Source organism: Serinus canaria, chromosome 1A (assembly GCF_022539315.1).
Source record: "Serinus canaria isolate serCan28SL12 chromosome 1A, serCan2020, whole genome shotgun sequence".
Lineage (NCBI taxonomy): Eukaryota > Metazoa > Chordata > Aves > Passeriformes > Fringillidae > Serinus > Serinus canaria.
In genome coordinates this window covers 61,918,143-62,061,522 of record NC_066314.1, presented here as the reverse complement: position 1 = coordinate 62,061,522, position 143,380 = coordinate 61,918,143, and the positions used below count along the sequence as shown (strand labels likewise).

Below are 143,380 nucleotides of genomic sequence, written 5' to 3'. Positions count from 1 at the left end.
GCTGAACAAGTTAGTTCACTTTAAACTTTTTTAAGAGGTTTTGGAAAATTTGGATCATTTCCTCCCTTCTGTTTTTCACATTTCATACCCTGCATTTCCTAACTCCAGCTAGGAGGAAAAAGTGCTGTGTTGCACTTTTCTATGCAGTATTTTTGGGCAAATTAAAAACAGGAAGTACCAGAAAGTTCATATAACAGCATATTCTTGGGAGATTTCTTATCCAGCTTTACAGACCAAGACATTCAGATAAGATCTGGCTATGCATTTGCATTAATTTTCAGTGCCATTGCCAGGAAAAAATGTATTATAGACACTTGATGATAAAGGAGAATAATTCTTCTTGAATATATTTAGTTGGAATTTTAAGGTAATTATAAACAAATAGCTCAAATATTATAAACATAATTATAATATTTGAGTAAACAAATAACTCAAAACAACTCAAGCTAAAGAAACAGCTCTGTTGCCCAACACAAATTTACACAACTCTTGTAAGCTAGGGATTGAAAGCTAAACCCACTTGTAGGTTAGTCTGCTGCTCATCCTTTGGGAGAGGCGAGAAATTGAGCCAACATCATGTCAGTGCTCCAAAGCAGAGTATGAATCAGAAGATGCTCAATAATTCAATTAGCATGGACAAAAAAACTTTGCTATACTATCTTAGTAAGAGAGTAATAATGATGTGCAGATGACAGCAGGTTAGTAATAAATACATTGTGAAAGTAATAAAGCCAAAAAAGCTGCTTCAGTAAATAATTGAGAATTTTATGGCAACTGGAATAACAGAACCAAGTGCTCTGTGTACAGCTACCATTGATTCTGTATATGGATTTCTAGAATGTTTTGGAAAACTGTGATGATTTGGAAGTAAACTGAGAATTTTGGTAAATTTTAAACCAAAATTTGCATGGTACATTTGGGATCTAGTCTTCAAAGTATTGCAGTAATTACTGCATCTTTATTCATCTCATCACAAGAGAAGTTTCCACCTGACAGCCTCAGATTATGATGGTTTCTTAACTGCCCTGAATTTAGGAGGGTTCATTAAATGCAGCAGTATTTAGATGAAACCATGGAGAATTTCCACTAAATATGGAAACCCACCACAGTCTCTTTGGATTTATTGCTGTAAACAAGGACTCCAGATCACCCCAAATTTGTCCTTTTGAGGAGAACCCAGAGCCATTCAGTGCTCCTTATTTTGACTCCCCACATCCAAAGCGTGGCACTTTCCCACTCAAATTCTGCGTATGAGTGCAGGAACAGTTCCTTCAGTGACTTTTCTCATTATTTCCCTGACGTTTGACCTCAGGGGACGACACTTCCAAACACCACCATGCAGGGCCCTGTCCTGAGGCCTGTGGAGAGCTGGGTGTCAGTGTGACCCCCACTGGCATGGCCGGGCCCCTCAGCGGCTGTCGCCACTTGCATCGCTAAGCAGCTGCCAAAGAAGGCAGCCCAGAAGCTCGGGGTTTATCCCCGAGGTTTATCCTCGGGGTTTATCCGCGGGGTACAGCCGTCCGTGAGGGCTGCGTTCCGCGACTGCATTTCCCAGGAGGAAGCGCGGGCAGCGAGCGCGCCCCGCCCCGCGGCGCTCGGGGTTTGTTTCCGGGCCGAGGCGGCGGAGCGCGGCCGGGCTGCGGAGCGGGGCAGCGCCCGGTTCGGTCCGGTCCGGCCCGCCAGCATGGACGAGGACGGGCTGCCCATCGTGGGCTCCGGCATTGACCTCACCAAGGTACGGGCTGCGCTCGCCCGGCGCTCCGGGGCTGCCGCTCCTCCTCCCCGGCTGCGCTGGCCCTGGTGCTGGGCGAGCCCCGCGTCCCCCCGGCTCCCGGCCCGGGCTGGCGGCAGCGGGCGAGGGGAGCTCCCCGTGCGGTGACCGTGCCGCCCTCGCACCCGGGAACGAGCGGGCTCTGGTCCTTACCTGTGTCTCCAGCTGTTTTCCTGCAAGTTCTGCGATAACTGTATTTAAAGACTAAGCCGTTTTTAACATCGATCTGGGAGGCAGATCCTGTTCCTCCTGTGTATTAATCCTGTGTATTAATTTCTTTAAATGTTGCAGAAACTTTCTTTTTAAACTTAGTTTTCTCGATAGAGAGCGTAATGACAGGACAGTTCCAATTCACCCAAGTGATTCTTCCATGCTCTGTGCCACCCCACAGATTTCTGCTAAGGTCATAAGCACTGCTTGGCAAATTTTGGAACCACGGGATTGAACTTCAGCAGATGCTGTTGCACAGTGCACAGGCTGAAGGCTCGAGATAGTAGCAACAAAAGTCTCACAAAAAGTCAGGATGTTTTAAGATGGCCATGACTGAATTGTCACTGTATTCACCAAAAAAGTGCAGCAGAATCTTGGTTGCCAATAATATGCTTTGTGAATCTTCCACTTAAATCAATGAAAATTTCATAGGCTAGTTTCGTTTGCGAAGGTTAAGACTTAAAGCAATTGTCCGAGGTTATTAACCCTGAGGCACTAAAATTTTATACATAAACTTTTGCGTGCAAATTCCTGAATCCAGTCTTCTGTAATGGTTTAAATAAAAATCCCAACCCTGTGTTACATTATGACCACCATTCTTTTTGGCAAACATAAGATTCTGCATTTTAGTCTGAAAAGTAAGTATGTGAGCATCAAAACTGATTTGGAGGGTAACTTTTGGTTTGTTTTAGGGTAGTCTGGACTTGCAAATGAGAACCAGTAGGGCAGACACTGAATACTTAGATGGCAACATCACTACACTTCAGTTTTGATTGTGGCATTAGTTGTATCTGAGTATTAGTATGGCTGGCCTAGTTTGTTTTTCCCTCTGATTTTCATGAATATTCACAATTTCATCTAAAGATGTTTTCTTTAAGATAACAGTCCTTCATGTCTTGGGTCTTGTTGCATTATCTATGTGTCCTGTAAATTCTCAGCTTTCGTGTTAGTAGGGTTTTAGTGGCAAAAGATTTGTATGAATGCATATGTGTATTAGAAAATGGTTTGTGTATGCATGCATTCCTAGCAGGCACACTTAAGACAGATTTCCAAATATTTTCTTCTAAAAAATGTGCATTTTTAACAGATATTTCAGTCCAAATATGAAACTTGACATTGATGTGTAACCTAATTTTCTTACCTTTTTTAATGCAGGTTCCTGCTATTCAGCAGAAAAGAACTGTAGCATTTCTAAACCAGTTTGTGGTTCACACAGTGCAGTTTCTCAACCGCTTTTCTACTGTTTGTGAGGAGGTATGTTTATTATTTTCCCAGCTGTCCCTTGATACAATTAAAGGAAATTCAAGAAATGGGAACCATTCATTTAAACATTTTTGATGCAGTAATACTGGTAGCTTAAACCAAAACTGTAGTCTGCTTTCTGTTGAAGGTTTCTCTTTAGTAAGTGCTTAAGACAGAATTTATCCCCAAGGGATCCACACAAGCTCCTGATTGTACCACACTCCATCCTGTTTTCTTAAACTTTTGCATTTGGAACAGTCTTTGAACTTTTTGATACAGGGAATTTATTCTGAGCAGTTTCATCTCTGGCTCTTATGTTGTTATGAAAGAAGGATGCCATGTTCGTGTGGTCCATCAAAACTTACTTTCAGATTTTATCACCTTTAATTTAAGAGAGTCATACGCTAAGCGCTGAATGTTAAAAGTTTTGATGTTGCAAAAAGGACATTTTTGGCAAGTGAGTAGTATAGAACACAAAGCCTTTAACTTCACCTTCAGGATTAGTAAGTTTATGTGATGACTTTAGAGTCAGTGGAAATACACCAGACCAACAAGATTAGAATTGTCCACTGAAGAGGACAAGAGTCCTCCTTGTAAAAAGGGTGTTTTCTAATGTGGCTTTGAGGGTAACCTTTTTGTCTTTAGAGGTTTTTTATACTTTTTCATTAGTTTATTCAACAAAGAATGCTATACAGCTCTATCCAGCTGAGCCAGGGCAGCAGTCAAATTCAATTAGACTAAGCCATGTAATCTGAGAAATTCTGTTATTTGTTGGTGAAGTTTAGAGCCAAACGCGTGCCAAATATAAGATTTGGCTATTACATGAATATATGAAGCTTCAGAGGAAAAAAAGTCACTTTTCCTAGGTTTTTAAACTTCTTGTAATTTGATAGGTGGGACAGTGGAACCACCTGATGATTCTGTTGTGAGTTGTCCAAGAGTCAGTTGTCACCTGATATCAGTATTCCTTCTTCCATGGGACCTGTGGAAATCAGAACACCTATATTAAAGCCACCTTGAGCACACAGCAGCACTGTGAAGTCTGCCTAATAAAACAGTTATTAGTTAACCAAAATGTGCTGTTACTCAAGAGACTAAATAGTTGCATTATATACTCCTTGAGAAGTTTTTCATATTCATGAAGTACAGAAGTGTTTTTAGTGTGAAAGGTCGCTGTGTAAGTCAACAGAAGCCAAGAAACTCAAAATCAGGGCTGACACCATCCTTAACTCTAAATTTCTTGGCTCTTGTCTAGTCAAATAGACCCATAAAATTGCATAATTGTCTTTTGTACATCTTTCCTCCCCTTTATCCAGTTAAATGTAGGACACATAGTTCCTTCCAATAGGAACTGACTCCTCTTCATGAACAAAGGACCATCTGTAAACAAGTCAGTGCTCTATCCAAAAAGACTAACTCCTGTCAGTCTCCTACTTTTTCTAGCATATTGGCAGAACTGCCATTTTCTTAGGGTGTTAAAGTTCTGTTTCAGAGCCAGGCAGAATCTTGCCAAGGTGCCAGAAAGCTGTCAGAATGGTACATATCTGCCAGCCAGCACTCCAGCCAACTTCACTTGGACAGGTCTGGTGGAGTATGGTAGTGATTAGTTAAAAGACTGGCAGTTCTTATGGAGTAATTTAGAAAAACTTAAGTTGTATTAAAAAAAAAAAAAGTCAAAATTTGATTGAGGTGCACCTGGAGCTTATAAAGTGTCTGGTTAGTTCTGATTAATTGTGGGTTTTGACTGTATAGGACTTTGAATCACCTGCTGTATTAATTATCAGGTTTTCTCTTTGTATTTTCTCAGTTACATACACACACATCTTTTCGTGTTCCACATTTGGAAAAAGCTTTGAAGAAAGATCTTTCAGTAACTGGGAGAGTACAGTGTGTCTGCCATTATTCTGCAGTTGCCCAAAGTAATACCCTATTTACTTTGGGTTTCTTTTGTAAATAGTCTGTCTTCATTTCTGTCATTATATGGGAAAACCAACTGCAGAGTAAAATTGTTTAAAATTTGTACCACTGTAGCTACTGTTCTAAAAGGGTTGTCATTGCTTCATTCATTTCATAACGTGATAATCTCATTTATGCTGTACTCTGCCTTCAGCAGAGAGAAGCTAAAAAAAGTGATTCTTTTTCTAAGTAGCTGCAAACTCTTTTATATGTCCAAGTGCACAGGGGAGTGTTTTCACATCCTCATTGTTTTCTGTTGTAGAAATTGTCAGCACTCTCTCTCCGTATCCAACAAATTGAGACCACGCTCAATATTCTGGATGCAAAGGTTTGTATGGATATAGACTTCATCTTCTATCAGTGACAGCCTTCTAGATTATGTGAACTAGCTTCCTTTTTAGAGTCTTGACTTGAGCAAATAAGTTTTGTAATGATTTGAAGGAGCTAATACAAAATCCTGATATCAAAAATTCTCCCTTTAACTCTCTTCCTTAGTTAATGCCTTTCTACTTCTACTGTGTAGTGTTTGAATATGTAGTTGATACAGAAGAAAGGAAACAACAGTACCTAGTGGAAAATCTGAGTTTGTTAAGCATGTGGAACAGGAAAGGAACACTTTTTGCCATATGAACACTAATAAGGAAATTCTTTCCCCCTTTGTAAAACAAAAGTATCTTTGTATGTTACTGGACTGTAAGGACTTCAGCTGATAAAAGTAACTAGAGAGAAGCCTTGTAAATCCTTTTGATATTGAAATGTGACCTGAACTGGATCTAAGCTAATGTAAATTAGTTTAATTTATCTTCTTTAGCTGAAATGACAAAAAGAAATAATCTGTGATCTTAGATAGGAAATGTAGTATATTATTTACTAGGAAAAAACCCCAACAAGTTCCCAAAGTCAATCAATCACCCACTATAAAATTTTAACAAGTTCTTCTTCAATAATGATGGAGGCAATTTCAGTTGGCTTTTCTGGGAGCAAGGGTGGGATATTTTGAAGGCATTCATTAAGATCTTTGTGGGGAAAAAATACTATAATAATACAAACAGAGCTTACTAATTCTTATTTATTTCAAAATATTTAGGAATTATCTGAATTGATGATTTTTGCAGAATTCTTCATAATCATGTTAAATAGAATTTCCTTCAGATAGATTTGTGGTGTGTTTAATATCCATTCACATCATTTCCTTAAAAAAAGTGAAATATGTAGAAAATTGAAAAATTTGTAACCAGTCTCCCATCTGTTAGGTGATAGAGCTGTTCTTGCCATGATTTCTTTCACTGTGGGGAAGTAGCAGAGATTGCATGGTATAATTGATAAATGCAGTAGCAAAATGCTGGGAAGGTGTGGAAGCCTTTTCTGCTCTGCAGCCCTGTGTTAACAGTGAAAGTTTTTATTGTAGAAGGCATCTGGATAGAAAGATTTTTTTTTTCCCCAATCAAAATACCAAAACTAGGGGCAGAAAGTTACAATTTTACTAATGTAAAACCTACCTGGATAATAAGTGGTAAGCAGCATGCTGCAGATTTTGCTGTACATGTAGTCAGTCTTATGAGCTCATTGCTTATTTGATGGTTTTTGCATTCAGTTATCCTCAATTCCTGGCCTAGAAGATGTGAAATTTGAAGTGTCCAGTGCAAATGTGAACAGTGTTACAAATGGCCCCGTGGCACAGACTGCTACAGATCAACAGACAGCTGGATCACCTCAGCCTGGAGTAAGTAATGCAGCATAACTCATACCTTGAAGGAATGGAGCTCTCCAGGTCAAGTTTTGAATGTCATTTGCAGTAGATAGAAGAAGCAATTCTATTGGAAGTGAGCAATCAACTATAAAAGTCTAAGACTAGGCTTTTCTCTACTGGAACTGTTTTAAAAAGTGACTTAAAACAAAAGAGGCTGTACCCTTTATTAACTATGTGACTTAAATAATTAGAACTAACTTAAACCTAATGCTAAATTTCTCCTTCTTTAATCACACTAAAATATGTACATGAAATATTACATAAACATGAAATATGTACCTAAATATTACATCAGGGTGCTGGAAATGTCATGAAGGAAAAAACCAGTTCAAATCACATCATTGCAACTCTTTTCTCCTTTCTTCAGAATGTGAGCTTTTAGCTCAATTTGGAATTTCTAGCATGCTTAACTCTCAAGATTTTCTTATATTGAAGGTTTTCTGTAGATTATCCTCCACATACAGTAAAGGCCAATTTATTACTAGCAATCAGCATTAAAATACTACCCCTGCAACTAACTTTTTGTCATTTTGGGGAATTTAATTTAATTAATGGTTGATTTTTAACCCAGACCACTTAACTAAGTGATCACCACTTAACTAAGTGAGGCTTTCAGGCCCATTTGTAGATGGAGCTCTTTTCCCAGTTTCCCCTTAGAGTTTCTTCTCAATTCTGATCTCTGCTCATTCTCTTATTTGGTGGAAGTTGCTGTGGAAAAGCAGTAGCTGGAGCACTCTGCTGCTTTTGCCTGCCTGTCAAAGATTGTAACTCTAATTTGCAGGCAGCAGCAAGGAGACACTGGACAGCATTGCATGTTCCAGCCGTGTTAGAGAATGACTCCCCATGAGTTCATTTTCTTTAAAATGTTCCTCCTCTCAGATATGGAAGTATATAAAGTATATTTAAGTATATAAAGTTCATATATTTCCACACTTCCAGGTGGTTTGTTTTGTAGAAAAAATACAGTTTTCTGTATTAGAAAGTACTAGAACTTCTTGTCATTTTTAGTTTTGTTTAAATTAAATATTTTCAAGGAATCTTTGATTTCATTAAATTAGCCTTTGAGTAATGACTTATACCCAAAAGTATAGTTTAGAAGTTACATGATATGTATGAAACTTTGTCAGGGAATCAAATACTTTGAGGAAAAAAGGCATTGGACTACTGGGGGAGATTTATAAATATACTTCTTATAAATATTTTTTATAAAAAGACCATTTACTTATAATACTGTGATATTTATTAAATGCAACTTAACAGGGTTATTAGGGCCTTTCTGGTTTTTTATGTGTTGTTCAATAACTTTAAATTGTATCTGAAAGTAGAAAGACACTCTTGTAACAGTGAACAACAAAAGAGCTGGATTTGTGATTTCATACATCTAGGAAACCTCTAACTTTGTGAGTGTGGGTCACAATAATCTTGATGAGGAAGAGTTGCACTTTACCCTGAAATACCCAGTTTCATTGTTTGGAATCTCTCCATGGCTGTGGTGTGTGCACCTAACCATTAAAGGGTTTGTTCTTCGCATACAGCAGAACAATACACAAGAAGAAGGGTTACAGAAAACAGAGGTAGTAACAGAAAACGTCACAACTGTGGCCAAGGATCCAAGATATGCCAGATACCTCAAAATGGTACAAGTGGTAAGTCAATTCTCATGTCATTCTTTGGCTAGCATGTTATTTTTTTGGTGAAATGTACCACACAGCTGTAAATAAACCTTAAATGTCTGAAAACATATATTGCAACAGTAATCTTTAAGGTAGGATAACATCATAATATTCTAACACATCTTCTCTAATAAATGAATTAATGTAATATATTCCCTCAGACAGCTTCTGGCAAGATCTTTCTACAAAATTCTGCTGGTAGACTTGTGAACTGAAGGTGTGAAATGTGTAAATGCAAAGTGATACTAGCCAGAGGCACAGAAGATGCCACTGAAAGTGGAGTTGTCCTGGCAAACTGGAGTCAATCCCTGCATACAGACTGATTACAGCCTGATTTTACTGTAGGGTACAAAATACAGCTTTGCAAGTATAGTCCAGAACAGGAGCACTTGATATTTCTGTAAGGACCGAAATAGAGATACAAGGATTGCTTCACTGTCTGGTTCCACTTTGGTTTCCTGTTATTCATGGTGCAGGTTTTGTTTACATCTTTATCTGTGGTCTGTGCTCCAGGTAGATAGGAAATAAATGATTGTAATCTCAATATGAACACGTGTGAAATCTAACAAAGGAATGAGAAGGTGAACAGGAGACTATTTGTGATATTTTTAAGAGGTCATTTCACATCCACAAACTTAAAAATTAGATTAGAAACAAAGAGTTTATTTCAATTTATTTTCAATTTGTCAGTGGAAATTTTCCTCTAGAATAACATAATTCTGGAAAGTATGACTATGTCATAGTATTAATAAACTGTTGCTTATATTAAAACTAACTTCATGGTTTCACTCAGTCTTCTGAGAAATTATTACAATTGGTCTGCTTTATCCCTTGAATGGTGTTCCAAACCTTATTTTTCACTTGAATCGCAAATTGGAACTTTCTGGGTAGCTCATCACAAATCATTTGGAAAACCTAGCAGTGGGATAGTAGCAGAGAGTAGAACACTGTTACTGTATTGATTTAATGCCAGACTTCAAAGTGGATTTGAAAGTGGTGGATGGTCTAATTACTTTGAATATTTTTTTTTTTTTTTGTGACTGCTAGAGGAGTGAGATCTCACTTTCCACATTTCTCCTGTGTACTGGCAGTTCCTGGTGACTCCCCTGCCAGTTGTAAACAGTGTGGTAGGAAAGTCAAACTAACATACTACAAATTAATGTGTGTTTTTGTATTTGCCAAACTTGTCTCCTTGTCTGGTCAAGTATTTCAGTTAGTGTTGTTTATTTGCCCAAATTAAGTTCCTAGCTGAAGATTTGTTTAAACTGATAATTTATTTATTACTCACAATGTTTGTGGTATAAAAGAGCACTATTCTAAACTAAAAGTAGCTCTTCCATGAAATTGTGACAAACTCATTTTGGTGAAGTGCAATTGAGGATGCTGAATTCTTACTTTTAAAATTTACAACAATATTCCAAGAAATCACACAAAAGCAGTACTATATTTGCAGATTAAAATTTAGGAAGCATGAAAGGTAAAAGTAATTGTAATGCCCTGGTTGTATTATAAACAGATATAGGTACAATCCTAATTGTTTTCCTTGAGATAAGAAGTCTAAAAGAGCATTTTGATTAAACTTCAGATTAGTTTTGTGAATCTGTGGTATATAAGGGTACTGAGAGGATTTTTTTCTCACAGATTTTAGTGCACACAGTGTTGGAATAAAACATACACCAAGTGTGAACATAAAAACAATCCATTCTTAGAAGTCCTATACCAAATTCCCTTTGATTGAAATCAAATATGAATTCTGCCTTGCCTGATTTGACTCAGTTCTGTTTTCACCTGGTTTGAATTGACATAAACAACTCATCAGTGACTTCTGAGGTGGGGAAAAGTACCCGAAGAGCAGTGAAGCAGGGGAAGAGCATTAGTACAAGATGGTGTGTAGACACACAATCCCTCGTGTCCAGATCTATACTAGAATAACTGAATTTTCAAACTGTTGTGAAATACTCAAATAAATATTCAAAATATTCACCTTTGTAATGCACATTAGTTGTGAAGTACTGAGATACTCTTTTATTTTAAGGTATTACATTGCAGCAATACTTGAGTGACCTTTTTGACATGCCTGATAGATTGCTGCAACTGTGTGCCTGTGTATGTGCTGTTCCACAGTGCTCGTGCACAAGCCTTGATTGTGATTCTTACCTTGGAGCTGTCGCTAGAATCACATCTTTCTCTGGAACATTAGTCATGCCTTCTCTTTATTTTACCACTATTTTACTTGCTTTTGGAGAAAAGATACTCGTCCTACACCACTTTTCATTTAAAATTTTGTAGAACACCAGTAACTTTGTGCCTTTCAAATCAGAAATTATATCCTCATTTGGTTTGGGGTTTTTTCCCATATCATATATTGGCATGGAGTGATCCAGATGGTATTTCTGATGGTTTCCAGCAGGAGATGGCAAAGCAACAAGTTGCCTTTGAGCAACTGTAGTGGAAACATAGGAGCAGTTTGTTGGAATGTATCTCATGAGAGGACGTGGGTCTTGGATATATGATCCAAGATGAGAGGATGTTTAGGTGTTGATGAATAAAATGAAGTGCAGAAGCTGTGGAAGGACTTGAAGTGAAGGGAAGGAATTTTTTTAACATGTACATATTTGGCTGAAATCTGTCCACAGGTCACAGGAGATTCAAGTCTGACTGCACAAGCAGTTACATTCAGAGAATCCCCTTTTAAATTGTGCTTCTGTTCTCATGTCCTGTTTGCCTTTTTCTCCATGCTTTTTAGACTTCTCCAGCTTTTAGCACTGCCTTATGAGATCCTTCTGGAGTGGTAGCAGATGCACTTCTCTGGTTTTCTCCTTCTCTTGGGTATACCTTCAGCATGCCCAAGTCTTTCCTAGCACAACTTCTCTGCTGTCTTTGTGCTACTTTGTGCTTTCTCCACGTTCTTACCCATACAGAGAACATCAGCTTCATAATTTTGTGTGCACAAACTGCAAGTATATCTATCCAGTCTTGATTGTCTCCTTGCAACTTTCTCTAGATGTTTTGCCATAAATACAAGATGGATTAAAAGGCCTTTAATCTCAATCATTTTTTGCTTCTAGGTTCATATTGATGGAAACTGAGATTAATGTTCCATGCTGTTGTTTGACAAGTGACATGCATAAATTTATATGAAAGTGTGGTTTAAAAGTACCCGTGTTATTTAACTCACCTCTTTGTGTCCAGTAGTTTTATATTATTCTTCCTCCTGCTACACAGGGTGTTCCTGTAATGGCAATACGAAACAAAATGATTTCCGAGGGGCTAAATCCAGATCTTCTTGAGTAAGTAATTTGTGGCTCCCAGTAGGGCTGCAGTGCAACTGTGTGTTTAAAAAACTTGGAAAAAAATGTGCTTAGAAAATGTTGTTCAAGGTGCTCTGTGCTACAGCAGTGGCAAGCTAGCATCTGGCAATGTGCATTTAGCAATGAGGACTCAAATAAAAGGTCAGTAGCCATTTTCAGTTTCATAGACTGTGAGGTTTTTCCCAGATACTTGCTTTCAACACTCCAATAAGAAAATGTCATTATTGTAGAGTAGTAAGAACAACTCAGTCTTATTTTGTTGAATGCTTGAGGGACAACACAGTTGTTTCCAGATTCCCTCAGTAGATGTAGGGTACACCTAGACTTCAAAATTGACAGCATAAATTGAAGTCGGCAGTTCTGAATTTTGGCTGTTGATTGAGTTAATCTGATGTGAAGAATACTCTCCTAAGAATAGATAGTAACTTTCAAAGCTTCTTGTCTGGTCATAAATGTTAATTTCAGACTTACTTTACAGTTGACGTTTAATTTAGTTCTTCAGTATTATTTCACAGAATTTGTTAAAGTGATTAAAGTATTAACTTTCATTCTTACATTATAGACACCAAAATGTTTGAAGTATTTTTGCATTCTTTTCAGAAACTGTCAGGGCATTAAAAAGTAAATTTTTAATTTCCAGTGAAGTCCTTTTACATTTTGTAAAGGCTTATTTTGAAACTAGCTACTTGTTAAATAAAATAAACCTGAAGTATCATCATATGATGAGTCACTTTAGCTCCCAGTTACTTCCTGGTCTAGATAAGCCTAAAGTAGTTATTCCTCTGTTGTTTTCTTTACTGATTAAATGAGAAATAAAAAAAGACCTTGTGCAAGTTGGAGGTAGGTTTAGCAAACGTGGGTTTTCTATATGTGTGTTAAACGTATTGTACTTTTTGCTGTGCTTTCAAGTCCATACCTTTCTATAAATGCTGCTATTTCTTCATGCTTGGGTGGATTTTTATAGTAGATAAAACAAAAAGATAAAAGGTTAAAATTTCAAAAGCTATTTTTTCAAAAGTGTCTGCTTATAGATTGCCTATTTTGCATTGAGACAGAAATGTTATTACTGTGGATTGAGGCTCACAGAATATTTTTGGGGTTAGATCTCAAAATCCGTCTTCAAAGATCTGTGCAACAGTAATGCTTATTCAGATTTTTTTTTAAGTGTTATTGGTTTGAAAACTGATTAAAGAAAGCTAATTATTTGGCAGGGTGCATGATGTGGAGCATGTTAAGGTATCAGGGATGACTTCTAAATTTTCTTGCTTCTCGTGACACTACAGGCTTCTTCTTTTATATGTGTCTTGCCATTCACACTGCATTTCTGGGGTCTTCAGCTTCCTAAGGTCTGCTCACTCAGTCCCAGAGAAAATTACGAAAATGTACACATGGCTGTGTATCTGTCCCTTGTTGCCCTGATTTTGTAAAACTTTGTTAAGCCTTCTGATGTTTATATTCTTTCAACAAACTTTCTCACACACAATTCTGTAAATAACCTATGTTTTGCATTCTTTCATAGAGGTGGAGAGAATTGATGGACCCTTGGTCTGTCCAGTGGCATTGGAGAGGTGGCACTGTCACCCTCCAATCCACTGTCACCTTTAGAAAACTATAAATGTTGGAGTCAGAAAATAAAGGTTCTCTTTTTTTTTTTTGTTCCCCTCGAGAGCAGCAGTGTCTGTGTCATCATTTCATGCCTTATCTCAACAGTCCCTTACTGCAGACTCCCCCAGCTCCTTGCCATTGACTGAGCATGGGTTATTTGAGGATGTAGGTGTGCTGATTCTGATGATACAGTATTGTTTCTACACTCTCCCCTTGGCTTTTCCACCTCTGTTAATGCTCCTTTCTCAACTTTTTACAGTGTTTGGTAACTGCCTGTTTTATCAAGCTCCCAATTTACCTATCTTTAACTTTTGTTTCTTATCCTTCCTCTCTTGCCTGTCTTAAGTTCCAGAAGAGTTTGTCCTGCTCTCATGAGCTAAAGGAATTCAGCATCATCTTCCTCTTCTTGATAAATGAGAGGTTTTGCACTCGTCTCTGCAGATCATGTCTTTGCACAGCTCTTCTGTTTTGTCATTACCATGGCAACAAGGAATAATATTGTGAAGTGGTATTTGCATGAGAAAGCAGATGCTTTCTTCATTTGTTTTAGAGGTGTGCTGGGGGGAGGGAGAAGGCTCTTCTGCAGTTCTTTCACACACTTCTCATCTTTGCACCAAAAATGTTTAGGAACACTTTAAAGTTACCTAAGGGATTCCCAACAGAGAAATTATACTAAACAGAACTAATGTTGGAAAAGAAATTCTATACTCCCAAGATAAATAAGAACAGGATGATTAATACAACTGTCAGCTTAGTTTAAAATGCAATATTTTATCCAAGAGATGTTAACTGTCATACAGGAAGTGAGGTTCTCTGAATGTCATTTTCCCCCAAGTATAATTATGTTTGTATTTTCTACCTTGCTTTCAGCCTTTATCAGGCTCTGGATTGCTTGTATGTCAAATTCATTACATACTTAAGAGGAAGAATCCATAGAGAGCCAGCATCTTCAGGCAGTAATGTTAGTTAGTCTTTAGATGGCTTGCTTCTCTCACCTTCATTTCCAGTAGATTCCCCAAGCAAACATTTTGCCACAGTGTTAAGATCCATCCTAAATATTCTCTTTAAAACTAAATACAAGAGGTCTGATCATTTGTAGTCAATAAAAATCCCATGGCTGCTCTTGCATGTCAAATTTAACCCAATGTTCTAGCCAAATTCCACTCTGAGTAATTCTTTTTTGCTTCACTAAATTATCCCTGCAGTTTTAGTTGGATACAATATTGTTCATTTCCTGTCTTATTTTTTTCATGTACTATTTACACTGCTCAATGGTGTACAGAATGTTCCTTTCAGCCCAACAACCTCTGAAGATTAAAAAAAAAATTGAATTAATCATTATTGCCTGCTTTCAACTCTTTCTATAAGTGTTTGCCACTTCTTAACAATCTGTCATCATTTCTGATGGCATCAAAGGCGTGCCTTCACACTGGTGTCTGCAGAGTTTTGATGTCCAGTGAGTTACAGTTTCTAGTGTTTGCCTTCCAGTTGTAGGTGAAGCAATACCACAAAGGTGTGAGTTTGTGAACCATAAACAGTTAATGTGTTAAATGTTGTGGCAATAGAGTGCCTGCAGTTGTCATGCAAGGACAGTGGTGTTACGTGCTGAGCTGCTTGTGCTCTCAGCTGGATTTACAGCACAGAATGTTTTTGTTGCCTGCAGGACCCCAGATGCCCCTGTGCCTGCCTGGGGAGATGATGGCAAAGCAGAAGACAGTTCTGACAGTGAATCTTCATTCAGTGACTGAAGAGACTGATTCCACCTTTTGGAAACCTTTGTTAAGTGCTCGTGTGTTTGGAGCTTTGGCAGGCAATGGTTTTGCGTGGATCACACGGATGACATGGTTTGTCTGATGGCGTTTTTTAAGATCCTCCGTGTTCTGTTCTGGAAAGTTTGAACAGGCAGCATGTTTCAGCCTAAACCCTTCCCCCACGAAAATGAATCATGAGATCTTTGCAGTTTTTATGCTGCATCATATCAGATTCATTTCTGGTTCTGCTGAAATTACTTTGTAGGGCTCTAAGAATTCCAGACCTCTAAACCTCCATGTCTCTAAAACTGCATTCTGGTTATTGTTAGATTTTCTGTGTAACACATTTAACCTACGTTGCCTTCTTTCTTCCTCAAAAATTAAAGGTAAATTAACTTTGGAAAATGAAAGTGCTTCATTGATAAACTGTACCTTTTTGGCAATATCCTGTGTTTGCAGTGATGCAACAAGAATTGCATATAAGTCAACTTTCTTATGGTGATTGCAAGTCAGTGATACTCAGATTTGAGAAGAACTAAAATACAAGTGAAAAATATATTAAAGCCCGTTATGAATCTATTTTCAAAGCATATACTGCTATTCAGTGCCACATTAGAGTCTGTATGAAGCTATTAAAGGAACTCCTAGTCTTGAAGGGTTGATTTATCCAGTTGAGGTTGCGGTGTTGTAGAAAGGTATAAACGTGGCATGGTTGGTTTGAAAAGAGCAAGGGACTGGGAGATCATTAATGGAAACTCACTACTTGTGAGATTCTGCTATGTGGGTCATTTTCTGACTTCATTGGCCTTACTCGTAAGAAGCTGTGGCTGAACAGTTTGCTTAGGATGAGAAATCACCTCCAAGTTGGTGCCTTTGCTGATAATTTCAGTAAAGAAACTAAAATTCAGGTTGTATAAGGATAAAACTACCTTGGCACATCTTGAGGCACTCATTGAGGAACAATATAAAGAAATGCCTGATGTGCCCTGAAGATTCCCCTCATAATTACTGGATGTATTCCGTGACTCAAAAATTATATTTCATTAAAGAATCTTCTTTAATACAGTTTGTTGCACATGAAAGCCTTTGCAATCTGTTTGAATTCCCCTGATTGCTGTGATTATACCAGAATGCTGTGTGCCGTGCAGTCATTAACTTTCTGGTATTTCACATTCTTGCTGTGACCAAGAGAAGACTAAAACTGAAGTTCCAGGTGTATAAGTTTGTTAGCCTTTATGACTGAATCAATACTTCTCTCTAAGTTATTTGTGCCACTTCAGTAAGTTACCTGCTTTTTTCCCCTGTAACTTAAGCATGACTCCCATTTCAGCCTAGCAGACATATTTATGCTCTCCATAACCTGTAAATCAGAGTAATTCCTGAATCCCTACAAAAGCATATATGCACTAGAGAATGTTGAGAGATGGTATTTCAATGATGGGTTAATTACTATTGAACACTTAAAAATGTTCTTAATAGGTAACACTTGGTAAAACACAAAAAATATTAACATATTAGCAATAAATATTTCAAATGTATATATTGAAACACTCAAGACTTTTTAAGATCTATATTTGAAAACTCATTAAAGCAGTCTGTAAAATAAAAGCTATACTTTGTAAACCAAAGTTATGGTTTCATTTTATTCCTATATTTTGTTCTAAAAAAACAATGAAAATTCTTCCAAAGTCTCTGCAATTCATGTTTCTCCAGAACTTTGCTGAAGTTGTATCAATATGCTGGCCTAAGGGGAGAGTTTTGGAAATTGGGGTTTGGAGTTAAAGTTAACCCATGGTGGCACATTGATACAGGAGAACTGAATATCCTATAGCCACTGTTCTAAGAAGCAAATTCAAGGAAGACTGAAATTTATTGTGTATTATATGTTTGATACTTTTGAACTGACATGGACCTATGTAAGGAAGTAGCATGATTTAAAAGAATTGAATTGAGACATACTAGTTTATTATTTTTCTAAAGAAACAAGCAAGGTTAACAAAAGACATTAAAGAAGATATAGCTTCAGTTGTTTAATATTCTGAAGAAACTTTTTATTTCTGTAAAATAATTTTAGTTTGAAAAAAACCCTAATATCAATTGTCTTTTACACCACTGCAGATACACTTTTATGTGGAATGAAAAAGCATCTGGCCTACAGACACTTGTTAAAATAAGGGATAATTAATCAGTAATTACATATGTCACAGCATAACAGTTTCATTAATAGGAATTGTGAATTTAACTGCTTAGGATTTGGATGATCTTTTCAGGGTAGACGTGTACTGTGGAGTACTGCAGTCCTGGTAAACTTGCAGAAACATTAAGAAAAATCTTGCCACGTTGTCTTCTCTCCCAGTTGAGTGGTAACTAAATCTAAATGTCTGAATTGTGAGGAACTGGGGGGAAAAAAGATGAGACCATCCTTTTTTACATTCAGTGTCTCAGCAGCCATAGTGCTTCCACTGCCTTTGGAACCCCTGAGTGCTTTAGGCTCTTCTGCTCCTAAACACATCACTTTGCTCTTAATCCAAATTCAGTCTGAGATGTTTCAGCTGAAACGAGGAACTATTAAGTATGGGAAGGTTGGTTTGAGGCTGAATTCTGTCAGCTGTGCTGGTGCTCCTTGATCTGCAGCAGTTTCTAGAGATGTGGTGTTAACCCAGAAAGCTGGAAAGTCCTTAACCGCAAGCTAAATACTGTAAGTGGAGAATATTCCAAGGTGCTCGTTATTTGCCATCTGTTTTGGAATGGAAGATGGAGGGAGTATTTCAGCTTGGCAGCACAGTAATCAGATATACGTGATACTTTCAAGGGAAAAAGTCCATTTTTAAGAGACTTTTGTTTTTAAAAGCTTCCCACAGCAATGAACTTTTTAAAGATACGGTATACATTAAGAAGTGTCAGTAATACACATCTAATACACACAAGTTTTGCATAGATTTGAACTCATCATCTGGGGCACTATTAAAGTTTGTAGGCATAAAAACTACTGCACAGTATTGCTGGAATAACCACTGAATGCATCTGTTAATACCAATTATGTACTACTAGTAAACTACATATTCTTTGTTTAAACAAAGATTTTTAACCCCATCACCATATTCCTCATTTTGCTTGTGAATGGGAGTGCAGAATGCATAAAGTTCAGTTTCTTAATGGTATTACATGCATTTTAAATGCATGTAGATGCCCTTAGACTAGATGCATGTCTGTATTTTTGTAAGTAAAACCTCAAAACCTGTCAAGGGCAAAAACAACATCTGGACATGATAACTGTATAGTGAAGTCCTGGTTTAGCAGTTGTAATCATTAATCTGTTCCCTCTCAAGTCTTCTGTTCAGCTACATTTGAAATGAAAATTGGTGGTTCTTTTTCCAAGCTAAGTCTCTTCCTCTCTCTTGTTTTTCTTTCCAGTGTGTGTTATTTGCACCAGTGAGTAAGTGTATAGTTTGACGTTCTGTGAAAAAAAAAATATAACAAACTATAGCCTGTCCTTGGAAAAAGAGAATATCACTAAGATCAGCACTTTGAGCTGTGTGTGATCAGGTCAGCTTTGCTTTCCATACATAGCAAAAAACTTGAATTCATCATGGGCTCAATCTGTCTGAAGATCCAGCGTTCTCTCTGAAAAGCCAAACATAGGTAACTGTCTTACAGTGGGTTTGTCTGCAGACGGGACATGTATTTTCTTATTCTTCTGAAAGTTTGGCATCCTGCTGTCTGAAATGCCTGCACTGGTGTCCAAAGTGTTACCTTCCTGATGGGATGGTGTCTCATTCAGGGCACTTTGCAAAGCACAGGCCAAACAGGAGCTGCCACATTAACTGGAGGCCCGTGGCTTGCCTAATTGTGCAGTTCTGTCTGTGCTACAGGTCAGTACTGAGTGCCTTAAGGGAAAATGTGAGGAGCACCACAGCGTTCCTGCAGTCCCTTTTCCTGCCACCAAGACTTAGCTCTAGCCACAAGCAGAGATTGATGTTCAGTATGAATCTGAAAGTTTGTTGGTGTTTCCAAAAAAAATTTCATTAATTTGGGAAGCTGTGGATATTCCTGCCTAGTGTTTGACTCACTAACTTTGCTAATACAATATTTTTTTAAGGGAGTTCCATGGGCTTGTTCATTGTCAGGGTAACGAAGCAGAAAATTAAAGTAATATTCCTCATGCCATATAAAAAATGAGTGACAAAAACAAGCTTAGCATTGGATAGGTCACATTCTGAAGAAACAAGTCTGAATAGTGAATAAAAATGCATGTCATTGGGCTAGGACAGATGCAGCACAAAGTACTCTGTTCTATTTGCTTTAAAAAAAAAAAAAAAGTTAGGTCTGTGTCTTGACCTTAAACTAATGGATTATTTTCTCATTCATTAAATTTCCCATTTTCAGGTTAATGGGTGGAAAGGAAAATTCTGAATAAACATTCACTTAGCAGACAGTTGGTTTTCTTTGCTTCTGGTGCCCTCTCCCTGAAGGAATGAAATGGTAAATAATAGTATTCTCTGATTTGGGTAGCACACCCTTTGCCTCTCAGGCTCTTGTATATTCTAGAATATGAACCAGAAATCCCTTCCTGGGTTTCATTATGGCCTTGTGCCCTGGTCTGTAGAATCAGAAGTTGTAGTAAAATGCTAGCCCAGTCTTTCACTGGAAGGAGCATGTATCCAAGTCCTGAAAATACAAGGCAGAACAAAGGGATCTGAGAGTCATTTTTTACATTTATATGAACAGTTCTTTTTATAGGTGATTACCATCAACTGTTTGGTAAACCTTATCCTTAAAGTCACTTATAGTGGTGAGAAGTACATGTGAGCCAGCCTGCTGTGAAGAATTGAACAGTAGAAATAAACTTCCAAGGCCTGTTTTAAATAATAGCTCTCCTAAGAACTGTGATGATCCTTTTTGCTTTCGAGCAAACGATCTCTAGTGTTCAGTCTATGCTCCCAGCAGATTGCATAAGCCTGGTGTAACTTCCTATCTCACAATCCAGGACCTGGGGAATCCTTCCTCAGTGAGAGCCAAACTGTTCACAATTAACATCGTGAAGTACTGATTTCTCTTTACTACCCAACAACTCTGAAAAAGAACAATTCTGCATGCTGAGAGGATCCTTTGGTCTTCTGGATCCAGTTCACCTATTTTTAAAGTAGATCAGAAGTAGGGAGGAAAATGAACAGAGAAAATGAGTTGTCTTTTTCTCAGCTGTTTCATCATTTGCTTTTCCCTCAGGGGAGAGCCAGTATTTTTGTAAAAGATGGATTAGGTGAAAAATGGTTCATAATGCTTTGTTATGTGTTTGTTGTGGTTTAGGAAACTGATGTTAGAAGCTTGCCTGCCTGCCTGCCTGCACAAAAGCATATGGCAAGAAGATAATTTCAAAACAGCTGAATTCAGTTAGAATATCATGGGTGGGATTTTATTATTAGTATTTTTGTTACTGTAGCTTCTCCCTGCCTCTTACTTGGCTTTTGTATTTGCTTCCTCTTCTGTTGTAAATGTGAGGTTTTCTTGCTGTTCTTTCAGCCTCCTGGCATCCTTGCTCTTCAATCACTGTTGAGCTGGCCTATTACCATATTTGTAACCAAGCTGTCTTTTGAGCTCTTCCATTTTACAAGATAAGATGGAAGAGCTCAGAATAAATGTGATAAAATGTGATGCTTTCTGCATATTTTAATTGTGAAAAGTGTTTAGCTTGATTTACTGTGGAAAAACCATCACTTTATACACATCTGTCCTTAGTTTCCCTCAACTTTCAGAACCTGTTTGCTAGTTTCAGTCACATTTGGGTAGGGACGAGAGGAAGGCATCCCAAAGAGTGGGGTTCTTCTGGATGTGATAAAAAATAAATAACTAAATAAAAAGGAGAGATGGTGTAACAGCATTTGAGCTGAAGCATCCCCAGCTGAAGCCTTCTGATACCCTGAGTGGTCCATGCCACAAAGAGGTGTTAGCCAGTACCCCATTCATGCTTTTCCCCTGAGACTGGGCCTTCAACCCCTCTGGTTACAGCCCTAAACCCAGCTATAGGATGGTAATGTGGATTTTCTTTATTCAAGCCATGTGTCAATCAGCAGAACACCACAACACTGATTCATCATCAGTGAGGTCTGACTAGTAGGTAGAACCCGAGGTGCAGTAAACAGAGCTTCCTTTTTACCAGGGTCTCCTGTCATGTTTTATGAGCATAAGGCTGTGTGGACTGTAGCCCTGCTGTAGGAAATGCTCAGGTGAACTTGCATCTCAGAAACCAAGCCTGTCAGGCACATGCTCAAGCTTCCTAGGAAGTCAAATTCTGTTCATTTCCCTGAACTTCTTGCTCTAAGTATACAGTTACCGGAAAACATTTCAAAATGTGACCGGCTTGGATCAGGAGAGATGCCATGCTTTTGTGGTGACTGAAGCCTTGGCAGAGAAGACAGGAACAATAGGACAGTTCTCTTTGGGAATTATTTATATTGTGCTCACAAGTGGACCATGTTGTGCTGCTGTTGTGTAAGGCAGTCCTCAGGAAATCAGGTGGGAGTACAAACTTTCCTTTTGCCGTATAAACAGAGTGTGTTGCATAACTGAACTTGTCTTTCTGCTCTTAGGGATGGTTTTTTCCATTTCAGTTATGTGTCAATACCATCACACATAGCAGCCCACCGTGCACTAGCTGTTTTTTCCAGGACCTGTCCCTCCTGGGCATCCATCCCTTCGCTCCATCACATGCTGTGACTCTCCACAGGATGTCCTGGCATTGCAATGAGCCTCAGCCACCAGCAGCACCAAGCACAGCTACCCTGGCAGGCCCCAGCTGGCTGCTGCTCCCTGTGTTGCTAATCTCACCTCTCCTGGGGGCTGAATTGCTCAATCTTGCCCAAGTATTTGACACTGGATTCTTTTGTCAGATGCTTTTGCTGGGACAGTGTGATAAGTAATGAACGGACAGGCTGTCAGGAGCAGGCTTTGCCAGATGACACACAATGGGGCTCTGCTGACCCAAAAACTTGACTTCAGGAGCTGTGAGCCCCACCTTCCCCTGAAAGGGCTTCCTTTCTGAAAAGAGGTTATAGTTTGGGGGTGTGTGTGTGTGTGTTTTTGTGTGTGTGTTGGCTTTCAGTATGTCTCTTGGGCAGCTCACCTACCATTTCATTCACACACTGGGCACACAGTCCAGCTAGAGCCACAGTTAATGTCACACAATCAGCTGAGCCATGCCATTTTGGATGCCATACTTTGGCCATTTTCCAGCAGGTATCTTCGCTGTGAGACTTTTTATCACACAGGACTCATCTGCTGAGAGGAATGCCCTGTCATACAAGAGAAATTTAGGATCAGCAGTCATTTGCTTATCTGTTCCAGGTTTTGTATCTGTCAGTTGCAAGCAGTTGTCACCAGTGTATTTCATCTCCTTTCTTCAATGCACCTCAGCTTAGCTAGAGGATAACAGCATTTCTGATTTTCGATTTACATAGCAAATTCACTTTAGTGGCAGTCTTCACTTACTAGTTTTGCTTGATCTTTTTCTCTCTAGCTTACATAAGCAAACAGAGTGAACTGGGGAGAAAAAAACATTAATTGATGTTAAACTTCATTATGGGCAGAATATTTATAGTCAAATTTTGAATGTTTTTATTACATGAGTTCTTTCACGTCACAAAGAAAACGCATTCACACATGCACACTCTCACAAAGTTCCCAACATGTTTAAATTTTCAGTTCCAATTTGTAACACTTCATCTGTTCCTGAGCAGTGCACATTCTTTATGTTCAAGATCCAAGCAAACAAAATTCCTTCAAATATCTTTCTGAATCAGAGAAGAAATGACAGTGAAAAAAAGCAAAACAATTAAAATTCTCTCCCATTTGTATGAAAATTTTACTAAAGCTTGTTTTGTTACATAGTGTTATAATGAAAACAGATGATATTTGAAACTTGGCTTTGAAGCAGGCCTCCCTTCAGCCTCCACAGGCAATAAGACATTCCCCTTCTGCACATCACTTCCAACAGCTCTTTCGTGCAAAACATTTCCCTGTTTATCCTCCAGACAAATTACAATTGCTGGTCTTAAGTCATCTGTGTGCTAAGAAAAATGATGTGTTGCCAACCCCAGACCCCACTCCTCTTTCTAAATCCTCTCTTTCGTAAAGAATGAAATGAAAAGAAAAGGGAACTAATTCATTGCACTTCTTTCTTTTCCTTTAAGATGCCGGGGTGGCTGCAGTGGGGTCAGCTGTGCGGTGGACAGCGCAGTGAGCAGCAAACACAATCAGCCTGTGTGCCTTGTCTGATGCCCAGGCTCTGGGACTGACGAGGTCTCTGGTGTTGAGATGACCCCGAGGAGTTGGAAAGTCTCTTTTTACAGCCCCACACTCAAAGAAGAAGTTGGGATTCCTCAGCTCTGGTTGTTAAGGTTGTTCATTTTCTCTTATCTGATACATGCTTTTTCAGACCTGCAGAGATCTGTTCAGGTCGGTTTGAGGCACACTGACTGCCCTCAGGGTGGTGTTATCTTTTTATGCTAAAAACTACGTGTAATTTATTTACAATAATTTTCCAATACCTATCACCTGTGTTAGACAGTTTGTCTCTACCCTAAACAAATCCAGAAGTGCCACCATCACAGCAGAAGATGGAGAACAAGAAGGAGAAAGACAGGACACACCCAGATTCCTCCATCTTGCCTCTTGAATCCTCATTCTAAAAACCCCAAAATTCTACTTTTTCACCCAGTGATAAATTCACTATTATTCTACTCAAACCGTTGTAACTCCTCACACAAAGTTGGTGATTGTGTCCATGGGTTGAAATCCAAGGCACAGGTGTCTTTGACTCTGTGCCAAGGTCTCTGAGCCCCCTGCCAGGGTCTCAAGTCCTCCAGGGCAGTCAGAGGAATGTCTGGGTTCTGACAAGGGACCAGAGCTTCAGCAGCTCTGCTGACACCAGCAGAGCAAACTTTGCATTTACCTCCCCTAATCTGTGTTCTTTGTAAAATGACTGTGAACTGTTTAGCAAAATGTTTAGCTTGTTTTGATAGCTGGACTAAATTGTAAACAAATGGTAACCGCGTGTTATTCACGGCAGAATAATTTTGCTTTTTTTGGTTTTATGACAGCATTTACACAGTATTTTTTGCAACCTTAGTGACCTACATGAGGTTTTTGTCTACAAGGACTACTCTTTTTTCTTTAAAAACAAAGAATTAACAAAATAGATTATGGCAGGTTTGGTTTTTAACTATAGCAGCTGGTAATTTTTTTTTTTTAATGGAAACCATCCCCAGTAAACTTTGGTGTTTTCAGAGATCAGAAAATCTCTTGCTGCTGTCCCAAAGGTCTTTAACAATACTCAGTTGAAGTTCATTAAGCCAGGGAATGATGGCAATACACATTACTATTCTCCATAATTCCTGCCATAACAAACCATTTTCTGGCTTCTCCTCACCTTTCTCTGAAGTGGTTTTTCCTTTGGTTTACAGTGTTTTTTTTTTACTCAAGATTTGGGAAGAAGGGGGTACATTGTGATGAAACCTTCCGTAAAATCACTGACACCATCACACTGCAGTTACTGCTTTGGTCTATTTTCCTTAAGGCAGAAGCCAAGATTAGATGGTTCTAGATCAGGAAAGAAGAAATGGGGAAGGCAAAACCACATAAAAGCTTTTCTCCTCCATTCAAGATTCCCAGAAGAAATCACAGATATGTTAGGTCAGCCTTAAAAAAATTGTTCTTTAACAAAACACAAGTAAAAAGAAAAAAACAAGACCCAAAGCACTAGGGTGTTCAATATCTGAATTATTTCATGGCAGTGTTGGGAAAGCAGTAGCAGAATAATTTTGTGGTTTGGTTGTTTTCAAGACAAGACAGCTTTGTAAAGTTGCATGAGAGGGAACAGAAGCTTCTTGGTTAGGATTTGTAAATATAAAACATCCTAGGGCTGCTGTCCCTTTCCTCTTCTCCTGGATCATTATTCTCAAGAAGCCACCTGGAATTCTCTTTGTAAATTGTCTGTGCTGCATGTGAAACAAGGAAGCAAGAAATGGGAGAAAAAACCAAAAAAACAACAAAAATGGCAAAAAATTTTGTTGAACAAGACCCAATAAAGTCAGTATTTTTGAAAATGTTTGATTTTCAAGGAGGGATATCTCCAGTTCTTGGTCCTCTAGTCTAGGAGAAGGGAAAGTTAACAGCTGCTTCAACCACTGTCAGCTCCATTTTACTGCCACGATGTCATATTTACAAATTGACTTTATAGTTGACTGCAAATATGAGAAACACCAGTGCTACTATTTCTCAGTGTTTCTCTATGGTTTTTGTGTCTTACATGTAAAAGCTTTTTCAGTAAAAGATAAAGAATACAGCACGAACAAATGCTTCCTTTTCCCCATAGTTCAATGAGTCACTGAGATAAAACAAAGGCTAAAGTTCAGGGGTCTGACCCTTTCATTTCTACTGCCCCCAGTGTTTTGTCTTGCAGGCTGTCACATTTTTCATTCCTTTTAAACCCTTTCAGCATGACATTAATTTGCATAAACAGTCCCATGGCAATAGCAGGAGTAATATTTAGGTCTCTAAACCAGAGCTTATATCCATACTCCCAAAAGTATGTCAGCTCTGAGCACAGCTGGTCAAGATGCCCCTTGAAGTTCCTGCCAGCTCTTACACTGTGGTGCTGAATCTGAGCTGGTTGCAGCAGCTTGACTCAGTTTTCAATTCTTTTTTCTTTCCCAGGAATGACTGGAGCCCCTGGAGAGGAAATACTGACCTGCTCCTTTTGCTTCCTCCAGCTCCTTCTTGATGCCTCACTGACTTGCCTAGTCCCCTCTTTCTATGCTTCTCCTCATCCCCTGCATCCATTTCCTACAAAAGGTCAGAAATGTATTTATAAAAATTTCAGACTCACCTAATGCAAATTTTTAGATCTGCCATGTTCTCATTGGTGGGATGAAATATTCCAGACCAGGTCCCTGCTTGGGATGATTTGTTTCTGAAACTTCTGATTCAAAATTCTTTCTTGAGAAATTTAGGGGGAAAAAAGAAAATCAATTTTCTCCCTGTATTTTTAAAATTTTTGAAAGTTTGTGTTCTCGCATTTAGATCAGAGGGAAAGCCCTTGCCAGGCAGCAGCAAGGGCAGGTTCTCTTCCCCTGAGGGAGGGCAAGACAGGAACAGAGGCTGGTGGCAAAGCAGGAGCAGAGCTGGTCAGCACCAGTCCCTCACACCATGCAGGAGGAGAGCAGGCAGGGTCCAGACACTGAGCCCAAGTTGAGCCAAAAGTCCAGATCCATAGTGGTGAGGTAGGTTTGGAGTGACCTTGACTTGGCAATTCACATTCCAGTCCAGAGAACACCAAGTCATTTCACATTGACCACCAAGCATGGGTGTCATGTGGAAGGAGCCGAGCTAGAAAATCACACCAGAGGGTTTTCCTAAAGAATTTCAAGACTGGTGATTGGCCTCCTCAGTTGTATCTCTCCTCCCAGAGAGGTCCACCAGAACTTGACAACCTCCAGAAAAATCTTTGCAAGCTCCACTTTTCCCTTTGTGCAGTGGGGAGGGTGCCCCTGGTAGCCCCCAGCCTGGCACCACAGCAGCCAGAGTGAGAGGGGGACAGGACCTGTGCAGCAGCCCACGGCAGGGATTTCTCTGTCCATTTCTGGTACAACATTTCCTGCTGAGCTCCTCTCAGGTTAAAAGCATCAAAATGCCATGTCCAAGAATCGTGGAAGTCATGGCTGCCCTGCACCACCACCCAGGAAAGATAACAAAATTGGAGCTTCCTGATAGGAATATAGAGCATAACTGCAAAATCAAAACACAAATGGCACTGCACTTGCAGAGGAATCTGAGATTATACTGTTGCACAGATAGCTTTAAAACTGACAATTTCCAGCTTGCATTTTTAGGGGAAAAAACTCATAATGGTCTCAAAGCCCAGTTTTGGCTTGAAACTGTAATACGTATATGCAGCAGAGACTGAGAGAAAAGGGTTGACTCACTCTTCAAGGGTGGGAGGGATAGTGTGGAAAAGACACCAAATAACACCTAATAAAAAATAGGCAGTGATGCATATAAACTAGATGTTGGGAAAAGGTCTGGTAAAACTTTATTTTCTGGCACCAGTAGTACACCCCGAAAGGCTCTCTGAATATTGGAGGGGTTTCGTGACAGAAAACTGAAAGCTTCAGTTGTAATAAAAGGAAATATTTTTCTGACAGAGCAGTAAAAAGGTGCAACATCTGATGCCCTGATAAATATACCCAGTTACCACAGGCACCTACAGTGCATCCTCTAAACACATTCTTTTGGCCGGTGAAGTGGAAAAATGGGCAAATTTAGGATTAAAGAAAATTCTATTCCACTTTGAATGTCTGGAGAGGGCCTGAATAGTATAAATTGTGTATCTTGGCCATCTCCAAATATATAGGCAGGCATTTGAGGCAACGTGTTAGAACTGCATTTCCTCAGAGGCAAAACTCAGTTGCAGCTGTCAGTAAACTTGTACTTTTCCATCTGACATGGTTAGTAACTTGGATTCCTGATGAGGAAAAAGAGATAGTAGCAACTAATTAAACACAGAAGTGGTGACATATGCCCTATATGGTAGGAAGTTTTCTCTAATTGGTTAGGTGGAGCCATAGAGATGTGAGAAATTAGTGTTTTCCCTTATAACAAAACACAAACAAACAAACAAGAAGTCTACCAAAATGACTGTCAGCATGACTCTGCATCATTTGTCTGAGCACTATGGGGGCAATAGCTTGAGTTCCACAACTGTGAAAATGTTCATCTATGTCTGTGCAGCTATTTTGTGTTCAGTGAGTTTCAAAGATTTGATGGAAAAATTTAATGAAAAGCTCTGGAAAAAAACCACTTTTTAAACCAGTTTTCTGGGTTTGAAAGACTTAAAGCTACTTGCAAGGAGGTGTAATGGAAACGTATGAAACTTTAAAGCATTTATTTTTGTCATATTCCCTTTAGAGTATTTTTGTCACATTCCCTTTAGTAAATCTTTATGGTCAGTCAGAAATATTTGTGTAAAAGTGTTAATATCACTTTAATGAAGATATTATGTGTTTTATTCTCTTTATGCTATACTGTGAGTTGGTTTGGCTTTCTTTTTCATCCCAATCCTGTCTAAAATTCAAAAATAGGAGTAGAGACACTCATATTTGTTCTACATATGTAGCTTTTTAGAATAATTCACACTTAATCCAGAAGCATCTTATTACCAAAGAGGAACTGAATGATCAAGATAGCCCATACTTTGTCTCGTATTCAAAACATGCTTATAGGAAATATCGAGTCATAGAATCACAGAATGGTTTGTGTTGCAAGGAATCTTTAAGATCATCCAGTTCCACTGCCCCTGCTGTGGGCAGGGATACCTTTCACTAGACCAGGTTGCTGAGAGCCCCATCCAACTTGGCCTTGAACTCTGCCAGAGATGGAAGTGTTGTGCCATTCATGTAATGTGATTTTCCCTATTTTAAAAGCTGCCTGTCTTTCTAGTCTTTGTTAACACCACCAGCCTAAGATCTGAACAGCTGCTTATTAACTTCCCCAGCACCCTTACAGTAAAAGGTTTGAAATTGCCAAAGGCTGGCTTGGATTGCACACTGGAAGGCATTTCTGACTGACAAAGTTCTGCAATAATCGTGGTCATTCCTTTTCCCATCTACGTAGAAGATGGTTTGTCATGTGGGGAGAAAGGCTCGAGGAAAAAGTGGAACCCTGTGTGATGCAGGTATGAACTTTTTCATCCTTTCCATCACTTGCTCTGGTCATATACCCATCATGGCAAGAGAGAAGGAGAGAGAACAACCCAGACCAGCAGGATAAAAGTTCTTTGAGGTCCCCAGTAGTAAGGGTAGGGCAAAGTGTGAGCTCCAGCTGACCAGACCTTTGTCCTACACCAGCACATGTGGATGTGTGGCCAAAGGGTGACTGCTCCAAAAATGTTCTTGGTATCACCTGTTTAAAAATAGCAAGAATAATAATGCCTGAGCTGTTGCAGAAGTGCAGATATGCTGCCTAAATAGAAATTACCATGTCTGGCAGTTTTAATATTGTTAGGTGAGTATATGACAAAATATGAAATTCTAGATGTCATGTGAGGCAGGGGCTTTCCTGCTGTCAGATCATTATAAGGAACTTTAAAAGTTATAATATTAAATTTTCATTTTTGTTTTCTTTAACTGTCCTAACTGGGCAGCATTCAGTTCCAAAAGCATCTGGTTTTGGTACAAATGACTCATAAATAAAAACTTACTGTAGAAGCTTTAAAGCTGGCATGTAGTTTTCCACAAAGCAAAATCATAAGGAACTTACTCTCAAAGTGGTGCTACAAATACTAGAGTGAATACACAGGGTGGCTGGGGGTAGTGGGATGAAAGATAGACAACCACCTCAGTGCAGAAAATTGCATTTAAAAGGTGGTGGGGGATCTTTTATTTTTTTCTCCTTGTTTCTATGTTGCTTCTTTTAGAGGGCAATCTGTCCAAAAGTATTCAAAAATTCACATTCAATCCAAACTAATTCAAATTTGAAATACTTGCATTCCTTTGTTACTGTTTGAATCAGAGATACAAATGCTGGATCAAGGATACGAGTGCTGAGAGGTGCCAGCAGAAATGTGGCAGACAAGTCAGTAAGGAAACTTTAGTGATAGAGAATCAGATTTTGCTGCTTTATGACAATAACTGGAGACTGGAAACAAGCCTTTGAATAATTTCAGATTTTCCACATTTCAGACTTTTCCAGCCAGTTTATGGTTCCTGTACTTTAGCCTTCTGCTAAAAATAACAATAATTGCCTCCCACTGATTTTAATCCACCAAAGACAGGAGAAGTTGGAGTCCTCCTGCAAGCAGGCTGCAAGGAATTGCCAGATTTTGAGCTGCCATTTGGTCTAACTTGCAGACAGCAGAGCTGTACCTGAGATTTATAGAGCAGTTCTGCTACTTTACTAAGCTAAGTGTTGTCAGGAAGACACTGGAAACAGCAACAAGGGGCAAGAATGGCAGCTGAGAGGGGAATTATTGCCAAGTCTTGCACTGTAACAGCCTCCCAAGCCAAGAGTGCCATAGTGGTGAGCTGAAGTGAGGATGAAGACTGGCTTTTTTTTTCATGGTGCCCAAGAGTGGCTCCTCTTCTGGGGTTTTGTCCTTCCTGTGCTCAGCTTTCACAAGTGGCATGAACCTCTCTGACAGCTGGGTGCCCACAGGTGTCTTTCCCAGCCACAGTTTTATGAGATTCCACTGGAGACAACCCCATATATCCATGTATCCATGTATCCATCCATCTGTCCATCCATCCATCCATCCATCCATCCATCCATCCATCCATCCATCCATCCATCCATCCATCCATCCCACAGCAGGCTGCTCTCTGCTCTGCTTCTCATTAGCTGCTGCTGCCACTGGCCATTCAAGTTTTCTGCTTCTTCAAAACCGCAGCTGAAACCTTGTTTTGGTGAGCTAAGGTAAAGTCAATGTAGCGTGGTTCCATCCTTCCTGCCACTGTTAGCCTGGCCAGCTATGGAAACACCTGTCCTCCTTCATGTGTCAGCAAGCCTGTGGAAAATAACCCCACTGACCTGTGACTTCAAACAGACTTAGGGAGCAAATTCTCTTTCCAGTTAAATGGAGTGAATCGCTCAAATTCTCATTTCTCAACTCTTGTATTTGCTGATCTGTCAGCATATTAACATTTTGGGAATACACTCTGTAGACTTTCACCCATTTTTTTTAAAGAAATTACATACACAATGCAAAAAAAAGCCTGTTTTTTCCAGGTAAAGCATTACTCACCTATGAAAAAAACCCGTCTTGTTTCTAGAAGTTTCCTGCAGGCAATTTGCAGAAGTCAATTAGGCAGCAAGGACAAAAGAATGTGATCCCTAAACTGCATGCTGTGGATCAAACTCAGTGAAATACTTAACTGACTGCTGAAAAAAATTTGTTCTTATAAAAAATAATTGAGACAAAAAATATTCCAAGTCAGTAATAATTTAAAAAATAAAGCAATGAATTATTGCCAAACTGCCGACTTTGTCAGGAGCCTGGACTATCAGTGTTTATAAGGATTGCTGTGATGACTGGTGGTTCACAAACTTTCCTTGGGAATCACTTTTCCAAATCTTAACTAAAATTATGACAACTTTTAAGTCCAATTTGGTTTCCATATAGCAGGTAGAAATATATCACTGTGCAATTATTCACATGTTGTTTGGTTGATTTGATTTTGTTGGGGTTTTGTTATCTCTAAGGACAACTGACAATCTGTGTTTTTCTCTGGTGAATGAGAGCAGTGTCTGCAGCTAAGACTAGGTATGGATTTGGTTGGGTATGGAAATATTGATGGGCTTGACTTTCCTTTGAAACCTGAAGAATGCTAAGTCAGCATTGTGACAGCTGTGCCTCTGCTCACGTTTTGGACAAACTTTGTTTTGGATTCCTGGGCTTGACTGATTCTTAGCTTTATATTTATTTTGCACTTTGAAGTTCATGTTACCAGATAGGTGTTCCTGCCTCTTTTTTTCTCCATTTTGTTATAAATAAACAAATCTCAGCATCCTACAAAGTTCACAGAGTTTACAGTCGATTTTCTTCATTTGGCTGTCTCCTGAAAAATTCTTGGGTTTAGGTGTATTCACTCAGAATTAATGGACTTTTCTGCCCAGATTGATGTCACTTGTTCCTGAAAAAATTCAAAGTGATTTCTGTAAGGACATCTTTCTTTTTTCATCTCATGAGGTGCATTATCACTCAAAAAAATCCTCCCTCATTCCCAGGGAAGACTTTCCTTGGCTTTATTAAAAAGCCTTATGCAGTACTTTTCTATTCTAGTAAAATAAAATGCTGGTGGCTGACAGTAAAGATTTTCATAAGAAAAGTTTGTCACCTACATTATTTTGCTTCTTTGTGACAAGGACAGAAGGCTTGGCACTGAATGGCACTGCAACATAACAACATCAAACATAACAACCAGTGAGAATTTTTTCTCTGCTACTTCCCACCTTGTGCAACAAGATTGCAAGATCTATTTTCTGATTGAGGGCATTAATTACTCTGTTCACAGAGGATACCTGTGCCTCATGACTCTGTTCTGAGATTGCAAGAGAGCTTAAGTGCTAGGTAAAGGAGAAAGGCAGCTCTACTTTTCAGGATGCCCCCTAAAAAAAGGTAAGATTTGAAGCCAACCTGCTTAGCAGCCTTTCAAGGCTTCTTCTGCAAGAATATTGAAGACTTGCTGCCCCAAATAGCTTCAGAAGACAGGAACTTGGAAGTTTTCATCCCAGCAGATAAAAGAATTTTCCTAATCTAATAAAATCACAGTGTTGGTCTGTGGAGTTTGGGTATGCCATCAAGGCTGATATACACTGGATTTTGGCTCTGTTCTCTAGTTTTCTGCCTCCATCCAGTATAATTTTAAACACAGGACTGATTTGAAAAAAAAATTTATAAAGGGAGAAAACAACCATTTGGAGATTTAATTTCATGAAACCAAGACAAGTCTCTACTAATTAGATTACATCTGATGGAGCAGTATCAGTCACAAAAAAAGAATAGCTTTGAAATTTTCCATCGAGGAAAATTCCTTACTCTTGAATCTGGATACATGGTCCAGCACATATTTACATAGTTCTGTTAGGCACCCATGAGGTAAGATATGTTTTTTGGCACTGCTCCAACAGCCAATAAAATAAGGAGTCACATGTGCAGGCTGGAGTGACAAAGAGAGCTGTCCCAGCTTACACACCTGCAGCCTTATGAATGCCAAACTCTTGGCCTGCCAGCTTTGCTGGGCATTTCCACACTGTTACCATGAAGGTATCAGCAAGCTCTTTAGGGAAGCCTGTAGTTTTTGGCAGAGTGTAAATGGACACAAAACATTTTTTGGCTTTGGCTCTGGTTCTTCTTGCTGAATGAATACATGAATATTTGTCATTGGTCTTGCTGTACATGGAGCACCATTTCTAGATAAGAGGTTGGATACAATGATAAATGAAGTGCCAGTTGTAATTTGCTAATTAACCCAGTGTGTCAGGGTGAATAGCTCAGGGACGTGGTGCCAACCAAGCTGATCTCTGTGATACCCTTACTGTTATGTCATTGTATAGCACAGGTAGTTTATTCTTTCCAGGAGAAGTTCACATTTATTTGTGTTTCACAGCCAAGTACAGAACTCATGGCCAGTCATTCAAACACATGTAGGGGCAATGATAAGCCCATATAAGTTTGTACAACTGGAGCCAAATTTTTATTGATGCATTCAACTGCTTGACAGGTGATGATGAAGAGAAAACAGAAATGACACAGCCTAGCCCCATCAGTAAAAACTGTGCACTGAGTACTCCAGCCCTCAGTAGAGAAAAGTAGTGTTGGTAGCCACTGATTATCTGCCTCACAAGATGCTGTCAACCAAAACCAGTAAGCAATAGGGCTTTTTCTGCAAATTTCCCTCGAAGGCATTGAGCAGATGAGCATGACAGGAACAGAATGTGATTTAAATTCAAGCAGCATGGGAAGATTCCACAAGATTTTGATGTTGTTGAATGAGTCCTCTTGTAAACAACCTTCTTAATGTGATAGATGCCATGTAACATGGTTAGAAGATTTTGTTTTCCTCCTTAGGCCAAGTTTCCTCCCCCATGACCCCCAGTGTCTACTCCTTCCCATCCAATGAACATGAAAAAGTGCAACTACTCACTCTGGTTCTCCATCTCTCATAGTTGCACCATTATCATGCATAAGGAACCCATTAATGTGGAAGAGGTTTTGAAACCAAAGCCTCTCTTTTCAGAACCCTGATCTAGGAATGCTTTAAGGGTATATTCCAGCTCAAGAGTCAGATTCATTTTGGTTCTGGGAATCAAACCACAGCCTCTGAAAAACAATGGAATTCAGGAATTCATGTCTTGTTCCAGCAACTAGCCTTCTTTTAGCAAAAAACTGAGGTTGTTAAGCAACAACCTCAATTTTTTGCTAAAAGAAGGCTAATAAGTCTTGATGTAACATCAGAGGAGCTAATTCAGAACTAATAACAGTACTTAATTTTTGAAAAATTTATCCTTTACACAAACATTTTCTCACTTCATAATTTTCTTTCTTAGGGCCTTCTTTCAGAATATCCTACAGACAGATGTCTTACTTAGCAGGACACCCCTCACATTCTTCCAATTTCCAGCTACCTTTAAGTATTTACTGCTTGAGAACATTTCACCCAAAGAATCATCTCTTTCTGTGTGAATGCCAGGTGTCAGCTGCACTATGACCTGCAGAAGGACACACTGTCTTGAAGATACATGTGGGCAGTGGAATGATGGGCTTAACCATTCCTGCCCTATTTGAAACAGCACTGTCCCTTTGTAGAAGTAGATGTGAAGAAATAATGAGCTGTGTACAAAGCAGTGTGTTATGGGCAGAGTTGAAAGGCAAAGGAGAACCAGTTTTTACTGCACCAGCAGAAGAATGAACAATAGGAAGAATAAAGAGCAGTAGCAGACAGGACATGATCTCAAGGGAATAGACACTTCCATTTATATTCCAAGTTTAAGAGGACCCATTATAAAAACAGTTCCTCCCAGCACTGTTAATACACCTAGAAGAAGTTCCCAGCTACTTTGACTTTTATAAGCAGCCAGGAAGTACCAGAAGCCTAAATCATTCCAGTTTGTTCTAAATCTTACATTGCAGCCCTGATGAGCACTCACAGCTAAGGGGGTGGGGAAAAAGATGACACCAACTGGAATTCTTTAAAAATAAGCAGGTATGAAAACAAGTAAAAAGAAAAAAAAAAACAGTGAGGAAAAAGGTGACAAAAATGACTAAGTTTCTGAAAGGAACTTGCACTGGAATTCATGTCCTGTTTGCAATCTCTGCTGTGAACTTCAGCCTCTATACCTTCCTGCCTGTACCCTGCACAAAGAGTATCTGTAGGCAGCCCAAACAAAGCCAGCTGTGTGCCTCTTCACACACAGCATTGCAAAGCAGAGCACCAGCAGTAAACAAAGTTGTTTTAGGAATAATACCTTAATTACTAGTGAATCAGCTGGCCTTTGTCCAAATTTGTGCAAATCTAACATCAGTAAGGTGGTTAAAAAAATATTTTACAGTCCTAGGAAGTTAAAGGCACTGAAGTGGCCATAAATAAATGTTAAAGAGTAAAACTAGATGTTGAAAAACAGACTCCCCAGATATGTTGGACAAGAGCCTATAAAAGCCTTCAAAAGAATTTTCTTCAAAACACAATGAAAATTAACAGAAAACGCTCTATAGGAGATTTCATAATCATTATAAAGAGGTTGTTTGGCACTTTCTGAATAATGTGTTCTCTTGTTTAAAGAAAATTATACTGAAAATTCACAACAACCCAAAAAGAAATTATAAGGGTAGCAACAAACATATGCTAGGGAGTGGGTTCAGATAAGCAATATTTTCTGTTAAACAGTAGTTTAGCAGTAGACCAACAGAACAGTCTCCTGTGTGGAATATTTCATAAATGAACATTAAATCCATAGGCTTGGTTGGGTGAAGTATCACTGCACATTTGATTGATCCTAATGCAGGCCAGTATAAACAGTGGTAAGAAGAGCCATCTTCACCCTTTTCTGCTGGAATCTCTGTCCTCCTGATCATCAACAGATGTTTTAAGACTTCATTACATTATTTGGTGGGTGATCAGTTATCTTGAGGCTCTCCCAGTTGCATCAGCATAGTCCTCTTCCCTTTATGTGTCCCCAGACCAGTACCTGTCCATTAGACTGACCAGAGGTTTGAAAATCTGCATCTGTTCTATTTCCAGTTTCCAATTTCCAAACTGGTTTTATTTTTTTTTAATCTCAGTGACAAGCATGGGGCCCCTCATTTAGGTTTCAGTCTTCCCATGCTTCTTTGAGATGTATTTCAGCCATCACTTAGCTGCTGGGAATGGAGAACCCATCTCAGTCAAGCAAACCCTCCTTGCACCACAGTGACACCCTTTTCAGAGTCTTCTACATGGCACTGGGGACAAAAGCAAATAACCACAACCATCTTGTGTAGCTTACCTCTCACTGTTTAATTACAGAGACTCTGTTCCTCTTCTAGTCTGTGATTTTGCTGGCAAAAATCTCCCCTGTGTTCCCTGTGGGACTGGCAAACAATCTGGTGTCTTCCCACCAGAAGCTATGTGGGGACCTTTGCAAGCAAGAGCAACCTCCTGCTATTCCAAATTCTACACTGAAAATCCACAGAAAGGGGAACTCCTCCTGTTGCAATCTGTGAGCAGGAACCTCTTCTCCAGGTCCTGGGACTGTGGTTTCAGTATAACTTGCCTCCCAAGAAACCTATCAAAGTATTGATCCTTAGTGTCCAGAAAATGGCAGAAAGGTGCTTCCTGATTCCACTTTGTGATTTGAGGTCATTTAATGAAATTTAATGTAATTCTTAATGGGGTACTATTTAACAATGTTAAGACTAAAGAGGTCTCTCTGTGTTTCTTTATTTCCACTGAGGCCGAAGATAAGTGTCATGTTCCACAGATTTTGAGGCAAAATCCTGCCCTTTCCTTCCCCTCTTTTCTTATGCAGGGACTCCTCTCTTTCTTACCCTTTCTCTCATCTTCCAATCTTTTGCCTTATTCTGAGTCTGTGTGCCTTGAGACTAACTGACAAAACTGCCCACAGTTTTGGAACACAGGAATTGCTGCTTCTTCAGCACGGTTACACAATCCAGATGAAGACCCATCTCCAGCTGCCCTTGAAGGAGAAGAATCACTAATTCCAATTTTGCCTTGCTGCCTAACTGCTACTGTGATTTATGGGATAGTTTCAATAACCCATCCACGGTATTGAGAGGATTTTGGTTTCTGAGACTTCTGGTTTTTCCGAAACCTCTTTTCCAAAAGAGTTACGCGCAAAGGCAGAGTTTCTGCTCTTCCTAGAAATCCATGAGAGACTTATCTGTCCCCAGTCCCGAGCTGAATGCCTGATGCCCAGTGCTTTCTGCTCACTGAATTCAACTGGGTGGTTTGAGGGTCGACCCCCTTTCATCCTTCAACCCCACTCAAGAAGACTCTGTCATCTGCTGGATTGCATTTTTACTCCAGAAATTGTTTTTTGTTTGTCTGTTTGTGCATTTTTCCACAGTGAATTTTTATCTGACAGTGCAATGAACAGTTTCCAATCCTGTCTTTCTTTAGTTTCCTCTCACTCCTTTTTAGTCTTAACATTGTTAAATATTTTTGCAACCAGAAGGTATTTTTGGAGTGAATATACTGCCATGACTCTCTGTTTTCAATGGCAACGCTCAGTTCTGGCTGCCACGAGCAGACACAAGATGCCATGTAAAACTGCAAGTTGATTTTTAAAAAACATGATTATATAATGTTGTACCATTCCTTTTGGTTAAAATTCCAGGAAAGTAGCGATCAGGATTTTGTATTGCCTACCCTAAACAGTAAGCATGTTTTAAATTCAGTTCAAGACTAAAGAACTATGCTAATACAATAATAGCCTTCAAATTTTAAAGCTGCTTGGCAAGGAGGGGTATTGAAAAAATGTCAGCTTCACCCTTTGACAGCACTGGCAATCACCCTTTCAAATCTGCTATAATACTATAATTACCCCAAATATTTGGTTTAAACACTTTTAAGCTAGGCAGCCATGCCAGCTGTAGGCAGGATCTCAGCTGAGAGTTGATTTTGGTCTGCAGTCAGGTCAGAGAGCACTCATGACTTACTACCTGCATACGTTCGAATTCCCCAGACACCAGATTGAGACCACAAAATGGAGGAAAGTAAGGCTAATTTGTTGACTGTCATGAAGAAAGATGATTTCTGGAACAGAATCACAGAAACCACATCCTAATACTAACATACTGGGAGAGCTGTTTGCCAACACAATTTGTGTGAATTGAGTATTAGGTAACACAGAAGGACAGAGGACAAAGGGAGAAATGAGAAATGGCGCCATCTCCGTGCCCCCAAAATCCAGAGGAAGCCAAACCAATGGAAAGCTTCCACAATCCTGAGAAAACAAGTGCTTGCTGAAGCTTGGATCCTGCTTCCTCAGTTGCTTCTGACACTTACAGCTAGTTGGGGATGTCTCAGATCTTGTCACAGTGCCATCTTCACATAGTTGCACTGAATTTCAAATTAAATGTCATTGGTGGCTTAATCAGAACTATATCCTGTTGTACTTGTGATATTGGTTCTGAGAACTCAGGTCTAAATACTTCACTTTGAACTCTCCATTTGTGTTTCTTCAGTAAAAAAACAAGCTGGGTTTAAGGAGCAGAGGCAGAACAAGCAGAGTCTTGGAGCTTGATGTCTCCTTCAAACTGCTTACAGGGAGATAACCTGTTTTCCAAATTCATCTCTGAGATTATTCTGCTGACACCAGAATCTACCCAGGAAACATCCCCAGGCTCTGTGAACAACATATGCACTTGCTCAGCAGAGGAAGAAATACTAACATTTAAAGTCAGTAGAAGTCTTGTAATTTGATTTTAGTTGGTTAAAGTCAAGATCTTTTTCCTCCGAGTGAAGGTTCTTATCTCCTGTTGAATTTGTATTGTCAAAGGCTAAATAGATCTAAAAGGCTAATAGGTAAGAAAAGAGGGATATTTCATCTGTTGGAATTTCTGAACATTACATTTTTGCTTGAAGAACAAGACCTATGTCAAAATCCTTTCTAAGTAGTAGACAAGATTTTATGTGTAATCCCGTTGAAATTTCAAATGAGCACAAAGTTCTATTTGTAATTTTTTAAAGGGAAAAAAACCCCACAAATTATTTTATTATCAAAAAATCCTCCTGAATGATTCAAACCAGAAGAAAAACCTCCCTGCAAACCATCTAATATGTTTCAGCCACCTGATGCAGTGTGAGAGGAAGGAGAGACACCTCTTTGCATGGAGATCCATCAGCTGCTGGTATCTCTAATAGAAGCAGAGCTGCAGAGAATGTTCCTGCAGGTCTCAAGATGAAAGTCTAAATGTTCATCAGAGAAACCTTCTTTGAAAAGTACCTATAATGAGTTTTATGAGTGTGTGTTGGGAGAATGCCAGTGGAGTAAGAAAGTTCTACTGTGTTCAAAATGTCTCTCAATAATGAATCACTCATACTTTGTCAGAGCACTTTCTATATATATTTTTTTAAAAATCCATATAATAACCTATGGTGGGAGTTTCTAGAGAAGCATCCATGCTGCTCAGCATAGTTTATTTAAGACTGTGAATGCTAAACTTGTATCATTCCAGGTAAGATAATGTTTGAAAGCCTGCATTATTGCCACACTTCATAGAAGACAATGCTAACTGTTTTGTTAGGCAAAGAAATAACTGGAGAAAAGACCTTTTACATGCAAAGTGCATTTTTAAATAGACACAGCAGCTACCTTTGAATTTTTTTTATAACCAGGCATTTTTTCTGGGTGCAGACTGCCTGCAATTTTGAAATTGTTCTTTCTGTATTGTTGTCTCATGAAAACAAGGTCTGTATTGTTTTCTAAAGCCCTGCTGCAAACTGACAGAAGTCTCCTGAAGCAACTGAGTGAAATGTACCTTCTTTGTGATAGGGTAGGAAAAGCTTCCCAGGAGAAGTGGTGTAGTAATGAGAGCTGGATGTCAGCCTGTGCCAGTGATAACTGCAGCAAGTGGCTCCTTTAACTTAGACAAATAAATTCAAAGTTGCTATGAGACTACACATGGCAGCAGCAAAACATATTTACTTAGATGAAGGCAGGAAGGGATGCTTAGATCTGACTTGTTTTCCACAAAGGCACAATACAAAACTCATTTAACTGGGCCTCCAGACAACTATTAAAATCAGCTAAAGCTACCTACAACACTACTGCACTTGTGCTTGCCTGAACGTGGGAAATAAACCCAAATCATGTGGGCTGCTAGTGCCATCTATTGTGTACAGGGAAAAATACAGACACCACATGTAGGACTTGCCTATTTTCTCCTTAAAATGGGAGAAACACTCTTTCTGAATTACATTACTAATCCAAAATATAGCCAAAGCTCATTAAATCACAGTGGTTTTTTATAAAATACAGCATGCATTTTTATTTCTGTGTATTGCAGCAACATGCAGGACTCTGACCACTGCCAGGCCTCATCATGCCAGTACTGAAGGTGTGACTGGGTGGGCACTAGCACACACACAAATGCAGTGAAAGACAGACCCAGCTCTGACAGGTTTTACTCAAAGCTACAGAGAATTTTTATATTAAAGCCTATTGCTACTTGCCCACATTTCTCCCAAATAAATGGACATTAACTCATCTTCCAAGGAAACAAACATTATCCCTTCTTAAAATATATGCACCATTCTGCCTTTCACTGTTTCTTGGAGGAGAGCAGCTCTTCCAGCCTCTTCCAGAGACAGTATTTCCAGTGGACATTGTAAACCACTAGGAACCAACTTGACACCCTCTGCTGTCTTCAAACAGGTGCTCTAAAGCCTGAAGGCTTGTGAAAATGTGGTCAATATTGAGACTAAGACTATATTTACAGAGGAGTTTAAAACACCAAGCTCTTGAACCTCTTTACAAAATTCAATGTCCATTGACATTCACTGCTGGAATGTCCAAAATTCACTGATGTGTTGCCACAATCCCTCTAATCTGCTTGGAAGATTTGCTACCAGTATTAAGAGCAAGAGATAAATGCCTTGCCATCAAGGTTATTGTACTACTGTCAAACATATGTTGCTGTCACAGGTAAGGCAGTGTGCAAACTGAGCAGGCCAGAAATTAAAGTTTAGTTTGCTTATGAGAAAAGCCAGTGACAAGGTCATCACTAGCTTAGTGCACACTGGAAAGCAAAGCAGAGCAAGTAACAGTGTCCTAAGACAAAGGGGCTTTAAGGTATTTTGAGTTGGTAGAGTTTCATCCTTACATGATCTGGAACTGTGACAGAGACCACAACAGTGGTATTTCATCTGCAGATCAAGCTGCACAATCTAGAAAAATCAGCTTTTGCACTTCTGGAAGCAGCAGAATGATTTAGCACAACCACCAAAAATAACAGCAAGTATCATGTGATTTACTGGAGTTTATGCAAAAGGAATTTCTCAATCACTCCTGATGGGCTGACAAATAGAGAACATCATGCAGAGTAGATGATGAAAATATTTCTAGCATAGCTTCCAACAAAAAAAAAAAAAAAAAGCTATTTCTTGTTGCTAAGAAATATGAAAATATAGAAAAAAAGGACCCATAGCAAAGCAACAGAAATGTGCTGTGACATTATCTGTGCTAACCTCTTGAGATCACTTGCCTGTAAAAATTAAAGGGCAGTATTTAACAAGAGTCAGACACAGCTAAATTATACCTAGCTAGAATATTATTTTGGCAATTGCTTGCGACTTGTCAACTCACATTTCAGCCAAAAAAACCAGTTAAGCTGTTGATTGAAAATCTGCTTGGAACCAGAGAATAATCTAAGTGTTTTCAACAGTTGTTCACTGCACAAATAAAAAAAATAATAATACATTGCCTCTATCTGCATGTCAATGCAATTTGAGGTCTTAGGCCTAAGAGATTTAATAAAAGGTGTACTATTGGTGCATTCTTTTGGTCATGAATATAACTCATATTAAAATGTATCACAATAAAGCTCAGGAAAATGGGAGGGATTTAATTCAGTACTTGAATTTACCTCTTGACTTTGGGGACTAAGGTGATCTTGATTCAGCCACTTTCTCTGGATTTTTTTTTCTTCCTTTTAGGATATTGTAAACACTGTAAAGGTTGGCTATCATTTAAAATAACAACTTCTTGCTTCTTATACTTTATGAAAGCTAAGAATAAAAAGTAATACAAGAATCAATACACAATGCACTAGGAAATATGGTCTTTTCTTAACAGAGCCTTGAAAATAACATGATGTCACTTTTTGTGGTTGATACACATTTCCTTTATGATCTTCACTTGAAGGAATGTGTGCCCCTCACAGGATACTAAATCAGCAAGACATAAGGTCCTTCCTTTAGTCAGTACAAGATTTGATTTTTAACTTGGTTGTAGCTATAAACTTCTGCAAGATAACCTGAATACTATGGAAAACAAATCTTCCAGTGAAGAACAAACACCTTTACCTTTATTTTATCTGGAAGAACTTATAAACAAAACATCAACTCTTTAAGTTGTGAAACAGCTGAGTTTAATAGTTTAAAATACACATTAAAAGAAATATTAGCAGATGACTAATCTTAAGACATCACTCTCCAAACACACATTAGTTAGTGGATATTAGCAACTGAAAATCATCAATATTTCTGCATAAACTCTGACATAGTGTGGAAAATGTCATTTTCAGAGAACGTAATTCACAACCAAGTGATTAATGCACTGAATGGAGGTGGTGAACCAGCTCATGAAAGAACCTTTTGCCTGCAAATATTTGTAACATCTGACTTCTCAATTAGCTCCTTTCCAAGTCTTTCATTACAGAAGGAAGTCTATAGCAGCAAATATCTTCATTACAGATGCTCTCCAGGTTGGTTTTTTTAATTCAGTTTTATGTATATAATACTAATACATTTATTTCTAAGTACCTGAAAACTACTGCCTCTTCTTAGCTTCCATGCATTCCCAATGCTTTTTTTGAGACCTTCTTCACTCCACTGTAGATTAAAACACAGGCTGGAAAATTCTGCTTTATATTAACAAAATAGCAGTAAGAGTTCTCTTTATTACATAATGCTAAATATAAATTTACTTTCTATTCCCACTTCCCATTTTTGTTTCCTGTGGCCATCAGTGCATAAAAGGGAAAAAAGGGTGAATTTTTACAACATGTACTGCAGTGATGATTAGAAAACATTTTTCAAGCAATATAGTTTAAATTTCTCTTAGGATTTGCATTTGCATTGCAGTGCCCAGTATCAGAAATATGTAGCATAGTGTTGCCATCTACTAACATTTCTTCAAACAAAGATGCTCACTCTTGCTCTCACCATCTTCTCCAGCCCTTGCAACTTAACAGAGCAGGAATTCAGTCCCAGTGATTTCCATTGCCTTTACACTTCCCTCTTTGCAAAATGTGCTTTCTCAAGTTTAAATGCTAATGCTACTGGTCACACTACAGCAAATTAAAAAGTACAGATATGTTCAAAATAGAAGAGCTGAGGAGATCAAGTCCTTGAGTGATTTTCTGGTGCTTCTAGATATTGCTTTTGTTACAGTATTTTTAATATACCAAACCATATAAAAACTACAAAATATTGCAAAAAGGCAGGAGGAACTTTGCTCTGAGTTCTTAAAATCTTTTTGTGGTTGCTGGTGCAGAGTCAATGGCATGGGTTCTTAGTACAACCTCATCAATCCTTGTGCCTCTGCCATTTTTTCTAAGAAAAAGAAACCTGGAATATCCATAGATATAAAATATTGTTCTTGCATTATCGGGATTCTTCATGTATTTCTGTTGATATCCTTACAGAAAATCTCTAAGAGAAAAATAAAGCAAGATCAGCTTAAGATAATTTAATTTTACAGTTCTATGATATAAAGTACAAGAAGATGAAATAAAAGAAAAAAGTGTTAAAGTGAAATAAATACTGGGGGAAATTAGAAATTTTTTTTTTCTTTGACTGTGGCAGGACTTTTTTACTGAGTTAATAATTCAGTTTTCTCTGAGCATTGGTTATGACAAGAAGACAGTGGAATCTAAAAAATCTTTCTGTCATTGTCAAACACTAACATTGGATCCATGCTATTTCATAGCCTGTAATTTAAAATGGCCACAATTCCAATTCATTTAATTTCATCCCTTTCTCTTATTTTCATAATATTTATATTTAGAAGTTTTTATGTATCTGAAGCAGAATTATCAACTAAGGATTGTTGATAAATATTCTGAGAATTACTGCATTGTCCTGCAAAGCTCTGACTCCAAGGGAAGAGTCTCTTTGATGAAAGAGATGACATCATATACATAGATATCAGAGAGTGATGGACTGGCAATAAATTCCTCCCCCCAAAAATCATGGATTAAATGATACAGATATTTTGGAATGGTTCTTCAATAATTCTATGAGAAGAAGGCAATTATAAACCTTTAAGATCATGTGTTGTGTAATTTGGAACTTTTTTTTTCTGAAAGAAGTGTTTTTTTCTGCTGAACATTGCTTATTTTATTTTATTATTTTTTAATTTTTGTTTTTAATTAAGGAAAAGCCCTATAGCCATAATCTATTTAGTACTAAGTCAAAACTAAACAGACATGGAAATGTTTGATATTGGTTAGCAAAACATATGCTAACTCAGAATCCAGCTTCCCAAACCAGAAGGCTTTTGTGTCAATATTTTTCCAAAAATTATTTCATATTCCTTGCACTTTGAGGAAACATATAGCAAAATTGTAAAACATCAATGATTGAAATGCTTTGGATTGTTATATGAAATCCTTAGGGCAGAAAGAAATTAAGTTTTAGTTGCATCATTTATTTTGCTATTATGTCACCTTTAGAGGGCCTCTTTCTACAAAAAGAGTGGTAAATAATTGACCGGTCTTAATTTTCAAGAAAAGACACACTGAACTATTAAACTGAATTTTATGTTTTATAATCGAGGGGGAGAATATTCATTATGTGGACAAAAATCAGTTCTGTGCTTGATAACATTTGTTTCTGTATAGCTGTGATGCATCTATCTAGGTAAGGAATGGTAATTTTCTATTGCATTGTTATATAATTCATAGCACTTAGTCACTGCTAAAATATGTAGATACCAACCTGAAAATCTCTAATGAAGGTTAAAAAGAAGAAGATGAAACCAAAGGCCACTGTCCATTCACAGATTGCACTCATAAAATGGTAAGTATAATCCTGATGGAATGAGATATAAATGAGATATAAAATGAGATATAAAACACATTTTCAGATTAAACAGCTAAATAAAATATGGGTGAAATGATATAGACATTTCCTTCTGTAAATTCCACAAATAAGATTTATGACTTGTCATCCCTGTTGTATAAAAGTCAATTCACATTTTGTTTTTACAAAAGGGTCAGTAAATTTATCAAGGTGCATGTACTACATTAAGTCTTGTGCACTACCATCAAAGGCAGTAGAAGAAAACTACAATTAGCACAGTATCAAAACAAAGGTTGAATGTAAAAAAAACCTGAAAACACACAGTTGTGATGTGCCCAAGCTCCAAGCTTTCATTCAGAGCCACTGAGCTCAGTAATCCCGAGCAAACTCTTACTTACCATGTTTTGAAATGGAGGGCTACCCTCAATGACAGTTCCTGACAAGACTTTTGTTTTTAGAACTGTCATTGAAAACCTATGTCACACAACACAAACAGAATGCCAAGTGTTTCTCAACATGCCATCACCAAATATGCAAAAAAAAAAAAATTGGTTTTACTGTTTCAGTAAAACCAATTTTTTCAGCTCTGCATCACATAAAAACCCACAAAACCCCCAAAGATCTTACTAAGATTGTCAAATTTCCAAAGATTTATCTCACAGCTGCCTTGTCACTGTTTTGTTGTGGTACATAAGCTAAGTGTGCTCTTATTAAGCTCTTCAAGTAGGATATACTCTCTGAATTATTTACCCATTTTTTTTAATACCTCCTTTTAGCAAAATTTGCCCAAAAAACAAAAATTAGTTTTCCTAGTTGTCATTCTGGAAACACTGAAATCAATTCAAGTACCTAAAATTAACTTCAGGATGTTTTAGATCAGGTTCCAAATATTTATGACAGTATCAAAGACTATTTAATAAAGAATGATAAAAAAACTGAGAAAACCAATTTTGTAAAAAACCTCAAAAACTACAGAATTAAATTGATCCACTTTTTCTTTCATGTGAAAAGTTCATTTTTCAAGAAAACTGACTATAAAAGGAAGTAGAACAAGTAATTACCAGATTTTTTTTGTAGTCTTTTTCTATGGGAAACTCTCAAGTTCTTGGTCAAAATGAAAGTGCAACTCTTTCAAGATTGATCACCCATGACAAATTTTCTTACCCACACCTCAGACATCTTTCTAATGAAGAAGTGGCTGGAAACCAGCACTGCACAGATCTGTTCATGATAATGTGCTATTTGAAGTCTCTGACATGTTTGTAGTGCTTTAAGATAAATATAACAGCATTCCCCAAATAACATCACACACAGTAAGTTGGCTACCTAGTAAGATTTTACCTTTTCACCTGGAGTCCAATCAATTTTTGTCATGGAAATTTTTGAAGCAAACACAATCACTGGGAAAAACAGTGTAAAGGAAACTATACAATATCAGTGAGTGAAAATAAAAATGTCTGCTTACAAAAAAAAAAAAAAGAACACAGACCATCTTCCCCTTCTGTAGCACAGGAGGCCCTGAACAGCCAAAACATCAAATTAAGGTACTAAGAATACAAGTAAATGAAACAATTTATTACAAGGCAGGTGGTAAAAGCAATCAAAACACATTTCTGCACAAATGAAGGTTTCTGTAGGTTCTTTCAAAGTATAGACAGCAAGGAAGTCACTCCAAACTTAGGTGCCATTTGTGATCAAGAACTATGGAAGTAGAGTCCTGCACTGCTGGAAGTGGAACAATGTTGGTTTCCAGTGATGCACAATAAGTGCCTTGATCTGTTTGTACAACTTTTGGGACTGAGTCCCTCTTCCAAAGCCCTTCCACAGCTGCTGGAACCAAAAGCAGGCTGTAGCTGGCTGGTGTCACCGACACGTTTTATGAAAAATCCTTTCTTTAGGAATTTTCCCCTCCTGAGAAACTGAGAGGCCTCAGGAACAAGCTGTAAACAATTCTTATCTGCTGCTGTGGAATGCAACAGGAGAATCTGTGATTGGCCTCGTCAGGCTGTTTCTAATTAAGAGCCAATCACAGATCACCTGTCCAGCCAGTCTCGGTCTGGGAGAAGACTTTTGTTATTCATTTCCTATTCCATTCTTAGGTTAGCCTTGTAGTGAGATCCTTTCCTCTATTCTTTTAGTATAGTTTTAATATATTATCTATCATATAATAATAAATCAAGCTTCTGATACATGGAGTCAACTTTCTCGTCTCTTCCCTCATCCTGGAACCCCTGTGAACAAGACAACAGGCTGGCTCATGTGATGAGCTGCTGCAATCACTTTTCAACACTGGCAGATCACCCAAGGCAAATAAAATCAGTGAGATGACTACTTACAGCATGCCAAAGGAAAAGCCAGGAAGTTGTGCAGGGTGGCTTTAAGAGAGATGATTATTGAGGTGAAGAACCAAGTAGCATGATCAAAATCATCTGCTTAGGCTTGTATGCCACCCAAGTTTTTAGGTTCTGTGTGTTTGGTTCATTGTAGAAGCAGTGGCTCCCTTTTTCAGACCTTCCTCCCTACTATCCTTCAAGTGAAGGAAGTTGGAAAGCTGCTCTAGCTTCACCAGTGAATAATTCTGTGAAAAACACTGGGACATTGTTTTTAAATATACCACTGAAATTAGAGATAAAGCTTTTTAGAAGCTCCGAAAACTCATCTTTATGCTATTGATGGTGTTTCAACATGCTATATTATACACATTAGAGAGCCCTAAGTAAAGAGTGTGACCTTGTTTTTATTTTTTATCAGCAATGATTTAACTTGAAAGGAAAACCATGAACACATAAAGGGAAAACCATGGGATACACCTTAAAGGATACTGGGAATGAAAGCAATGCATGATATGACAGATATGGCCATCCTTATGTGACACACAAAGTAAGTGTTCCATCGTGGGCAGGACTTGTAGGAGATTATAGACTGAAGTGTGATGTATAAAACACCTGAGCCAAAGGCCACCAAAGCTCCAATGTCATGGACACTGGGAACAGCCAGCTCCTGGAAAGGGAATCAGCACAATGGTTAGCTGCTGTTACCTGAAGAAACTGGCAGGTAGTGCACATGAGTGTAAATTTTCTGCATGACATACTGATTAGAGGAACTAGGCTGAATACTAAGAGAATAATTTCTGATTCCAGCTTTGCTTTGATCTCCTGACTTGAAGCATCACCTGACCTTGAGAAAATCTCACATCCTCTTCCTGTTTCAGGTATTCTATTGGCAAATAGGGATCAGAATGTACTGTTCACTAGTTGTACATATACAGTGAAAAGATTGAAGGCTTGCAAGCCACCATTTCCAGCTTCTTGGGCAATTAAGGATGCTTGAAGATCTGCTAGATCAGATGCTTAGCTAGATTAGTTCCTTATTATGCTTAGAACCCTTTCTACGAACTGCATTTAACATGGAAAGCAGGGTCAAAGCAGAGGAAATAGAACTTGAGTGAGGATGGAGTTTATGGACTGGCAATGAGACACAACAGAGATTAGATAAGAACCAGTGCTATAACTGTCAAGGAATCCCTTTGGAAACATTAGGATCAAAGCTTCTGCATCCCCGACTCTCACAAATTATATTACATTCCTTATTTGTCTTTTCCATATTGAAGCCAAGTTTGGTTTCTATTTCAGTCTGACATCATCCAATATTTTTTTTGGTGCCACATATAAATCTTATCAATAAGAACAGGGATATTTTAAAGTAAAATATGATTAGAATAGACTACAGTACCTGTGGTGTTTGCAATCCACACACACTGCCTGGGTGCAAAGCTAAAAAGGGCAAGCTACCAACCTAAGGCAGATGGGGTTTTTGTCTGAAAATACCATTTCCATTACATGTAAAATTGTACTGCAGTTGAAGGCCCAGCAATCTTTACTTTCAGTTTCTGAGTATGTCATCATGTCACTATATGAGCACAATGGTATTTAACAAAATGTTCCAAGGTAGGCCATCCTTTAAAAGAATTAATGCAGCTGTTTCCACAGATTTTAAGGCAGTATCTTCAGCCACCTGTCAACTAAATTTAACTTGATTCTAGGCTGAAGCTTTCCATTGTCCTAATATTTGTGTCAGAATCTACCTTATTATACACTTCCTCACTAGAAAAGGTGAAATGAATATTTTGTTTCAGTATTTTTTCTCCCTAATGAATTTGCTTCCAGACATTGAGTGGGGGAACTTTGGTTTGTAATGAGATACTTACTTCTGGCAAAGTAAGAAGTAGTTCTACATGTCTCTATCAAAAGATAAAACATGTTGTTATGCCATTTCCTACAGACTCAAAAGTTTAACAGGCTGATATTGTGCTCAATTTTCTAACCTGTCAGATAAGATTAGTTCAGTTTGTAGAAAATTCTCCTGGTGAGTGTGCCATCATTCAGCCAAAAATGCAGATGCTTTTGTTAGTCTGGCTTATTCTGCCCTACCTGATTATAAGCAAAGTAAACTTGGAATAGCAAAGTTTTTACATTCAAGTTTTCACAGAAAAAAATTTTACAGAAAAAAAGAAATCCATATAGGACAGACCTTTTACAAGACAAGGACACAGAAAGCTCCTTAATGGCATAACTGCACAAGCAAAAATTCCCTAGTATAGGGAGGAAACAAGTCTGCAGCTAAAAAGCTGCTGAAAAAAGGCAAGAGTAAGAAAGGCATTTTTACCCCATTTCCCAAGGGTCTACATGGGGATAATGTTAATCACTGTTATCTACTTGAAATTTTCAATGGTAAAGCAATCTTATGTTATTTTCATTTTTGTTATGAAATTTATGGTCATACCTGAAAAGTTGCAACTATGCCCATTCCAGTGCAGCCCATCAGTCCCACACATAATGCAAACATATTGCATGAAGACCTAACAAAGTGAGATGATTCATTTTGCTTCTCTATTAATAAATATCTGATGTACATTGTAACTGAAGCTGAAAAAAACAAAAAAAAAGTGTTTTGTTCTATGATCACATATTGGTTACATTTTAACAACCTTTTCCTGTAACACATGACATGCAGAACAAAATTATAAACATGATACAATAAATCCATCTTTAACTCTGCTGGAATGAAGAAGTAAGTTCAGATGAACTTTCAGATGGAACTTCAACATTATCTTTGTCTTAAAATTGCATATTATTGCCATCTAGAACTAAATGTGCATCAGTTCAAGAAAAGCACTAATTTGAATCCCATTCTCCTGGGTGTTTGGGCACAGAGGCATTGCCATTCCACATTAGGAACAGAAGTTACAGGGAAATAAGGACCATAAGCTGCAAGTGGGAGGCCTCATTCTGCTCTGAGATGCAATCTTGTGCCAGAACTACATCTCCTTCTGATGGATGGTCTGAAGAATTAATTCCTTTTTGTAGAGTCACTGCATGCCTGGCCCTAATATGCAGTTCACTCCTGGCAAACACCTGTACTGAATTAGGAAATCATGGTTCTTCAGGATATAATAAGCCTTAGACTGAATTCCACAATTCCATAACCAGACCACAGTTTCAGCCTATCTACAGTTGGAAAAAGAAATCAGGTAACTTTTCCCAGGCACTGTGAGGTTACATGAAGCACTCCAAGATTGTGACTGAACGAGGCTCTCATAAAAGGTAAAATATATTTACTTTGCCTTAAGGCCATCATACAGAGATACACAGCTCTTGATCCTCCATCCTGTAAAAGATAATAAAAAATGCCAAACTTCCTGATTCACATCAGTTATTTTGTAGAGAAGTAGGCACATTGTGGAGAAAACCAGGTGTTGCTTCAACACGGTTCTTCCCTTTACTGCAGCATCTTAGAGCCTAAAGTTTCCCTACAGCAGAGTTTTTGCAGAGTAATTATGCCATCTTTGCCCCACATTTATTTCCAGTGTGCTGACTACTTTGCACTGATGAGGTGCTCTGAAGAGACACAAGTGCCTCTGAGCCTGCACTGACTGCTCCTAAGGACCCAACTCTCCAGGTTTTACTTACATCTACCTGATACTGCCCTTCGACTGTGGAGGAGTTTTTTATGAAGAATACTGAATACATTTCTGTAATTAAAGCAGGCATTTTTCACTAATTCTCATTTCTTCATTCTGGTCAACCCAAATACCTTATACCTACCTAGAAGTGCTGAAATATTACTCATAAAACCAAAGACACCACTCTCCGGAGGTTTAGTTCCAGTGTCGCTAAAGCAGGAAGAGAGACAAATTAAAAAGTTAATTGAGACCTGTGAAACATAAATGAGACAACTGAAATCCCATGAGAAATACAATTTGTGTGAGCTGCTGGTGTGTGTGTAAGGCAATTCATCTTCTGCTGCACCATTTGTAGTAGAGAATCCCTCTTTTCAAAAAGGAAGCATATTTTAAGAACATACTCTTTGAACTGTATTTCTTCTTTTTCTGTGTGCAATATGCAAAGATGTGACAGACCTGTACTTTGCTTATGAATGACATGATTACATAAATGCCATTTCAGAATTAATGTTTCTTTTATCTGTTGAATTAACACTGTGGTAGAGTAAAATGTATCTAATGGCAGTCAATATCTTAAGATGTGAGAGAATTTGGTTTAATTTCTTTAAAAGGACTTAACTCTATGAGACAAATTGTGTTCCATGCCCAGGAATGTTCCTAGGAACTGTTTAATTTACTAATGTACATACAGTTTAGGAGTACCCTATCTCCAAGGTGTTGTAAGTCTCTTCTGATGAAACACTTCAGTCTTACAGGGAATACTTGGAAGTTCACTGGGACAGAGAGAGGGAGCATGAGTGTGAGAATATCTACAGAATTTATATACATATCTACATGCACATCTATATATATGAAAGACATAATGTACACAAAACATTTGTTTTGTAGAAAATAGAACACCTTCACCATAGAGTCCTTTCCCCTCTTTTCCCTACATAAGTGCAAACACCCACCCCAGAGAATGCCCTTCCCTCACAGAATGAACATACTCCTGGGAGAATGTGAGCTCAAACCCCCTCAAGTTGAACCCTTCTGTGGAAGGTGAGTGCTCTGTTGAAAGAGCAGTACTATGATCTTGCCACCTCTTTTTACCACTTTTTCTTCTCTGGTGTCCATTTTTTTCTTGTTTACCATACAAGCAGTTGATATCTATTTGATCAGGTTCTGTTGGCCCAGCCAATGGAAAACATCTAGTTCTTCAATCTTTACATAATTTGAGTGTGGGCTAAGTTTTCAGTTGCTGGGCAGTACCAAGAGGCAGGATAGTGTGTTTGAACAAAGGCACCCAAAAACTCTACTATCAGATATGAACGCATGAGGGTTTTAGCTAATGCCAAAGCTTAGGGGATACTGAGCAAAGCTTCTGAGAACAAACCTTTCTCCTGGAGTGGGAGTGTCAATCTGCTGAAGGGTAGGAAGGCTCTGCAGAGGGATCTGGACAGGCTGGATTGATGGGCCAAGATGAGTGGTAGGAGGTTCAGCACTACACTTTGGCCACAACAGCCCCAGGCAGTGCTGCAGGCTGGGGAGCAGTGGGTGGAGAGATGTGCAGCAGAAAAGAACCTGGGGGTGCTGGTTGGCAGCAGCTGATAGTGAGCCAGTGTGTGCCCAGGTGGCCAAGAAGGCCAGTGGCATCCTGGCTTGTATCAGCAGCTGTGTGGCCAGCAGGAGCAGGGCAGTGACTGTTGCCCTGTTCTTGACTCTCACGTGTTGCTGTGAGTTTGGGCTCCTCACTGCGAGGAAGATATTGAGGGGCTGGAGTGTGTCCAGGGAAAGGCAGCAGAGCTGGGGAATGGTCTGGAGCACAGGTCTGATTTAAGGAGCAGTTGCAGGAGATGGGGGTGTTTAGCCTGGAGAAGAGGAGGGTCAGAGGTGACACGATCACTCTCTACAACCACCTGAAAGGAGGCTGTAGCCATGTGGGGGCCTCTTAGCAAGAGGACAAGAGGAAATGGCTTCAAGTTGTGCAAGGAGAGATTTAAATTGGATGTTAGGAAAAAATTTCCCCACAGAAAGAGTGGTTAGACATTGGAATGGACTGCCCAGAGAGGTGGTGGAGTCACCATCCCTGGAAATGCTAAAGGAAAGCCTGGACTTAGTGCCATGGTCTGGTTGACAAGGTGGAGCTCACTCACAGGTTGGACTCAGTAACCTCAGAGGTCTTTTCCAACCATTGTTGATTCTGTATAATGGGACAAGTGGGTACTAGCTAGGGATATTTTTTTATGTCATGCAAGGAGATGAATACTCTTCATTCCAAAAGTGAGGCTGGATTAGGTTTCAGTGCTAAGATTCTGATGCTACCACTGAGTACAGCCAAAATGACCTCAGCATGAATGCTCTCCACATGCAAAAGAGAAAGCACTCTCTACTTTAGCATTCACTCAAGGATTCTGACAATTTTGTGAACTTCAGGACAGAAGAGTATGACCATCTGAAATGACCTGATTATTTTAGAAACTCATATTTGCTCTCCAGCCCCTTCTATGTTATAGAAGGATTTGTTTAACAGAAGTTGCTAAGATGACATCAGCAACAGGAGGAAATTTAGGATAAAGGTAGGATCTTTTTCTATGAAAAGCTGATGGAAAAAGAATAGACAAAATTCATAGATTTCTTTTTTACTAGATTGGTTCCAAATTCTCAGACAACAAAAGTTTGGACCAAGTTTTAGACAAGTTTTTACAACTTGTCAGGCATTGGGAATCTTTATTCACCTGAATTTTCTTGTAATGCTTTCTGAAGACATGTTCCAGCTGGTAGTCAGTATTAATCTTGTTTCTCTATGACAGTGGAATTTATGAATTTATGAAGACTTAGTAAACTAAGTCTTTTTGTTTGTTTGTTTAACACACCTGAAAATCATCTTAATTTGTATTTCATTTAGCCCATTTTTCAACCTTGAACTTCATCTTTTCCTTTTGTTTCTGGAGTGTTTTCATTAACACAACAAAGGAGTCCATTTAAAATGTGGGCCACTTGTGACAATCTTCAAGGACTTTTTCAAATCAGAAACCACTCTGTGGTAAGTACAGAACTGTAATCACTTCAAAGCTTTTGAAGGGCTTTAGGTGAGAAGAGAATGGAATTGGTACACATAGAAAGCCATTTGAAGTTCTTGGAACACATTGTAGGAGCAAACCAAATAACCTGAAATTGCACTGAACTCCATTTTTTAACAGAGTATTTTCTCAAGCTAAAGGTTTATAGGTGATTTTTGCAGTTGGTGATTTTTAAACTCAACAATCTTAGATTATGTTGTAACTAAAATTCATACCAGGAATATTATATCACAATCTGTTTACAAAGTACTGCACTGGACTTTTAAGGACACAAACTTCTTAATGCTATACTTTGCATTACAAAATTGAATATGGATTCATATTCAATTTTTTTTTCAATTTCTTTAAATCTGCTGCTTTTTAAAAAAAGATTAGCAAAAAAAAGGAAATAGCATATTTGAAACAAAAATATGCTCACTTATTTGAGCTGGTGCATAGGTGAGCTCAACCACTATGGAAAAGATGAGGAACCCTGTATGAAAATGACAGCATTTGTGTCACCATCTCATGCAGAAGAATTTTGAAAACAAACAGTCTTCTGAAGAGTGGAAAGACAAGAAGGTGAAGGAGACAAGGAATAAATATTTTAGGGCCAAATGACTCATCATCATTGAATTTTCTTCAGAGCCATCATAAACTATTTCTCTTCAAACTGAAGTCCCAGATTTTTTAAGATTCTATTCCCCCTACAGAGATTCTGATTTCTCCAGAGGTACCAACTGGCAGCAAATACTTTCAGGAAAATTTCCTTTTTTCTTTCACTGAGAATTCAAACAAGAAAACAGCTATCCCAGCACATCCAAATTGGTTTGGATTTTGAGCAGTGTGAGTAACAGGACTAATTTTGGCACAACCTCATCATCTTTTAGGATCCAGCTGCTAGAAAACACAAAATCATATTCATTTTATCTAGCAAGAATTGTATTTATATGGTTTACTTGATGGGACATTAGCACAGCCTCAATGACAATTTTAGGTGTGGTCTCTCACTGTAACAGCTGGTACATTGTAAGCAAATAAAATTAATGTTACTTCAAGGCATACACAGAGTACTTGGGGAATGAGTGTAAGAATTACAGAAAAGTTTAACTCAAGTATGTCAGTATTCTTCTCCTTTGTGTAACTGGAATTTCCCCATACGAGCGCTATTTAATTTTTATATTTCATTTTAAGATATTGCACAACTGAAAGGTTGCAACATTCTTCCTCTTTTTTTAACACTCTTAGTTTTACTTAATCACATTGTCAATCACATGATTCATACTCTTAGGCTGAATCAATGACCTGCAAATTAAGAATGTGAATATGGTGTTGTCCTGACTACCTAGAAGAACACCTTTTATTATTCCCAAATGCATCTTCTAGGAAGTTCTCATGCTTAGACCACATGCCTTTAGAATTGTTGCAAGTGCTTCACCAATAGTCAACATATATTCTTAGACCAAATGTGGTGTTGAAAGGATGTAACATAAACAAGATTTTTAAAAAGCTTTACTAGTAAATGCAGAGGGACTGAAATGTGAGTCGGAATCACTGGTGCAGCCTCTTATGTCTTTGTTTTGTTTAGGTTTTTTAGGGCATATGGACTTCTATTGTGATTCCATAGCTAAAGGATAAGAACAATGTTTAATGGGAGCTATTCCATGAAGTTGATATAACTGTGGCAGCTGTGATACATTCACTAGAGTTGTACAGTTGTGACTTAAAGGTCTGGCCCATCCCTCTTAGAAAGAATGACACAATTAGGATACCTGGGCCGTCAAAAGCTTAACTGCAAAAAAACACTATACATAAAAAACCACATCCCACTCTCTCATGTATTTTATTCTATGACATGGCTTCAACATAAGAAACTTAATTTGTCAAATTTCTTACTACAGGATCTCAAAATATTTCTGAACACAAACCGTGTACAAATTATATCAAATGATTAAGTTTTTTTAGTTAATACTGGATAAATTGCACTGATCACAAGCACTTCTGTGTTAGTAAAGCTTTGTGCGTAATCAAGGATGAGCAGTAGGGTGTTTGTTCAAGTGCAAGAACAAGGCCTTCCAAGAGCTTTCCAGATTTGTGCAGAGAGCCTTAAAAAGTTTTGCTAATATAAACATGAAGCCCAACTTTCTCTGGCTCAGTTTGAATGAAGCTCAGCTATCTTGTGGGTTGTGGTGTAATTTGCTCTTGCCTATGATGACAAACCCTAATTTTCAATCAAATTTTCTTCTATGTGCCAATCATGTTAGCAGCCTTCTGATACTGTGCATGTACAAAAAGTCCTTCAAGGAATTAGGTCTGATGAATCTTGAAAGATGTATTTTAAAACCTTGTTTAGATCTTCTGTATATCAGAGACACTCTTGGATTCTGGCTAACCTTCAATCTATTGAGAGATAAATACTAACATTTTCATAGTTAAATTTAAATGTTAACATAAGCCATGCATAAAGTATGATTTACACAGAATTGCACTTAAATGAAAAAGGTTATAGAAAAGGGATGCCAGGAATCTCTTGGGGAGTCTTTAAAACCCATTGGTCCTAAAATGAAATATAAAAAATGCATGTTTGTGGGGATGTGTGCTCTGCAAAAGCCATCACAGGGCTTTGAGTCCAGTCATCATCTGGTGCACTTTGGCCTAGTTCTGGAGTTATACAAACAAAATTACACTTCCACCACGTAATCATAAAGTTTTTCTAGGATCAGGCCTGTGTTGGCTGCAGCAGCAAACTGTCATGTCCTTTCCATCGTGTCTCCAGCATTTGTGTCCTGTGGCTCCCAGAGGTGCTAGAGGTGTGATGGGTGCCGGGAGTGCCCAGCGTGTCCCCGTGTCCCCGGGAGGCCCCGCCGCCACTGCCTCTCCTCCGCTGGGGACCCCACACTCCCTCCGGGAATCCCCTCAGGACACCGCCCATGGTCTCTCACACACACACAAGCCCCGCACCTCGGCCGCTCTCCCGCCTCACCTGATGTAGGGCACGAAGGGCTCGACGTGCCCCGCCAGCACGGCGATCGCATAGGAGATGATGAAGGCGGCCGAGGACCAGCTGACGAGCAAAGCGGGCACGAAAGCCACGCCGGGCATGCAGCACAGCATCGCCGCCCGGGGCGCGGGCAGCGGGGCGGCAGCGCGCTGCAGTGACGGCCCGGCAGCGGGGACTGGCGGCGCATCCGCGCTCCCCACGCCTGCCCGCCCCGCCGCCCGCGGCCCCGGAGCTGCCCCGCCAGGCGCTCCCTTCCCTTCACTTTCGGTTCTCCGCTGCGCTCCCCGCCCCCGACGGCGGCGGAAAGCCAGGGACAGCCGTGGGCCCTTCGCCTGTCACCGCTGGCGGCACCTGGCGCACTTGGGGAGTTTCTGGCGGCAGAACTTTCCCCGTGTCCCTGTCGCTGCCGGCTCTCCGGGCCGCACACGCCCCGTCGGGGCAGGGAGGCGGGCGGTGAGATGCTGCCTGGACTGCTCGCCGGCGTCTGCGGGTCGTGCCGGCCGCTTGTGCCTTCACAGTTTTCTTTAAAAGGGTTAAAAATGGGTCCAGTGTGAGCGTGCAGGAGCTCTTTGCAGCTCGGCGGCCGAGAAGCGGTGGTGGGTGCACGGAAACCGGGTCAGAAACTGTGCAGGTCCCATTCCGGAGTCCTGCACACACCTCATCCGCCTTGGACTTTCGTTTCAAATGTATAATGTAGCCTTGATCTCCAAATTTCCCCTGAAATTCACTTTTGCACATGCTTAGAGGAAACCATATTTTAATTCAAAATCATGCTGTGCTCAGCATTTTCGCTTTGCTTTTGCCTGAAGCCATGGACAATCTGCCAAGGGTGTTTCTGTTTCCTTTGATTGTTTGTAGTTATCAGCCCACCAAACCAACAGCTAAACTCGAGGTTACCGTTCTGCTACAAAGACGTGTGTGTACATACTCTGCCTCTCTCCCTGAGAATGCATCGAGGGTTTTGCCTTCAGTGCACATTCCCCGTGGTGGATGCACACACGGTGAGTACTTGCCTGGCCTTTGAAGGCATTAGGAACGGAGACAGAAATTACATAAAAGGACCAGGGACAGTATTTCTTAATGGAACTACAGAAAAGTAATTAAAAAAATTATTCTACCCCTAAGACTGGAGGTAGTCGATGACCTTCTTCTTGGCAGTAGCAAGTTGCTCAAAGTCTTAACATACAAATTGAGTGTAATAGTTCACACCATGCCACAAATTCATACTTCACATTTCCACAGTTAATCCGCCTTCTAGTAAATTTGAGTGACAGAAAATTCTGACTGGAAGAACAGGTTTATTTCTTTTTATGTTAAAGGTGCAAAAATAATGGGAGATAATATTTGAGCTGTCTTAATATGCTGGTTTAAAAAATTCTGTGTAATTATGCCTCAATATCAAGTATCTTAGGTTTTTTTCCTCTTGAAATAGAAAATTAAAGAAATACTATACAGGAATGAAATCTAGTCTCTTTGGTAAATAAATGGCAGAAACATATTGATGGTAATTATATTTATAGCAGTAAAATTTTAATTTTTATTATATCAGTAAATTAGTATTTTGGTTTGGTCCATTGCAAAAAAGATGATGGAATTCTCTTTATTTTACTGCATCAACATTGAAGTCACATTGTTGGAAAAATGTTCCATCCACAGTTCTGCAAGTTCCTTGCACTATCTTTAGTTTTGTAAGTAGTAAATAAATTACTTTAAAGTGTGAGTTGAGTATTTACATTATTCACATGACTTTTTGAAATGCCTGAACACTATTTGGAGTGAAAGAAATGGACACATTTGGCTCAAGCAGGTGGCAATTGACTGTTTGGTGATCACTAGCAAAGGCTCTTGTTGCTATGTAAATATTTATTGCAGCTCACGTGATGTTTCATTTTCTTTATAATTTTATTGTTTAATTTGAGCAGTGATCTTTAATCATTTTTTATCAGAAGATCTGATCTTTAAAGATCATTAGAAGCTGCACAGAGTAACAAATACAGGTTACTCACAAACTTGGGAAGAGTGATTTTATTTACTGGACTTGAGAACACTAGTGTGATATTTCAAAGAAAGTCTATGTATTTTAATTCATTTTGTTTTCAATAAATTATTTTAAAACCCTAAGAGTATAGAAACATAAAATAACTATGGATTTTAATATACTTCTATGGGATTCTTGTGGATGAAAAAATTAGATATGAGCCTTCAGTGTGCATTTGCAGTCCAGAAAACCAGCTTTATCCTGGGCTGTATGAAAGCATGGGAAACATGACCAGAAGGCTGAGTAGGGTGAATCTGCCCCCCTGCTCTGCTCTGCTCTGCTCTGCTCTGCTCTGCTCTGATGAGACCCCACCTGGAACGCTGCATCCAGCTCTGAGGTCCCTGGCACCAGACATGGACCTGTTACAGCAGCTCCAGAGGAGGGCCACAGAAATGATCAGAGGGATGGAGCCCCTTCCCTTGTTGAAGAAAGGCCAAGAGAGCTGAGTTTGTTCAGTCTGGACGAGAGAAGGATCCAGGGACAATGCATTGCATCTTTTCATTATTTAAATGGGGCTTAGAAGAATGAAAGCTAGAGAATTTATATCAAGATCTGTAGTGACAGCACAAGGGGAAATGGCTTTAAACAAAAGATGGTAGGTTTAGATTACATATTAGGAAAGAATTCTCTGTTCTGAGTGTGATGAGACACTGTGACAGGTTGGCCAGAGAAATTGTGGATGCCCTGTTAAATGCCAGCCTGGATGGGGCTTTGAGCAATCTTGTCTAATGGAAGATGTCCCTGCCCATGGGAGTGAGGTTAAAACTGGGACATCTTTATGGTCCTTTCTGAACTAAACCCTGCTATGATTCTATGATTCTGTGATCTAACAAAATGATCAGACTACTTCAAGTTAGAATTATTAGGAAAATAAATATGTTAAGGTGTGCATATAATAACACATCCATGTCAGTGATTTGAAAATATATGAAGGAAATAATAATGGAAGAAATCTAAAATAGTCTGTGCTGCTGGTACCTGTATCTCCTCTTTTCTCTGCTTTACTCAAAGTATGTTTCCCATAGATTTTATATTTATTATATATTAATATTCTTTATAATATGGTTTTTTTTCAAACTCATTCATTATGGAATTACCTGTAACATGAAAGACCCAGTTAGAAGAAACCCCTTCCTCAAACTTATTGTTTTTTAATATCTCTGCATGGTTTTTACATTGAACCGGTACAGAATAGTTACAGTAGCATTTACTTCCCTGATATGGTAAAGAACCTGCTGGAAGATGGAAGGATGGAAGTACAAGTGAGACAAGAAAATGGTAAGCAGTAAAAGTTTGGAATGAGAGCAAAAGAGATGAAGTTCAGCTGCTTTTTGAGATCTGTTGTTACACACAAGCACTAGGAAAAAAAGCAGTCAATCTGTGAATGTAATGCCTAAATTCTTTTATTAACAACTGGTTAATAACTGGCTTATTAACACAGGTTGTACCAGAAATACATTTACAGAAGGAATCAAATACACTACCAGTAACTTCTTCAGATTACTGTGTGAAGAGTTCAAGCTGGTTTGTGGTATCTCTTCTCTTCCTCTTTGGTCATGTGCCAGTATCTGTAACCTTCTCTCAGTAATAAAAGCATGTGTAAACTATTTTCACTTCTGACAGGAAGTTTGGAGTAACAATAGTAACAATCCACAACATCTGAAAAGTCTTAACACTGTAAGGCATTCATGACATGATATTAATATTTCTAAAAGGTAATGGGATTTAGTTATAAGGCAGTTTTCAGATGTTATTGTTTAAGAAATGGTTTATTTTGCTCTATTTATTTTGGGTCTCCCCTGTAGATAGCTAGATTATATCTAAATGTCTAACCAAAATTCAGGTAAAAGATGTCTCAGCTGTCAAAAAGATTGTAGAAGTCAAAAACTGACAGATCCCTTAAGAATGAAGAGAGGTAACTACTGGGTTGAAATAGTGTAATTTCATCACTCAAAAAAACCCAACCCAAACCAAACCAAAAAGTCCAAAAAAAAAAACAAAGACAAAAACAAAACCAACACCCCAAACCCAAAACCAAACAAAACCGAAAAACAACCAACCAACCAAAAAAACCCAAAAAAAAAACCCAAAACCCCAAAACAAGCAAGCAAACAAAAACACCCCACAAAAAACTACACATACACACACACAAAAGCCAACCAAAAAACCCCAAAACCAAAAAATGAATAGAAGCTTTCTCTGGTGCAGGACAGATTAATATCTTGGAATAGTGGTGAAGTGTGAAAAGGCTTATTCCAGAATTTCTAGAGAAAATTAGCTCTCAATTTTTTTTTTTTTTTAACTACTCCACTCTGTATTTTCAGTTACTTCTTGGGTGATGTTTTTTTCAAATAAAATGTTTATTGGGAGAAATCTTTGTTTCCAGAATGCATGAGCAGTAGACTGACCAGGGCTATAGAGCAAGAGAGAGACTGTTTAGCTACAGATGAACCATTCTCCAGTGGCTTTGTTGACCTTCACTCTAAATGAGGTAGTGAACATGCTGAAGCAGTTAGTAGGAGAATTTGGCTCTGGCATTTTGAGAATTTTGGCAGTACATTTTTGTAGAAGCACATTTTTAGTGAAAAGTAAATCATTCAAAGTGAAATGGGAGCTTTTTATGTGGCCTTGTGATCTGAAAGAAATACCTTTGCAGTTTTCTTACTGGTACACAGTAGCTGGCAGTAAGCTGCTTGCTGAAGATTAGGAGAAAGTAATGAAATTCATGACCTGAGTCAAATTAGAATGCAAAGGGATTAATGAAATCAGACTCTAAACAGAGAAAATTTGATCAATCCTTGGAAAAGCTATCAAAAATACATTTTTTTCTCAACATCAGAAGTGTCTAATGATGTAGCTACATCCAACACAAAACCTCCTGGAAATGGGGAGTACTCACTCCTGAAAAATCAGATTCTATTTCCACATGTTAATATTGATTTGCCAGCACAATTTAAGGGTGTTGGTTTGTCTACCTTTACTGCATCATATTGTTAAATATAGGGCACTCAGTTATTTCTTCCTGTACACCATGCTTTGCACATTGCTGGCTGTATTACTGTTTGCTTCTTTCATGAGTTTCCTTTTTCTGTGTCTGGCCACAGCTGACACCAATGTCTAACAGGGCCAGAGGGAGCTGCCACATGTGCTTCAGGGGAATATTGTGAAATCTGTTTATGTTGAAACTGCTCAATTCCAGCTGATACACACCTAACAAACAAACATACCTAGTAAAATGTAGTTTTACAAAACCTAAACATTGTGTTCAATTTTGTCTTTTCAGTTTTAACAAGCTGTTCTTTCCATCCTTTCTTGGCCTTTGTCCATGTCCTTCATAGTTCCTCAATATCAAAGGGTCACGCTGCATAGCAAATTTGTTATGACCACAAATAATATGAAAAAAAGGCAGGATTGTTCTTGTTCAGTAAAAATGCAGTGAAATCAGTATCATGAGGCACAAACAAATGCTCAGCTTTGTACCTGGCAATGAGCACTGCAATAACCTGTGGAGCATCACAGCTTCTTATTTGTTTGAGGAACTTTGAACTGAGGAACAGCTGGTGCAGTTTGGGAGTCCCAGAGGAAAAATCATGAATTATACCTTGTCTGTACCAGCTCCTTCACACTCTTGAGAAGCAGTTAATGGCTGGACTAGATGGTCTTAGAGGTATTTTCCAGCCTAAACAGTTCTATGTCTCTATGTTCTGAAATAAAATAGATATGAAGAACAGCTAATATGCCTTTCCAAAAAAGTATTGTAGCAATTATTCCCACTCTACTGTCTATGTAGTCTCTTAAGCATTTTTAAACATAAAAGTGTATTTTCAACCATCTAAGGAAATTGTTCATCCTAAAGAGGTCCTTCAACTACTGAATCCTTCTTTCTGATACTGTCATCCATACCAAATGATGGAGAGCTGCATAACCAAAATTAGATGCTCTTCTAGTGTTCTGAGTTTCCATCTCCCTACTGTGATGTAAAAGGTGCATGTTATTGGATACCAAGATATCAAGAGCCACCAGATCCTACTGACCACTGTAAATCACTAAAAGCACCTCCATTATTTTCTGCTGTGTGCTGCTGAGTGGATTTCAAAGAGTACCCTTCCCATTTCAGCCATCAAATCCATACAGTCTGTTCTCTGTGCCATTGCAACCTGGCAGGATTAACAAAAGAAACATAAATTCCGTCACTATGATGTAACAATGCCATCAGTATACTAAAGGCTCTGTGCTTCCAGTGATAAAGTAAAAAAAAATAATACCGTTTGAACCTTTAGAATAATCAAATATTTCATAGAAACAGACCACTGTGAGAAATTCTATTCTACCCTATTCTATCCTGCTCTAGTTAAAATGATAGTTAAATATCAAGGACGATGAACTCCAGCTGTATATTTTCAAAAAGAATGATGGAATTTATTATTTATAAAATAAGGTTACATTCATATATTTTCTAAAATACATAAAATACATTGAATCACAGCCTGGGGAGATGTTTTAGGATATTTCATCCTCTTCATTAGGGACTTTGGAAACAAACATGCAGATATGATTAGGTTTGAAAGCTACTGTCTATTTGAATTTTAGTTTACCATTGCTAAGAGCATATCTCTTTAAAAAGCAAGGCCTTGCTATAAAGGAAACAAAGACAAAAAACCTAACACCCCAACAGAAACAACAAAATGCCAGATTCTACAGAGTTTCAGAAGGTTTCTTCTGGCTTTCTGCAAGCATTTATTATTTTAGTTTGAAGTATGCAGGAAATAACAGATCTTTCAGAGTAAAATGTTGGCGAATATTATGTTTAGAAAATCTGATTTTGCTGCCAGGTGCACATGCTGCCTCAGCTTCATCTAGATGCTCACTTTCAGAGATTTTTCAAATGGCATTTTTCCAGTCCTTTGCTCTCTAGGCACAGCTTTTTCATCTGTTTCTGAGATACTACTGTTTTCTCTTTAGTTATACCTCATTTTTACCAGCCATGCTCTTCAGATGATTTTAAATATTCTTTCCAGTATCTGCACACATAAAAAAGAACTGGAAAGGGTAGGAACTGACTGATGTTTCAGAATTTTTTTTTTCCAGTAGAGAAATGGGTACAGTAGAGAAACGGATATGAAACAAAAAAAAAAAAAAAAAAAAAAAAGGATTCTATGAAGAGAACTTTCAAGTAAAAAGTCATAAATGTTCCTTGCATATGGGTCCAGAGGGTTGGGAGCTGAACATCTGAGGGTTTTCAAAAGTAGTGAAATACTGAGCACAGTTTTAAAATCTCCACTTTGCAGCAGTACTAAGTGAAACTCTCACTAGCTGCATATAATTAGAATGCATTTGCTCATGAGTCTAAAATTACTTTAGCCTGATTAGGAGATAATCCATTACAAGACACAGCAGAAAGGTCTAGCAGTGTCTCTCAGAAATTGATCACTTATATTCAATCTCTATTTTAAAGGTAATGGCAGTGGCATTGAGTCTCACCAAAGCCTAAGAGCTCTATAAATGGTGAGTTAAAATGAGATTATGTGTTGAAGGATAGGACACTGCTCAGTCACCATCTTTTACCCTTTTATGTTCTGAGTGGCTAATGTGATTTAATTATTGTATTTGATGGATAGTGGTACTACCAAATTGACACTACCAAATTGACTACCAAATTAACAGCTTGCCATACCAAGCTGTTAATTCCAGTATGCCTAAGGCTACTGGTTTAAATTTCAGAAGCACAGATATTATAGTTTTTTGGGAGGGTGGAGTGGCAGGGAGAGAAGTCCTAGAAGGCCCTATTATCTCCCAGTTCCTTTCCACAGAGAGTGCTCTTCAAAGTAGTGACAAACTCTCCACAGGCAAGTCCCACTACCCCTCTGTTCTGAACTTTTACTTGCCTGACTTGAGACACCTCTGAATGCTCACAAGTTCACAGCACTCACAAATGAAACCAAAATCCCCAAGAGTGAACTGCTGAGCCTTCAGAGTACTATGAGTTATCTCCTGTATTGTGAAAATTCACAAATTTCAAGTGGAACAGGCATCAAACTTGCTAAATTTTTGTCTTTACCTTTTTGATCAGTAATTTTTGCCTCATAGAAGCGCTACAAGTTTAATTCATGTTTATTAAAGACACCATACAGAGACAAATACAGGAAACCTATGTTGATGTTAATTCTCTTTTCTTTAGAACAAGATTCATAAAATGTCCAGTGAATAATATTCTTGGCTAACAGAAAAACTTGAGATGCTTGGTTGATTATTTCTCGTCTTTTGCCTCAACCAAAGATAATTAATTACACTGTTGCCTTGGATATTTAGCTACTACTGTTCTCCTTTCCCAGCAAATGAGAACACAAAAGACCTGGAAAGAGCTACTACTGGATAAGTTTACCATGTCCAGTAAGAAATTCTATCTTCCTCAAGATTTTGAGGATTACAGAATCTCCATTCCTGTTAAAAGAAAGAAAATATTACTTTCCTTTTCAAAGGAGCTTCTACCCCTTCTTAGAAAGGTCTTTTTGTAGTAAGAAAAACATCAAACAAAAAAATCAGTTTTCTACGAGCTAAGAGAGAAAAAATATTGGTGAAGACAACTTGCAGAAAATCAAGATCAAGTGTACTTATAACTATTTGACAGCTTATTTAGATTACATCACAATCCACAGGAGGCATGCCTTTGTGTTAAGTGCTGCTATGTGCACCTTTGAGGTAATACAAATAAAAGAACAGTCAAGCAGATCATTCCAAGAGCCCAGTGGTTTATATGGATAATGACTTGGCAAGGCCCCTAAGTATATGTTGGATTATAATGGCAGTGCCTAGTTTTTACATATCCTGACATCTAGTGGAATTTATTGCTCCTAGCAGAATATCTGTGTTCATTTGCATCTCCAATGACTGGGAGAAATGGAGAAAGTTAACTATTCCTTTCTTGGATTCAATTATAAAGTTCTCACCTGGAGAACTGCACAAGCAGTGCACTAGATAAAATGTGAAAACAGAAGAATTTGGACTAAGCCCTGCTCCTTTCAGGCATATGCCCACAAAGACAGCTGCAAAGGGATACAAGGCCCCTGATCTGGTTTCTGGAAATAATTTCTAGTTACAGACATAGAATAATCCCAGCAACTTTGATAGATTATCTCAAAAGGTATTTGAGCCTGCATCTGGTATGTCTACCTTAATAGCTTGCCATTAATTAGCAAGCTGAGGGGGACCTTGTTTTCATCTCTTTTTTATGCCTTTCACAGAATCACAGAATCATCAAGGTTGCAAGAGACCTTAAAGATCATCCAGTTCAACCATCAACCCACCATAAGCACCCCTAAAATGCATCCCCAAGTGCCAGGTCCAGATGCCTCTTGAACACCTGCAGAGCCAGTGACCCTAACACCTCCCTGTGCAACTTATTCCAGTGCCTCACCAGTTATTCAGTGACTTTTTTTTTTCCCCTAATACCTAATCTAAACCTCCCCTGTCACATCTTGAGACCATTTCCTCTTGCCTTTCACTTGAGACATGGCAGAAGAGGTCAACTCCCACCTCTCTACAAGATCCTTTCAGAGATCAACGAGGTCCCTCCTGAGCCTCCTCTTCTCCAGACCAAACAACCTCATTCATCTGGAATAATTAAAACTTTGATGGACAGAAGATGGGAAGAAATTATGAGTCCGTGGCAAAATGGAATATAGGGGAATATCTGGAGTATAGAGCCCTGATTCCTGTCACTGGTTAGGCTATCTTTCAAGGCTTGATAGGTATTCCTGCTTGAAATATATTCCAGAACATGGTTTTGTCTCCTTTTTGTGTTTTGTTTTGTTTGCTTTGGGTTTTCCTGTGTTTTGTTTTAACCTCATGACAGTACTGCATTTAGTTTAAATAAGTTTCTGATCTCCATTTCTGTGATGTGAGCAAGTCAAAACCTTTTAGTGTCTCTTCAGAAAGAAGGATCTGGTTGTTCCTTTTCATACATCAATTTCAGTTTAAATATGTATTCCTTGAATGTAAGTATTCTACAAGAAAGGACAGATATAGTGCCACCATGATTTGTTCAGCACCTTTTTATATTTCTGTGTCTAATGGTATGATTTGTCTGATACTTTAAAAAAATAATTTAAAGATTATGTGAATTTTAAAAGCTTTATCACACTGATATAATATGGAAGTATTTATTAATCTGCATAAATGCATCTTCTCACAGCTTGTACTAATTAATAATCCAGGTCTTGAAGTAATGCAGCTTCCCCTGACTGGTTTTCTGCTTTACACTGGTGATATCTCTCATCTTCATCTTTTCAGCACAGTCAGTTTCATTTCTGCATTTACACCGGATTGTTGACCAGAAATAGATTGTTTTGACCAGAAATAGGGGTTTTTCTCATAATTTGCATACATGCTATACCTCAGTTCTCAATGAAAACCTGCTGACTCAGAATACCAGGCCATCACTGGTACTGCTGGCACAGTAGGTGTTGGCTGTAGGTGGTGGTAAAGAGGTGCTGCTAGGCAGTAATAATAGCTGAGTAATAATAGCTTAATAATAATAGCACAGTGCTTGAGCAGGAGGGGCAGGTAAGGGAATATGCAAAGATTATATTCCCCTAGGATAGTACTTCTGCACATGACTGAGAACACAAAGGAGAGAAAAGTTTAGTTAGAGTCTTCTGTGTACCAAGACTGGAAGGCTGGGTTATCACAAAGGGCCAAATAAGTATTATCAGGCTAATAACACACCATGAGGAGGATGAACACAGCACCAAGAGGGGGTTCTGAGGCTCTTCAGGTAACCCCTGGTGAATTCATCACCCTGTCCTATGGCCCATTGTCAGGAAAATCCACAAATTCCAGAGGTTTATGTCCAAAAAGAAGACAGATGAGTCCTGCAATTTTATTTGAATTAAGGGAGAGAGTGCACCGGGGCAGACAGCCATGGTATTTGCTCTCTCGAGGTTTCCCAGGGCACAGCCTCACAGCCTCCTTTTACCCTAAGCTCCCAGCTGCATGTTGCCCCCGTCCTCTCCCCACTGGCTGAGGTACAGGGAAGGTACAGCCTTCCAGAACCACCTACCACATATCCCCCCTTGAACCTACTATTTTACCCCAAAGTTTAGAAACTCAGGCTTGTGCAGACCCTTGTCTGTTCCCAGAGCCAAGCTGTCTGGGCTCTGCAGCAAACCTGCCCTAAGTCGGGCCCCATTTCAAAGACTTGAACACACATCCCTTCACCCATCAATTTGTTTGTTTGTAAGGACATTAGCTTTCCTCTCACCCTGGAGAAAGACAAATGCTGTGACACTAAAAAGTAAATAGGAGGAGGGCTCAGTGGCTTGAGAGAGACAACGTGCTAAAGAGCTGTGCCCTCTTGGACACTTCTTACAGTACAACCATGTGTAGTCCTCTCAGACTACCACTGTGTAAATGTACTGGGACTAAGTTCTGGAAAGAGTCAGGCATTATTCCCACAGGAAATATAGGATCACAAGGACCATGGTTGTGACTCTGAAAAGTCACTACAGGGAGTTTTAAGAAATATTTAGAAGACCTTTGGATGCAGGGATAGAATACAGAGATGGGTGCTACTATGCCTGGCCTCTTGCAGCCCTCTAACACCCCGTCACTCTGCTCTGGTGTGAAAAACGCCAATCACTTGTTTTTAAAATTTTAAAAGTTTAGTAGTAATAAAATGGTTATAAAAATAGTAATATAATTAGAGTAATAAAAATGTGAACAATTGAGACAAGGACAATATGAGACAATAAGAACAAAGAGTTATGGATGGTCTGGGTACCATTTCTGGGCAAAATAAGCCTGAAAAAGGACACCTGTTAACAGAGGATTAACCCTTAAAAACAATAGCCGGTTGCATATTCATACACCTCATGCATAAATTCCATTCAAACAAAGGATTCTGCCTGCTCAGTGTCAGCTTCTTTCTCTGAATCCTAACAGCGTCTTCAGGGATGAGGAGGGAAGAAGTCAGTCTCTTCTGATAATGGAGCAATAAATTCTCTTTCTCTGAAAGATTTAGTTGTCCTGTGGCTGCTATCCGGTGCGAGTACCTCATTCCTTTTTAAAAAAAAATATCTCACATACATAATTTCTATTTTAACATTATGTTATAACCTAAAACTATATTTAACACACTACTTAAAAAAATTAATACAGCACAACTTTCTAACACATAACATATAATATTCATTTTAATATTTGCGAAAAGTCAATCATATAATACGCATTTTTCACATCTGGCCACCAGCGGTGCCTCTGCCCGATCAATCTTTGACACCGGCGATGGCAACAGCACCGTGCACGTGGCTGGACTTCACGGCAGAGTGTCAGCTGCCAGAGAGTAGCTGCTAGCTACCGATCACTAACTAGTTTCTTGTTCTCTTTTTTCCTCAAGAGCTGTTCTTGAAGAACTCAGTAACCCACTCTAGCTTGCTGATTCCCATTCCACACACGCCTCCCCGCACTTCATTCCTGTGCCGTAACACGCACAGACCGCTGAAATTCAGTCTCAGCACGCAGCTCGGCCGTAGCAGCGCGATATCCGCAGGACCTCTGCGGTGGAACGGCCGATTCGCCGCCTCTGTGAGGGGCCGGCAGCGCCGCTCCGCCTCTCCCCCCGTGAGGGGCCGGCAGCGCCGCTCCCCCCGTGAGGGGCCGGCAGCGCCGCTCCCTCAGCGCGGCCCCTCCGCCACCGCCAGGCGGCGCCGGGCGCTGCCGGAAGCGGGGCGGGCGCTGGGCCGGCGGCCCCGCCCGGCGCAGGCAGCGCGGGGAGCGGGGCCGGGCCGGGCCGGGCCGTGCGGGGCGGCGGCCGCCGGCGGGCCATGCTGCTAAAGCTCCTGCAGCGCCAGACCTATACCTGCCTGTCGCACAGGTATGGGCCCTGCCTCTGCCTCGGGGGCCTCGTCCTCATGATCGTCTCCGCCCTGCAGTTCGGGGAGGTCAGTACGGCGCCGCGCCGGCGCGGCGTGGCTGCCCCCCTTGCCCTGCCTGCCTCCCTCCCTCCGTGCCGAGCCGAGCCGGGCGGTGCCGGCGGGACAGGCGCAGCCCCGCGGCTGCACGGCCCCGGGGGGATGCGGGGCTGTTTTTCCTCCAGGGAGCCGGGTAGCTGCGTTGTCCCGCCAGCAGCGAGGTCCCTCTCCGGGCGCCTGGCGGTGACAGGTCCCGCCTATCGCGGCGCCGTGTACCCCGCTGGGCTGTGCCGAGCGGCGCCGCCGCAGGCCCGCCGTGCCCGCGGGGACGGGCTGGCTGTGCCCGCATCCCCGAGCCCGCGGCCGCTGCCCGCGCCATCCCTGCCGCGCCTGTTGGGCTGCGGGGACACTCAGCGCGCCGGGTGTCCCTCGGGGTCTCACAGGTGACACAGCCCTGCGTGCTCGGACAGCTGCTGTTCCCTGCTCTTGTGCAATTCTTTTCCACTTCTCTCATCAGGTGACTTATTAGTGCTGTGTTTTCGTTTGAGTCTTTTAAAGCTTTTGCTGGATGTAACCCTCGCGTGTCGACTGCGAGTGACAGAATCTCTCCCCTCTCCGGGGTTTTAGGAGTTAAATGTATCCTCCCTCCAAGCTGCGCAGCAGAGTCTGCTTAGCTCGCTACTTCTTACTTAGTTCGCTCGCATTATTTTGTAAATGATGCGATGTAATTGCACTTCTCCTAGATATGGTTTTGCACGGATGTGCTGAATGTTTAGATCTTCATTTCACATTGTCCTGTCGATTTGGTAAGTCATCACTGTAGGGATGTGGAGAAGAGAAAATTAATCCTACTTCAGCGCAGTGTTTGTTAATGTAGTGAGGAATCAGGGAAATCAAGTATTTTGTCAGTCTGAAAGGATGGCAATGTTCAATACAAACAGACTGGAATTCTGTGATTCCTAAGCTGTTTTTTTTTCCCTTCTCTGTTTTAATTTGATCAGCTCTTTCAGATACAGGAAAAAAAAAAAAAACCCGACCAAAAAAAAAACAAATAAGAAGAGCCATAAAGAGTATTATCTGAAACTCTCGTGTGTACCGCAGTCAAAACTTTATTTTGTGTACTAACTCATCTTTGCATAAAGTACTAATCTCTGCTGTCTTGTGGGGACCACAAGTTCTGAAACACTTCAAAGGCAGCAGCAAATTAAGTAATTGTAAAGCACTCATAGGCACCTGTTTGTACATGAGTATCACCTTGGATTGGTATAGTTTTTGTGCTGCAGTGAAACTGACATCATTTTGCATTTCTTCGGAATGGGGACTTAAACCACAACTTTATATCAGATATCATAGAACTTTGAAGGTTTTTAAAAATATTTCAGTAGTTGTCTTAAGTTATGGCTGATTTTGGTAAGAATCAGTTAAAATCACTGCTCAGATTTTCCTGCTAAATCTTAGTTTGCTGTTTCCATCCTTTAAAAGCTCCTTGGAAAGCTTAGCTACAATTTGGAGAGTGAGCAAAAGAACTGGAAGATTCATGTAGGAGTAGACTTTCTAAATTATATATGAAGAAGAAAGAAGAGTGACCAGTAATGTCTTAAAAAAAAACCAAAACAAAACAGCTAAAAAACACCAATGAAACACCTGCAATTTTTTTTTTCTTTCCAAGGGTGGTAGATAAGCCTGGAGAGAGATGTTTGCATGCATCTTGCTTTTTGCCTTTGTATTTTCTAAACAGTGGTAGTTCAGTGACTTAGGAGAGACAAGGTTTGTGAGAGTGAACACCGTTGGACCTCTTCTGATAAGTATCGTGGGAATGGAAAATGCTTCTCTTCTTCAGTATAGAATCTGCAAGGCAGCAACTAATAAAAAGCTATAAAGCTGTTTGGAAAATGAAACCAAGAAACCTTGCTAGAAATTACCAGCGGAACTACTTTTAGCCATCTGTGGGAAACTCAAGCAATAAAAAGCAGCGGGAGGCAGCACTTATCAGACCCTGGTGTCTGAACAGCTTTTGCAGTTCTGCTTTTTTCTCACCCCCAAAGCCTTTTTTTTGGTGTTTTTTGGTTTTTTTTTTTTTTTTTGTTTTGTTTTGTTTTGGTTTTTTTTAGTTCTAGTAGGCAAAATTAGGTCTGATTTCTTAGGTTCATGCTAATACCAGTATTACTGGTGGAGTAAAAATGGATGGTTCGGGCAAAAAATTTGAGATTGGTTCTCACAGCCAGAAGCTGCAAATTAGCTTCATTTGAAGGAAAACCTTGAGCTCAGTGAAATAATAGGGTATTGAACATGAGTGAGAAATTTTTCTGCAAAAACATACAGGGCAGCCAGGTCTAAGTGCTGTTCCCTGTTTGTAAGATGAGCTTTAAGTATTGGGGCAGTTTGATTATAAACCTTCTGGGCCATCCTCCTGTATGTAGGTGGCTCTGCTTGGTAAAATGCTTTATAACCAGAACATGCCAGAGACGTTGGTATCCTGTCTGATACCAGTATCTCTTAAAAGGCAGTGTTTCTCCCCTTTTTAATGTTCCCCTGGTGGTTTTGTAATTCCAGTATGTAAAGTGGAGGCAAAACAGCCTCTAGGCACTATTGCATGACGCATACATAATGTGTCAAGAGGAAACGCTTGCAGAGAAAGAGTGTATCGGGTAGGAAGAGTTTTAACTTTGCTCTTTAATGTGTTCTTGAGAGATCTGGCCACTTCTTTTTAGCTATAGGTACATAAAAGACAAAGAAAGAGGCTGGAATGGTTAATGTTGTTCTTCTGGAGAGACATATGATTCATATAATATATTCTTACTCAAATACTTCTGTATTTCTTCTAGACAGAGATCAGTCACAATGTGTCAGTGCATCATTATCAGTAGGAGCAAATGTTTCCATGTGGTTATGAACTTCCAATGTGCACTGTATTAAACCTGGCATTTGGCAGATCGACTTAATGACTTGTGCATTAAGAAATTGTAATAGTGTGTTTTTAAGACAATTCCTGACCTTGGTATTTCAGGGAGGAGATTTTTATGCCTGCCTGGGCAATCTGTGTCCTTTGTGTGTGCTGATGTGATTTTGGTTACAAAGAGACGGTTTGCAGCTTTGGCAGGAATTGGGTGTGTGCTCTCGTCACCCAGGCACATGATGGAGCTTCCCTGCTCTTGGGAAGGCTTTCATTGGCTTTAGTGGCAATGGGGGATGTGTAACTTCTTTAGAGGGAAGATGGTTTGTTTATGGTTTTGAAGGTGACCTTATAGAAATGGTATATTTCATAGTTCCCACAATACAAGAAATAAGCGATAATACCACTTAAATCTAGGGAGAGTTGAGTAAAGTAGGTACTATAAGTACTAGGCTTTCCTGATTTTCTTTCTTTTTGTTTTGTTGGTCTCATTTGTTTGTTTTGGGTTTTTCTCACTCTCCAGTACATAGAAATATGTACTTATCCCAGTAAATTCAGCCACCGTGCCTTCAACTCTAAAACAGCACAAAATGCCACTGTAGTTATCAAGGTTGGACTTTGACTGTAAAACATGTCATATCAAGTTTATCTTAGTGGAGAAAAGATATGTCTTATATTACTTCTATCTCAAAATACCTGGACTTCTTTATTATGTTAAAGCATATTTACCACTTTTATTGTTGAAAAATTGTGGGAAAAATTGTTGAAAATTTTTTCCTTGCTGTTTGTTTGCAAAGCTCAGATTTTGGAGATGTGTAAACTTCAGTATATCCTGTATGAGAACAGAAAAAGATGAACAAAATTGCTCAGGGGTGTGTGTGTGTGTGTGTGTGTGTGTGTGTGTGTGTTAGGGGTTTCCTGCTTGTATCCAAGTGTATTTGATTTAGGTCTCAATTTTGGGAAAACATTCCTGAATTTTTAGATGCTAAGAAACAAAGGGGAGGTGACCTAAATAAGAAGTAGTTTAAAAAGAGTGTACATAAGTCATGAAATCCTTTGTTGCAGAGAAAAGCAAAGTTTGTTTAAATTAAGTACGCTCTTCAGTTCTGGGTCTGATTGCTGCCTCAGTGTCATAATTTAGTTGGGATTGTGGTCTGCTCAGTTGTTCATGAACGCATAGATCGAATGGAATGAAATTGATTGTGGTTAAACATTTCAGAAGGTGAAAATTAAATAAATTCTAACAGCTGGTGACTTCAAGTGGTTTTGGTTTTTTTTCTTTGCAGGTTGTCTTGGAGTGGAGTAGAGACCAGTATCATGTTATGTTTGATTCATACAGAGACAACGTCGCTGGCAAATCATTTCAGAATAGGTGAGCTTTACCTGCACTTGACGCTATTGCACATTTTACTTTCTAATTAAATATTTAAATAGAATATAGTCGTTGAAATAACATACTGTTGAGTAGAACCTTACTGTATGGGCTCTGTAGCAAATTTTAAACTTAGTGAGTGCTTAGTTAATGGATAATCTCCCAGTTTGGAAGATTGGCTTTTGAGAGCTCTAGTAATGTAATAAATTTACATTTTGAATGTGTTTAATTCATCCAGTCGGTAATGAAACATCAAAATGATAACAGTATTAACCATGAAGGGAGGCCATGACATGTTTTCCAAGACAGGAAAACATGTACTGTTCCTGTGTGCTTAACATTTCAATATTCAGTGTTTCTAGAAGTTACTTTTAAATTACCTTATGTTTTCTGTGATGTCTTATGAGAGTTATTATTTAGCAGAGAAGTCACAAAGCTAGTAAGAAGCTTTTAAAAGCTGAGTGGACGGGAGAATCTCTCAGAGCAAGTGGGAAACCAAGTCATATGGGTCATTTATTTCAGTTGTGTTAACTGCTACATGACTACCTGTGGTTTCATCTTTCATGTCTGAATAGCCATGGGGTCTGTGTCTCAGGGAGTGAGTGAACTGTGAGTTGGTAGGTGGAAGAAAGCTACTTAGCAGGTATCACCTGACTCTTAATACTCATACACTTGACTGGGCTAAAAGCTAACTCTGAAAGCAGAAGCTTTAATCTGCCTTGAGGTTTGTTGCATCATGGAACAGTAGAAATGATCAGATCAATTTGTCATGCTTCAGTTGGTGTGAGATAACTCTGTAAAATTCATTGCATGGTGTTGGTGAACTAGGAACTTTTATAGTCTCTTCTCCTACTCCTCTCCCCCATTTCCCAATGGATGACAGATAAAAGCAGAGTGATGCAGCTCATGTGGATGAATAGTTTAATATTTACATGTTTTAGCAGTACTAAAGTGAAACATGGCAGTTTGGTCCTGTCACTGCCAAAATCCCTGACTTTATGATAATTAGGTGGAGTTTTTTTATAAAACCATTGACTTTTTCCAAGACAAAATCACAAATCTTAGTGTTGTGGTGTAGATATAGTCACTTCCCATTTCTGCAGTGTTTCCTTACTTCATTGTGGTTGTGAAAGCACTCCTTTGTTAGCATTCATTTCTGAGGATTGTGAGCAAAACATCCAGTGTCTGGTGAGGAACTGTTGGCTGCCTCAGCAAAAGCTTAAAGTTTTTATGATGGGTGCTTAAATGATTCCAGTTCACCAATATGCCTTTAACAAGCTTATGTCAGGAGTAACAGGGAAGTTTGCTGTGATATTTGTGTGCAGCTACCAACTTCCTTTAAAAATTCATATCAACCAGAAGTCTTTGTGGATCAGTACTTTCAGGCATTTGTTAATTTTAAGATATCCCTTGTCAGGGGTTTTTTATTATCAAACTTCACAAATGCAATAATGGACCCTGTCTTGCAGCAGGCACTTGCATCAGCGGTGGTTTGGTGGATTTTTTTATCAATGCAACATACAGAGCTACACATAATGCAACATACAGAGCTACACATAATGCAACATACAGAGCTACACATAATGCAACATACAGAGCTACACATAATGCAACATACAGAGCTACACATAATGCAACATACAGAGCTACACATAATGCAACATACAGAGCTACACATAATGCAACATACAGAGCTACACATAATGCAACATACAGAGCTACACATAATGCAACATACAGAGCTACACATAATGCAACATACAGAGCTACACATAATGCAACATACAGAGCTACACATAATGCAACATACAGAGCTACACATAATGCAACATACAGAGCTACACATAAAATATCAATTAACATACAGAGCTACACATAAAATGAGGATTTCCAGATCGAATCTAGCTTGTCCAGTGATTTTAATCTCTTCCTATTTTAGTGCTAGAGAAAAATACTCAGAATTGGAGAACAGGAGGCTTTTGTTGGTTAGAAAATTAAGTAGGTGTACTACTTTGTGGAAAGTAAAAGCTGCATGGCCTTTGGGAAATATTAGTGGGCCTTCAATTGAATTTGAGTTGTGTTGTTTCTAGGAGCTTTGCAAGTAAAATTCTCTGTTCTGAAAAACCTCATGTGAATTGTAGACAAATTTGTGTATTATGGGCAAGCTCCTTATGATAAACTCAAAAAGCTCATCACACAAAAACAATGGCATCATTAGTAACACCTGTTGGAACACTGCTCAATACCAGACCAAGGCAGACTTCTGGTTTTGCCTTGGAGTTTAGCAATAGCTTTTGGTTGTTTTTCCTTCTGGTTGCAAACCCTTGGCATCCCAACTGTGGCACCTTTCGGGTAGCCACATCAGCTGCTAAACTTGCTTCTTATATTGCTCAGGCTGTTACACAGCTTGAGAGAATGCACTAGAAATTCCAGGGCTTTTTACGAAGGCACTTAGTCCAAACCCGTTTTTGAAGACTAAGTTTTGATGTGAAAATAGAAAGGGAGAAGAGGAAACTAAATAATAGAGTTCCATGCATGAGTGTTTTGGATGAGGTCTGCATTTTATTGCTCTACTTGCAAATGGTATAGTAAGTATAGTTTACTTACTGTAAAGTGTAACTTTGCTATTCCAGGATGTCCTGTTTAAAACTCAAAAATAAATACGGAAAGATGTGAAGGAATAGTCCCCAACTTTTAAAATGTGCAGCTTGATTTCAGTATGGTGCAGCAAGGGAGAACTGTCAGTGGTTGGCCAGCCATTAACTGAGCTGAGTGGGGCTGAAGAGAGGAAAAGATGTACAAATCAGGGAGCAGGAATAAAAGATGTACAAATCAGGGAGCAGGAATAGCAATACAACAGCTGAGTTACTGTTAATGCGTGAGCTGGAACAGGAGGGCTGGGAGGCTTACTATGAGCATCTTAGATTTCTACTGTTTATAAAGAGGCTCAGCAAGGTTGGAGATCACCATATGGTAGCTTGGGAGAGATCCAAAATCTACTGTACTCCTTCAACAACAGTGGATGTTGAGACAAAAGTTTGTGTTCTACCCACAGTCTCAGCTGTGATGATGGCTCTCTTATGTAAATACATCATGGGTATGAGAAGTTCCTGCCAGGAACTGCTCCCCTGTCTGGTGGGTCTGGTTTTGTCTTCAAGCAAGATCCTATGGATGTTTTTAGATTTACAAGCAAAAGTGGGTACACTTTGTAAAGAAAATGTAAAAACCTCAATAAATTGTTTGGGGGTCTCCAAGGAATTTATCAAAGTGATGATTTTCTGTAGAAAGGTGTTAAGATAATTCCCACTTGGAATCAAATTGCACCATCAAGTCACGTCTGTTAGTGAACCATATGTTTGTCATGTCAAAGAAGAGAAATAGCTGATTAGAACAGTGGCTGTAAATAGTAAATTAACTCAGGTCACTTTGGGCTTAACCTGTTTGCCAGACTGCTGTTTCTGATGAAGCCCAAATGTATGGATCCATATGAAGAAAACACAGCAGCAGAATTTGAGTGAGAATTTTTGATCTTCTCTGATCTTCAACAATCTGCAAAAGACTATGAATGTGAAAATAGTGTTTGAGAACAGTACTACTGAAGTGTAGTATCTGTTTCTTTTAATTTTAAATCATTTTACAGCAAAATTCCAATACATACTTATTATATGACTTTATGAAGGGGTGATTGATGTAACACACTCGGGGTCACAAATTATCACTGAAGGGATACCAGGGACAGCCAAAGGTGATACAGAAACTCTATCATCAGAAGGCATGAAAAGACTTGATTATTAGAAATCTACAGTTCTTATAGAAACAATGGTGGACTTAAGACTTGATTGGCCTTTAGGAATCTTCTCTCACACTATTGGTGAACTATGAATAGCACACTCTGGAGAACTATATCTATAAACAATGGTTACAGAAAAAGAGATGATAATTGTTTGAATTCTTTGTTCTAAGTTTCCCACAGCCTCTACACAGCTTCCCAAGATTTTCCTGGGAAAACCATGTCTCTTTCTGTTCAGAGAGTATGTAATTACTACACATACTTGTGAAATTATAAGCTCCCAGTGTACTTTAGGAAGCCATGAAGCCATCCAGAAAGCTTTGGCCAAATCCAGAAAGGTACAGACTTAACAGTGTTAGCTTAAGTTTGTAGAGTGTTAGTTGGAAACAACAAATTGACTTGGGATTTCTGGTTTTTATTATGCTTGGTAAATATTACTTTCTGAAACAGTGTGTGCTGTAAAGGTGCATTAAGGAAATTTATTGAGTATTTGGATAAATTTTAAGCAACTAGACTAGTGGATCTGCAAACAATTTACTTTTTTTTTTTATTACTGGTCTGTCTCTATTGCCACTGGTAATGAAGAATGAGCTTGCCATGCCAGGATGGATTGCATTGGCATGCTTGCATCTGACCAAAAATGCTTTTCCTCTGTGGAATTTACTAGCTTTTGGCTGTATGTAGCATAGTGTAGCAAATTTCATAGGGATATGTGGTACAGCATAGAGACACACTTTTAGGATAGGGTGAAGTGGAGAGAGGCTTCACAGAAGTCAAAATTGCCTCATACCACAGAAAGAGCTGGAGTTCTTTTGGACATACTGTGTTCTTCAATGAAGCCTGCCTGAATGAGCTCTGCACTTTGCCCAGAAGGCTGAAGGTTGGGCATTTTTGAAATCCACTGACTTGAGTCAGGTGCTTCCACCTAAACCACTCCTTTCTGAGCTGTAGCATTCCAGGGACTAATTTAACTGATCACAACAAATGCAGAAAAGCTGGAAGAGCTCCTGCTATTGAATTTCTATTCCTCTGGAGGATGTTTTCATTTAAAACATATCTTGTAAATGTATGGATGTAAATGTATGAAGTTAGTTATCTCTGGAGAAAAAAGTGAAACAAGTGAATAGAAGGGTAATTAGATTCAGTAAATTGGCTTTTTTGGCTAGAAGGGTAGCCTCCTGCAGATGTGAGACACTTTCTGGGTGGTTCTGCTAGGGAAGGCAGCACTGCTGCTGAGATGTTCAGATTGTCTCAGAATGCCCCAGCATTATCCTCTGAGTGTTGCAGCTTGGTTAGGAACATGGGTAAATTGAGTACAAAATGTTCCTGCCCATTGTGCTGTGACGAGCTACTGGCTGACCTTTCAACAAATTTTGTGCTTCAATTGTTGAGTGTGAGCCAGTAGAAAACAAAGCTGGGTGCAAGCTCTCTGCATGGCATGCTGTGCAAGGGCAGGTGGACAGAACACCTGCCTGTAAGCTCTGTCTGTCTTTGAATGCTTTTGGAAGGATGCAGTGTGTGGAGAGGGAACATCTTTGAACCTCTCTAATGCTGAGATCCATGTGATCACAGAATGATGTTTTGCAACATTTGCTAGGCCATCTACAGTTTAGGATGGTATTAAAGAGCTTGACACTGGAACTTTTGAAAATAAGGGGTATCCTCCTGCTATATGGGACTCAGACTCACCCGTGGTGGTAGCCTGGAGTACCTGCTGACACAAAGCTGTGGGCCTTGGAGAGGAGATTATCATTAAAAAAATGGGAAAATGGTACCCAAACTCCTTCCTTCTGCTTTGTGCATGCTAGGAAGTATGTAACTCTCCAGAAACAGCTCCAGGATTCATTTGTGTCAAGAATTAATTTGTCTGCCATGTCTAGAGTCTGAATTCATGTACCCAAATTAGATTGTTGTTTTATGAAATGCCCTGTTAATGTAATCTAAGAGACATTCCTAGGATAGAGACTTGGTCCTGCTGAGATCTTACTGGCTCTGTGCAATTAAATAACAGTAAGTGTGATTTAAGTTATGCCTCATGCTGTCCTGTCTGAAGTAGTTGGTGAATTAAGAATGTGCTCAGGTCTTGGTACTGACTTGAAAAATATTGATGGGTTTGCAGGAGGTGGGCCATGAGTCTGAATCAGTGAAATTTAGAGCATAAAGTTAGGATTTCCTTTAGTTACTGAACAGTTAAAAACACTTTGTGTCCTTTTGGTTGATGTCTGTGTTGTTTTGTCAAAGGCTTGTGTATAATTAAGGCCTGATATATATAGCTAAAGAGAGTCTTTTTGCTTTGTCTTGTTTGCAGCCCAAACACCAAGTATTTCCCTTGTTAGGCAGAAACTGCTATTGTAGGGTGCCACAAACACTTGTAATGTAATATTAAACAGCTCATATAGCTTTCCTTTGAATTATGTAGGCTTTGTTTACCCATGCCAATTGATGTGGTGTACACCTGGGTGAACGGCACAGATGTGGAACTGATCAAAGAATTGCAACAGGTCAGGGAACAGATGGAGGAAGAACAGAAAATAATGAGGTAATAATCTTAGATATTTTTTCCCTTTAACTGACAGCAGCAATCTAAAGCTGTACTAGTTGTCTTTGTTGTTATTTTTCCCATGTTACTCAACATGAAAATGAAAAGCACATTTTCTTATTTGATTATTGCCAAAACCTTGTTTCAGTTCTACTCTTAGCTGTCAAGTACTGTCTAATTAGAAAATTGTTTAAGGTAAGCATAATAATTAAGGCTGTCCTGTCATGAATTTGTAAAATGCCATGTGGAAAACTGTCTGTTGTGTATGTCCTTTTGTATTGATTTCTATAACAGTTTGTAAATAATTATAAAACTATGCCTCAAATATATAACCTCTCTTCATCCCTTTTTTCTCTCCCCATCCCCCTGGTATTTCTTTTTATAATAGGCTTCATAAAATCTGAAGCATGTTTAAGTTCTTGTTTTTAGATTAGTTAGATTCATAGTCTCACAAATACTGAAACTGAGAAATGGGGAATAATTTATGCATGTTATAAAGATATGAGTTGGCCTTTATCTGTGGAAGCAAAGACATGTATTGCTGCATTTCTGTTGTAAATTGTGCTATAGAGTTCTGCAAAATTACTGATCTAAGCCTTCAAACACAGGCTGCTGCAATACCTTGGATTATGTCTTGTAACCATTAATTTAGTTTTTGATAAGCAGCTTTGCTCACATAATCTGTTTTGGCCAGTAAATATGCTAAAAGGGCTATAATAATTTAGTTCAGAATAATGAGAAGTCCACAAGTTAGGGTATTGATCTGGGTTTTGGCATGCTATGTCTTGCAGTTTAGGTTCAACTGACAGTATGATCTCAAGGGAAATTCTTGATTTTTTTTTTTTTTTTTTTTTAACCTGAACACTGGAAATATTAGAACTTTAAATTCATTGACCTTAAGCTTACAGTCTCTGCTCTGAAAAGCTTTCATATTTATGCTAATATTTTCCTAGCAGCTCATATAGCTAATATTAGTTAGTTTAGCTTTGTCATCACTCATGCTATGGTTCCTCTTTCAGGAAGGGAAAATCACATGTTTTTTTCTGTAACACTGATTTGGAAAGTTGAGATTAAGCTTACAAATAAGACTGCTGTCTATACCATGTTTGCTGTCTACAGGGACACCTGGTTCCCTCTCATAAAGACCATTTTTTTCATGTCCTTTGAAATCAATGAGCACTGCTATAAAAAGAGCTGTTACATAGACCTTATCAGAATATTTATGTTAGGCAAAACAATCAAGTTAACCTAGTTTCAGGTCACTTCATTCTGGTTTCTTACCAGTGTTTTTCACTTTTGTTAAGTAACCTAATAATACTAAGCTAATAAGTAAGCTAATAACCTAATAATAACCCCATAAATTCCTGTTACCAGAGAGAGTTCTGCTGCCACAATTCTCAGCACAGCCATGAATTTTTGAGCTCCACACTGCATGTGAGCAGTGAAGGGCACGTGTCAGGCTGTACTCACCTTGGTAAGGCCAATGGCAAGGCCTTGGCAGCTTTTTATCTGAGTTATTGGTGCTTTGACAACATGTCCCTGACTCAATTAACAATTAGACTCATTGACAGAAACGCTGTCAATTCAGTGTTATTTAATATCCTTGTTTTAACTTTGTAATAGGGAAATCCTCGGAAAGAATGCAACAGAACCAACAAAGAAGAGGTGAGTTTTGGGAATTTTTGGGTGTAAATTGGAATAAATTATATTCTACTCATTGTTAGCTGAAAGCAGGTGCTGGCCAGTGGGTGTGGTTTGGTTCTATAGCCTATGCAGGCTTTCCTGTGTCACTTCAAGAGCTGACAGCATGATAATATATTTGCTGAAAAAAAGTAAAAATACCCCAAAGTTATTGTGACATATATGAATGAGCTTCTGATAACAGTTTCTGGAGTTTAGAACGCATAACCCTGTCACTTTTTAGGGTTAGCTCCTGTTCTGAGTATGAAAACATTTTCATGCTTTTGAATCATAAAACTCCAGGTACATATGCATTAAAAATTCAGTGGTGCTTTCACCTGCCATTTGTATATATGGTACTGAAAGTGATTGTCTGTAGAGGGTCCATACCTCTTGTGGCTCTGCTGCCAGGAAGCAGCAGGACCTGGTCTGTCCCAGTCATCTAGATTGGTCCTTTTGTTGTTTAGAGATTTTTCTATAAGGTCTCTTCCATGGGCAGACTTGGAAGTCTTGGAAAGTTTAGAAAAAACAGTTATGGGAATGAAGTAAACACTACCAGTCAGGTATTTACCTTCTGCAGGAAAATAAGAGTGCTTGTCAATAATTTCCCCTCGCCACAGCAAATGTTAAAAATAATCAGATTTTCACAAAAACTTTTCCCATTACATCCAAGATTGATTTTTATTTTCAGTTTTCTAGTGGTGTTAAATATGCCTTTGGTATTTTGCTGTAGTGAGAAGCAGCTGGAGTGTTTGCTGACACACTGCATCAAAGTGCCCATGCTTGTCCTGGATCCTGCACTGCCTGCCAACGTCACACTGAAAGACCTGCCGTCCCTTCATACTGCTTTACAAGCTGCTAACAATATGTTCTTTGTAGCAAAACCAAAAAATCCTTCCACCAATGTGACTGTAATTGTTTTCGATAGCCCGAAGGATGGTAAGAAGCTCCTTGTCAGATTCCATCCAGTTTTCTAGAGCAAGTTTTTTAAGCTACTGTGAATTAGTTTTGGATTGTTTTTTTTCCTTTTTTTTCTGCAGTACTGGCTTCAATGCTGATTTTCTGTTTGACTTTAGCAAGTCATTCAGTGTCTCTCTTGCCCTCAAACTGTTGCTCTAAATGATGATGACATTAATGATACTGTTTGCTTACCTTCCAGACAACTGATTACAGATGATTAGAGTTCTGTGCTTTAGAAAGCTATTGCAAAACAGGTTTGCTATCTGAATATCTGTGTTGCTCGGATAATCTCAAGGGGCTGAGGTTTAGGCTGAGGAAGATTAGTTTTAGAATCCTCTTTTAATTGCTGTGAAGTCTAGTTTGAATAATGTGCAGCAAGTTCTGCCCTTGTTCAAAGGATTGGCACCTGTAAAACAAAATTATTCATGTGTTTAACATCTTAGGTCTTAGAGCAGGTACAAGTTTCATATTTTGTTTAATATGTAGTACCTGACCACTATTACGACCACTGTTCTTTATTTTACCACCAAGAATTATTTACTACAACTTTTCACACTATGAATACTCAAATATATTTAATTTGCAAAAGTATTTCTTGGTTACTGTAATACAGAAAATAAGTGACTTTATGCTGGAAGAAGTTTTTTTTGATGTGCAATTTTATGTATTCTAGTTGAAGCTGCCCATTCTGGAATGTTAAAAGACAACAGCAAACAGATAGTATGGAGGGGTTACTTGGTATGTACTTTGACAATCTGTTGATTAGCTTTTGTATGTGTTAAACATTCTGTGCATTTTTACAAAGTTTCTGTGCTATTCTCTTTTCATAACTCATGTGTAGTAAAATGTGAAAGCTTTCAGAGCAACCCTTATTGTTATGTGAATTATTCTACTTTTAAAATGGTCTTTATAACCTGTTTTCTTGTTTTTAGACTACAGACAAAGAAGTTCCAGGTCTGGTACTAATGCAAGACTTGGCCTTTCTTAGTGGATTCCCAGCTACATTCAAAGAAACAAACCAGCTACGAACAAAACTGCCAGAGAGCCTGGCCTCTAAAGTAAAACTGGTAAGGCTCTGGAGGAAAGAGTGCCTTAGTGCCAGCTGATCTTTTGGAATGGCTCATGTGCAGAATCGCACCCCGGAGATCGCACCTCCACCTTGGAGACTTAGGATGTTTCTCAGAGTAATCTGGGGTATTTTGTGTCTTTCTTCCCCGAGTAGTGACTCAAAGAGTTGCCTGCAAAAGACCAGTTGTCCATTCTGTGACTGCATGTTCTTAGGCATTACATTTGCTAGCCTGCAGCTGATTAAAAGACAGGCTTATCAGTTTCTCTCAGCCATTTGCTGGAGGCTGTCTTCTTGCTGTAGAATTGTAGATCACTAGCTTGTTTAATGTGACAATTTTGTTTATGTAGCTTCTTAGCTTTTTTCTTCCCTCTTAGCTCTCTTAACAGTAACAGCACTGAGCACTGCATTTCTCTCTGCTATGTGCTCTGTAGGGTCTGAAACAAGTTGCACTTTGGCTGACCCAGCTGCAAGGTAGCAGAAAACAGCTTTGTGCGACTGCCATTTAGTGCCCTCTGTTCTCCCCTGCTATTTGGGCACCTGTTAAAGTTACAGTAAGGTTTCATGGATAGGTGGAACTTCAAGAAATTTGTTAAAATAACTGGCTTTTGTACTGGAGAGAGATGTGATTTGTGGGGTGAAAAGGATTGAGGCCAAGGAGCTTGTGGAAGAGGAGGAGTTAGCAGCGGTAATGGGATAATGGGATGGCAGTCTGTGGTATTGTCCACAAGGGTCCCAGGATGAGGGAAGAGATGAAACAGTTGACTCCATGTATCAGAAAGCTTGATTTATTATTTTATGATAGATAATATATTAAAACTATAATAAAAGAATAGAGGAAAGGATTTCATCAGAAGGCTAAGCTAAGAATAGAACAGGAATCAATAACAAAGGCTTGTCTCTGACTGAGACAGTCTGCACAGGTGATCTTTGATTGGCCCTTTATTGGAAACAACCAGATGAGACCAATCACAGATTCCCCCTGTTGCATTCCACAGCAGCAGATAAGAATTGTTTACAATTTGTTCCTGAGGCCTCTCAGCTTCTCAGGAGGAAAAAATCCTAAGGAAAGGATTTTTCATAGAACATTTTTCATAGAATGCTGTCGGTGACAGCAGTCCATAGGTAATTTATTTTCATTAGTCTGATAGACACCTGTAATATGGGCTAGTTCACTTTGTGGCTTGTTCTTAGTGCTCAAATGAACATGAGGTCTTTTCCCCTTTTCTTTTGTTTTTTTCTTTTGGTTGGTAGGCTTGGCTAACAGCTCATGCACTCTTTTGCAGAAATTATCTTGTGCAATTCCGTTCATAGGCTGGTCACACTCCAACATAATGCAATCTGAAATTCTTTCTTGTCTCAACTTGTGTTAGCTGACTTGGGGCCTTGCTAATGGCAGGAACCTTGCAAAGTAAACACATTTGTACTTCTCTTGCTACATGCCCTAAAACAGATTAATAGAGAGAGTTTTAAAGCACTTATTGAAGCTTAAATAGGTATTTTCTTTTGACTTTGCATCTATAGTGTCACTGAAGTTAAATAACAGAGGATATTCATATGGTTCATTGCTGTCCAGATGAGCATAAAGGCTGCATCTCTGGGGTATCTTTGATATGTTTCCCATCTCCTTGTGTGTCTTTATAAAAGTGACATCCTGTGCCTATTATTTTTTTATACGATTTTTTCCTTACCCTGTCTTAGTTGTGTTTTTTAATTTGCCATTGGTCATGTGTCATCTATTTGTGCTGGTTCCCTTTTCCTTGATGTGTTATCTGTGTGTAAATGTTGCCACTCTGATTGTTCCTAAGAGCTCCTCTTCTGCAATTTGGTTAGGCAGATATAAACACTGTTTATATATACAGATATAAAGTGTGCATATCTGTATAAACACAATTTTTTCTCAGGTATCCACAATATTTTTTGGTTTTCTTTCCAGTCATCTTTGCTGTCTATTTCTTTTCCTGGTGGATGCTTTAGAGCAGTTAGATCAGGATTATTATACCCTGTGAGGTTAGAGCAGTGAATTCTTTCCCAACCAGTCCTCTATTCTTGACAGCAGCAATTCATGTATGTTATGAAGAAAATTATGTATGTGAAGGTAAGAAATGCTTTATTTTCATGCATAAAGGTTTTTACGTCAAGTGTGGATGTGGTTATTTCCATAGAAGCCTTTGGCAGGTTCTGAGCTCAGAGTCAGTTCTTCTTTCAGTGGATGTGGTAGGTAGGCAATAATGGTAAACACAGCCAAGTGTGTGTTCTTCTTACCAAAGGGAGATGCTAGGTTAATGCTAGAGTTAAAAAGGTTGATTATTTACAGTCTCTCCTGACATTGGCAGCAATTTCTCTCTTGTTATCATTTCTGGAATCTCTGAAGTGAAGTGAGATGCTTGGTGGAGAAGAAAGTTGCACCTGAGGTTGAACTAGACTTTTGTCTCATAGATGCTTCCTGATGCTTAATAGGTTTCTGTGTGCTTTAAGTGGCCATGTCTTATTTCAACACCACAAGTAAAGAAATAATAAAAGCTTTGAACAATGCTGCAGTTAAAAGGGAAGAAAGGTGAGAAAGGAAGGAGTGTAGTTATTGGTGCATTTGTGTTGTATGTTGATAATGCTGTTTTGGTTGGATTGCTTTAGTTTGGTTGAAAAAACTTCTAAACCAACGAAGATCAAAACTTGTTCATCTAGACCAGATAGTTCTTCTAAAAATCTAAATATCTGAGCAAAGCAGCTGAGCTCAGCTAGAGGTGATTAAAATGTGAAGATTCATGATATAATGGATCTATTTTCAAGGTGAATTCTGTCTGTTAAGATTTTTTTGTACTTGTGCAGTGTATTGTAACGATAGGGAAGTTTATTTCAAGATGAAAGTTGAGCAGCGTGTTGAAAGTTGTGTGTCTGCTGGTCGCATTTGTCGTTGTAGGCCGTGTGTTATGACAGATGAAATTGAAAGTGATATTTGACAGCTTTTTATTGTCCATGTTTTCTTAACTGAGTGTTAGAAAGCCACTAGATGGAGGTGTTACTCTGATTGTGCAGCTGATGGCCACTAAGCTGATTCTTTAAGACCTTACCTTGGACCTATATTTGAAGAACAACCAAATATTTCATTTTCACTCCCCCCCTGCCCCCAACATTAACTACATTTCTAAAGGAGACTATTATCCAGCCTAACGAGATGTTTGTAACCTAAAAACTACATTTGTTTAAGAACTTGATTTGTTTGCTTTTGGGTTTTTTGAGGCTGTCATGCTAACAGTTTTTCACTGAAATTGTACAGAGTAGTGTATAAAATTTTTGGAGAAAGTTGATTCTTTCCTTCAAGATTTAATATCCTGATTGCTTCAAGGACAACTAAGAGTTTGTAGATCTCCCTCTTTGCAAGATATAATCTCCTTTAATCCACATGAACACACACATACATAATATAGACAAGTTATGTTAGAAACTTAGGGATGTTTTAATGACCTTGTCTTACTAATGGAAGTAAATCTATATGGGAACTGCAGGCACAGTGATGTTGGGTGTTTTCTGTCCTCACTGGAGGATGTGGGGTTTGGGATCCTTACTACCGCTCATCAATGTTTCTGGAGCAAACAGGTGGCTCCAGATGGAGATGGTGTTATGATCACACAGATGTAGCAAGTAAACTTTGTAGAAAAAAACCCTAAGGCATTGTATTAGTTTTGACTCAGAAATGACCCTCCTACTATGTCATCTTAAAAAGACCTGTCATCTTTAAAAGACATGAGACATTTGTAAAGACAAGAGTGTTTTATATTTGTAAAGCTTTTTGTAACTCTTCAGCATATGCTTCCTCTCCCTTGCTATATAGGCATATGAGTTTTCCCAGTATCCACACTGGAGTGGGAAAAGGGGAGCTTCTTATTCCAATAATAGTCAGCTCTTGGTCATTAAGAAGATAAGGTCATTAAGTAGATAAGGTATAATAATTTAAGGATTGGTTAGGAATCTTAAGTCCCATTTCAGAAAAAAAAAATGGTCTTGAGGCCTCTTACCTTGAGAAAGTGGAAATGAAGGTGTTTACTTCTACATGGGGTACTGCATGGGGTTTACTTCTGAGCTCATCTGGCTCCTAGTCTAGTAAGCTAGGAGTGAAACACACTGGCTCCATGCTGGAGACCATGCATGTCAAGCTCCCTGGTGGAGATAATGCAGTTTTCCTGTCTCATTTTCAAGTGTGTGGTAAAAATGTGTCCCAGTGGTGGTCTGGGTGTGTTCTCAGGCCACCTGTGTTAGCAGAGGCTCACTTGGTCACACTGACTCTCTGCATATACCTTCTTGTTCTTCTGTTCTGTTTTGACAATGCCTTTGGATCTGCTGACCTGTTATGGCAGGATGAAGATGTTCTCTGGAAGGTAATATTTTAAGGGAATGGGTGATTGCATCCATCCCTACAGAGAGGAGGTTGATACCTGTGAGATGTTAAAAAATCTGCCAGGAGACAATTTCATTTTGCATGTACCAGCAACAAAATGCTTGGAGCAGAACTTGAAATTTATTAGAATCTGATTAGTTATTTCACCAGATAACTTCACTGTAGTCTAACTTAATTCATAGCCTGCTTAGGAAAAGATGGGTTTCTTCAAAAGGTATTACTGGAAAAAAACCCACTTTGATTTAATAAAAATGATCTGTTCAGTGCAGGGGTTTGCTAAACTCTGATGCTGAGAAATGGAACATGTTTTTCCACTGCTTCCTGTATGTGCCTGGAATATTACAAATTAAGAACTACAGCATATATGCTCGGTTAGTGGGGGGTAAGTGTTTGTAATAAAAATTAAGTAGGAGTTTGTAGTACAGGTACTTATTTTGCCAAGTTTGGGAGCAAGTTAAAGCGAAACTAAATGTTCTCACATGCTTTCAAAGCTCTAACATGGTAATATTTTTGGGTTGTTGTATGTATGATTTATGAGAGAGATTCTGAGGGACTGTGGGCCACTGTTATATTGCTAAATAAAGCACAGGCCCAGTGCTGGCAGCTTTGCAATCTGCAGCATTTCAATGCCGATATTTTTGGAGGTTGCTGCCTGCAGTCCGTAACTGTACCTCAGCCATTCAGCTACTGAAGCCATCCTTTCCACCCATAAGTTCAGATTCCCTGGAAGGTCTGAGATTTATCAGATTTTTCTAATGACAGGCCTCATAAGTCAGATTGAAAGATCTCAAATAGCATATGAGTCAAAGCATCAACAGCTTTAAAATGTCACAAGTGGAACAGCTGGTCTTGCTAAGGGAAGGGCTGCTAACTCTAGGGCAAGTGTTGTTTTAAAATGGGCAGAAAGGATCAGATTTAATAAAAAGTAAAGCCACTTGGAGTTCCTACATTGAGAACTGTGATATTTTTGCTTTTTTTGAACATGATTATTCAAATTTGTTAGCTTATGAATTGCATTTACACTAAAATTTGATAGGCGTGGTTGTCTTATGTTGCCTGAAGCATTGCATCAAATAAATATTAATGATTAACCATGTTTATTCTTAATTAAACTGTTGAATGTATATACTTGGAAAATGCAAGTGCAGTCCTGCTTTTAGCTTGATTGGGACTGCTCATCTTACTTTGTCTGGTAAACACAGCATTTATTGGGTTCTGCCATATTCCTGGGGAGCTGCTTTGATGCCCTGTGATCTGTAAACTATACTTGCTGTTAGGGTGCATAGTGCAAGCCCTGATCCTGTGCATTATGAGATCTGATATACAGACTTACTGGTGGCAGGAGATAAAAACAGCCAACAGATCAAACAGTCCACAACTAAGAAATGACCTTAGCAGCATATTGGCAACCAGCACTAAGGGCTTGGAGACCCACATGGATTAGCTCTGGAGCCCTTTGTATCTCAGATTTCGGAGCTGTAGGTTGAACTAACTGTAAACCATTCTGAATGTTTCATGTTTCTGACAGTGACAATACATCAGTGCCCTAATTTTCTGGGAAGACCATTCCTTGTTCAAGGTGTGTGGGGGGGGAAAAGGACAATTCTTTCTGTCACATAATAAAGTGTTAATAAAACATGAATTTTGTTATTGGAGTGACAGAGAATGGGACTTAATATGGATTGGGACTTACTATTCAATTACTCCCAAAATATTTAAAGCATGAAAAGGTTTACCATTGCTGGATCATTGTGTGAAGAGACATTTACTTTGCAAAGTGAAAATTAAGCATTGTCTTGTATCTTTAAATGTTTTGTAGTTCCCATTTTACTACTTCTTTGTGTTTTTATGAAATTGTAGCTCTTTAAAAACAGTGCTTACCAGTCATTCTTCTAAGTAACTCTAGTAAAAATGATACAACAAAAAGATGGAAGAGTGCTGCTGGAGTTATTTTCTCTGCTTGTATAGTTGCAGCTCTATTCAGAAGCCAGTGTGGCTCTCTTGCAACTGAATAACCCCAAGGGTTTCCAAGAACTGAGCAAGCAAGCAAAGAAGAACATGACTATAGATGGGAAAGAATTGACGCTTAATCCTGCTTATTTGCTGTGGGACCTCAGCTCTGTCAGTCAGGTGGGTAGAATCTCTTACAGCAGGTAAATGCTACAACATTTCAAAACTGCAAATAGAGGCTAACTAGTCAATGACAAGGAACATGGGATTTTTTCCAGAAGCTTGGAAATATTAAGAATCAAATATTTATTAGCTTGTAAGAAGACATCACAAGAACACTGTCCAGTTCTCAAATCAATGGGAAAGAAGAATCAAACAGTGTGATACTTAAATTTCATGTTCCCTACTAAGTGAAAAATGTTGCCGTCTGCACATATTCTGATAAAGCTGTGTGTAGTAAAGTCCTAATCCTGACTGGCAGATAAGCAGGCTTCTTGTGTGGGGAGTTGGAGGGTTTTTTAACAAACATGATTGTCTCATTCCCAATATATTTCTTAAACATTTTTTGCTTTGCAGCATCATTTATGCTGAGCAAGTGCTAATGGCATCTCTTTCAAAAATGTTGAAGTCCTGAAATACAGATGTCTGTAAGGAAAGGAGGTTTACTTTAAATGCTTTTGATACAATGAAGGATGTTTGGTTTAAGAACAGGAAATTAAAACAAGGTGTCTGTTTCAAGATAAGATATTCTGTAATCTTTGGGTTTTTCCTCCTGCTGGATTTTTTAACAGTAAATGTCAATTGGCATGGTTAGTGGGCCCACTCCTGAAAAGCTTGCCGTTGTCTTTGTATCCTGCGACCTGGGCTTTTGGGGAATTCTTCCTGGTTAATACCAACCCTGAGCTCAAACTTTATATTTCCCCATGTTGAAATTAGGGTTAATTTTGTGAATGGGTACCTAGCCAATGGCTGCTGGTGCTGCTAAAATGTTTTCAGTCATTACTCTTTTGTGAATGTGAAAGCTGCATTACTGTACATTTTAGAAAACTTACATACAGTGTGTAGAATCTTCAGAGAAAATGGTAATTATTAAACATTCAACTATTGAGTTTTCGGTTTCATTTGGGCTTTAGAAAAGTTCCTTTTAGGCAGCCTTACTTGTTGGTTTTAGGAGAGGCCATTAAGTTTTCATAAAAGTGAAAAGAAACGTACTCCAGTGTCCTAAACCTAATTTTGTTACTTAACTGATAAGTTTCTAACTGAACCGTTTTCTATTTAATAAAAATATATGGAAACATTTAGCTATTTGATAATGAATATTAGTCTAAGTTCTGTTAATTTTCTCCTGCTTAAATTCTTTAAAATAATAGAGCAGGGGATAATTGAAGAGCAGCTGTATCATGGCACTTCCAGTATATCTATATTAGGTGACATTTATATACAGCTCATGATGCAATGTACTTGAAACTGGATTTCTAAAAGGTGATCTTACTGGTTTGAAATGCAGGAGGGGTTTTTTTTCTGCTTCATTCTTCAAGAACTTCTTTCAGCATGGTTAGCAGACATCCTAATGATACCAGGTGCTCAGCCAATGATGCCAGAACACTGTATTGTTCACCTTGATAATTTGGAAGAATATGATTCTTTATAAGAATAATGATTATCAAGGTGCTTTTTATTTATGAATTCCTAAGTCCTGAAGTGCTTATGCACCCATATGCCAAAGCACACTGTCCTTACCTAGCTGGATCAGAACTTTAGTGTTCTATTTAAAATCTAAGAAAAGATTTTTTCTTTTTGTAGTCCAAGCAGGATGAAGATGTTTCTGCCAGCCGCTTCGAGGACAACGAAGAGCTGCGGTACTCCTTGCGATCGATAGAGAGACACGCGCCTTGGGTACGGCACATCTTCATCGTCACCAACGGGCAGATTCCTTCCTGGCTTAACCTGGATAATCCTCGGATAACTGTAGTCACACATCAGGTAAAATTCAACAACACTACCACGTGAAAGGGCCAGCAGAGATATCCTGTTTGGTTTGAAATGCAGTTGTCCTCTTGCAGCAAAGGGCTGCATTTATTTGGAAGAAGTGACAGCCTCTTCCCTCTCTCACCCACGGTTTTATCATGTATGTCCTTATATTTGGGCTGAACAGATAGCTGAATATATATCAACCCTGTATTTAGTGCGCTCTTCCTTATATTGAAGCTTCAGCTAACATATACCCATGTCTAATTTCCTTACAGGGTCTATTTATAAAAACCTGGGGAGAAGAAAATGTAATCTGAATCTATAAACAGTCTCTCAGAACCAGTAATAACCTAATAAGCTTGTGTTGAGTCAGGATGGATTACAATTACTGGAACTAGGAAGATGGCTACAAAAAAAAGTAGCTATGCATTCTCAAAATGTTATTTAAAAAGAGAAAAGGAATCCTTCAAGCTTCCTGAATAAGTGAGACAAAATTCTCTAGGAGCATATTACAAATTGAGGAGTAATTTAGGTATCTGGACATGCCATAGGAATTCTGCACAACCAAAGTCCCAAAGAGATACTTACTCAACTTGTTCTGCTGTCTGCTGGTGAAGTTACTTAAAAAAGATGGAGCAATCCTGATTTTTTGAATGCTGTGACAGGTTCAGTTTGCTAGAAATTTTGTGCAGCCTGAAATTAATGGGAATTATAAGTGTGTACTCTGAGCCTGGTCCAGTACACACTGAAAGAGGAGTGTGTGAAAGTTTGTGACTTTGTGAGCAATCAGGTGCAGTTTCTTAGTTAAGCAGAAGAACTGAAAATGGCTTTGTGGGGAAAAAAATGAGATATTCAAGTCTTTTTTTCTTTGCTTTAATATCTTTTTTCTTTTGTATCTATCCTCATTCTCAATATTTTTTTTTAGTAGATAAGTATCAAGTATTTGTGTGCCTGGCTGAAACAGTTTCTGGTTGTTGAGGATTTTCTTGTTTTAGGAAATATTTCAGAATGTGAGTCACTTGCCTACCTTCAGTTCACCAGCTATTGAAAGTCATATTCATCGTATCAGTGGCCTTTCTCAGAAGTTTATTTATCTCAATGATGATGTTATGTTTGGGAAGGATGTTTGGCCTGATGATTTTTACAGTCACTCTAAAGGTCAAAAGGTAAGCCGTTATGACAAGATATTTTAGCAGAAGTAGAATTTTTCTACTCCAGTGATAAAAGTCAAATGAATGCTACTTTGAAAGGGAGAGCACTAACTCCCCCTTTTATTTCTAAAGGTTCATTGTTCTTAACTAGAGAACTGTTGGTTAAGGTTCAGGGTGTGGAAGGCTCTTTTCTGTATTCATTTGTATACTGTGCTTATAGGATTACTTTTTCATGTTCATGTCTATGTTTGGGTGGTTATATGGTCCTCTGTCAGGATTCACTTTAGTTTCAGTGTTATTCTCTAATTCTCTTACTTCCTGTTGGAGCACTGGTAAGACTATGTGCTGTTTGCCAGTTGTCAGCCTTCCTTCCTTGCAATTTTGTTTTTTTGGTGGGAAATACTCAAAACAAACAAGAATTATCTTTTCTGTGGGAACACTGAGGTCAAATGACCTTTGAGCTGGTTCTAATATTGAATATTGAATTAGAAAATTAACGTTAATTGTCTCTGTTCAGACCCCCATAATATCTTTGCTCAATTTGTATATAATCGTGTATATATATATATATATATATATATATAATTGTTTGCTAAAATAATAGATATTGTTCCAGGTTTATGAGTGTAAAGTAATTAAGTAATTTTAGTCTTTCAGCAAACCCATTATCACTAACTGAGGTTTAAACAAGGAAAGCAGGCTGAGGAAGCATTAGCAATAGTTAAGCATAAACACTCTGACTGCCAGCAGGGTTTTCATCCATTAGCTTGATCTACAAGAGTGACACGGAGGAAAAAAAAAAAGAGGATTTATGTGTTCTTTCTATTAAAGCAGTGGGTCCACAAGGCACTAGAGACCAATGAATTAAACATTTTGTGCAGGCAGATGTGCACACTTGCACACAAATACAGAAGGGTTGGACAAAATTAATTTAAGCTACATTAAAATAACTGTTTCAGTACCTGGGGATGTTAGGAGGCTTTTAGTTGTTGAGATGGAGGCATATAACTGCAAAACCATATTGTTTCAGCATTTGTATTGTTCTATAGTTATTCATCCCAGTTATGATGATGAAGTCAGCTTAGGTGCAGTGTTGTTTGTGATAACCTGATCAGCGAGTGTTACTGTAGGAAGATGTGCTGCTGAAATCTTGAAACAATAAATTCTAAAGGAAAATGTGTGGGGTTTTTAATGCCTCCTCAGTTGAAAGAACACCCACATGCACACTTTTTTTTTATCCTGCCAATTCTTAGGATTATTTAAGTCATAGAGGATGAGATGCTTCAGGGATTATGTTCAACATGTGCTGCTTATCTCATGACTGGTTAGTAATGAAGAAACATTTTGAGTCAGGAGAATGAGTGAACTGCAGAGCTATTTCAGAGATTAAGTTCACTCTTTCTGTCTGACAAAAGAGAAGATATTCATTTTAATTGGAATAATTGGAATATGGTTTGCAGAAGTAAATTTGGGAAGTCCTACTTTCCATTTCTGCCTGTTGCTGCTTTGTTATAAGGCCTTCAGTTCTTCCTTCCCTTTGAAAGGGATAACATTTACTTCACAGACAATGGGGTTTAAATTCTACTTGCAAAGTTCTGTGAAATCTTAAGGTACTGCACACAGGGAGACATTACTGTAAGTTCTCCTTATTCAAAGAAACAAGCTCAGTTGACTTCTATTTGCCAGTCCTTGTCTCAGACTTTATTGTTGTTTCAGGTGTACTTGACTTGGCCTGTGCCAAACTGTGCTGAGGGATGTCCTGGCTCATGGATTAAAGATGGTTACTGTGATAAAGCCTGTAATAACTCAGCTTGCGATTGGGATGGAGGTGATTGCATTGGTAAGACAGCAATATTGAATTTAGGAAAAGTGAGCTGTTTGTTTTTCCTGACAGGAATAATTCTGTAATTTGTCTTTTTCATATAACTGCAGTGTTTGCCTCCTTTAGTAATAAAAAAAGTTGACTTACAGATTAAAACCTTATTTCTTGCAAACTACAAAATTTTATGAAAAATGACAGGAAATAATAGGGCATAGGATAATCTTTCTTTAGGTATTAAATTTGACTAGCTGAGTGGAGGGGTTTTGAAATTTAAATTATTATATATTAATATACAGTGTTATATACTTGGACTCGTAATCCATATAATGGATTGTGAAACTGCACTATTAGTTCCTAGATCAAATTTTCAGGACTGCAGTGTAATAAAACGAAGTGGTACTTCAGGATTGAGGAAGTGATGCCTTTCTAGGAGACTGCAAAGTCAAGACTGCAAGCACAAGGAGTAATAAATCAATTTTCTGCCTGCATTTTTGAAGTTAAGATATATTGGCACATTGGATAACCTTTTCACTTGATTCCTAAGCTTCTACACTGAATGTAAAATCTATAGTATGCACAAACTCTCAGAAGTCTAGTTAGGATTCGCCCCTTTTTAATTTCATTGATGATTGTTTAGTCTTCAGTCTAACTTTAACATGGTGGCCTTAATGTGCCTTTCTTCGGTTATTTGAAATTCTTACTTCAGGTGGGTTTGTTTTTTTCTCTTTTCTCTAGGTAACAGTGGGGGTAATCGCTATGTTGCTGGTGGAGGAGCAGTTGGAGGTATTGGGAATGGCCCACCATGGCAGTTTGGAGCAGGAATAAGTGGCGTTTCATACTGTAACCAAGGCTGTGCTAATTCCTGGCTAGCAGACAAATTCTGTGACCAGGCCTGCAATGTCCTCTCATGTGGATTTGATGCTGGTGACTGTGGCCAGGGTATGTAAAAAGCATTGCTGATGGACTTCCTGTGGGGATTCTCTTGAATTGCCTGACCTTTCCTGGTTCATCATTACTCTCAGACTGGGCTAAGATGTCCTGTACAAACATCTTTACCTGACTAAGAACAGTTGAATTGATGATCCCAGTAGCAGTTCAGAAGTTTCAAGAGCCTCTCTCTTATGCTGACAGTGTGAGTTTAAGCCTGGCTCTGGGCTCTTGCCAAAGGCTGCTTTCAGTCACAAGTAAACTTCTCTGAAGTTCATTTGGATATGAATAGCAAGGATAGCAAGGAGTGAATAGTGATTTAAAGTGCTGTCTGGTATATGCAGGAGAAGATTTTTCCTGTTTGGAAGAGCAGAGACTCCCCTGCATTTCAGCTGGGATAAATGTGTTTCTGGTGATTCTGTCGCTAGCATTGAGGTTTTGTTCATCTGGGAGGTGACAGATAATCTGTGTTCTGCTGTGGGAGGGAGAAGTTCCTTTCAGCCTATCTGATTTTGAAAATTTCAAATCAAGATGCAGCACTGTAGCAGTGAACTCCAGCTGTTGTAACATTACTCTCCTAAAATGTGGCAAAAATGTAATAGGGGCAACATGCTTATGACTTATACATAATTTTAAGTGATGTGATAATAAGACACTTTAGGCTCTTCAAGTAGAGATTGAAAGAGTGGTGATTGAAATACTGGCTTTTAGAATTAGCATGGGAGTGTCTGGTAGCATCACATATCTAAGTATGTTCTAGTCATCCATTACTGAAGATAAGTGAGCAAAAAGCTGGAAGCTAGATTAAGTTTTCTTTCACAAAACTGTCTCCCTGTTAATACAGTCACTGTAGCTGGTCATATTGCTATTAAAGAAGAGTGAAAGATAAATGTTATGCTGAAAATTGACAGAAATTTGTTTTGTTTCATGTTTGGGTTGTTTTTTTTTTCTAGATCACTTTGAAGAGATGTACAAGGTGATGCTTCACCTTAATCAGACCTACTATGTTGTTCCCAAAGGTGAATGTCTGCCCTACTTCAGCTTCAGTGAAATAGCCAAGAAAGGAATTGAGGGTTCATACAGTGATAATCCAATTATCCGACATGCTTCAGTTGCTAACAAATGGAAAACTATCCACCTAATCATGCATAGTGGCATGAACACAACTGTGATCTATTTTAACCTTACATTCCTAAATAAAAATGATGAAGAGTTTAAAATGCAAATAGCTGTTGAAGTTGATACTAGGGAGGAACCAAAACAAAACACAACGTCCATGCAAAAATCTGACTCTGATTTTAAAAGTGTAACTTCAGTACCAGAAGCTGAAATGATATTTGAGGATATTCCAGAGGAAAAACGCTTTCCAAGAGTCAGGAGACGTAAAAATAGCACAAAAGAGAGTGTACCTGAAGAGCTGATAATCCCATCAGTAAACGTGTCTCTTCTTCCTGAAGATGTCCAACTAGCTCTGCAGAAACTGGACTTAAAACTACTAAATGGTGATATAACTCAGAAAGGATATAACCTATCCAAGGCTGCTCTCCTGAAACCTTTCCACTTTCTAAGCACAGCAAAGAGTATTGTAGGCCTGGGAAAAAAGGGCATGCATAATCATTCAGAAGATCAGAAGAACCAGAGCACCTGGGAGAAGCCTTATAAAGATGTAAATGATGGCAAAATAAAAAGATTAAAAGCAAAGGAAGAAGTTCCTTTGAGGCTTATGGGAGCAAAGGGGACTGTTGTGACAATGAGCACAAATGAACATATTTATAAAGTACAGCCTAAAGCCACACTTCCCTCCCAGAGCATGGGGAAAAAAAATCAAACTCGAGAAAAAGTATTGAATGCACTCATATTAAGGGAAACACAGAAATCAAAGCATACTGGGAATTTTGATACTGGAGTAGACACACAGTGGATTGAAGAAATAAAGGAGCATAAGCAGGTGGATGCAAATATGAAGGAGGGACCAGTGGGAAGAAAATTACAATCTTATGCTGGAAGTTACCAAGGCTTTTTGCCATGGGAGAAAAAGAAGTATTTCCAAGATCTTCTTGATGTGAGTATCCTAATGTTATTCCTTACTGGAATAGTTACATCTTTCTGCATTTATTGGAATATTGTTAATATGATTTATGCATTTGAAATGTGCTTTGCCTTTGAGGAAAATGCTGGGTTTTTTTTTTTTTTTTTTTTTTGAAAGTGACTTTTCACATAAAATGTGACTTGTTTATGATCTGGGCCTCTCTGAGCTAGGTGATAAAAGCCAAATAACTATTTTTGTTCTCTTTCTACTACCTTTCTTGGTCAAATTCATTTTTTGTTTGTTGTATGTTATCACAGGGCTATTGCACATAGCACTATAACAGAAAGGTTAAGTTTTGTTTTGATTGAATTTATGCAATTATGGATTCAGTTTATGTTTAAAAAATGTAGAAAATGATAAATAATTGAATTCTAAAAGTTAAGTTGAAAGTCTGCAAAGAAACGGCTTATCTAGATTGTGTCAAGAAAATGTATAGGAAATTTCCTCTGCTTCCATCCAAAGCTTTTTGGCAGTTTTGAAAAGCTCTAGAAGAGAAGATACTGTGCTTCAGTTGGTAGCAGCTGCTTTGCCCTATTTCACATAGAAAAGGGCTATGTTTTAAAAAGACTGTCTCTGTTCATCTGATTGAATTCTGCATGAAGAATCTTTATATTCATAGGATTTCAGTCTATCAAATATAAATGAATAATCTGCAAAAAAAGGCAGTATTACAAATAAATCTGGTGCAAATAGGGCCCTAAGTGTTTGTGAGGTGTCAGAACACAAATATTAAGGAAACCTTTTATAGAGTAGTTTACCTCAAAGTATGAAAGCTTTAAGGAAAAGTTTTTTTTATTTCTTTTTAAAGGAAGATGTAACAAATATGAAAAAAAAAAAATTTCTTCTCAGTTTCAGATACTGAAAGATTTGGCAGCTGGCTGAAATGTCATTTTTTCTGTGTGTCTAGTGTTTTCTGACTTTTTCAGTAATGTAACCTAGATTTATGCCTGTCCTCCTCTTTAGGAAGAAGAGTCATTACTCAAACAAATGTCATACTTTACTGAAGGTAAACATTTTGGAAGGCAGCTGAAAGATACGTTTGCTGACTCCCTTCGTTATGTAAATAAGTTGTTAAACAGCAAGTTTGGATTTACATCTCGTAAAGTCCCTGCTCATATGCCTCACATGATTGACCGTACTGTTATGCAAGAGCTCCAGGATATGTGAGTGTGGTTTTGCTTGGAATAATGTAAAACTGTGGGAAATTCTACCTTTCTGTTGCTTTGCTCTAGCCATTTCTAGTGTTTTAATGGCTACTCATAAAAATTATATTTTGGAAATAAGAAATTTATTACAACATGATAGTTGGGATACAATTAGATTTTTGAGGCACTTTTGAAATTCTGGATAAGAATTTATTTTTAGGTAAGGAATGTTTTCTTCAAGAAATTAGGGTGCTTAATGAGTTTTTATTCTTATCTAGGTTTCCTGAGGAGTTTGACAAGACATCATTTCACAAAGTGCGTCACTCTGAAGATATGCAGTTTGCTTTTTCATATTTCTACTATCTTATGAGTGCAGTTCAGCCACTGAACATTTCTCAGATCTTTGATGAGGTCGATACAGACCAGTCAGGCATCTTGTCTGACCGAGAGATTCGCACACTGGCCACGAGGATCCATGAACTACCATTAAGTTTGCAGGTACTCTTTCCTTACTGATTACCTTTAGAACAACTTCAGTTTTAAAGTCTAACATGGTTACAATAAAACGAGTCAACTTTTATCCTTGCTTGTAGCATCAGTAACATTTGGCAATTTTTAAATATTACCTGGACAATATAGCATTGTGTTCTAATTATCATTGTCTGGTTGTTTTTTCTGTGGAGTCTGTGATTAAACTGAGTTCTAGCAGCTTCAGAAAAATGGCTCACTGCTGTCTGAGTTCAAGAAAACAGTGTGAGTTTGTCCAAAAAAAGTTCACTGCCAATAGTTGGATCCTGCTGTGCTTACTGTAGTTTCTGCAGATAGTAAAAGATAATTCTTGCCCTGAGGAACTTGTGGTCTGAAGAAAGAACTGAGAAAAAGGATAGCAAGGAAGTCTTACTAGTAAAACTCATGCTTCTGTTTTTCTAGCAACCTCATAAACAGAGACATGATTTTTGTAGGATTTGCATTCTTAAACATACAGGTAGAGAGCAAAGTGTGCTGGTTTTGATTTACAGAGAGGAAACATACAAACCAATGAAAAAATTTGTGACACAGGGCTCAAAATCGTGGGTGTAGTGGGAACACAGCCCTGCTTTTGTGCTTTCCTGGCCTGTACCTTAATCAGAAAATCTTCCTGTCTTTGCAGTTAACACTTCTGTTTGTTTGCCTGATTTGGGATTTAATGTGCCAGTGTTGATTTGGGAACTCTGTACTGTCCTGAAATTATTAGTAAAGGTGTGCTTTTAATTTTAATTGAAAATGACATTAAGTCATACCTTATCTGGTCTCAATTATACTCTGTACTGAGCAGTTGCTTTACTTTATAGGAGTACCACTGTCTTAGCAGTTACTGAAATGGATGAGGTCTGTTGAATATTAAGTATTCTTCTGTGGACAGGAGCATGGAAAATTATGTAGTTAACATTAAATACATTTGTGCACCCTGTGTTTTTGGAACTATGTCAGTGAGAAAATCAGTAGGATTTTAAATGGGTTTTTTTTTCTCCTTCCTTTCTGCTAGGATTTGACAGGTCTAGAACAAATGCTAATAAATTGCTCTAAGGCTCTCCCTGCCAACATCACCCAGATCCATGTTATTCCTCCAACTCAGGAAGCATATTATGATCCAAATCTGGTAAGAAACATTGATCTTTAAAAATGCTTATTTTTTTTCCTGAATATGTATTTACTTTACTGTAAAAGATGGTTTGATTTCTAGAAGGAAAGTATTTACAGAAATTACTACTTTGTATGTACATTAAGTGTTACAAAATGAAAATTTAACTGGCTGCTTCTTAACTTACTAACCCTTAATATTCTTTAAAAGCAGAGAAAAAGCTGAGATTTAGGATGGTATTATAATTGGGATTTAAAGTCATCCTTGTTAAGAAAATTTACTATTGCAGACCAGAAAGACAGTAAGCCAAATACCTCTCTGACTAGAACTTCCTGATAAGTCTTTATCTGAATTATAACACATGTATTCAAAAACACTCTAAAATCCAAAAATATCTGTTGTACAGAGGTTGCCTGGCCACTTTTACTGGTGGCCTTTGTAAGAGAAATATCCAACAGCTGTCAAGTTAGTTAGAATTTTTGAGTGCTTTACTGAGAATGAAGTTGCAAAGTTTTTGCTAAAAAGTAATTTGTAAAATAGGAAATTGTGGTGTTATGCACCAGCAATGTTTTGTTTTTTCCCTCCACAGATGATAAAAAAACAATTACTTTTGATTCCAGGAGAGTAAAGTATGCAGGCCACTCTAGCTGTAATACAAGTTTTCTTACAAAGTACACCTTTATAACACTGTGTAATCTTCAGTAACCCATAATCTAAACAGTGTTTTCTTCCAGCCTCCAGTAACCAAAAACCTAGTGACTAATTGCAAACCTGTGACTGACAGGATTCGTAAGGCTTACAAGGACAAAAACAAATACAGGTATGTTGTGGCAGTCCTGTGAAAAGGGCTGCTTCCTGTTCAAAAGCCATAGGAGGAGGGGTACATACACACATAACCCAAGATTGCATGTGTGTGCTAACAAATCTTAGCTCAACTTATTTTAACAGTAGAACTAAAGAAACATACTGTTGTTAACTTATGTATGTTTCATTGTGCAGAGTGATGTGGGTTTTCTCATAGTTTGCTTAGTGGACTAAATACTTCCATGTTACTTGTGTCATCTTGGGCCTTTCCTCATTGTGTTGTACAACAGTAAGCCAGAGTATGTTTGGATGGCTAGAGAGTGAGTGCACTTCAAGTGGCATATCAAGAAGGAAACAGCCTTCCTGTACCTAGAAGTTGTAAATCTACTTCATCCTTCCTTCTACAGAAGCTTAAAAAAAAAGAAAAGAAAGAAAAAAGCATTTTAGTTTTAACTGCCTTGTACGTTTCCTGTGAGATGGAGGAGTGACAGTGGCATGAGCTTTGTAAGTGAAGGAGGGTCTCAGGTGAGACTTGAAGAAGCCTTCAGGATACATTATCAAGATAAGTGAAGTGAAAAATAAAAGTGTGGTATCTACCACTAGTAAGACTGTTTACCTGGAGTCAAATTATATGCTTTCTCTTAGAATTCAGATCTATGATTGATGGGTAACCACCTATCTAATAAATCTACAGAGAAGTGGTTCTGTGCAAGAGAATTAGCTGAAAAATTTTAATGTATCAATAGAAAGCAAACAGCAAATTTTAATGGAGGTTGCCCAGTCAGATTAGCAATGTTGCTCAGTAATATTAAATACAAGATTGATATTTATTGAACCAGACTTTAGGCTGTTTTATTAATGTATAAATATTATTTCAACAATAAGGTTTGAAATCATGGGAGAAGAGGAAATTGCCTTCAAAATGATTCGCACAAATGTTTCTCATGTAGTTGGTCAGCTGGATGACATACGAAAAAATCCCAGGTATCCTGTTTTGTGACTTGTGTCAAGTTGTGAGATGGTTTTAATTTTCTGATTTGACTCTTTAAACTTTTTTTTAATTTAAAAGATAATTTGTTATGTATTTCTAAACTGTGTGTTACAGAGTAAGACAAATTTGAACCAAAAGTACTTCTGATTTTTTCTGTTTGACTGAAGCTGACTAATCTCTCTCTTATCCCAGGGTCTAGCTCAATAATTTGGTAGATTTTTATTTACCTAAAATCTTTGAAAACTTAGAAACTTCAGCTATTTTTTAAGCTTTCATTTTTGCTGTTCTAGAGGGCATACAGTTTATATTGCAGGCAATTTGATTTTAAGGGAGAACTTTTTGACTTGCTTTATGCAGGTATTTTATACTAGGAATTAGGTGTGGATTTTTTTGTTATTAAATCAGTTTTGCAAATTCATTGTGCTTTCAAGCTCTTTTACTACATGGAAAGAATCTTGCTTCTGTCTTCAGAAAACCAGAATTTTCTGCCAGTTTAATGAGTTTGGCTGCAAGAAGAGGTCTGAGAAGTGTCAAAAGGCAGAGCAAGGAGGAAAGTAGAACCAGGTAGCTTGGGCCAGGGAAAGTGAGCCCCCTCTTTTGGTCACAGAAAGCTTTTGGGTGATCTCAGCTGCCTGTAAAGCTAAAGTGTAATTTATATTTGTGGATAAAGAGTAGATTCCTACTTTCCTCTCAACATTTTTGCTGGTTTATTTATTCAGAAAGGGAAATGCTAGTCTTGAGGTATTTTACAGCTGAAGGTGGTTTGTATCTATTGCTATTCTTTCAAATAATGCCTTCTGGCTACGTAACTCCTGCATTCCAGTGGCGGCAATGATCCATTTTAAAAGAAAAGCAGGCAGTGCTCTAGCTCATCCTGCTGCTTCCTTTTCCTTCTCTATTTCTTTGTCTGCTGGCTACAAGTCGATTTTTTTCTTTTTTAAAGATAGGGGTGATTTCTAGTCTTGTTAGGCTCAGAGAGGCCTCAGTAATGTAAGTTTCTCACCTTCAATGTTCACAAAGTGAGAAGGAGTCGATTACTTGGGCTCTATTCCTGTGAAGAACAGCGCAGTACTGCAGTCTTACCTTGTTAGCAAAGGAGAGCTGGCACAGTTATGTAGCCTTGCCATTTCCTTTTCCATGTTTTACCTGCATACAAACCAGTAATTATAACCAGTCTCTAAAAAAAGTTTTTAATGCTTGTCTTGGAATGAAGTAAAAGTTCACTTACTGATCTCCTAGGAATGTTTGGTTTACACCCTTAAGGCAAAGTGAGTGTCAATTGTCTAGGCATTAATTCTGCAATATCCAAAGAAATGTCATGTTTTGTTTCTTTCGGATTAATTTAAACAGTCTTTCCATTAGAAATGGGCTAATGTCCTCATCAGTCCTGTACTTTGCTGTGTGTAGCAGTCTCTCAGTCTGTAAGCAGTATTTCTTTTCCATGAAGCTAAACAGGAATATACACTCTAGGAATACAGCTATTGCATTCCCAGGGCTAATGAGCTGCCAGTCCAAGGGACAAGGGCAGGGATAGTCCAGAGTTAACTCCCAGAATGCTTAGAGGGTAGCCATGATTGCCATAACCAGCTGCTTTGCGTAGTATTACTTGATACAGGAGATACAGCCTGCTCATTTTTGGAGAGCTATATTTTATCTTCTCAGATGCAGAAATCTGAATTGTCTAGAGCAAGGTGACCAATTATGCAGATGCAGTACTTTGCCAATTCCCTGTGCTAATTCCCTGTGTGGGCTGATAGTCAAACTCCAGAGCTCTGCTTATTTCCAGATTACTGTAGAAGTCTGAACTTTGCTCTTTGGGGGAGCAGACCATACTATAGAGAATACAGCTGAACAGAACTGCTTATTTACAGAGGTTAGCAGTGACAAGGCGTATGTCATCAGATATGATTTCTGCCTCTGGGGAAAATGTAGGGGTTTTGTATGTCACAATATAAATAAAGCACATAGCCTTGCCAAATGTGGGAAGGGGAATTTTTGTTGTCAAGCACCAGGTCAGAGTGGCCAAGAGTACACAGCAGTCTAGCACACTAGCTGCTGCTTTAGTTTCAATTATTTGCAGTAATTTAGTTCTGTGTTTCTTACATGAGAAATAGCTCTCTGCAGGAGCCATTAATGAGAGTGTGTTTATTTGGTCACAGTGATTTCCATGTAAATTCTATCCAAATTGTTGGATTTTTGTATTTTGGCTGGTTATTCAAGTACAAGTAGGTTTATACAGTCTTTGGGTCTATGATTCAACAGACCAATTTATATTATGTTCTCAGTAAACCTAAGCCTAGGGACTAAGCTTTGCCCTCTCTTGTACAATCTAATATAGTTATGTTGATTTTCTCTAAGGAATTCAGTATGCACACTAAAATATTAATAATTTAGTATGTTTCCCTCCTACAGTGGAGCTCACGTTGTTATTTAAGAGATTTTACTCATGATAATTCCAAAGAATAAAAATCCTTACCCAGATGGTAATGCTCTGTTCAATGGGCTCTGGGATATGGTACATACTCTAGTGCCCACTAGATGGCAGCATTACATAACTAGAAATGTGGCCTGTCACTGGATTCTTGAGGTTTTGACTTGGTGTCAGTCCTAGTGCTCTTAGATTTAAAATAAAATTAATTTAAAATAATGCAAAAATAAAAAATATGCCTGTTTGGTTTTAAAGTGATTAGTTTCAATTTTGTTTTAAAGGATTATGTTTGTGTTACTGATTTGGAATTACCTTTCCCATATTATCAAGGAAATATTCTAACAATGTCATCTTGTTTCCTAGAAAATTTGTTTGCCTAAATGACAATATTGATCACAATCATAAGGATGCACAAACAGTAAAAGCAGTGCTTAGAGATTTTTATGAGTCGATGTTTCCCATCCCTTCCCAATTTGAACTGCCAAGAGAATATCGGAATCGTTTCCTTCACATGCATGAGCTCCAAGAATGGTATGTTCCACAAGTTCTTTGCAAGTTACTGTAGTGCAGTAATATATAATTCCCTAAGATTCTGCTAACAAGCTGGTTTTCCCCCAGTATTGTCATGAAAGAGTTAATAGTGAAAATAGCACGGTAAGATTTGAATGGACTAAAATATGAGGTCTCCAGGATTTGGGTTTTTCCAGTGCTTAAATAGTCATCAATATTTTCTAGGTTCCTAACCTACTGCAAACAAAAGTTGTTGGTTTGTTCTTTTTGTGTGTGTGCTTTTTTTTTTTTTTTTTTAATAAACCAGGAATTCTAGCTTTCTTTAAATGTAAAAAACCCCCAAAACATTATTACATTTCTGACTAAGTGATTTTTTTCAATCTGTCACATAGCAATAACCATCTGGATAAAAATCAGAAAAGATATATGTGTGTCTCATTTTTGTATAATATGTGAAATTTTTGTGTGTTTATCTCTTGCCATTTTATAAATACCAACTGAAGAAATTGGAGTAGCTGACTTGAAAACACAAGCAAAACATTGACAGATACAGTGACAAAAATGACACAAGACTAACATAAGTAAACCTGTTGCTGATCAGCAAATCATGAGAAATAGCTGTCAATAAGAAAATAGAAAGCATTAGAGGAACTCTGGAAGGAATCAGAAGGATTGTAGGCGTGATTGTAGTGCTACAAGCCCTGCTGTATCAGTGGTGGAGAGAGCAGGAGCCAAACCCATTTAGCTTTAGGAATTTGCACTGGAGGAGGAAACACAGTGTTGGCTCCCTTTTAGAGACCCTCCATCAAGTCTTTTTGAAGCTTCAAAAAAACCACTTTATTTTGTCTTGTTTGTAGTCAAAGATGATTCTACCAGAGTGTTTTAAGACAGGTTAAAAAGCTGGTGTAAATCAAAGCATTTTCAGAATCACAGGGCAGCCCAGGTCAGCAGGGACCTAGAAAGATCATCTGGTCCAACATTTCATGAGAAAAGGTACTTAGATGAGACTGTCTCCTGCCAGCTCTCAAGTGTCCTGCTACAACTTTAGCACATAAGGGAATTGCAGTTTGGTCAAAAAGGATATAGTGTGACTGCAAAACCACAGTTGCCACAAGTAGATGTGGCACTTGGGGATGTAGTTTAGGCCTGGACTTGGCAGCGTTAGCTTAACAGTTGGATTCAATCTTTGAGGTCTTTTCTAACCTAAAAGATCCCATGATCTAGAACCCTGAGCAGTCTTATCTTGGAAGCTTCCAGTGGTGCAGCCTCTACCCTGTCTTTGGGAAGACTACTCCAGAAATAATTGTTTTGACTGTAAAAAAGATTTCCTTATATCAGGATGAAACCCAGTCCAACTTGTAGCTGTTGCCCCTTGTCCTCTCTGTGGCTCTTTGCAAAGAGAGAGCCTACGTCCTCTTTTTAGTCACCCTTTAAAAATGGAAAAAAACTGTATTTGCATGTTTTGTGGAAACTCTATAAATATTTGCATTTATGATATATGAAGCTGTTTTTCTGTTTCCTTCTTTCTTTGTCCAGGAGGGCATATAGAGACAAGCTCAAATTCTGGACCCATTGTGTTCTAATAACACTTATTCTATTTACAGTCATCTCGTTTTTTGCTGAACAGGTAAAGTTAATGTCTTCTTATCAAATATGTATAATACTTAACAGATTATGGAATCTTCAGGATAACATTGGATGGATTTTTTAAATAGGTTTTGAAGAGTAGATAGGATTTTCCCTTCATAAAAGAAGTAAAGATGTTACATGACTCATGACTAGATTGCTTTAATTTTTAAATCACCATGTTGAGATTCCTTGAAAAGAGAGTCATATGGGGAGAAGGACAGTGGCACCTTCACAGGTGCCTTGTGACAGTAAAATCCATCACCAGTGTGCTAAATTGGGATGCTCAAATTTAGATAACTCTTTCTGAAATTCTTGGTCTGTTAACATGGATATTGGTAGAAGTGTATAGTAAGATAAAAGGAAGAAAAATTAGTCCAGAAGGGGATCTTTAGTTACTTAAAGGCCTTATCAAAATCTTTTCCCTAAGTAATTGATTGCAAAGACTCCTACTGAATTCAAAAGGTTTTGAATCTGACTAAAGGGGAAAAAACCCTTGACTTCTGCAAGCTTAAAATGGCTTTCTTGAACATGATTACTCCTGCTAAACTCAGAGGGAGTCAATGGAACAAATCATTTGGGTAATTCTTTGCAGGTTGGGGCCTTAAGTAACACTTTCCGTGGTCTGATGAAGAGGGTGTAATTCTGGAAAGGTTGGCTTTTGATTATTATTTTTTTCCCACCTGTAACTTTTGCATGACTCTTTCCCTTGATTTTCAGCCTTTTTTATATATTAGAAAACTCCATTAGTAACTTGGTTTTGGAAGGGGATATTCAACTCAGTGGTACAGTTAGGAATCTAAGTACTATTTTAAGATGCCAGCTTTGTGCTGATCTTTTAAAAATAGAATGTAGCCTGGTGTTACTTTAAATACACAAATTACCTTTAAAATAATCAGAATAAAGGCATGGTGTATTTTTTCACTTTCTGCTTGTATTCTGATTATTGAGAAGTCTAGTGGAAATGTGCACATCTAATAGATGAATTGGAGTAAAAAATGCCTTTGTTATAATCAGAAAAAAAAGTGCAGTACTGAGTATTTACCATGAGTGGTACAGATTTGATAGTGTCTAGGATGAAAACCTGACCAGCTGTGGACCTTTAGCCCAGCATAAAATACATATTGTGTTTTTTTCTCTCCTCAGCTAATTGCACTTAAACGAAAGATTTTTCCAAGGAGAAGGATCCAAAAAGAAGTTGGTCATGAACGAATCAAAGTGTAGAAGAGCTTTATTTTGGAGATCAGTCTACCTCAAGCTGTGATTAAGCATTTTAAATGTCTCTTTCATAAGTGTCTTTTCTGGTTTGCTGTTTAACTGTATTGATATGAAGAAAAAAATCATGCATCTCTGTTCAAATCTCTGCAGTACTCTTCATGATATAAAAGCTGCTGGAGCTGTGACAATGCAAAATAACACCAACAAATAATTGCAGGACAACTGTACATAGGCAATTTTCAACAGATCTTACTTTACAACTACTAGTTCATGGCCATGTTATCCTTTTTTATAAAAAGGGTTACCTAAACAAATGTAACTGCATTTATTGCAGTGGATGTTGCCAACTAGATAAAACGTTGGAAGGAAAAGTTGTTTGGGATCAGCTTAAGATGTCCTTGATCTTGCATTCCAAAGCATTTTGCAAATTTCTGTCATTGCTGCTTTTTTTAGTCCTCCAGGAAAAATTGATAATTATGTAACTTGTCATTTAAATTTAGAATGCATTTATAGATGTTGACATTCTTTAAAGCACAGTGACAATTCATCTCTTTATTTGTAGTGTATAATTGGGATTTGAAAGAAAGGTATACTACTAAAAAATTACACAGTAACAACATCTAATGGTTTATTTGAAAGATGTTTTATATCTGGTGTATTATAGTCCAAAGAATACACAAAGAAATGGTGTTATTTCTTGGCTTGATTACAAAGAGAGGTTGTAATCAAAGGAAAATAATCAAGCTAAAATATTTTACAAGCATTGTAAATCAAAAAGCAAAAGTGCCTCTATGTGAATGGGTAACAAACTGTTTCAAAGCAAAAATTTATGGGAAGCAGTGTTTCACTTCATAAAATAATATTTCTACTGACATATGAAGCTGTGGTGTTTTTAAATTTCAGGGGGTTTGGCCCTGTATTTTGCTGAGATATTGGAGTAGTGTGGTTTTATGTGGGAAAGGGTACTAAATCTTTTCAAGCAGAAATTTTTGGTGGTGTATCTTCACCTAATTGTATTAGCAGTATTCAAAAAACCATTAATTTTTTTGTAATCGGATTATGTACAAAATGTATGTGCATATGTATTGTAAGATACTTGGCTTGCTTTGAAGTTAACTAAAACGCCATGAAAGTTTTGTCTGCCGTTTCTGTTTCAAAGTCAACCAAACATTTTGGTAAATTAGCAAGGAATCTGTATGAATCTTTACGTCAGAATTTCTTATTTTTTTCCGTTAAAAACCTTGCCGCTTTAATGATTTAGTAATTTGAAGCACGGCTCGGTTCCAAAATGGGATGAAGCTTTCGAGCAGCGTGAGGCGCCGCAGGCGCTGCTCGGTCCCGCTGCTGAGGGCGGCGGCGCCGCGGCCCGGCCGCGCCCGTTCCCGCCGTTTCGCGGCCGCTGGAGGCGCTGAGGCGGCGGCGGAGCCCCCGGAGCAGCGTGAGGGCTGTACGGGGCCCCGGGGCTTTGGCAGCGGCGGGGCTCCCTTTGGGACCGTCAGGACTCCCTCTGCTGCGCCGGGTGGTGCGAGGAGCGCTGTCCCCGCCGCCTGTGCGTCCCCTCAGGCTGCAGCTGAGGGCCCAGGTCTCTCTTGTTGCTCAGGTGCGAGGAGCGCTGTCCCTGCCGCCTGTGCGTCCCCTCAGGCTGGAGCTGAGGGCTCTGGTCTCTCTTGTTGCTCTGAGGTGGCTCCCCACGGTGAGACGCCCCGTGCAAACAAAACCGCACAATCACCGGTTTGTTGAATCTCTTTTTGGGACAGGGTGGAACAAAAGGGGGTGAGTTTCTCTAAAAATCACTGTTAAAATACTCAGCTGTGGATTGAAGACACTCAGGTCGGCTAAAACAGGTACCTACACGGGATCGGCGGGGCCCGCTTGGGCTTATGAGGTGGCAGGATTGTTTTACACTTGGCTGAAGGGGACTGAGACGTTCTACTTTGTAAACTGATTTTTAATACAAATAAATGTGTCTGTATGTCAGATAAAATAGATGCTTGCAGTTCAAAGTTCAAGTGCCTTGGCAGCACAGGGACAGGCACAGCTAGACATTATGGCCCAGCACTCTCCTCCTTTATGTCATGTCCTCAACAGTCAGTAGTCGAAAAGCAGATTAAGTCTTGACAATTTTCTCTAATTTGAGGAAAATTCTAATGCAAAGGCTTTTGATTTTCCAGTCAGTAATGACACATGTAAAATCTAAAATTCTACATACTACGTAGAGAAGCATCAACCTCAGAAAAAGCTCACTATTAAAATAGTGAGCTTTCTTTAGCATAGTGTGGCCATATTTGTAAGATCCATGGAATTTGGAATTAAAAAACATTTTTGCAGCTATTGACAATAACTAAAAACAAAACAAACCCCCCAATAAACACAGAAATAGGAAAGTGAGGTGTGTGAGAGAGTTGATAATGCTGGGGGGACCTCACAGTTCTTGAAATTTAAAAGATCCTTAATGGAGTTCTCAATTTCCATGTGTGAACTTAATTTTTAGGCCTGTCCCTGCCTTGCCTTGTGGAAAACCTACTGATATTTCTAGCATTGTTGGATTGTGTCTAGAATGAGAGCTTTACTAAAGTAAATAAATGAGTAATTTTTTAAGAGGGTAGTCTATGTGTAAAATGTTTGCCAGCGTAGAAATGGCACATTACAGAATGCAGAGGTATAATAGCTATAAAGAAAGATAAATTAGAACCTGGGAGTTGCTCAGGACTTTAAAAAATGGCATAAGCATATGTATGTTTGACTTTACAGTGTGGCATGGCTTGTAGGATCACATTGTTCTCTATGGTTTATCATTTCTCTATTTTGGACAGTAGAATATTGGCATAGCTTTTGGGGAATGCAGTACTGGACATGATAAAATGTGTAATAAACCTTATGGAAGCTAAGCTGGCAGACATCTTAAGAAAATGGTTTTTTTATTTTTTTTTTCCAGCAGAATCAAGTATGTTCCTAATAGCCCTGGCATTTTTTAGCATGTTTTTAAAAGCATCACTGATAGGTAATGCTGAGGAATACCTCAAAACTAAACCAGTTTGACTTCTTGCATATCATTACAGGTGCAGACTGTTAAAGAGATACCTATAATAGGTCCAGGTAAGCATGAGAACATATTTATTTTCAGTTTATTGTGGAGGAAGTTATGTCACAAATGCAATATACTGTTTCAGTAGGAAAAGATCTCACCATGGCACCATCGGGAAGAAAGCATGGAGGAAAAGCTGGTAAACCAGCACAGGAAGATCAGACCATACCTACTTTTGACTTTGAGGAGGAAAGAAAAGAACTGAGTGGATCAGAGGAAGATATTAGAGAAGGTGCTTATATGAAATTTCTAGGGCATTTGTAAAATGTGAATTTTATCACATTTGTGGCTGTGAAAAGAAGGGAAGAACTTTTGAGTCAGCCAGGGACTGAGCACAGTATGGTTTGTAATGCCAAAGACAACCAGGCTCCTACTGTGTGATTTTGATTGGTAATTTTCAGAATATAAATATCTATTTGTGATTTTTCTTTTTAAAGGTGCGGAATTACCTTTTTTACAGTAACTTCTGATTGGACTTTTACAAATTTTTATGTTATTTTTAGCTTTCTGATGATTGCTATATTGTGAGTTGTGAGTAATGGTGTAGTAGTGGACAGAGAAACTAAAACTATTTGGGACCAGGGCAGAGAACTCAAATCAGTGCCAGTCTGGCCTTGCAGAGAAATTCACCACCATCTGCCAGCTCCAGACTCAGAGTTACAGGAGCTGCCTGTGTTACTGATGGGAACTGACCATGAAGCATGGACAGGGAAATGGCATTACAGAAAAGTAATTACACTTTCAATACTCCAACAACCAACACAAAATGTATTTTTGTAAATATTTCTATACTCCTTCTTAAGGTGACATACCAGTAATGGACAAGCATGGAAAGAAAAGACCTCTGGTGACTACTCATGTGGTTCCAGATGATGTGGGGTAAGGTTAGATGTTTGCAGGCTTTTTCCCAAATGAGCAGGTCTTAAATAGATACCAACTTCAGTTATTCACTATGCTTATTTTTGCCTTGTTTGGGTTTGGTTTGGGTTTTTTTTTTTGTTGATTAAAAAAATCAAGTGACAGATAATACAGTAGTGGTAGGTAAAAAAAAAAAAAAAGAGTAATTAATCAGTTTCTTTGTAGTTTCTTTCGAAAATGCAGAAAAAGTTGATATATTTGTGTGTTCTTAAAATTTGTTTCTTTTAAAAAGATAACTTGTTTTAGCCTAGGGAATAATCAATTTTATTTACTGACTCCCCTTACTCAAGGCATGTTAAGTGCCTCTTTATATAATAGTGCCTCTTTATTGGGGAGTAGCTAATAGATTCTAGCCTTTTATTTAAAAAAAAAAGGCAAATTAATCTGAAAAAGAAACCTCTTACAGGAGAAGAAAAGGAGTAAAATTATCTTATGGCAATGGCAGTTCTGTTACTGCTTAGAAGTAATAGGCAAGTGAATGAAATTAGTTCTAAGCATATTCAACAGGTCTAAAGTCAGAAAATGGGGAAATAAAAATTTGAAACACTGTTTTTTAGGGGTGAAGTACAGAATATGTTGGAGAGATTTGGAGGTAAGTACATTTACATTCTAATAAATAAAATATAGTTGCAGAGTTGGCAGTAATAACTCACCATAAAATAACTTTCAAGACATGTAAAATGACTAGTCTCTAGCACTTTTCATCATTTCTGAATAAAGCCCGTTATAAAAGTTATATAATAGATATAATAAAAGTTATATCTAAGGAGAGCAAAGGGAAAGAAGAGGGAATATCTGCATATAAATGAGTCACAGCTTGTAAGTGTTAATAATTACAAAGGAAAAGGGAAAGATGCATGAGTGCTTTGGATAATCAATTCCAATATTAAGGTGAAGTTTAAAAGGTAGTAAATATATTGTAGAGAAAAGGGACAATAGCAGTGCTGTTGTTCTCACTCAATTTTTTTGTTACACTGGCATAGAGGATACTTGGAATGGCAAGACCTGAGTGAGAAATAAGGGAGATGTAAATGTTAATATAAGCAGCAAAAGAGAACAAACAGTTCTAATTCTAACAATTTTGGAAGTAGAGTTTAGGTGTGATACAGAATGAGAGAGCAGTCTGTACTTTGCACTTCCAGAAATACAGAGAACAGGGAATCAGCAGGTAAGAGAATTTCAGCAGTCAGAAGGAATAGGAGTTTCTAGAACAGCCAGATAATGAGGGGAAATAATGCTGGTCATCCAGTGATGAGCAATTTATGTGTGTCACTCAGCAGGATTTAGTATAGTCATAATCAGATCCTCAGGTGGTAATTTAACGTAGTTAAGTTAGCAGCTGAATTCTAGATAGTGACAGGATAGAGAAAAAATACTTTTAACATTTGTAAAGAATTAACAATACACATCACAGAGTAAGCAGGCATCAAAAAGCCATGGAAGGAAGGGAAACCATCTTAATGCAAGCATTACACACTCAATACCTGAATAATACTTTCATTGTATGTAATAAAATAAACCTGTACAGAGTCATTACTTGCATGTCAAATTTAAGGTGAAAGAGAAGTTTGAGTAATTCCGTAATCCACAAATTAGGATTTTTGGCTGTCACAAAATTACGTATTTTGTATTACACATTAGAATGGTATTGGAGATCTGGAAATTCAGATAAAAGGAGGATTTCAGTGCTGAAAAGTTATGACTTTTGTCGTAACTTTAATTCTGTAATTTAAGATTCAAAAAAGAAAAGAAAGGAAGGATGGAAGGAGAGAGAATGCATGGATCAGAGAGAGGATGCTGTCTGCACAAAATAGTGGGTTTGGCATTAGCAGAGACAGATGCCTCAGCAAATTAGAGAAGTTTGACAGATGTTTCCTGAAATCTACAGTGAGAAGAAAACTAAATTACTGTATTAATCTTAAGCTGTGACTTGATAAATCTCCAGATGTAAATTGAAGTGAAAGAAACACAGTAACTTATATTAATACTTAAAAAGTACTCTCTCTGAAGTATAAAAATATTTATTCATTCATCATGTTGACAGGGATAGTAACCACATACTAACCTTAATTTCTGAAATTCAAGAAATTTGCATATGACTCTGAAACAGGTGTTCGTTAGGGTGTGTGGCAGGCATAAGGAAGCGGTGTTCACACCAGTGCCACCAGCAGGCTGAGGGACATCACCACATCAGATCACACCAGCTTCTTGTCACTAGAACACAACTCATTTGCTTCTCCGAAGTGTAACTCATCAGCCTTTTTAATGCATATCCAGTATGCCTAATTTCTAAATATTCTTTGGCTTTCAGCTGACATTAACAAGGCTCTCTTAGCTAAGAGGAAACGATTAGAAATGTACACAAAAGCCTCACTCAAAACCAGTAACCAGAAGATTGAACACGTTTGGAAAACGCAGCAGGAGCAAAGGTGACCTTTACTCTTGGTTTCCAAGCCTGTGGAACTAGGGGTCACAGCATGGATAGCTGGTCTGTCGCCTTGCAATAGCAAGTACTGTATCTAATGTTAAACATCTGCTCAGGGCCTCTGCTGCCTTCCGTTGTGTCCACTTTGTTAATGTGACAGTAATAATTTAGCACATTCTCTTTTGAACACACAGATTTAAGATTTGGAACTCTGAGAGCAAGGTACATTAAAAAGTGGGCTTACTTTTATTTCTATGGAAAGTGCCCTATTATGCATTTAAAAACAATGGGGGGGGGCAGTTTCTCCACTTTGAAATTTTCCGTTTCTACCTGAAAACTGAAAAATGTTCAGTAAAACTTTTAATATCATTCTGGTTAAGAAAGTAAATAATTTTCACCTTCCTTAACATTCCTCTCACCTCTTAAGGTATAATTAATTACTGCATCTGATACCAGAGATAGAGCAAAGTAAAAAAAGAGACAGTCAAAAACTAAAACTCTGCAATACTTGTAACTGTCTTGGTGTTGTTCTACATTTATTTGTATTTGAAACTTGTACGGACAAAATTTTAAGAAATGAGCTTATCAGTTTTGCAATGTAAACACCTTGTGTTAAAGCAACCACCTGTAATTGAATTGGAAAAACATGGTAAATCTCAGAAAACCTGACACTGTTAGGAAGAAGAGTTGTTACAATTTCTTTTTAACCAGTATTTTATGGGAGTGCTGTCTCTATAGATATATTCTATATCCACAAAGTGTGTGTTCAGTTTTTCAAAACATACTGTATTGAAATGGGGTCAGATGTCAAAGTAGCCTATTTCTTTATCTATGCCAGCTTTTATTCTATTCCATGTGTATGTTGAACCTTTGCTTTCCTTGTAATTCCCTGTAGCATTTGTCATACTTACAGTGTCTGTTTATAGGCAGAAGCTCAATCATGAGTTCTCCCAGCAGTTCCTGACTTTATTTCAGCAGTGGGATGTAGATGTGCAAAAGGCAGAGGAGCAGGAAGAAAAACTAGCAGTGAGTTTCCAGCATGGTGTGAACTTCACTGTATTGTCTACAAGGAGGGAATATTGTTGTTTCAATACTCAAGAAATGTAAAAACACTTTATGTAGTGTTTAAATTTAAATTTTAATTTATGTAGTTTAAATATATGATTGTTTAGGTTTGGGAAGAGAGGTGCATTTATAAACTTTATTGAAAGTTTATAAACACTGTTAAGTGACGCCCTAGGCCAGCATATGGCTTGAGAAAAGCAAGAAGAAAGACATGTGCTGTTTCTCTCCATCCATAACCTTTGGGTTCATGGAACAAAAGAATAAAGGAAAGTAGTTTTTTAGCATACATTCCTCTAAAAATATTCCTGTATATAATAAATGTAAGAGAATCTGATCACTGAAAGAGGATAGGAGCTATACAATGGAATGTAATCACGTGCAGTTGCTCTGTCTGTACTTCCAACACATTTGCAAGGTTTGCTTTTCCCTAGATAGCACGTTCCTCTGGGATACCCTAAAAAGCTGTGGGGCATAGCAATCCTCATGGGATTTTACAGGGATAATTCAGGTTGCAAGAGACCTCAGGAGGTGACTTGGGGCTTAATCCAGTCTTCAGTCTTACTTTTATTAATAAAAGCCAGGGTAACTTCTCCAGACAGAGATCCACATTACAAGGCAGAGATTTCAAATAAAGGCAGATTTTCTGATTCTGAAAAATGGAGCTGGTGTGCTGTCCAAGCACTCTGCTTAAAAACTGATGGAATGATGTTTTTCTTTTGATTCTGCTTCAGAATATGCTTCGTCAGCAACAAAAAGTTTTTCAACAGGCAAGAATAGTTCAAAGTCAGAGACTGAAAACCATTAAGCAACTCTATGAGCAATTCCTAAAGGTAAATCTTTTTCTTGGAAAGCAGCAGATCCTTATCATATCACTTAAGAAAACTATATTAATTCAGTGTTTCAAGTTGCTAGGTATTTCTTTATCAAAGTAACTAACATACTATACAGCAAGCAAAAGAACTGTTTTGAGTACAAACACACAGAAATTTTACTTTTTTGGTTAAAGGCATTCCTCGCAAGAGAAAATCTTCTGCACTTTAATCATTTTTATGACCGTTTGCTGGAATCTATCCTGTATGTCCATGTCTCTCTTGTCCTTAGGAATCTGAATTGGACCCAGCACTCCAGGTGTGGCTTCACCAGCTGCTCAGCCCCCAGTACACAGGGCAGATTCAAGTTTATCAGTTTCTGACAAACCTTAATTTCAGTTCAAGTAATTTCCTACCTGATTTTGAAATTTCAGTTATAAGCTTGGTGCTTGGTTTGGGTTTTTTCCAAGCCTAGTAGCTGATAAAAATAAATCTGAAATGGAGCAACTCTTAGTTTTAAAAAATCTGAATTTACTGAGTATATTACATAAACATTAATAAATAACAACTCTTCCAAAATGTCAAAAATGTCTTCATCAAAGAGGAAAAATTGAACAGAAGGTCAAGTATTACTGATTTTTCTCCTCAAAAAAGATCAAAAGGTAGAAGTCAAACTTCAAATAAGCTTAAATAAATACAAATTAAGGAAAATGCAACTAGACTTAAACACAGAGGTAAGTATGATTTTATGTAAAAAAGGGAAGATAACCAGGGAGTTTTATTTGGCTTATTTGGGGAGAAGTGTGCAAAGAAATGCAGTGGGGTTTATACTCCTCACTTCAAGTCCAGCAACGTTGTCATAATGTTGAACCCCTAGAATTCCTGACAGATGTCTGTTCAATCTCCTCTTGTAGAATTTTTATCTTTATTGAAATTCTGAAAAAGTAGCTGAGACCTCACAGAGGCTGGCTGTTTAAGTAGGAATGTAGACTGGAGTATGAAGTCCTGTATGATTCCTCTGCCAAGTTTGTGACAAACTCATCAATTATCTGTGATCACTGTAAAAATTACATTGTAGTATGAATAATTATTGGTTTGTTTGGTTGTTTTATTGCTTGACATTGTGAGGAGTTCTGAATTAATATTATCCTTAACTTCAGAGCATGGAAGAGCTGGAGAAGAGCAATGAAAATCTTCTGGCCGGTGCCCAAAACGAACTTCGCAAGGAAATGGCGATGTTGCAGAAGAAGATTATGATGGACACTGTAAGTATCAGATCTATGAAGTTAGTTAAATGCAAAAATAGAACATTCAATTAAAAGTCATTTGACATTCATTTAATTCAAAGGAATCTTATTGATACAGCATTTGTTCAGCATTATCTCCTTTTCTTGTGACAGCAACAGCAGGAGATGGCAACTGTTCGCAAGTCTCTTCAGTCCATGTTATTCTGATGGCTCAGTGGAGGAGCAACTTGTACCTAAGTAACACGATACAAGTACAGGCATTAGAAGGATGTTGAGATTTAAATGTTTCAGGGTTCCTATTAAACTCTTTCCTGGATTGTTCTAATCTTGTCTGTTCATGTTGTAAGAACATATCTTAGAAAACTTTTATTTATTACTGAGGGGCAGTATGGACCCCAAATCGTTCACTGTCTGTTCAATTGAGTTTTAAAAATTTCATATCCATTTCCAAGAGTATTGGAATGTTTAAATTGTTTCACTTTTTAATACCAAATTGTAACAAGGGGAAGAATTAATGAAACATGCATTACCCAGATTTTACATAACTTGAGGCCTTTAGGTTCATTGTGCAAATAGAAGCATTTCTAACAAGCTGCAAATTGTCACAGTTTCAATTAGTCTGCTGATATATTAGCTGTTATAAAAATTCACAGGGTATGACATAGTTCAGACAGAATTGTTTAATTATGTGTATTATGGTAAATTAAAGTAAATTTTGTTAACTCTTTTGTTAGTCTAGATGTTGTACTATCTCTGTATTAATATGAGATTTATGAACTGCTGTAATTTGTCCAGAAAATGGGTTTTATTTTTAGTTAAATTATAAGCTCAATATATCTGCTCAAGTAACAATAATTAAACATTATGCATTTTGGGGTCTACTTTCTGTAGAACCACTGCTAGAAGAAATCTACCTCATTGGCTATTACAAGCCTTTGAGATGGAATATTATTTTTTGCAATTCCAAATGAAATTCCAAATGACTAGCAATTTAGGGAAGCCTGAGTTTTAAGGGTAAAGCATTTATCTTTCATGTATCTCATTACAGTAAATAAGCATAAACTAAACAATTGGCTTAGTGCACATGCAGTTTGTTTTTACAGAAAACCATTACACCTGAATATCTACTTTTAAAAATTAGATAGTTGCCAACATATTTAATGCTTTGATTTAATACAACAGTAGATAAATAGAACCATCCACACACCCACACACACCAAATGTGATGTTGTCACAACAACATGTTTCAAAACCATATTTTTCTTCTCAGCCTATGAGCATTTTGAGTCAAGTTATTTGATGGTGGTTCTCCAGGACTGGAAGCCAGATAAGTGATAGCTAACTTGCAGTAACTTCAGCTGTTTGGTTATAACTAGTATAAAACCTCTTGTTTTGCCCCTGCCAGAATTCAGGACAGGAGCAAACATGGAAGTTACACTGCTACACTGAGGCATGAGGGGTATGGGCCTCTCATGGTAACCAGTACAATGCTGGTTTGTAATTACTGAGCCTCAGCCCTCTAAGGCCAATGACAGGAGGCTATGAAATAGGTGACAAGTTCTGCTTCAGAACTTCAATAAGTGGTTATTTGTTAGCATTACCTCCTGCTTCTGGTTTTATTTGTTAGTATTGAGTCATGGTTCTGGTTTTCTGAGTGATTTCTGCATTAGCTTCCTATTATCCACATACCTCAATTATATCCTCAAAACTACTTATACCTGCTAGGCCAGGACACAGTTTTGACCATTGTGGAGAACTCACTCATTTCACTCTTAAGATGTTGCCTGTGTCTTTTCATCAGGAGGTTAATTTGCTTACAGTATTCAACCAAAGTAAAATGGTCATTACCATCTTCTTTTCTATTTGACCATGGCCTGGGTTCAGACTAAGTTAATGTGCAGATGCTGTGTCATTTGCAGCCTCAAACAGGAGTACTAGGATTCATTCTGAATTTATATTAGTCACTTTGAGTTGTAGTCCTTTGGCAGTAACTGTTACAGCAACAGATCCTCAAAATGATCATTAAATTCTTCTTAGGCAGGAGGTATTTTCTCCAGACAATACACCACTTTAAAAGTTCCTTGAATGCCTCAGGAAGTATTTTTGAACTAATAAGTAGGTAGGAAGCTGCAGTGGTAGTATTTTTAAAACAAACCATGGCATTCTTTTTGGACAGTTCAGAAAGGACTTCATTAACTCAGAAGCTCAGGTACATATCAGCAACTGGAAGGAGTAATGCACACTTACACATTCAACAGCTTTTTACTCAAAACATATTCAAGTAGTACCTCTTGAAAGGAGTTTAAGCTTGTGTGGTGTTAGTGTGCAAGTAATCCATTTTTCATTCAGCTTGTCTATAAAGGCAACAGCCCTCTTGTTAGATATAGTATGTTACCCAGTGAGTCTGTTCTTAAAGGAAGAAAGAAGCTGATTTGGGCCTGAGTTCCTGTTTTAAAGAGTTTTACATTATGGTTCAGTTTTGTGCTCTTTTGTTTGGATAACGTACAGTGGAAGCTTCAAGACAATAGGATCAATTGTAAGGTAAATGAACACAGCGACAGCAAAAAGACCAGAGAGGGAAATACAGAAGGGTGGGCTGCAGTGCTGGAGCCACAGGCACTGGAGTTGATCAGTGAGCTTTGTCCTTCACTTGCATAGGCTTACAGATACAAGTTAGGGTGCCTAAAGTTAGTCCTCTCCTTATACAGCTATATGTAGTATAGATAAGGATGAAGTACAATGAGACTGACCATACTGTACCACAGAACCAGGAACTGGCCTTGAAAGAAAGTGCAAGCTAAAGTTTTACGTGGTAGCAGTAGGTTATGTACTTAGATACTAGAGAATGAATGAATTCTAAAGACACTCATAACAGTACTTTGAATCAGAAGAAAATTTTCCTGAGCTGTACCTCCTTTATCTACTGATCCAACAACTTGTTCCTTAGAAGTACCAGAGGAGAGATTTGAGTGAGTTTTAGGTCATGGCTGCCTCAGTCTTAATAATGCAGGATTGAATTCATTGGTACATCTGACAACCACTTCACAGCAGTTCCAACAAACTTTAGAACCTAGTGCTACAAGATTAGACATGAAATTCCTCTTCGAATTCTGGCTGGTAGCACCTTGGTTTGCATCTACATTCACCAGAAGAGAAGTACAGAATTAAAGTTATCTAACAGGAGATGGCAACATTTTCAAATGTAGTATTTGTGGTCTGAAACACAGGGAAATACATACTGGTTCAGAAGTACAACAGCATCTGCAGAACTTTGTACCTACTAATTTTAACATCTGGTAATGTCTGAAACACAGTGAACTTTCTCATAAAACTGTTTTCTTCAAAAGCTTAATCTGTCTTCCCAAAAACACAGAGGCTGTTTAATTCCCCTAACTGCTTCTTCTCTTGTCCTTGACCTATTTAATCAGTCATTATGGTTTTGAACCTGCTCAGGAGCTTGATGAGATGAAATTCTGAAGACATGTATATGAAGATGAGCGGCAATCTGTAGGCACACACCAGTGGCATATCTCAGCATATCAAACAAGGATATGAACTTCAAAAGAACAAAACAGAACAGGTTAAAAAAATCAATTTTTCAAAATTGTCCCTACTATAAATATGCTATAATTTAATCAGAATTTATCCAAGTGACAAGCATAACATAAATACATCACTGTAACGTGCAGCTACAGAGTGATCTAGTTTAGAATTAAAAATAAAACCATCACAAACCCCAATAATCCTAACAGCACTAAACGCTTACAAGATCTGTTAAAAACCATTTGTCTGCAGTTCACAGAATGACCTTAAAAATCCACATGGACAAAAGCATAATTTCAGGAGAGATTTACAAATTTACTTGCTTTCCTTGCAACAGAGAAATGAAAGCCAGTCAGCTCCCAAAAACATATTTACTTGGTACCCAGCACTCCCTCTGCAGTGACAGCAGAAATGTGAGCAAGTCAGAAATGGTAGAGCAGAATGACAGGGACAATGTTCAATTCATTCCTTAAAGCATTTCCAAACAGAAAATATAAAACACTTACCAATGCTATCCACAGAACAATATATTCATCAATGAAACTGTTGAAGTACTGGTCCAAAAACAAAAGTCCTGGCCCGATAAATGCAGAGTCCTGAAGACAAATTTCACTTTTTGTCATGTGAGCCACCTATGTTAGAAAAAAAAAAAAATTAAAAAGTGCATCCCTGCAAGTTTGTTGTTACTACCAGTAAACAGGCATCACATTCATGCCCAGCAATGTCCTCTTGGAAGTTACATCTATACCCATGCATTTCAGCTATCTGCAGGGGCGCTCCACTCTCTAGTGTTCCAGCACTGTATTCAGACTGTGAGACTACACAAGTGTACTACTGAAAACAAATACTGTGAAATATTTTAATTTTTTTTAATTTTGGCTTTTCCTAGCCAAAAGATAACTAGGAAACAGACCTTTTTTTAGGTGGCAACACTTGTTCTTACTGTTTAGTAAAAAAGTCTGTAGAATACCTATTTTCTAGTGTTTGAAAAATGTCATCCTTGGAGAAAAAAATAAAAGCATCTGGCTGGGTTACTGATGTTGGTAAATATGTAGTAAGGCAACTTTTTACAATCCATTGAGGAGTGGTTTATGTACAAAAAAGACAAAGACTGAAAAGACAGAATAAAGACAGAAATGTTTCTCTCTTCATTTTAGTGACCACAGTAAATTCTTATTTCAGATAATTAAAGGAGAAGCCACAGCACTGTTAGTAAGGCTTAGGAGACCAGAGTTAGGATGTTAACAACAGACAGTAAGTACATTTCTAGGAGTAAGTTAAACAAAAGTGAAAGTCCTAACCAGTCCATTCAACAACAAATGCATATTTTCATCAGTGTCACATATAATCTCTCTGTGGAACCCTGAGTCTAGTTCATGTCTTGATCACAATGAATCTGGTAATACAGGACAAATCAAAATGGGAAAACTGTTCCCCCTGATCCAGTAAGTGTTTAGCCAAGAACCAGATTAGTTTTAGGAGATTTAGGACTGACTTACCACCAACTTCTGTGAGATTTTGGCATTCACAAACCCAAACGTCAAGACATACAGGCAAGAATGTTTCTCAAAGAGCTGAGTTGTAGACTTTTTATAAATTGTAATGGCCAATGTGATAAGCAGACCAATGTGCAGGGCTGGTGAAAGAACACTTGTTCCCTATGATATAAAGGGATGGAAAATTTGTCTTAAACTTCATTCATGTGATAAAGTCCAAGTTTTATACATATTTCAAATCCCATTAAACAAAACCAGAGTTGTTAAAACTTGTCAAAATCCATTAGTATTATGCCACTGCTCTTAATACCCTTTCAAGTACCCTTTGACCACTAATCAATTTTTTAGGAAAATTCACTGCTGGTTCCCATGACAGAAGAAATCCAGTAACAGGCAGGCAGAGAGAAGGTAGATAATGAACTTTGCTTTAGCCATCTAACACTCATGTGCCTGTCTGCTTAAAAGCTTAAACAAATAAAACCCTTATGGATCATCTGAAACATCATAAATTATGGGCATAAATTATTCAAACATCAATTGAATTTTTAGAGCAACTTACTGCTATTGTAGATCCATTCTTTCCAACCCCTCCACCAAAGATGACACGGAAGTAATTGAAAAAAGAAATTGCTGTTCCACACAGGATGCCAATAACTGCAAAGAACTTCAGTTCTAAGCCCAGCAAAGGGACCTTAGCAGAACACAAAAGAAACAAAACCAAAACAAACAAAGAACAAACAAACCACAACAAAAAAAGAGAAATATATTAAAAGTTAAGCACACAACTTTTTTAAGAAGTGATTAAAGCAGCTACTCTTACCTACTAAAGAAATGTTTTATTTGAACCCTCACTTTCCTGGGAACAAGCTCAGGACAACAGTGTTTAAAATTTGTTTCCTTACTAAGAAAACAAGAAGTATCTTTTGTAAGGCTTAAACTCCACTACTGAGTACTTAAGTTCTGTTCTTGACAGCTAGATCTTAGTCTTCTCCTCTGTAATATGTTCTTCAAATATTTTTCCACACAAGCAAAAACATGACACAGACTACTGCCATCAATCACCATGATATGGGAGCAGGAAAAGGGATAGTTCCTTCTATTCCACTAGATAAAACAACACTGATCCACAGGAAAAACAAACACCATCTGCCTGCTGTGTGTTTTGGCATGTTATTTGTATGCTGTATCTTTGCATATCACGGGACTATCATGAAAAATCTCCAGATACAAATTTTAATTAAACAGTTACCTTTTGGAATCAATTGCAGTGTCAAGGAAACTTCCAAAGGCAGCAGAGGATTTTAAAAAGAAGTAATAAATGGAAACTGTTTACTACATTTTTTGAATATATAGTTTTTTGTGATACAGCATAACTACAACAGATTCTAATATTGAGGAAAAAATTAATCATAATTTAAGTTTAATGCACCTACTTTGTTTTCCAACATGGAGACAAGCTTTTTGAAAATAGAAAAAAAAAAAGGCTGGGAAAAGGAAACAAAGTTTTGCTAAACATTCCTTAATTGCCGAGTAAACTTTTGAACTAGTTTTGATTTCTATTGGTTATCAATAGTATGGAAAAGTAAGTCTCAGCTCTTTGCACTGTAACCAATCAGCTCTTTGCACTGTAACCAAAGCCCTAGAAAGTTGAAGATCTTTTGATACTGTCCAATACAGTGCATCTTAAAGATCAGAATAAAAGCCACAGATATGGAAATGTTTTGGGACAGAAAACAATGTTTTAAATATAAATATTTACATTTACATGGCTGTGACATAATTCTTAAAAATCAGTACATTGCATCAACACAAATATGAATAACTTAACCAAAACCCCCTGGCTTCATCCCACAGTTTCATTAAATTTAAGCATTTAATCCATACATTTTTAACTGAAATGTATGCCTTACAATAAAATATACAAAATATATATAACCAGAAAAAACCCTATTTGCTAAAGCTTAAGTATGTGTGGAGTACTAGTTCCAGATCAGAAAATTATATGTGGCAGATGGGGTCTTTTTTCCTCTATGTAGCATAAATCTGTGCACAGAGAGTCACACCAATAGATCTAAGTTAACTATGCCATTAAAATAACCTACACTTCTACAATAAGCTAAATCAACATTACAGAACTAGTAGATGTTGATAATGCTTGCACAGAGCAGCTTCAAATACCACAGGAACTGTGGACACTTGACAAGATACTCAGCAGGAACTCTGAACACTTAACACACTCACCTTATAGTCCCACATTCCTGCTCCTCCATAGGCAGTTATCAAGAGCAGCATTGTTATGGTGATCTGAACTTCAGTTACATCAATTCTGTGAAAGGGGAAAAAAAAGAGATTTAGTTCAAGGACTTTTTGCTCTAAGTGTGAAGTGTGTGTGGAGGGAGGGGGTAATTAAACCCCCAGTAACTGTACTTCAAATGATATAAATATATATAGAATATTACTTTCCTTGACTGAGGAAACTACTCTATATGGGGGCACACATCTCTGGATAAGATTTAAAATGAAAGCTGTACTCCTTTTCTGGAGCAAGCTACATAAAATTTTGAAAGGGGGACTCTAAGGAATACACTGTTAACTACTGGAAAATTCTGTACAAATTTACACACTTGGTGATGTGTAAGTGTCAAATCAAGGTTTAAGGAAAGCTCATAGTAAATGCAATCAAACATTTCTATTAAAAGCACAGCATATAAAAGCCGACACTGTAACAAGCAGGCTGGGAAAGAAGGGATTTCTTTAAGCTTCATATCATGAAAACTTGACAGATACAGCCTACAAAATAAGGGAGGACTGAGTCAGTGGATACGTAAGCATTTGCCATATTTCTGAGAACATATAATTGCTATCTTACTTTCCTCCATAAAAGCTGTTTTAGGAAAGGTGCCTTGTATGCCCTATGAAGTCCAGACTCCATATTTCACCTTTTTTTTTTGTTCTCAGACAAGACAGACAACTCTTTATTTTTGCATTTAATTGATGAAACATCACATGGAGCCAAGGCTCAAGAAAAAAAAAATCATTACTTTTTAAGCTTTAGCACAAATAATAAAAATAATGACCAAAAAAAAAAAGTGCATATAAAAATTACCTTTTATGGTACCAAATGTTTTGAGACAGGTATCTTATCTTCATACTACAGTTACCAGCAAACACTGATAACGAATGTTCAAGATTTCCTTTAGCAGTTGGAATAAATTTGCTGTTTTAAGGTATTAGGGCCAATGTGTATTGCTACTTATTTAGCACATGACCTATCTGCACAGGAAGCAGTGGAGTTTTAGAAGAAGATAGCAATCATCTTTTAGGTAATGGAAAACATTTATCTGAACTTGATAATCTCAGTTAAAACTCTCTTCTTTCATCAGAAAGATGGTGATAAAATATGCTAAATTTAATCACAATCTTGTGACACTTAGAGGATCCAGAGTTTAAACTGCAGTTAGATGATAAGCTGAGGTCCTCATCACTTCTTGAAGCCAAGAGCATGGGGAGTCCTCCCTAAGGTGTTGTATTCCTTCAGTTTTATTTGCTGAAGTGCTCACTAGACTGTAAGGTGAACCAGTCCAGCCTGCCAGTCCAGTGTAGGCTTTTCACCTTCTGCCCATTTAATGAAGTGGCTTGAGGTCCAGTGACAGAGTGTCACAGGACAGTGGGGCTGGGAGTGGGCTCTTCCTTCTCTGCCAGGGATGAAGTGTTACATCACCCTGCCATTGCTGAACTTGCTGGTTACCTTATGCAAAAGCATCCATGTGCAATTGTTCAGAGGTTGCACTCTGTACTATTAACAACAGGATTCCTAATCTGCATTGCCTTTGTTGTTGCTGGTGGGGAGAGGAGGCTCAAACTTGAAGTTGTGCCAAAGTTTAATACTCAGTCTTACAATGGCTCAGACTGTTGGTGGCAACAGAAGCCAAATCAGAGCACAAAGACTTTAATCAGATACCTGACAGTGTCACATTATTCAGCCCTCTGGATCCTTCCTGCCATCAGCACTAGGAGTCTCATTTGTGATTTATTTCTAAAATTGAGTGCTGCTAACTGAGAAATAGCATGAGTGAAAACTTCCATCCACATTATTGCGTACCAGCATATTTAGAGCACTACACAAATGCCTTCTTCACACCTCTATGTTTAGGAGAAACAAAATTGGGAGCCTTGAAAAAAAGAAGTAACCCGTTTTCACTGGACAGAAATAAGTTATGTCATGGAAAAGTTGTGTCTGTTTAACTTTAAACAGTAATCATGGAACACCAGGCCATTCTGAGCTGTTTGTACACTAACTAGCATTATGTTTAAGTAGAAGTCACCAAGTTTTTAACAAAATCTTTATGTGGTAAAGGAGTCTCACTGCCTTCCTGATGTGGGGAAATCATTCTCATGATTTTCCTCTCTTTATTTGGAAGAATAAAAGGTACAGAAAAGCAGTCATGTCTGCAAAAGGCCAGAGCTCATGGCCTAGTCCACCTCCCTTCAGAGCAGCCTACTGTCACGGACAGAAAGTATTCTATTTCAGCCATCACTGTAAAGCACCTATTTTTGTTTACAGCACAAGATGTCCTTTAAAAACAATAGGATGTGTAGGCAGGCAGAAGAATTACAGTGGTAAATGTAATAATGTGGTAAAATGCATTACCAGCAAATCAAAAAGAGCTCTTATCATATCACAGAGACAGCTGCATTTGATGCAATGTGCAGGGATAGCTGGTCACCAGCCTGTGTGCCTGCTGACTTGCTAAGGCACTTCTTGCAGAGCAGAGCTAAGTAGGATTATGTACAGGTGATTTAGCAAGTGACTGGCATTAGCAGGACAGCCTTCATATATCCCTTGTTTTCAGTTCTGCTGCCAAAGAAGTCTCAGACCTTTTCCTCTTTTCAGAAGTAATTATACTGAAGTGAAGCTTGTTCCTTAAAACCAGCAAAAGGCCGTGGCCAGGCACTACCCCAAGTATAGGAGGGTGCAGCAATCCCTTCATTATTAGCAGTTAAACTGAAATTATTGTCTTTTACATAAATGTCATGACTTCTCCTCCTATGCTGCAGTGAAACAGATAAATTTTTTATCAAGTCATGAACAGCATCACAGCAGTCTCTAGAACTGACCTAACATAAAACCTAAAGGACATCAAAGCCAGTATGAGCCAGATTTTAAAAAGGCCCTCACATAAATGTAGGGTAATTCTTCAAGCATTGCCACAGATCCCTGGAACTCCTTAAGGATGCAATGGGTGCAGAGAGTTCATTCCAAGGAAGACTGAAGATGTCTATGAAAGGGAAACCCATTAGCAGGGGAAATTCTCTAAAATGCATGTGGTTTAGAGTGCCCTGGGGCTGAAACTGTTCTAGCTGGGAGATTACAAAGGGAGGTACCCAAATGCTTGCTCTGTCCCTACTCCTACACAGGGCACTTGTCTGCAATGTAAACAAGACCTCTGGCCTGAACCTGCACGGTGCTTGTATGGGTTCTGACAATAAATATGCAGAAAAAGGAGCCAAATGCATGCAAACAAAGCATATAGAGCTAAAATCAGCTGCTAAAAGAACAGCAGAGTTCAGTATTATGCAGAGTTTCAAGTTCTTGTCAGGTAAAACACAAGTCTGCTGGATTGGAAGGGAGATGAGAAAGAAGGTAAGAAAAAGAGAAAGCAGGGAGTAAACTAAGAAGAAACTGAAATTAAGGAGCTAGCAGTCACAAGTAGTTCTAATGACACATGTAGTTCTAATGACACCTACTTACTTTCCAAACCTTAGTATGCCTGATACGTATGTCTGCCAGTGAGCAGAATAGAACATGAACAGTCCCACAAAACAACAGAAAAACAACCAGTCAGGATTTGTTCCTAGTCGGATTGCTATGCAGGATCCAAGGACAACAAATACTGAAAAGCAGAAATGAATATGTCAGTCATATATCTTCTTTGCTTGAAGTTAACAGAAATTCATTAAATAAATAAATAAATAAATAAATAAATAAAAACCATAGGACATTTTACATCACTCTAACAAAGCAATGCTATGACTGATACTTTACTGAGTAGCTGACCCTCAGGGGCAGACCTGGCAGGAGAAACCAAAACACAGCACTCCTTTTCTGCCAAGGCAGGGCTCTGCCCTCTGGCCTACAGTGGCTGTTCTCCCTCCTCCTGTCCTTGTCATCTCGTGTTCTTTGCAACACCTACAACTTCAGCTGAAGGGCCAAGCTCAGGAAGACTGGCAGCTGCACTTCTCTGGGAAGTGACACACAAAGAAGGTACCAATTCCCAGAGCAACTGTCTCAGCCATTGAGCTTTACGGAACTACAGGCATTGGCACCAACAGCAGCTCAGTTATGGAAAGTGAAACTCAGCAAGGCTTACTTTTTAAGGACTCCCAACTTTTTTAAAACTACTTCTTCTAAGGAATATAAATTACCCTTTTTGTAAGTGCCAGGCTGGATGCCCTATTACCAAACTGATATTTTGGCACCTTACTCCTAAAGGGGAGTACATGAAGATGCACAGTTAAGAGCAGAACACATCTTACCCAACATCAGCCAAAGGAACTTCTAACCACCCTGTTACTGGCCAGGGATGCAAAGCTCAGGAGATGGTGAAGTTATCGTAAAAAAACCCTGTTCTGAGCAGGGGTTTGGACTAGATGATCTCCAGAGGTCCTTTTCAACTTCAACAATTCTGTTATTAGTCAGCTGCTCCTGAAAACAGGCAACTTTTATAAACTAGGAGGGGTGACAGTAAATTAAGGCTACCTGTGGAAATAGAGTCGCAACCATGATCAAAGAGCTCTCCAAGGGGAGAACTACTGTTTGTTCTTCTGGCTTGCTTCCCATCAATGGCATCCAGAGACTGGTAGATAAAAAGTCCTAGTGCACCCAGGATGTATGCCCAAAAAGGTGCCTGAAAGAGATTCACATAAAAGGTTACCAGGTAGTTCCCAATTTTTTAGGATAATCTGTTTCATTAAAGGTAAAATAAGGTTCACCACAAAACTGTACTATATTGTGCTTTTTGTTGCTTAATGGACAAACCAAACACCTTGCACTAATATCTACATGGATTGCAGTAACTACTGTAATGGACTATTTCAGATACACCAGTGGAACTCAGGTCCTTCTATTTATTTAAACAAAAACAAATCCAAAACTTTGGCCCCTCTTCTGCATCAACTGTCATTCTTTTCCACCTTAAACCCACAATATTCCTGTGATTATTTGCATTCTTTGTGCTGGAAAATGTTATAAAAATAAAAATCATCCTTAAAAAAGAAAGTAGTTGCAATGCACTTACTAAAGCTTTCAGCAGTTTGTGTCACAGACACATAGATGATTTGCTCATATTTACAACATATAGATATAAAAACCCACCAAGTTTTTTAATAAATAAAGACTTCAGCCTTTAGGGAAAGATATTTTTTCCAACATAAAAAATTAACTACCTAGGCACTTTGGACAGGGCTTAAAAAATTAAGTAATTCACTAAATATTAAGGAGAAACTATCTACTTAATATATATAATCAGTTTCAAACCAAACTGTGACAATAACACCACTCTTAGGTTCAAAGGAACTGTTCTGCAGTCATTCCTTTGAAAAGCACTGTTTTCATATGCACAGTCAGTCTGGCTTTGTCTAGGAATTAGTTTTGTTTAAAATTATTTTAAACACCTTTGGAACAAAGCACAAGCAACATTTTTACTTCATGTATTTTCCAGTTTCCAGTACTTCCCTTAGCATTCAGGAGTACTGTTCACAAAAACGAAGTCAGATAAAAATGCTGGAAATGCAACTTGCAGGTTAAACAAACAAACACCCACAGGCAGACACAGAGCTGAATCCTTTCCCACTCCCTACTTAGGAACAGCTGCTGTGGTGCTGCTGCATCTCTGCAACTCCTCTCCTGCAGCACAAATTGACCAACATTTGTCCACATATTTCCTAAGACCAGTAAAGGCTATTAAGCAGATTAGACAACAGATCAGATCTCAGTGTGCTCAGATTTGTCCACACTCAACTAAACCCAGAGTCACTACTGGGGAAGAAGGGAAAACTCAGTTCAAAGGCAGCAGTAAGAATGCAGATGAGGTGCAGTTGCTCCTCTAGACATTCTGATGTCTCATCCTCATTATACTCACTGTCTTGAGCTAGAAGAAGTTATGCCTCCAGTTAGACTGGTCACAAAACACACTAAGCAGCCACATGCTTAAGGGAAGTCCAGTTCTGAATAGCATTTTTACTTTTATTTAAGAATTCCTCGTGTATTTCAGGCTGGCTGATGCACTGTTATCAAAGTCAATTGGTTGGCTGCTTCACCCAGCTTTGTAGGAAAAGACAACCTAAGCATCAGGAACTCAAGGTGCAAGCTCTGGATTTGTATGCAAATCAAAATATAGAAAACTTAAAACATTCTTCAGAACTGGCAAGGCTGTCTCCTCCCTTAGTCCAAGGAACCAAGAAAAATTGTTATCACAGATCATGTAGGAAGCCTTAAGCAGTTGAAAGAGGATGAGGAAATATTATTATTCCGTTGGACATTTAATATACAGGTATTTGATAACTCCTGCAAAGATCACACTATAGAAATCCAGGTCAAGTGAGGACAGCAATACAAGTTTGATGCTTCGTGGTGGAATTGAGTTTCTTAGATTTATGCTCCATTTTAGTCTAATTAAACAAAGGAATCTTGACTTGGGGGATGTGGTTAAACCAGGGAGGAAAGTTTTAGCCACCTTTTGAAAAAGTTTCACTCCTCTAATGAAAGGGAAAGGATAGAGCCTGTGGAGAACAGGAGGTACCTGTAGCTACCCCAGGACTGAGGATCACCAAAAGCCCCAGAGAGGCACAGAGAACTCAAGGGTCTCTCATGGCACGAGCTCACTTGGTCTTACACTGTGCAGGAGGACTGCAGCTACCTCCACTTGCTCTCCACCTTTCAAAAACAGAGGGCTGTCAGTCATTGCTCAGGTACTTCAGAACATAAAATCAGAGTCAGGACTTGGTTGAAGCTGAGATAATTTTAGCTGTGATATAATCCACATACTAAAGTTACCACAGTACATACATAGGCTTTCAGAATAACTTGTAACATGGAGAATACCAGAGAATCTCAAACACAGCAGCTCCAGACCAGAAAGGCCGTGAGAAATCACTGGTTCTACTGCTGTCTTTTAAAGGAGTATTTGAAAGACAACCAATTTTATCAGCAATATTTCTGTGAAGTGCCACAAAGGTCATCTGCAGTGTGAGGTGTCCTTATGGTGACAAACTATTAATTATGAAAAGATAACTCGAGATCTACATTTAGCTTCTCACAAAGCAATTGTAACACAATATATGCAAAAATAAACAAATACATCAGCTTTAACTCAAACTTCTCCTATTAGGGCTTTTTGACAAAACAGTAGCTTTTTTTCCAGTTGCAAGTTATGGTACAGCTATGATCATTCAGACCGATCTGTTTGCATTAGCTCCTACTGAGACAAATCAGAATCCCTCAAGCACTCTGTCTGCCCTGGACAAAGGGTGAGCATTTTCATCTGTTTCCCAGTGAGGATCATGTGTATCCATTAGCACCTGTAGCAGATGCATCAGTATCCCCCACAGTTAAAGAGAAAGGAAAAAGATCCTAGTAAGAATAGCATATGTCAGAGAGCTTAGAAACACTATCTGGAGCATTTCATCCCTCTAGGCTGTGAGTTCAAATCTAAAACAGAGTGGTAAGAAACAAAATTCACTTGTGATCAACTATCATTTAGCAGCACTAATGATTTAACTGGTAAAACACAGTTTTCCAAATCACCAAAGGTTCCTAATAACCATGGATTTTCTCTGCTATCCACCCTCCCAATACAGCTCTTGCTGCTGTCTCCTTTGCCTTCTCACGTGCCTGGCTGTCCATTCAGGGATATCCCCTGATGGCTTCCCACACTGGACCCAAGTAGTTTTCAAATTAGAGAAGTGGGAGCATCTGAGAATGCTGACATGGCTAAGCAGAAAGGTCAGGAGGCTCCCAGTAATCATCAGCTTTTCACTGATGAGGTGTTTATTATCTCTGCCCTAAGTTATAGTCTGCCCAAGCAAATGCATTATTTGGCCAGACCTAGGTGCTGTTCTCACAGAACTAGAAGAGAACAGAAAACTGAGGGGGAGGAGGCAGAGAGGGAGAAGAGGATGCTCAAAGGGGTGTGTGAAGATACTACAACCCCAGAACCTGGTTGTTGGTCATCTGCTAACCCAGAGCATGTCAAAACAAAGACATCTACATGAAGTGTTTGACAGGTACGTGTGTGTGATGGTGTTTGCAGGGGTCTTAGGATGAGGGAAGAGACGAGAATCTTGACTCTATGTTTCAGAAGGCTTGATTTATTATTTTATGATACATATTATATTAAACACTATACTAAAGTAGAAAAGATTCATCAGAAGGCTATTTAAGAATAGAAAAAGAATGAATCACAAAGGTTTGTCTCTAACTGAGACAGTCTAGACAGCTAAACTGTGATTGGCCATTAATTAAAAACAAACACATGAGACTAATCACAGATCTACTTGTTGCACTCCACAGCAGCAGATAATCATTGTTTATATTTTGTTCTTGAAGCCTTTAAACTTCTCAAGAGGAAAAATCTTAAAGAAAGGATTTTTCATAAAACATGTCGGTGACATGTATGACATGCCTCTCCTTCAGGAAAAACATGGGGGTAGAACAGCAAGCATTCTTCTACTCCCATGATTCCAAAAGAAACTGCACAAAAGAGCATGGACATCTGCAAAAGACTACATGTGTCAGGGAAACCTCTTAGAAATGGTTTCTAGCACAGCTCTCAAATTCAGAGAATTCAACCAGCCAAGCTTCTGCAGTACTTATTTATTATTTCTGCAGTTCCTTAATTACTCATCACGTTTAGCCATAATCTCACTTCCTCAATCCACGCCTAATAGTGTTGCCCTAGTTTACATGGCACCTCTCTGGATCAGAGCCAGAATAGAGGGAGACATTCTGACTGGACTTCCCCCTTCTCTACCCCTAAACATGGATCATTTCCCACACTTCTGTTCAGCACAAACCACTGTGCAATTGTACTAAGAAGAGGGAAGGGGCTGTTCAAACCTGAACTACAGCAGGGAAGACATCATGGATGAAAAAAATAATAATAAAATAATTATTTGTACCATAGTCCAAGTGCATTTCATGCATACCAAGGACTCTCTGCATTCCTTCAGCATCCTTGTCTCTCCAACAAGCCCTGTCTGAGAGAGCTCCCATCCTTCTGTGTAAGGATTCCTGTATCTTCTTACTTCATGCCAAATGACCTCCTTCTCCCATTCACAACTGAGCTGTTCCCCTCTTGTGGGTTTTGGCTGAATTTCCCACTCCACTTAGTGCTTCACATTTATTTTCCAAGTCAGGTAATGCTTTTTCCTTCATGCTCTCTCCCCCCCACCTCCCACACACTTGCCCTGCTCATGCCAGCTGCTCCAGTTTAACTTCTTTTTACTTCTCTACTCTCTCTCCCACAAAGCTCAGCTGTGTCCCTGCTGTTTACATAATATCATACCTGTCAATATCTTCCTCTCATTCTGCCCTCTGGCAGGCCTCTTTCATTTTAGAGGTGGTTCAGTTGTTTGTTTGGGTTTGCTGGTTTTTTTTTTTAAGTTTTTTTAAAAGACAGAGAGGCAGAGACAGCATCTCACCAGTGTTCCTCTCCCTCCAAACAGCTGATAGTAGAGCCAGGTAAAGACCCTTCCCTGCTCTTTTATCTCCCTAGATATATGGCTTTCTAGACATCACATTTCAGCAAGGTATGACACCCTTTTATAAACTCACTAGACCATTTCTTGAACAATCCTACAGAGCTAGCCACCACAAGCCTCCCTTCCTTCCCTTAGCTCCCTGCAGGAGAACCATTGGGCCCCTGCCCCTTTTCCTATCACTGCCTAAAAAGCAAATCCATAATCAATCCTTTTCTCTTGCTGTCTTCCTCTGTTCCCAGTTATTTGCTTAGATCATGCTGTAAGTGCTACAAGATTAATTTTCAAATTATTATAATTCAATACAATCTAATAATTACAGTTAGCATGAACTTCTGTCTGAAGTTCTAGCTTCTCAAACCATTCTGCAATTACATGACTTTATAAAAGAGGGCAGATTTAGATTAAATATAAGGAAGATTTTTTTTATGATGAGGGTTATGAAACACTGGCACAGGTTGCCCAGAGAGGTGGTGGATGCCCCATCCCTGGAAACATTCAAGGTCAGAATGGACAGGAGTCTGAGCAACCCAATCTAGCTGAAGATGTCCCTGCTGATGGCAGAGGCTGGACAGGATGGCCTTTAAAGGTCTCTTCCACCCAGCTATTCTTTGATTTTAGAGAGACCTGTGGCTGATCTTGAAGGATTACCAAAGCTAGACCCCTCCACGAGCAACAATCAAAACAGAGGATCAAAGTTTCCTTTCTCTTTTTTAAGAATATAATGGTGTTTAGTGAGTTTTCTTCCTGGTTTTCCCCAGAAAGGGGAAGGATATGCAAGATTCCCCTGCAAAGCCTTATGAATTGACTAGTTCCTTCAAAGTGGTCTGCTGGCAGTAGAGCAAAACAATTCACTGTCTTATGGTGGGGATGAAATAGAAATCCTCACCAAAAAAGTGCTCCTTTTGCACACTAATGCACCAGATACACACTGTTCTTACTTAAGATCAGCAAGAGTTTTCATTCCTAAGTATTTCCTAATGAGTGTCAAAAAAAGAAGAAAAAGAAAGAAAGAAAAGAAGACATAGGAACTCAACCCAGGCTGCAGACACAGTTGAAAACAATATTTCAGTGCTCCACAGAACATGAAATGTGCAGGTGGTGTCCCCTCCACCACCATACCTGTATACTGTTTTTATAGATTGCTGTTCTAAATTACATAGATTAGGAAAATAAAAATAAAAACCTAAAATGTGCTCATGAATCATGGTTACAATAATGCCTGAGGGGTGCAACCTGCTAATGGCTTAGCTGTAAATAAGAAAGTTTGTGTCAAAACATGCACTTAGAGCAGACAATGATACAAAAACCATGTTCCTGCTAGGCAAGGAAACATTACTGAATCAGACAATATTTAACAATTCCAAAACATACTGTGCAAACTGTAACAAACTGGCTTTTAGTAGCTACTGATACTGATGAAGATAAAAAGGAGAGTGTATAGGGAAATAACAGGTCCATATTAAGAGAAGAGAGTATTTTGTGGTTTGAGACATTAATTTCATTGGGGAAGGGAATGAGCAGCATGAAATCATGGAAGTCACTGCAATAGGACAAAATGGAAGTGGAAAGTACAAACAAGTTCAGAACAACTAATGCAGAAAACAGATCTATCAGTTGCTTTCTAGTAAGTAACCCAAACAGAATCCCTTGCAAAGAAACTGCTAAACCACAGTCTTCTGGCAGCTGGAAAGGTATATATATACTAGAGAAAGATCTCCTTTCTAAGCATCTGTTAGCAGCTGCTCTCCCAGGGATTTCAACTACCGGTCTTACTTGTTTTGGATGGTTTGTACAAACATCAAGACTTTTGTGTTTTCAATAAAGGCTTAACCAAAATGGCCCACTTAAGACTGGCTAGGGAATAGAAAAAAAACCCTATAAACCAGCTCAAAAGAAACCCCCAACATGAAAACCCAAACGTGCTTGCTACTTTATCCAAGTCTTCTATTCAGTGCTCCTACTTATGAGACTATAACAATGTTATAAACAATAAATGTTTATATCAGGTGATCAAGATATGTTCATGATGGAAAGAGGTGATGTTGAAGTGCACTACTGTATTAGTTCAGTTTGTGATTTGAACCATCTTTACTGCAATTGTCAGCTCCACCTGTCCCTTCCAGCCGACACATCCCAGTCAAAACTACAAAGGAGGTATTACAACAGTGCATGCAGCACCTGTCAGTGTTGCAACAGTTTTACCTTTTTCAAAAAGACAACCAGAAACATGATCTCAACTTGGGCAGAAGACAAGCTGAGTCATTAAACAAGCTGGAGGGAGAATGATGCTTCTAAGTGATGCAGCAAGAGAAAATCAGGGCTATTCTCACAGAGCAGAGGCAACAAACAGGATAAGGCTGGATCCACACTGCATGTTTATAAAGGATACACTGATATCTAAACAAGAATGTATAGTCCAAACTATAGGTTCTTATAAAATCCAGCTTCCACCATTCAAAAAAAAACCCAAAAAAACAGTTCAAACAGAAAAGTTCCTAAAACCCAACCTAAGTTTTCCTGGAAGGAATAGTTCCCTGGATATCTGCAACAAAACTTTTTACTTTTTGTACAAGAGTCCTCAAAGAAAAATAAAGTAAAGTAAAATAAAAGTAAAAATAAAAGTAAAATTAAGTAAAATTTACTTTCTGCTTTTAGTTTTGAACAGCAAAGAGAAAAAGTTAAAATGAGCAGTCAGACACATAGCTGGCACGACTCATATTTTCATCACAAAACTAAGCTAAAGGTAGCAATACACAAGCATTTTAATTCTGAAAGTGGGACTAGAAGACTATCTGTAGTTTCCAACCATGCACTGTCATCTCTGTCTTCTCTTTTACTGCCTGAGTGCCTCTACCTGCTGATGTGTATCATAGGAGTGATTAGGGTGAGACCAAACCACAGCTAATTTTGATCTGGATCCGTTTCCTGATATGTCTGCCACAAAAACCTCTGCTAACACAAACGGCAAAGCAACTAGAGAAAAAGAAATGTTCTTCTGACAAGAACACTCACCAGGGTAAAGCTACAGTATTAAAAAACTCACAACCAACTGCCAACCTCTGCTGTTAGAATTTAAGCCCATTAGAACACAAGAAAAACAACGTCCACCTTTCAAAGTATTTTACCCACATAAAGCAATTTCCCCTTGTTATATTCTACTCTAACTACTATAAAGACTCTGCAACGGGAAACTTGCAACAGGCTGGGAAGCTCTGATGGAGCTCCTGAAATTCACTGAGAAACTGTAGGCACGGCAGGTCAAGTGAGAGTAGCACCAGCCCACGTTAACAAGCCTGTTTTTCCTCCAGAAGTAAAAGCAATTAAATGTTTCACACACAAGGAGGGATACATTTGAGCAGCTGTCACCTAATGCATCTGCTACCCAACCCAGCCGCAGCTCGGATGCCCCAGTAGCATCAGCCGTGTCTCGTGGTCCAGCCTGCCCTGCTCCTGGACCACCTGCATCCCGCACCCTCTATCATGACCTGCTGCTGTTTCTACGTCCACGGCCCCTGTGTGACAACCACACTCTTGAGGAGGGGGACATTCCTTTCCCAGCCATGGAACGCAAGATGGGCTGCGGGGAAGGCGGGGGTCCCACGCCCCAGGCTGTGCCCTTCGCCCCACAGCGTGCAGTGCAGGCCAAACGCCCACCACACCAAAGCCACGGCCCCACGGGGCCCTCCGGGCGGTGACCCTCGTCCTTCCACGAGATCCCTACGGCGGTTTGGCATTCCAACCTTAACACCCATCTCCAGCTTGACCCCTGCTGCCCCACAGGGTCAGCCGCGCATCACCGCTCCGCTGATTTCTCAGGAGAGCCCCGCAGCCTTGCCTTAACCCTCCCTGCCGAGGGACGGGCCACGTGTGCCGCTGCGGGGCAGCCCGAAGTGCCAGCGCACCGCACCCGCAGAGGGCACGGCCCCCCGGCTCCGGGCACTGCCGGGAGGCACCAGCCGGGCCGAGCCGGCCCCCACGCCCGGCTCCAGCCGCATCGGGCGGTACCTGCTCGGTGACGCTGGGGCAGGAGACGATGAGCGGCAGCGCCGTCAGGCAGTTCAGCAGGAGGCCGCCCATAGTGATGGCGTTGGGCGCCAGCCCCCGCGGGACCTGCTCCACCAGCCAGCCCCAGTAGGGCTGCAGCCACGGCTCCAGCAGCGAGCGCCCGGCCGCGCTGTAGCGGTGCTGCTCCAGGCGCTTCAGCTGCGCCGGGCTGAGGGGCGCAGGCAGCGCCCAGGACACGACCATGCCCACACGACCGGGACGCATGGCACCGGGGTCAAGAAGCCGCCGCCGCCGCTCGGGGCGGGGCTGAGCCGAGCCGGGGGCAGCGGCGGAAGAGGCCGACGCCCAACAGCGTCTTGGCTGGAGGGGAACGGCCGCCCCCGCCTCGGCCAACGCGCGGCGAACGCCCTCGGCCCCGGCTCGGCTTTGCCTCCTTGACCCCGACTGCGCGGCGCTCTCGCGGCCCCAGTCCCGGAGCGGGCACGGCTCCGCCGGCCCCGCCTCGCCGTGTGGGGCTGGGGATGCCCGGGCGGCGGGGAAGCCCTGGGTCGGGGCGGGGTGCGCCCGGCAGGGCCCGTCCCGCCGCCTCCGCAGGCCGCGGGCGGTCAGGGCCGGTGCCGTCCCCGGGGAGAGGCGGCCGTGTGGGCACCTCTCATCTCGGCGGGGTGAATGAGTGCCGTTCTTCCCCGTGATTTGGGCTTACTTCCCTTTCGCAAGTTTTATCACGCAGATAGTGGCTACAGCGGAGCTGCACGCAGCAGGTGGCCAGAAGGATTTTTTTGCCGGAGCAAAGCATAAATGCAGGGTTTGATCAGCAGGACAGTGCGGGGACGGTGGCCCCACGGCATAATCCAAGGATCCCTCCACCACCCAGAGGGGACCCATTGCCTGGGGAGTTCTGGTGTTAACATGTTATGGAGCAGCTGCACACGGTGTTACACAGGGTTTACTTCACATCCTTGACTTGCCTAGAGAGGGTGCTTCAAAACAAATGTGTCTTTTGAGAAATTGTGGCACATCAAATTACTTGAATTGGTCATCTGAAGGATTGTAGATGCATCCCTGAATCTCCAGGAAGGTGTGTGGTTTCTGGGTGAAGCCAAGGAAAAGCTGTGTAGCTGAAGTAGCAAGTAGAAAATACAACCTGTAATGGCATCTTCTTAGTATTGGAAATTCTCTTTTTAAGTTACTCCACTGTGAGCCAGAGGGTGCAGCTTTCTGTCCAGACACTGCAATTTCCTGGACAGACCTGCTTCCTAGTATTCAAAGGGAGCTGATTCACTTCAACTGATAAAGATATAATGTGTTTGAGTAGGTTTCTCTACTGCAAGAGTCAGGAATGCTTGGCACATGTTAAGTGGTGGTTTCCAAATCCCACGATGTGCTAAGGGCTTTCTAAGTGCTATGTCATTCATCAGCTGAATTAATTTACAGATCACAAAAAACAGTGTGATGCAGTAATTGTCTTTAGAGACCAAAGCAGAGAGGATAGGAACTGTTAGCAAAAGTGAAGGTAACATAAAACATAGTAAAGAAAGGTTCAGTTACAGCCAACTGGAGAATGGCAAAAGGGAAATCTGACAGATTCACAACCAGTCAGATCCCCAGTCCACTGGAGTCACTACATTCGGAAGAAGGTAAAACTCTGTTTCATTTAATATCCTCTGCATCACTGTGGTCAATGAGCATAATAGAACTGGTATTTATGGAGAGATTGCTCTTTTGATAGCTGCAGGAAAAGAGAAACTGGGGAAAGAAGTGGAGGGGAAAGTAATTGGCATAAAAAGCAAGTGCCACATTAGAGGAAGAAACAGATTCCCTACTGAATTCATCACTGGGCTTGAAGTGGGGGAGCTCTTTGTTTTAGTTTCAAAAGTATTAATCAAAAAAGCATAGGATAAGGGAACACAGAATTTTAAGTCCAGTGTGTTTAGTCTTCTAGTGATTCTTCAGCATTCATGATACAGTTTTGCTTTCAAAGGAGCAGCTTTACCTGTCAGTCAGGAAAGCAGGCATAAAAGTCAAGTGACAGTAAGTACACTGTGCTTAAAATAGAATGCCTTTTGCTCCAGAATCTCAAAATGCAACAAAAGACTTTCATAAAGTAAGAGTACCTTCACAATGCTCTGTAAAAAGTACCAATATTACAATTTTTCCCCTAAAAGGAAGTTCAGGAAGCTTAAAATATTTCTTATAAAAGGAATACTTTAAAAATTTTCTGACTCTCCAGAAAGACCTTATTAACAGTATATCCTAATTTAAATAATATTTTAAAGATTACTTGTCTCTTTTTTCTTCCTCTCCTTTATATTTGTGAGATTTCTTTCAGTAAGGGAAAAGTGTGCTGGCAGTAGCTGTGCTCTTTCAATGCAGATGGGTTACTGCAGTGCCCGTATCAAGACCCACATATACCAATTTGAGAATGGAGCTGTATTTCTACATTTATATACCAAATAACCTTCCAGGGGCAAAGAAAGCAAATAGAAGCCAAGAGAAGACCAGATATTTTCTTCTGGCATCATTAAAAATAAAGCAAAATATTTTAAATTAACTTTGATTCATCCTCTTGTGTCTATCTATGTATGTTTACATGTATTTGTTGTCCTCTGTTACTCCTAGATCTCTTTGAGGTTCACTAATTACCTGGAAATCCCTGTAGCTTTGGAGAAATTTCTTGGGAGCATTATGTCACATTTTCTACAGCATGATATTCTCTTGCTTCTGGTCCCTCTAAGTTGCTTCTCCTGTAGTTGCTGTCTTTGGTACCTCTATTTTCCTAAGCTGGTATTAACTGCAGATTTCATTAGCATCTTCCTTACTCTTTAGGTTTGGTCACTATTACATCCTCCAAACATCATTCCTGGAGAATCTCATAGGACAAATTGTCCTAAACCAAAACTTCACCTTCTATTATTCTTCTGATAAGGTTCTGCAGCCTGTTTTAAATCACTAGAAATCCCTTTTGTGTCCCATGCCATCCAATCATTTCTCTGAAAGTCGCTTAATTCTTGATCCGGAGGGGTGGCTGCTCAGTGTAGTCTGGATTTAAAACAGGTTAATGCCTCCCCCCTCAGTCCCACCTACAGCCTGGTGCCCCTGAGCTTCCCCAGCCCGAGGGGTGCATCCTCCTAGATCAAGGAGGTGCATCCCCAGCGCGAGGGATGGCCAATGGCAAATTCTGGGTGACACGAGGCAGGGGGAATTGAGGGCAGCTGAGTACAACGCTTACTGTTCACACAGGGAAAAGGAGCTTAGTTCAGCTTGTTGTTTAACAACGCTGGCATCTGGGAGAAATTAGAGCAGCTAATTCCATCCACAAAGAGCCCGCAGAAGCTGAGGTTATGCTGGTTTCCAGGTTGTTATGTGTGGGGTATTAAGACTGAGGAGCAGATAAACGTAACCTTGAAGCTGTAAACATTTTGCATACAAAGTGCAGATGGCTGTGTGCTTCATTTTTGGGCTTACTGACCAGCAGAAACTCACAATAACTGTAGTTTTTGGTGCTGACTATAACAGACTGATACTACTTTAAATGAAAGCCGTGTGTTTACATGCTTAAATCTCTTTGGCATTTAATCAAATTGTTCTCTTGCAGCTTTCTGTGCTTCAAAATAGATGGAGGGAGTCTCAATTCACTGGTGAGATATAGAATAAACAGAAATTACTGATCCTGTATGGAATTCTTTTCCTAGTAGATGTGTGGCTTTCTTTCACATATAGGTGTGAACGAATGTGTAGGAGAGGATTGATTTTGGCAGGAGCAGGTGGGGTGTGGAGGTGTGTCCAGGTTCACTGGGAATGTAGATATGCTGTCCTGCACAGATAGCACTACAGAAGAAATCATAAGATAAAAAGAAGAGAGAAAATAAAAAGAATCTATCAATCTATCTGAGTAAGATTTACAGAACAATGTGAGAAAATGCACTCAGATCCCCAAAGCGAAAGAAGTGGGAGCACAACTATAAAACACTACTTCAGGTGTGGCAGTTCAGAGTAACACATTCTTTTTTTATTGCGTAATTACTGACTGCTGAATGTTTGAAAATGCACTGACATCAAATAAACATC

General features: G+C 38.8%; 5 protein-coding genes across 10 annotated transcripts; 3 read left to right on the top strand and 2 right to left on the bottom strand.

Moving 5' to 3' along the window:
- The first annotated feature begins 1,595 nt into the window (after positions 1–1,595).
- On the top strand, positions 1,596–16,334 carry WASHC3 (WASH complex subunit 3). 2 transcript variants are annotated; one of them, XM_009094189.4, is made up of 7 exons: positions 1,596–1,735; positions 3,137–3,235; positions 5,442–5,507; positions 6,774–6,902; positions 8,468–8,575; positions 11,828–11,892; positions 15,182–16,334. In XM_009094189.4, exons 1-7 carry the CDS (start codon positions 1,685–1,687, stop codon positions 15,264–15,266), a joined length of 603 nt encoding a protein of 200 aa, XP_009092437.1. In that variant the 5' UTR covers positions 1,596–1,684; the 3' UTR covers positions 15,267–16,334. The 2 variants fall into 2 exon arrangements, with proteins under 2 accessions (XP_009092437.1, XP_009092436.1); XM_009094188.4 differs by having other exon boundaries at positions 8,465–8,575.
- A 26,048-nt stretch (positions 16,335–42,382) lies between these two features.
- On the bottom strand, positions 42,383–57,311 carry DRAM1 (DNA damage regulated autophagy modulator 1). Its single transcript, XM_009094252.4, has 7 exons — positions 57,048–57,311; positions 51,166–51,233; positions 49,844–49,986; positions 47,884–48,061; positions 46,403–46,461; positions 44,978–45,070; positions 42,383–43,690 (listed from the first exon to the last, which is right to left on the bottom strand). The coding sequence occupies exons 1-7, from the start codon at positions 57,176–57,178 to the stop codon at positions 43,643–43,645; spliced, it is 720 nt and encodes a 239-aa protein (XP_009092500.2). The 5' UTR covers positions 57,179–57,311; the 3' UTR covers positions 42,383–43,642.
- A 12,549-nt stretch (positions 57,312–69,860) lies between these two features.
- On the top strand, positions 69,861–110,095 carry GNPTAB (N-acetylglucosamine-1-phosphate transferase subunits alpha and beta). Of its 5 annotated transcripts, XM_030238141.2 has the most exons (22): positions 69,862–70,040; positions 74,190–74,275; positions 80,485–80,604; positions 82,228–82,269; positions 83,018–83,223; positions 83,918–83,982; positions 84,177–84,311; positions 90,675–90,836; positions 92,460–92,639; positions 93,623–93,793; positions 95,495–95,618; positions 96,336–96,539; positions 97,481–98,589; positions 99,580–99,779; positions 100,040–100,259; positions 101,287–101,400; positions 102,117–102,202; positions 103,072–103,170; positions 105,969–106,136; positions 107,652–107,742; positions 108,337–108,394; positions 108,888–110,095. In XM_030238141.2, the coding sequence occupies exons 1-21, from the start codon at positions 69,924–69,926 to the stop codon at positions 108,382–108,384; spliced, it is 3,747 nt and encodes a 1,248-aa protein (XP_030094001.2). In that variant the 5' UTR covers positions 69,862–69,923; the 3' UTR covers positions 108,385–108,394; positions 108,888–110,095. The 5 variants fall into 5 exon arrangements, 3 of the variants coding, with proteins under 3 accessions (XP_050839625.1, XP_030094001.2, XP_030094000.2); XM_030238140.2 differs by lacking the exon at positions 108,337–108,394; XM_050983668.1 differs by lacking the exons at positions 103,072–103,170; positions 108,337–108,394 and having other exon boundaries at positions 69,861–70,040.
- Positions 110,096–110,205: 110 nt separating this feature from the next.
- On the top strand, positions 110,206–119,043 carry SYCP3 (synaptonemal complex protein 3). The gene is made up of 8 exons (XM_009094184.4): positions 110,206–112,276; positions 112,848–112,923; positions 113,520–113,554; positions 115,274–115,391; positions 116,314–116,413; positions 117,184–117,282; positions 118,422–118,526; positions 118,662–119,043. Exons 1-8 carry the CDS (start codon positions 112,102–112,104, stop codon positions 118,713–118,715), a joined length of 762 nt encoding a protein of 253 aa, XP_009092432.2. The 5' UTR covers positions 110,206–112,101; the 3' UTR covers positions 118,716–119,043.
- CHPT1 (choline phosphotransferase 1) lies at positions 118,583–139,727 on the bottom strand. The gene is made up of 9 exons (XM_009094185.4): positions 139,313–139,727; positions 130,308–130,455; positions 129,300–129,441; positions 125,789–125,873; positions 124,107–124,238; positions 123,551–123,709; positions 122,558–122,683; positions 121,954–122,064; positions 118,583–118,741 (listed from the first exon to the last, which is right to left on the bottom strand). Exons 1-9 carry the CDS (start codon positions 139,574–139,576, stop codon positions 118,697–118,699), a joined length of 1,212 nt encoding a protein of 403 aa, XP_009092433.2. The 5' UTR covers positions 139,577–139,727; the 3' UTR covers positions 118,583–118,696.
- Between the last annotated feature and the right edge of the window lie 3,653 nt (positions 139,728–143,380).

What these genes read in the sequence shown, in the direction of transcription:
- WASHC3 (XM_009094188.4), top strand. Translation starts at nt 1,685, where the DNA reads ATGGACGAGGACGGGCTGCCCATCGTGGGCTCCGGCATTGACCTCACC. An exon ending in TCAATATTCTGGATGCAAAG is followed by an intron (nt 5,508 to 6,773) that starts GTTTGTATGGAT and finishes TTTTGCATTCAG; the next exon opens with TTATCCTCAATTCCTGGCCT. An exon ending in ACCTCAAAATGGTACAAGTG is followed by an intron (nt 8,576 to 11,827) that starts GTAAGTCAATTC and finishes CCTGCTACACAG; the next exon opens with GGTGTTCCTGTAATGGCAAT.
- DRAM1 (XM_009094252.4), bottom strand. Translation starts at nt 57,178, where the DNA reads ATGCTGTGCTGCATGCCCGGCGTGGCTTTCGTGCCCGCTTTGCTCGTC. An exon ending in ATTGGACTCCAGGTGAAAAG is followed by an intron (nt 45,071 to 46,402) that starts GTAAAATCTTAC and finishes TCATTCCATCAG; the next exon opens with GATTATACTTACCATTTTAT. An exon ending in CCTTCATTAGAGATTTTCAG is followed by an intron (nt 43,691 to 44,977) that starts GTTGGTATCTAC and finishes TTTTTCTCTTAG; the next exon opens with AGATTTTCTGTAAGGATATC.
- GNPTAB (XM_030238140.2), top strand. Translation starts at nt 69,924, where the DNA reads ATGCTGCTAAAGCTCCTGCAGCGCCAGACCTATACCTGCCTGTCGCAC. An exon ending in TTTCGATAGCCCGAAGGATG is followed by an intron (nt 83,224 to 83,917) that starts GTAAGAAGCTCC and finishes TATGTATTCTAG; the next exon opens with TTGAAGCTGCCCATTCTGGA. An exon ending in CATATTATGATCCAAATCTG is followed by an intron (nt 101,401 to 102,116) that starts GTAAGAAACATT and finishes GTTTTCTTCCAG; the next exon opens with CCTCCAGTAACCAAAAACCT.
- SYCP3 (XM_009094184.4), top strand. Translation starts at nt 112,102, where the DNA reads ATGTCACAAATGCAATATACTGTTTCAGTAGGAAAAGATCTCACCATG. An exon ending in AGAGGAAGATATTAGAGAAG is followed by an intron (nt 112,277 to 112,847) that starts GTGCTTATATGA and finishes CTCCTTCTTAAG; the next exon opens with GTGACATACCAGTAATGGAC. An exon ending in AGAAGATTATGATGGACACT is followed by an intron (nt 118,527 to 118,661) that starts GTAAGTATCAGA and finishes TTCTTGTGACAG; the next exon opens with CAACAGCAGGAGATGGCAAC.
- CHPT1 (XM_009094185.4), bottom strand. Translation starts at nt 139,576, where the DNA reads ATGCGTCCCGGTCGTGTGGGCATGGTCGTGTCCTGGGCGCTGCCTGCG. An exon ending in AAATCTCACAGAAGTTGGTG is followed by an intron (nt 122,684 to 123,550) that starts GTAAGTCAGTCC and finishes TTTCTAACATAG; the next exon opens with GTGGCTCACATGACAAAAAG. An exon ending in CTCATCAAGCTCCTGAGCAG is followed by an intron (nt 118,742 to 121,953) that starts GTTCAAAACCAT and finishes CGTGTTACTTAG; the next exon opens with GTACAAGTTGCTCCTCCACT.